The following is a 144,179-nucleotide window of genomic DNA, read 5'->3' as shown; positions in this document are numbered from 1 at the left end:
GTTATACACGTCGTCATGTGATGGTACAAATATCGAGGTATGGTACGGAAAACGAGGAATCGAGCACGTTTATTGAGGTGGATCGATGGGCACAAACTTCGAGGTATAGAGAGATGTTAGAGAGAGAGAGAGAAATACGGATTTTTGGATGTGAAATGAATGATCCCGACCTTGATATTTATAGGCAAAATCTGGTGTCCCATCGCGGTACGCGACGGCCTCCTGGGCACTCGTCGCGTACCGCGACGTAGCCCTGGCCAGTCACAACGTAGGTCTGCCATGTGGCGGGACACGTGGCGACCGGTGTGCCACGTGGCAGGCCACGCATCTCGCTGTCAGACACCCCATCGCGTATCGCGATGGGTCTCTCTTATGATCCATCGCGTAGCGCGATGGGGTAAGGAAATCAGAATTTCCATTTTCAACCCTGGAGTTTGGAATTTGACAGAATTGATCCCTAGACTTTGGAAAGTTGACATTTTTGGCTCGAAATTTCCGTGATGTTACATCCTCCCCACCTTGAAATAAATCTCGTCCTCGAGATTGCTTCACGAGAATAAATGGGGGTATTTCCTTCTCATTTTCTACTCGAGTTCCCAAGTATACTCGGGTCCTCTTCGCGAATCCCATTTTTACTTTCACGATTTTCAATATTCGTCTTTTGAGTTTCTTTAGTTTTGAATCTTCGATTTGAATTGGTTTTTCAATGAATTTTGAATTCTCGTTTATTTCCACATCTTTTAAAGGCATCGAAAGAGATTCATCGGCTAAACATTTACGCAAATTCGAGATATGGAATACGTCGTGTATCCCTTGCATTTCCTCTGGTAGTCGCAATCGGTATGCAACTATACCAATTCGTTCAAGTACCTCAAAGGGTCCAACGAATCGAGGACTTAACTTTCCTTTCTTGCCGAAGCGAACTACGCATTTCCATGGCGAGACTTTCAAAAGAACTTTATCACCAACATTGAACTCTAACGGCTTACGACGGACATCGCCGTAACTCTTTTGGCGATCACATGCCATCTTAAGTCGTTCACGGATTTGAAAAATTTTGTCGGTGGTTTCTTCGACAATCTCGGTTCCAGATAATTGATTCTCTCCAGTTTCAGACCAACACACGGGCGTTCTACATTTTCGACCATATAACGCCTCGAATGGTGCGGCTTGAATACTTGTATGATAACTATTGTTATACGAAAATTCCATTAGGGGTAAGTGGTCATCCCAACTTCCACCTAAGTCTATCACACAAGCGCGGAGCATATCTTCCAACGTTTGAATTTTCCTTTCGCTTTGCCCATCAGTTTGCGGATGATAGGCGGTGCTAAGGTTTAACTTTGTACCAAGTGCTTGTTGGAAGCTATTCCAAAAATGAGACGTGAAACGACTGTCTCGATCAGAGATTATTGACAGTGGTACTCCATGTAAAGCAACGATGTTGTTAACATAGATACGCGCTAGTTTGTCCAACGAGTACGACTCATTGATGGGTATGAAGTGTGCGGATTTTGTTAATCGATCTACAATCACCCAAATAGCATTGTTTTGTCGAGTCGTCTTAGGGAGTTTGGTAATGAAATCCATGGTAATTAACTCCCACTTCCATACGGGAAGTTCAGGTTGCTGGAGCAATCCCGAAGGCTTTTGGTGTTCAGCATTTACTTTCAAACATGTTAAACATTTCGCAACATGCGAAGCGACATCCTTTTTCATCCCGTTCCACCAATAGTTTGCTTTAAGATTATGGTACATTTTGTCACTCACAGGATGCATCATATACTTGGATTTGTGAGCCTCGTTCCAAATTTTCTTACGCAAGCCTCCAACGATTGGTTCCCAAATCCTATTACCGAGTCTAAGGATACAATCGTCACCCTTGACTAGCGAGTCAATGGTGCCGTTACGTTTTTCTTCGGAGATTTGGTTTTCATTGATCGCTTGAATTTGGGAAGATTTGATTTGGTCAATAAGATCGATTTGAAGTTCTAACCTTAGCGCTCAGACTCTTTTTGGCTTTTCGTTCTCTTTACGACTTAAGGCGTCAGCCACAACGTGGGCTTTTCCTTCATGATAAACAATCTCACAATCGTAGTCATTGAGAGTCTCCGTCCAACGTCGTTGGCGCATGTTGAGCTCTTTTTGATCGGAGATGTACTTCAAGCTCTTATGATTAGTGTACACGGTAAATCTTACTCCATAGAGATAGTGCCTCCATATCTTAAGTGCAAAGATTATGGCGTCTAACTCTAAATCGTGAGTCGTATAATTCTTTTCGTTAAGTTGACGAGAGGCGTAAGCAATTACTTTCTTGCGTTTGCATTAGCACACATCCCAAACCATAATGGGACGCGTCACTAAAGACAACGAAATCCTCAGTACCTTCTGGCAAGGCCAGTATAGGTGCTTGGGTAAGCTTTTGTTTGAGTATATCGAACGCCTCTTGTTGCTTTGGTACCCATTCATACTTGATATTCTTGCGAGCCAAAGAATTTAGGGCAACAACGATTCGGGAAAAGTTTTCAATGAATCTACAGTAATAGCCGGCCAAACCTAAGAAACTTCGTATCTCAGTTGGCGACTTTGGAATCTCCCACTTAGAGATAACTTCAATCTTAGCGGGGTCCACTTGAATACCGTTAACGTTGATGATATGACCAAGAAATTGTACTTCATGCAACCAAAACTCGCATTTTGAGAACTTGGCGTACAACTTCTTGGTTCTAAGAATTTCGAGCAGAGTTCGAAGATGAACTTCATGATCGGCCTTAGACTTAGAATAAATAAGTATGTCGTCGATGAATACGATAACAAATTTATCTAAGTAAGGCTTGCAAATACGCTTCATCATGTCCATGAACGCAATTGGAGTATTAGTAAGTCCAAACGGCATGACCGTGAACTCATAATGTCCATACCTTGTTCGAAAAGCGGTTTTCCGGGATATCTTCGGATTCGACTTTGAGTTGGTGATTGATGTGCTAGAAACAGTCAATTAAATATTAACTAAACTAAACAAGTAATAAAAACTAGACTTAAGACTCAACTACACAAAACACCGGCAAGTGAACCAGTCAATTGTATTAAAGCTAAGTAAGTCCGGAATATCGAACCCACGGGACTCTATAAATTACGTTAATTAACTAATTAGACTCGACTATTTATTATTAATGTTATAAGGGGGATTTTAAACTAATATTAAACTAAGAAAGTAAATAAACAAGTAAACAAGAAACAAGAAATCAAACACAAGATTGGAACCAATAAGAGAAGGAATCTACCTAGGTAAGAATTCATGCATCAACAATCATCAAGCAATGGACAAATAACATGATTATGGAAGCTGATTTCTAAACATACTCATCTAACAAAACCCTAAGGACCCTTGACTGAATCAAACGAAATTCCAAAGAACAATTATTAGATTATTAAGATATCAGTATTATTGATTTCCGCAAAGTCATCAATTAGGGTTTATTAATAGTATCTAAAGCAAGCAATCTTACAAAACACTAAACTCTAGATAACTTGATAAGCTAACATGACATCATGAACATGGATCAACACAATAAGCAAGAATATTGTCAGTAACTATCCTAGCATGCAATTGACCAAGACACATGAACAACTCCTCACCTTACAGCTATTGGAATTTGGCAAAGCATTCATAATCCTAATCAACAATCAACAAGATTCTATGATCTAACGGGCCCATTTAATCACAATAATCAAAACACCAAGTAATAATTTAAACATAAACCCTAAATCTAAATAACACAATCAAAAGATAAAAGTTCCATGTGAAGCAATAGTTTAATTAATCAAGATAATAAATACTTATACGCATCATGAAAACAAAACCAAGTTTTTACTATTAAATAACAAAATCCATAATCAAACAATTATCCAAAGCAAGAATCATGCATCAAACATGTTCATCAAACCTAGGTAGACATGAAGTCTAGACTAGCATAGTTATAATCAAAGAACTAAACCAAAGAACAGAAGGAAACATCATGAAAGATAATGAACAAGAACAAAGATAAAGAACGAAAGAACCCGTCTTAATCGATCCTTGAACACCCGTATGAAAGCTCAATGATCTCCCTTGATTCCTAGCTCCAAAAACACCTTCAACTTGGCTCTAACCTCTCCAAAATCGGCTGGAATAATTGTGTCTTCGGTTAGGGACAAATGATATTTATATAAGCGAATACCGGGCTTGGGCTTGCAAAAACGCGCAGACCAGTAGGCCTAGGCGCCGCGCGGCCCCTTCCTTCGAGTGCGGAGGCTTGCTTTTTTTTGCTGACCAGAAGGCCTAGGCGCCCCGCGACCGCCTTGGCCTTTCGCCTTCGCGGGGCGCGGCGCCCATATGAGTAGCCTACGAATTTTTGCTTGTTATTTGTTATTAAATCATCTTAGATCTCTTTCTTGAACATAAAGTAACGTTAAGAACCTTCTAGATCATCTTTTCCTTGACTTTCAAATCGAAACGCTAAGTGGAATAATCATGTAGTCATTAACGAACAAAACGAACTCAAACTTCGCATGAAAAGATAGAAAGAAATAAGGCTTAACATTCAACACACCAAACGATATAAAACATGTAAATATATGAAATACTTGACTCAAAACCTAAATTAATAAAAGATAAAACAAAACACGAACTAAAACGAACTCAAAATATTAAATAAACATAACTTTACAAGGGATCCAAGATGTATAAATAGACGTATATCAAATATCCCCACACTTACTCTTTTTTCGTCCCTGAAAAAGTCTAATGCAGTTGGATCATAATCAGAAAATTCAGTCTTACAAACATATTGGTTAATTTTTAAAGTTTAGAAAAACGCAAAAACCGCGATCACCGATATTGTTGTGCACTTAAACCCATGCCTTAATCTTTACCGGGAAAAATAAGATCCGACAATTTTTACTCAGTGGTTTACACAATTTAGACCCGCTTATTTTCAGCTTTTACCGACCAGAACACCCCAACTTGACTTAAACCTCAAAATTAGCAGATTTAAAACTTTTGTTGCTCTTTTTTCATGAATAGTTAAGACGATCAAGGGTATTGTTTATCCACATAAGCTTAAGCATCAAAGTCTACCAAGCAGCCATTAGATACGATTAAGGTTCAATTATTTTATGGCTAGTGTTCCCCACAACATGACATACCCCCGTTATCAAGCAACACCCCGAAACCATCACCATAGGTGAGTATGCAAAATTTCATATGTAGGGCTTACATGTAGTGTATCCCTTGTGGTCCGTTTCTTAATGGTAATGAGACGCGAGCAAGGGGACCCTACATGGCTAACAGCGTGGATGATCAAGTCTGTAGTGAATTTGTACTTTTGTACTTTTGTGATCATGTTTATAGACTTATAAGGGTTTGCTCTTTTTGGCTTAATTTTAAATATTCACAACCCCATTTTGGAATTGTGAATACCCAGATGAATAAATTGCATAAAGACCCATGGTCTCCGGACCCGAAGCATCCCATCAATACAGGATTTAAGGTTATAAAACCATACGCCAATGAGGTGTAAAACACTAAACTAACGGTTTAAGATTTATATCACAGGCTACACGGCATACTCTAACGTTAAACCTACCCAAGCATAATATGATAAGGTTTTCAAAATTTTTAAACTTTTCAAACTTTATAATATTTTCACTTTTCATACCAATAATTGAGGCTTGAGTATGGCTGACATTTCATTACTTATTTTCTACGGACAAAACGCTTTACCCACAAGAGATTTCCGTTTAAACCATTTTATCAAATTGCCCTTTCATTTTCAAGGCTGAGCCTACCGACACATCCCAAGTTAAGTGCGTTTTCTTTTATTTATCTCATATTATTAGTAGTTTGAAAAACCGATTTCCGATAAATATCATCATCTCCTACTTTAACGCAAAAAACTAAATTCAAGGGACATTTTTAAAGCATTTTTTCAATTTTTTTTACTTAGTCAAAATTAAACTATGACTCAAATATCCTATCCCCACACTTAAATTTTACATTGTCCTCAATGCAAGGATAAAGACGACTCAAAATAAAAAATAAAATTAAAAATAAAGTCGGAATACAAAAAAAAACTAAAAACTAAAAAATAAAAACAAAAGCAAAATAAAAAGTTAACAAGCTAGATAAATGGAAAAGACTTAGCTGGTAATATGCGAATGAAACATGATGCCAAAGTCTTCTTCCATGAATGCCCTCCAACTACGAACGTGCTCAGCAAATGGTAACTCCTTCTCTCTCACACGATCGTAAGCGGCCAAACAAAACAAACAAACATATCTAAAAATGTATCTTATCATAATGATAGATATTAAGCATTCAAAGTATTTCACATCAATCGACAAATAACACATGAATAATTAGCAGCAAATAAATAAATATAAAGTATACGGCTCAGCTGCTCCATCCCCACACTTGTCTTTTTCATTATACTCTTCCTTGGGGACCGTCTCTCTAGCTCATTCAATCTTCAAACTCGCAAAACTTAAAAACACAAAAACAAAGTCGAACTACAAAAAACTACGTTAGTGACTGAAAGAAAATAAAAATAAAATGAAAGAAATTGTACAAACTCTACACTTGAGTTTTTACTCAAGAGCCCATGCTATGCTAATCACGTGGCGGACCGAGTGGAGCTTCCTCCACCTCGGTAGAACTCCAATGCCCTTAATGATACCGAATCACGATCCGACCATTCATCAATCTTGGTCTTCTTCTTTCTAACACCACGAACATTCTCAATCTTACGCTTTCCACCACCTCTTTCTCTAACACACTTTACTATTTCTCGAGAACTCGAAACATCTCTCTCCTTTTTCACACTATTACTCACCGAACGGGAATTGTCAAGATGTGAATCCATGCCCAAGATAAATGACTCTATTGAGTAAACTGGATGACATGGATCAATGAGACCGTCTTGACCATTCAGATGTCTCATGGTCTTCGCCAAATAAGTGGCATTATCATCGCCAAATAACACGTCAATGACCGCCCTAGCGGTACGTAAGAATGGACGACCCAAAATAATAGGAACTCTCTCGTCGGCCTCCATATCTAAAACAACAAAATCTGCGGGAAAAACCAAATTATCTACCTTAACGAGTAAATTCTCCACGACACCCCTCGGATACTTAACGGAATGATCGGCTAAAGACAACGTTATACGAGTAAGGGTGAGCTCTCCTAGGTCTAGATTTTCATACAAAGAATATGGCATGAGGTTTATACTAGCTCCAAGATCGGCCAATGCTTGACACGTCGTATCACTTCCGAAAAGACATGGAATGGAAAAAACCCCGGGGTCGGGTAATTTTTCCGGTACTTTATTAAGGACTACCGCAGAACACTCTCCATTAAGTGGTACAGTTGAAAGCTTCTCCAACTTATCCTTTCTTTTAAGAAGGTCTTTCAAAAATTTGGCATATATAGGCATATGTTGGAGAACTTCGACGAACGGGAGGTTGACATTTAATTGGCTAAATATATTAAGAAAATGTCCGTAATCTTTCATGTACCTTTGATTCTTTAGATGGGTGGGATACGGAACATAAGCAGGGTTAATGATGTGTGGTGGTTGCCGGACTCCAACCAACTTCTTCTCGGTGTGTTTCTTAACTTGTGGCTCAATAATTGGTGTTGTACTTTGTGACTTACCCGGAGCCTCCATCTCTATCTCCTCATCCACCAACTCGTCATCCCCATCTTTCTCAACTTCTATACTAACTCTTTCCGGACCGAAAACCCTACCACTACGAGTGGAGATGGCCTTCAATTGAGCAGCCGGGTTAGTTTGAGGAATACTCGAAAACTGACCTGGGGGGCCTTTCTTCTAAACATCAATATCACCAACAGTCCTTTGAATATAGAGAATAGAAGATTATTGATTCTTGAAGAGCAAATCATGGTCGGCTAACTTTTTTCTGTGTAACTTGATCTCTCTCCAAGATAAGCTTCATCATCTCTTCCAAACGCCCAAGTCCACCATTCGAATCTTGAACATTATTTTGAACGTTAGTACCATTAGTATTATTATCATTAAAATAGTGACCTTGTCCTGAAGCATAAGAATTTTGAAATCCGGGTGGTGCGCCTGACAAACGCCAGTTAGAATTATTCTAATTCGGGTTCTTGTAAGTGTTCCAATTCTGACTGTTGTTGTTATAATTGTTGGGAAACATGTTCTGACCAGCAACAAAGTCGACCTGTTGATTCATCACCGAGCACTCCAACGTACCATGTCCACCTCTACAAAACTCACATCTGTCCACCTTAGCCTTCAGCTCCTTAACCTCTCGAGTTAATGATTCCAAAGCAGCAGCCACACTAGTATACAGATTAAGCTGGTGTACACCTCGAGCGGATGAGGATGTACTGCTAACGAGAGTGGAATTCCTGTGTTGTGGCCTTTTGGCGAGGTCCGATTGAGCGAAGCTCTCAAACATCTGGTTACATTCAGCGACATTCTTCTTAGCCATTAGACTTCCTCCCGCGGGCGTGTCAAACCAAACCTGGGTTTCGTAGTTTAACCCATTGTAAAATTTCTCCACGAGAGCCCATGGTGTGAGACCATTATGTGAGCATCGAGAAAGCAAGCTCTGAAAACGCTCTCAAGCATGACAATATTGTTCATCTGGCTCCATGTGAAACGAGTGAATATGATCACGAAGAATAGCCGCTTTAGCCGGTGGGAAGTATCTCTTGATAAATGCAGAACGTAGTGCTTCCCAAGTGGTGAAAGTGTCAGGCGGTTGAGTGTCGAGCCAAGTAGCTGCTTTACCTGCAAGTGAAAACGGAAACAGATGTAAGAAAATAGCATGTTCAGTAGCACCTTGCAAATTAAAAAGTTTTAAGAACGCGATAAAGTCGGTTGATGTGAGCCGATGCATCCTCGTCATCACGCCCCGTGAACTGATTAGTTTGAACGATGTTGTTCATGACGTATGACGGAATCTGCCACGAGTTGGGATTGTTGATTGCGGGAATGACGATGCATGACTGGTTTCCGGTTAAGCCATCGAAGGCTTGAGCAACAATTGTTCTATCGTCGGCCATTTGAACATCTGGCTGACTTCTCGGGCTTTCTGGTGGTGAACTGTGCGGTGACGATTTTTGTGACGAACTAGCCTTGGTCTTCAACGGAGACAAATCCAAATTATCCAACGGTGGTCCTTGCGAACGAAGATGTGGCAGAAATCTGAAAAACGCAAAAGACCAAGTGAGTAGACTCGAATACTTAAAAATAAACTAAAACTTAAATTAGACTCCTACGACTCAAACGGAAATAAAACAAACATCAAGAATATAGCAAGTAAGTCCAAGTAAAGCTATTAACGCAATCGCCAAGAGTCCCCGACAACGACGCCAAAAACTTGGTGTGCTAGAAACAGTCAATTACATATTAACTAAACTAAACAAGTAATAAAAACTAGACTTAAGACTCAACTGCACAAAACACCGGCAAGTGAACCGGTCAATTGTACTAAAGCTAAGTAAGTTTGGAATATCGAACCCACAGGACTCTATAAATTACGTTAATTAACTAATTAGACTCGACTTACGACACAACTATTTATTATTAATGTTTTAAGGGGGATTTTAAACTAATATTAAACTAAGAAAGTAAATAAACAAGTAAACGAGAAACAAGAAATCAAACACAAGATTGGAACCAATAAGAGAAGGAATCTACCTGGGTGAGAATCCCATGCATCAACAATCATCAAGCAATGGACAAATAACATGATTATGGAAACTGATTTCTAGGGAGTGGATAATGATTCTTTATAGATTTTAGAAAAGAAGCTAGCACCTTGAAGTTGGTTAAAAAGATCATCGATTCGAGGGAGTGGATAATGATTCTTTATTGTAACTTTGTTGAGAGCTCGGTAGTCGATGCACATTCGCATGGATCCGTCCTTCTTTTTGACAAAAAGTATCGGCGCTCCCTATGGAGATGAACTTGGTCGTATGAATCCTTTCTCGAGAAGCTCGTCAAGTTGTTTCTTTAGTTCTTTCATCTCGGTTGGTGCGAGGCGATACAGAGCTTTGGCAATCGGAGTAGTACCGGGAATAAGATCGATCCTAAATTCTACTTCACGATCGGTAGGAATTCCAGGAAGTTCGTCGGGAAAGACATCGGCATAGTCGGAAACATTAGGAACGTTTTTGATTTCTTTGGGTTTTGATTCTTCGGTGACTTAGGCCATGAATGCTAAGAATCCTTGATTTAAACACTTGTTAGCCCTTATCATAGTTTTTAGGCTAACTTAGCCAGCGTCTTTGTCCCCTTCAATTCGAATAGTTCGTTTATCCGGGGATTGATTGTTGGTGCATGTTTTTGTAACAGATGATCTTTCGTGTTTGTTAGAATTGAGAGCAACGGTCAAAGGGGAGTCTGTTGGTGCATTTTGTGACCGTCGCTATGCAATTCTGACCAGCGGAACGCCACATGCGAAGTTAGAACAACTTCGCCATAGGCGAAGTTATAACAACTTCGCCATAGGAGAAGTTAGCACAACTTCTGCCATAGGCGAAGTTATATCAACTTCGCCATAGGCGAAGTTGTAACAACTTCGCCTACAGGCTCAAGCCCGTGAAGTTTATATATATATATATATATATATGTGTGTCGTGTTTAGGGTTAGTAATCCAGAAATCAGAGTATTGTGTGATAAGTTTAATTAGCTAGAGAGAAACCGAGAGAGTGAGCCGTGTGGGACGGCCCGAGGTAGAGCTCACCTCGGGTCGGCCGTGTCATTTGTTTTCATGTTTGGTATGTAAGTGTTTTGATTATTATATAAGAATCTGCAGATTTGATTATCCCGTTCTTGTATTTGTTCGTGTATTTGTTCGTGTACGTGTTTGTGTTCTTCATCTTTACACCAATAAACGAGTCTAGGAGGATTCCGCACTCCTAGACCTCGTGCGGATCTCGTATCGATCAGCGACGCCCCGGGGGGACCTACATGTGGTATCAGAGCCTTAGGCTCTTATGCTATGGTTCGAGATCTGCGTTTTGGTGTTTCTGGCACGTTTCTGTGCGTTTCTGGTCCGAACAGCGCCGCATGCGAAGTTATTGTTCATCAGGCGAAGTTGCCGTCACTGTTCGTAGGGTTTCAGCGAAGATATAAGGTCTGGCGAAGTTATGGACAGGCGAAGATATAAGGTCTGGCGAAGTTATGAACAGGCGAAGTTGACTTTAGGCGAAGTTGACTTCTCGGCGAAGTTAAAAAAAAAAAAAAAAAAAAGTATTTGGAGTTTTCGTCTGTATGGCCAGGTGTACACGATTATTGTGAGACCGAAGACGTTGTTCCGTCAATGAGTGAAACTTGTTATCTCTTGGTCTTACGTGTGAACAAATACGTGTCAACTCTGGATATGGAGTTGAGTTTGAGAATGGGATATTGATTGAAACTGGATATTGACACATATTTGGGTGTTTGTGGGCAATGAAATTGTTGTTGTTCGAGGTTGACCAACTGAAGAAAGTCAAATTGAACTGAAGGTTTTCGTCATTACTGGATTGCGGTCAGAGCATATTATTTATGTTATTTTCAAGGCGTTCGAGAATTGGATCCTGAAACGTGATGCTCATTTATTAGAGTGAAAATTCTGGAACAAGTTGGATTTAATCGGGAATTAAAGTGTTTATGTTCTTGATCGTTATCCCTGGTGATTGAAGATGCTTCAGATTAATTAATGGTCATGTGTTAGATTCTGTCAAGGTGGTTTTGTGATGAAATTGATCACTTGATGTTGAGTAGTTGAAGATTAAACCTTATCGTATGCCGACGAGTTGGTGAAGTTGTGGAGGACGCCCAACTTCACGTGTTGGTGAAGTCAGATGGACTCACGTGATTGGTTGAGATGATCTATTGGCACGAGGATGCATGCATTTCAAAGACCTCAATCATTATAGTCGGAGAAGCTTACACTGAAGGGGAGATCTGATATGGAAGACGCTGGGTGATTGGTAGATTTGTGAAGCTACAGGACAGTTTCAGACACGGCTGGTTGATGAGCAAACAGAAGATCATCAGTTAAGAGGGAGTCTGTTGGTGCATGTTTTGTAACAGATGATCTTTTGTGTTTGTTAGAATTGAGAGCAACGGTCAAAGGGGAGACTGTTGGTGCATTTTGTGACCGTCGCTATGCAATTCAGACCAGCGGAGACGCCATAGGTGAAGTTAGAACAACTTCGCCAACGGCGAAGTTAGGACAACTTCACCTTAGGCGAAGTTATCACAACTTCGCCATAGGCGAAGTTATGAACAACTTCGCCTACTGACGCCTACTGAAGTTTATATATATATGCGTGTGTCTTGTTTAGTTTCATAGAATCCAGTAATTCAGAGAGTTGTGTGTTACAGTTTGAGTGTCGAGAGAGAACAAACAGAGAGAGAGTGTCGTTAGGGACGACCCGAGGTAGAGCTCACCTCGGGTCGGACGTGTTTCTGTTTATGTTACGGTATGTAACGTGTTTGTTTAATTATTATTATAAAGAATCTGCAGATTTGTTTATCCATTCATGTGTTTGTTCGTGTATGTGTTTGTGTGTAAAGTGTTCTTCGTCTTGTACACCATTAACGAGTCTAGGAGGATTCCGCACTCCTAGACCTCGTGCGGATCTCGTATCGATCGGCGACGCCCCAGGGGGTCCTACATTGATGTTCAATGGTCTTACTGTTGCAAAGGATACGAGCATGGTTGTCGGATAGCTAATCCATACCCAATACAACATCAAAACCCGCAAGAGTCATGGGTAACAATTGAATAGGCAAAACGTAACCGGCTAATAAGATTTATTCCGTTTTCTAGGGCTTCGGAGATTTAAACGATTTCGCCACTAGCGGTCTCGACGCTTAGAGTTTTATTAAGTTTGATTAAAGGTTCATTTAATAGACTACAAAATTTATAATCTATAAAACTTAAGTTGGCTCCCGAATCAAACAAGACTCTAGCATAAGCATTGTTAACAAGGAACGTACCAGTAATGATTTCTGGCATGTCGGCCGCTTTCTTTGTATCAAGGACGAAGACTCTTGCATTGCCCTTCTTGGGCTCATTCTTTTGGCCGCTACCTCCCGCACCACCAATCGCGGGATTATTCTTGGGGCATTCAAAGCTTAGATGCCCCATTTCTTTGCAGTTGTAGCAGGTCATCTTCTTTTTCCAACAATCGGCCGTTGCGTGGCCGAGTCTATGACATGATTCACAGACTCGTGGAACGAAATTACATCTACCTCTATGATACTTCTTGCAAACTTTGCATTGCGGAATGCTAGGATTGAAGCCAGACCTTCGTTGGTCAATTCCTTACCCTTGAAACGGGTGTCTCCTCCTTTCCCCGAGTCATGTGTTGTTACAACCGTCTTATCTTCTTCTTTGTTGCGGATCATTCCGCCCATCAAGTACCCAGCTAACTCCATCGCGGAGTCAACGGTTTGTGGCCAGTGTGACCTCACCATGTTACGAATTTCTCGTGTTAGTCCCCAAATGTAACGTGTAACTTTGCTGGATTCAGGGGTAACCAACTGGGGAACCAAACGACAGTATTCATGGAATTTTGTGTTGTACTCACGAAGATTCGTTCCAACAACTTTGTGAGTCAAAAACTTAGTTTGAATTTGGTCTGTCTCGTGCATCGGACAAAATTTTTCCATCAACAACTCCTTAAACTCGTTCCATGTCATGTTATACATCACTTCCCTCCCTCTACTCAAGATCAGTGTGTTCCACCACTCCAACGCTTCGCCTTTAAACATGAGGGCAGAATACTGAATCTTCTCCTCATCAGAACACTTGCTCGTGATCACAATCATCTCTATTTCTTCAAGCCACCTCACGGCCGTGATGGCTCCTTTGTCACCATGGAACTCTTTCGGTTTATAGTATTTAAAATCTTTGAACGAACACCCACCTATTTTGAGTTTCTTAAATGCTTGACGAACTCCACCATCAGCATTTTACTCATGCACACTTTCTTCCATATGTGAAGGTCTAGAACGAGGTTTAGAAACAGATTTTTGGGAAGGATTTGCAGAATGTGAATGTTTTGTTTGTCTAGATTGGGATCTAAATTCGGTTCAGCCGTTACGGCATCTTTTACGATTCTTTGAATTTGTTTCATGTATTTATCGGGAACTGATTCCTCTTGTTATTTCTCGGGGCCTTTCCCCTTTTCATTTCTTACTTCTTTCTCTTTCTCTTTTCTAACATTATCGTTGTTATTGCTTTGTTCAGACATATTTCTTTTTCTTTTAAATTATATCTGAAATTTTTAACAACATTTCCATTATTAAACATATAATTTTATTATACATTCATATATATATATATATATATATATCACAAAGGTATATATATTTTTATTTTTATTTCACATATTACATACATATATATATATATATATATATATCGATCAAACGATATATATATTGGTCATCCTATCTTTATTTCAAGAACGTTTCAACGTTCTTGTCACATACATATTTATCACATAACATATAAGTCTATATTACACATAACTTCTTCTTCATATCCCTCATCATTATTGCCTCAATCCTTCAAAAACTTTCTCACAACCTTCATCAACTTGTTGCACTTGTGAAGAAGCTTTTCTCCCATCTTCTTCTTTTTCTTTTCTTCATCAACTACCTTCTTCCTCCAATCATCAGTTTCGCGCAGAGCGCGGTCCAGGTGTTCTTCATATGACTGTGGGACCTTGTTGGGGTATCCATATTGTGGAGGTGGATCGCGGTAGCCCATTGTCACCATTTCGTAGTGATTCCTCGGTTCTGGATACGGAACGTCGGTCATGTCGGATGAAAGGTAGAAGAAAGCTTTAGCAGCTTGGTTTTGTTCTCTGATCTCATTTGCTTGCTCTTCTGTTGATGGAACCTCTCCTTGGAATGGTGGGAAGCTTGATGAAGCTTGGTTCTTAAGAGCTTCGAGATATTGAACATGTGGATCCACAGAACCGTAGCTCGGGTTTTGGGAAGTGAGTGATCCATCCATTGATGTTGATATCTCATTGGGATTATTGGGATGCTCTTCTTTCGGTTCATACTCTTCCTCAGGATCCTCCTCTTCTTCGGGGTCCTCCTCCTCTTCTGGTTCCTCTTCCTCCATAAGTTCTTCCTCTTCTTCAGGTTCTTCCTCTTCCATATGCTGGATGGTCTTGTTGATCATCGGAGGCATTTTGAAACTTTCGTAGGACATCATCACCCTCATTCTTGGTTTGCGGGTTGACCCTTCACCATTAGTGGGTTGAGAGTTGACTTCATTAACGATGGAGCTTCCGGTATGCCACATTCGTTGATCTGAGTGGCACTGCATCCAATCGGAAGATGGGGATCTTGGTTTTTCCTTTATTGGTCGATTTGAGAGGAAGGCATAGGACGGGTGTGGATTTGGTAGGTATCCAGTTGGGTAGTACTGCGGTATTTCTGATGGTTGGTATGTGGGGATATCTGATGGGTGGTACATGGGTACTTCATAGGGATGGTACATGGATATTGTTGGTGGATGGTAACTTGAGTGCCTTGGCGGTTCGACTCTTTGTTTGGGTGGACTTTCGGGTCAGTTAATTGGACAATGCTCAGTCCAGGGAAGTATATTGGTTTGGGTCGTTCAACGTATTGGTCTCGTTTGAATAAAGCCTCAAAATAATCTTCACTCATGACGTCTTTTGGGAATTTGTAGTATTTTCTTGCTCTTCTTGCTTCATGATCATAATACTCCATTAATTTTTCATAAGACATCTTTGATGGGTGGTTTAGAATGTAGAGAGGGAAAGAAAGGGTTACCAACCAATCTTATCCCTATTCAAATAAACAAATAAAATATTTTCCTATGCTTGGATCGAAGCTTGGGTATTGTTTTATGATACCCAATTCGCTAAGATCGATGGCTCTGATACCAACCTGTTACACCCCCATCTTAGGCCTAGGAGTGCGACCCAACAGTTGGTACCATACTTGTATATAAACCAGAGTTGCGTTCAATTAGCGGAAGTCTTATAAAATTTAAGGATCAAAGTTATAAAATATTTACAATACAAAAGATGGAACGAAAGTTCCATTTACGTCTTACTTGTTTTTAGTTTACAAAAAAAACCACCTTTTGATTATATTTAAGTTTAACAAAAATTATCCGAGCCATCGGATTCTTGAGCCCTTTGTCTTCACAATTTCCATTCTTGATTACCTGCAAACTGTTATAAAATACTTCAGCAATGATTGCTGGTGAATACGTTGACGCTAAAAATATTTTCTTTTACTTGATTACCCCTAGAGACATAAATTAGGTCCGGCCCATCGTGGCTTAGGAATAATCAAGCTAAAACAACATCATTATAAACTCGAGTCTCTACACTAGGTCACCTCAGCAAAACACCGCAACGTTTCGACATAACTTAGGTACCAAAAATATACACATGGTCAGTCTCACTCGGACATAACTTAGGCCCGGCCCATCGTGGCTGGAAGTCGTGACCAAGCGTGGTGCGATGTACCCATCGCATTTAACAACATATGTAAGGATCCAGACAAACGTATACCATAGCCTGAGGGCTAGGCTTATACTCTTATTTATAATGTTTTTAGAGATACTCAATCTCATGTAAAGTTTTACACATAACACTTTTATTTGTTTGAAAACAAGTTTGTAAAAGTGGGGCGTATTCACCTTTGATTGAGATCGGTTTCCAACACCGTCTGTGAGTTTTTCTCTTGCTATCTCGCACCTATAGTACGAGTATAACCATTTTTTAGTCGGATATACAATCCGGCTTAAGACCTTTAGTCTTAATTTATCTCGATGAACCTTTAGTTCAATTCTCGTTTATTTGAAAACCTTTAGTTTTAAAGTAATATTTATAAACCTTTAGTTTATTATAAAAACCCTACGTTTCTTCTTCTTTAAGAAACGTATTCCTTTCTATATGACTTAAGAATACTCATTATACTTAAATAATATTTATAACAAAGAATTTATATATAACACACATATATATATTCATATATTTCTTTTCTTTCTTTATTTTCTTTGTTATTTATTTTCTTTGAAGCATCGAGTATAATTACGACTTTGGGGTTAAGCCTTTTTAATATTTTATTATTATTTAATTCGGGCATTATGCCTACCTCTTACTTGGCTTTAAAATCCCTAGACACTCGAGCAACATTTCGACACCACTTGATCTTTTCAACTCTCTTTGATCAACACTTTGCTTGAGCACGTCAATCGAGACAGCAATGCACGTACTTCAAAAATGATTGTCGGAACGTCGAGATAGTATCACCTTCTTGTTATACACGTCGTCGTGTGATGGTATGAATATCGAGGTATGGTACGGAAAACGAGGAATCGAGCACGTTTATCGAGGTGGATCGAGGGCACAAACTTCGAGGTATAGAGAGATGTTAGAGAGAAAGAGAGAGGAATACAGATTTTTGGATGTGAAATGAATGATCCCGACCTTGCTATTTATAGGCAAAATCTGGTGTCCCATCGCGGTACGCGACGGCCTCCTGGGCACCCGCGCGTACCGCGACGTAGCCCTTGCCAGTCACAACGTAGGGCTGCCACGTGTCGCCATGTGGCAGACGGTGTGTCACGTGTTGACACGTGGCGGACGTCGTGCCACGTGTGGCCACGTGGCGGGACACGTGGCGACCGGTGTGCCACGTGTGGCCACGTGGCAGGCCACGCGTCTCGCTGTCAGACACCCTATCGCGTATCGCGATAGGTCTCTCTTATGATCCATCGCGTAGCGCGATGGGTCAGGAAATCATAATTTTCATTTTCAACTCTGGAGTTTGGAATTTGACAGAATTGATCCCTAGGCTTTGGAAAGTTGACATTTTTGGCCCGAAATTTCCGTGATGTTACATGTTATCGTTCAATGAGTAATAGTTAAGAATATTAAAAACCAATACCTCTTTAATTTAGTTGAAGTTCAACAGAAAATAATATTATATTCCATATCTCTTTACTCTTTTCTTTCAATTTCTTTTCCTTTTTCAAAACAAAATGAATTTAATTTTAATAGTTTTTAAAGCAACATGAGTTTCAATTTATAAAGGGATGTGGCTCAATGGCCGAGCATTCACTTTACCAGTGAGAGGTAGATGGTTCATACCTCACTATCACTAATTTATATGGGAGATATGAGGGATGACCATGGCTTGCCAGGGTTTGAGTCCTGATTTCACCCGGTTTTACCGGCTCCTCGCTGTCGTGCCATTTGGCGGGCGTGGGGGTCGGGTTTTATCCGGTGAATCCCTCAATAGGTGGACCGCTAGGGGATCCGTCCGTCCGGACTAGTGGCCGGCTCGGGCTACCTTTAGCCAATGCGGGCCGCGTACGGAGTACCCGGCCTTACTTAGTTGGCCGTTCAAAAAAATGGAATATAGTACAATCCCATATTTTTGATAACTTCCACACTCAGTCAGTTAACACGAACAAACTTTTAGGTGAAAATTTTATCCGGATCAAAATACAAGTATATCTCGATATGATAAATTTAATAGTCAGTAGCTTATTTGAAAGATTTATTGACCGTTAAAAAAACAAACTTTTTGTAACAACTCGGGTTTTTGAAATATTATTATTTTTATTTAAAACTCCGATTCATTTCGATGTTCGGATTATTTTATCAAAATATCGCGTTTATCGAGATGAATGATTATTATTTAATCAATTAGATATTATATAATTATAACTTTCTTATTTTGGCAAAACATACCCTATACTAAACTATAATCTCTTTATGTATCCAACTACAAACTTCAAGGGCCAATCTGTAATTATCATTATAACCCATATCTCTAACAGGATACCCGTATTCAAACCCGGAACCATACCCGTTTAGTTGCTTGTTGCTTAATTCTCGTAATAAACATAGAAACTGAATCACGGATCTTGTTAATCATTCCATTTGCGGCATACCGACACTTGTTAATTTGTAAAATCGATCATAACTTATATGTATTGCTTAAATTACGTAACCGTCTTTAACCTGTTATATAATATACCCTATAACGATCATAGTAACTCGATTGTTTTCGTCTGCACTATTACACCATCATCGCAATCATAAAACTTACGTTTAATTGTATTATATCGCTCTGTTGCTGCCCGTTATTGTTCGTTTTTGGCCGGCTCTGTTTAATTCATTTAGCACACGTCTGGACATCGATTGAGGTATTTAATTTATATGGTTAGGATCGCGAGTTTATGCTTATCAATAGCCCTATGGTTGATTAGATCAAACGTGTTGGATTTGATCAAATCAATTGTTAGGGTTCATAATCTAGCCTGGTTGAATCTGCTCCTGTTTTTAATTGATCAGTTCTAACATTCGTTCCATATACTGGTTAGCCCAGTTGGGTAACACCTTTGATTACGGAATGGCAGGTAGCGGGTTTGAACCCTTGCCATCCCGTTTTTGTTTATATTTTTTTTGGTACTTATTTTTCTAAAATCATTTATTAAGTATAATAATAACAATAATGATTAAATATAATTATTTTATTAAAAACCGATTATAATACTTATTTTCTCGCGTCTTTGTCCGTGTATGTACGTATATGTGTATTTAGATATACATATATGTATATATACGTATATATAATACCACGTAAACTAATATTTTTCGTTATATATATATATAAATGGACAAACTTATTGAATGTTTTAACAAATTAATAAATCTTTTTAAAGATGTATTTTACTTGAATAATATTTTTATATAATTAAGTATTATAATATAATTTGTTTATAATTTAACAAGCTAATAATTATTCATAAACGTCTTTATATATTTATATTAAAAGAATATAATATTAACTTCATAATAATTATAATTATCGAACTTGTTTATCCGATCTAGTTCATTAACTTAGCGTATCCGCATTCTATATTCCTTTATAGGCCTTGTCGTCAACGCGTGATTCCCGCGAATCGTCACTCTTAATATTTCTCTTATCACTTTTGTTCGTCTACTAGGGTGAGTACCACATTCCCCTATTTTACCGCTTTCAATGTTTTGGGGACATATGCATAAATATACTTTTCATATATACTTATACCCAAAACTGCAACTTTGTCTTATGTGTTAACAACTTATACCTTACTTGTTTATGTGCTTATTTGCTTTGTATGCTTTCGCATTCGGAGAGGTTCAACATAATCTCAGTCTAGTATGATCATACGCCAGTCGTTAGTCTTTGTGCTTCTCGACATCTCAGTTATACTTGCTCATTTTGTTATTTTGTTATTCTCATATGAGTGCAGCTACGTATTTTGTTATATTACTATATGTACAACTAAACTGGTGTGTTGCTCACTCAACATGTGTTGTTGACAAAATTCTATTTTATACGCATATGCAGGTTATCGCTTGAATTAGTTGCAAGGCTTTGTGAAGATTTAGTGAAGAATTATGTTAGAAAAGATAAAATCAAGAATTAAGTTTGTGTTTATTGTTTGTTTAATGAGTTGTATTTTGTATTTGATTTATGTGAAAATTGAATAAAATTAATAGATATTGTCATTTAAATACTGTGCATGATAGTAACCTTAAGATCTGTGACAATCAGTTCGCGCCCCGGCATTTCCGCTGTAGGTTGGGGTGTGACACTTTTGTAAAAGAGAGAACTTCGGTTTTGGTCCTTGTGGTTTTCTAAAATTATTAATTTTGGTTCAATAGTTTATTTTAGATTTTTATGCTATACTTTAATTTGACTATCAGTTTTAGACAACTCATTAACACCATCCACTAACCATTAGTTAATACACTTTTAAGGGGCTTTTTTTTGTATTTTTCACATATTTTCATATGAATTTTTGTTTTTTTCTACTAAATATAAATTTTATACTTTTTGTTTTTTTTAATATTATGGTTTCTTATACTTTTTGTTATTTTTTAAGTATAAGTTTAATATTTATTTTTTAAAAATTTATGTTTTTATTTTCGAAATTGGTGATTTTACACAACTGTATACATATATTTATTTATATTTGAATACTTTCATTTTTACTTTTTATAGCTGCAGTAGTATCCAGGTTTTAAAGAACAAAATATTTAGTTGTATTTTGAAGTCGATTTTAATTATACACTTACTAACTATTAACGATTAAGAGAAATCAACTTTTCTGCTTTTATTCTTCCGTAGTAAAAAGGACATATATTAATTTTATATTGTTTTTCTATTCAATTAACAGAGGGTTTTTGAAAACCAGTTTATAAATTTCAATTCTTGGTTTGTTTTCATTTTTCGAACGACTAAATTTTTATACCCTATAAAGTTTGAATCTATTATTTCACACATTAATCACGTTAATATCCCATCAAAGTGGGAATGACTTCTTGGTTTGTATTTAGTAATGGTACTTAATTAACTTAATTTTGTTTAGTTTTTATGAAGACGGTTTATTTTTCATCTACACTTGACTAAATGACACTGATAATTCTAAGGATTTTTCTAAATGTGCTCTACTCAATTTTCTAATCAAAGTTTACAAAAAATTATGTACCACAACTAAATACAACTTAAGAATTAAAATTAATTAAATTGGTTTTTAAAAGTCATCCGTCAGTTGAAAAGTGAAAAAAAAAAACAATATAAAGTAAATATATGTTCTTTTTTACCATCGAGAAATAAAAGAAAAAATGTTGATTTTACTAAATTATTTATAGTTAGTAGAAGTCAAAAATTAAAAATGTACTTTAAAATAAAGCTAAATTTGTTTTTTAAACCATATATACTATTACAACTAAAAAAAGTATAAAGTACAAGTATTTAAATATAAATAAATAAATGTACAATTACATAAACACGTCAGTTTTGAAAAAAATAAAAATAAAAAATGTATAAATATTTATAGATAAACAAATATAAGAAACCATAATATTAAAAAATAACTAAGAATATAAAACTTATATTCAGTAGAAAAATAAAAATTTATATGACTAAAAGTATGTGAAAAATACAAAAAAAACCCTCAAAGTTGTATTTACTAACAGTTTTTTGGATGTCGTTAACGTGTTGGACTAAAATTGATAGTTAATTAAGAGTGTTGTACCATAAAAGACTAAAATATATATTGGACTAAAATTGATAATTTTTAAAAAACCACATGGACTGAAACAGAAGTTCTCCATTTGAAAAAAAAGTTTAAAATTAAGTTATTTAAATAAGTAGTGTAGCCATGAAGAATAGATACGTAGAAATTGTTGATATCAAGTTAATCGTTGATTCAAAAGTATTATAAATAATATATTTGAAGATTATACAATTAACTCACGAAAAACTTCGACATTTGAATAACTATTTGCTAGTAATTTAGAAAAACAAAGCATCAAAAGTAAACGCTACATAAATTAAATTAAAGTATTAAAAAATATATAACTATAATTTCTTTAATAAATCTAAGCGATACATAAAACTAATGCTTGGATAAAAATTATCTAGCTAGTAATTTGTAATATATCATGTTTAAGAAGTTTAAAAACAAGCAAATGTACCTTACGTGTTACATTTTTTTAACCATCAACGAAACTCGGTCATCCATACAATTAACTCACGAAAAACTTCGACATTTGAATAACTATTTGCTAGTAATTTAGAAAAACAAAGCATAAAAAGTAATGATTTCAGACAACGTGATAGAAGAAATCAGGAAGTTTGCATCAGCTAGAGAAAGCTTTTTAATGTTATAACATGCCAAATCCGGTCTTTGTCGCATAGGCTCCTTAAAACGAGCCGAGAAGAACTTGAGGGCCTCTCGTTTAACCACATTTGGTTTGTTGCACCATTCTCCATTAACATCCAAACCGTGTAACTTGTTTTTCAAATTCTTAGCCTTTATAATCCCATGGAAAAAGGCTGTATTGTCATCTCCGAACGAGGCCCATTTGACCCTTGCCTTTTGTTTCATATCTTTCAATTTTTCTCTATACCCTAGATATAAAAGATTCTGCCATGTGACTCTGACCACTGTAGCAACAAAAATGGCCAATGTGTCATACTTCTATAGAAAACACATTCTTGTTTTTCCCTCTATAAATCATAAAAATAAAGTGGTTCGTATGGTAATTTATTCCTTTTAACTGCATGTGTATTAATTATTCGTTTTGGCTCAACTAGATGGCTTATATAGAAGAATTTTCTTATATAGTGAGTGTATAAATTAATATTAATTTTTAGTTTTATGTGAAGTTGATAACCTTTTGAAATTTATCAAACCTCCTGAATTAAAATTATAGAAAATAAAATGATTGCTAGCATAAGTTACAAGACCTTTTTATTTTATATATTATAAGTTATTAGACATCATAATATAACACTTGGCCTCTCGTACCATTGATATTTGGTTTGCCCATAAAGAACTGATCATAGATTTGTTTTTGGATGTCCCGGCGAATACTTTCCAGGAGGTCACCCATCCTGATACTAATCCTACATGAGTACACTTAACTGTGGAGTTCTCTCATCTACTAACATTAGCTCAAAACGCGTTGGTGACTTAATAGGCGGTGCATTCCTTATGAATCAAGAATCTCTCATGTCCACGACTAATGTGGGATTCACCTAGGGCGTTCCAAATAGTTGATTCAAGAGTTAGCTGACTTCTTTTTGTACGTAGTACCTATTAAGGAGAAAAACGGCACAAAAATGCTCAAGCATAGAGGAGCGTAACTTGGGTCAGTTGCAATTACAGGGGCATAAGAAGCCAATGAAATCGATGAGTTAGATCATGTGGCAAGAGGCTATAGGAGGTTTGGACTAACTATTGTACCCGAATTCCATCAAGTAAGGCTCAATTACATCACATACAAAGTTTTTCTCAAATTTTTGTGATTTTGCATATATATATATATATATATATATATATATATATATATATATATATTTTTAGTGTAAAACATGTAAAAAACCGATCTCCTTAGCTTACACGTTTATTTATGTCCATAATTTCAATATTAGTTTTACGATTCGTCATGTTTGTATTTCTTCTATTTATTTTCGTGTTTCCTTCCTACACAAAATTATAAGAATTACGACTTTCTTAAATATATATATCAATGTATATAGCATATGTTTAATGCATATATACCAATCGAACCATGTCACACATTTGACCTTCATTTTAAAAGATAATGCGTAAGTAAAAGTGCACGTTTATCAAAAAGTGATAAGTAAACAACCTAGCTAGCATGGCAACAGTTTTTTATAGGTAGTACGTGTTTTGATTTACAGCACAAAGAAGCACTTTTTCTTTTCTTTGTCTATACTTTTGTTTCTTTAAAGTGATTCAGGATAGCATACCTAGTGTATAACAACTGTACACACTTCAAATACTAGAAGCATTCATAGCTTTCATAAATCTCCAATCCAGAACCATCAAAATGGAAAATTGGGTTCATCACTAGAAACAAGTTTAAAAGCAAAAAGTAACAGAAAAAAAAAGGAACTAAAAGTACACCACGTACAAATGGTGTGTAAACTAGCTAACCTTGCCATGGAATTTGGTTCTGACTGTGGTTCGGATTCAGATGACTCATGTGATCAAGACCGGTCATGTTGAGAAACGGCTCATCGGTCGGATTATTGGGATATCCTTGAAGACCTAAAAAATCTCTAGTTAACTCATTGTTCCCAATTGCGGCAGTACTGTCTTTTCTCATATTAATATTCACTGTACTTTCTGGTTCTTGGAAAACATGTTTTTTTGTGGAACTGAACATACAATTGAAGATTTGATCATGGATGTTGGTTGACCCTACACTGGTTGATGTCAATGAATTGGGATGATGATGATGAAGAAGCTGGTCCATGCAACTAGTGGTGATGATGGGATTATCACTTGAAGACAAATTTGATAGTCCAGAAGGATGATGATGATGATGAGGTGATAGTAGAGGTGTACACATGTGATCATGGTGTAGGGTTTGGTGGGGCCCATTTAAAATAATATTAGTAGCAGTGGAAGGAGGTGGAGGTGGTGCAGCAGGATTGCTGCTCATGGTCACACCCATCTGAGCTGCTTTTTGGAGCAAAGCAGTGGCAGACATGTGAGAAGAAGGAGAAGGAAAATGAACATTATTATTATTATTATTATTAGGGTTAGGGTTTTCTTGCTCTTGTTGTTGTTGATGATGATGAGGATTTAACCATGATGGTAATTGATGATTATGAAGCGGAGTTGTACTCGATCCGACGTTAAACGTAAGTTGCGCTGGTTCGGTTTTGAGCGGGAAACCGACCGGTAGATGAAGAGGGAGATGGCTTAAGGTTGATGATGAAAGTGATCTTCCGGTTTCTTCTGCTAATGCATCACAAAAAGCTCTATGAGTAATGAAACTGTCCCTCCTGTGGTGTGAGTGAAGACAAAGATATAACAACAATTAGTCAATCATTATACTTTTTTAAATGTAAAAAGGTAGTTAAATAAAAAGCCAACAATATTATACTTGTTAATTTTTATGTAATTCTAGTCTTAGTATTTGTGAAGTACGGAGTATATGCTTTTGAAGCTGTCTTAAATATTAATTATTAATTAATGTGACATTTGTTTTAACGACCATTAATATTATTGACGGGCTACTGACCCACTCGATCATCTCCTTTCGACGTTATTAATTAAAACATGTTTAATGTTCATTTTTTGTTGTTGTTCAAGTATATATTTCATGTTGAGAATTATTGATTGTAATGAAAAGGATAGTAGAAAACGTTGAACAAAAATGAAGATGATTATTGATTACGATAAAAAGTTTAAAAACTTATTCTTTATGTCTTCTACTGTTCAGTTTGTGACCTTCTTGCAGCTTTATGTTTATTTGGTTCTCACATTAATTACCTATATCATAACAAAACTATATTAAGATCAATATGTGCAATTACCTTGAAAAAAGGGTACCACAATCACAACGATATTCTCTTGTGCCACAAATCTTGCAATGAGCTTTCCAATCCGACTGAACCGCGTAACGTTTCGAACACTTGTCACACTTCCATTTTTTCTCACCATGTTTTCTTGAATAGTGTTTCTTGATGCCGGTAAGATCTCCAAGTGCTCTTGATGGCTCATGATGCACACAACTAGGTTCTGGACACACATACACCTTCTTCCTAACTACCTCTAGTTTTGATTTTTGCTTAAGTTTCCATGGTAGATTATGTCCTCTTCTGTGTAACTGTAGATTCTGGTCTCTTTGAAATCCTTTGTTGCAAATCTCACACATGAATCTGTTTGTTGCCATAAGTGATTTTGGAGATAAAGCTATCACCTCAGCTTCTGGATCTTTTTCATACCCAAAATAGAAAGTTTGTTTCAATATTTTGTTAAGTTTCTCCAATTCAATACAAAAAGAATTGAAACAAAGATCAATACTAGAAAGATAATCAATATAAGAATTATACACAACTGCCTGACATCTAATCACACACCGTCTCAAATAGTTGTCTAGTCCAGATGGAAGTTAAACGGCCGTTTTAACAAAAAATATTTTAAAGTTTGACCGTCAATGGCTGGAACGACGGTCCATAAATTCGCCAATTGGAGGTGATGTAGCTATGTATGATTAATATAAACTGTATATGTATATACAAGAATATTTGATTAAAACAAGTAATTAAGTAACAAAAAGAAGATTGTTACAATAATAAAGTATGTAATTAGTTTACCTGGATTTCCTGGAAGATTCCGTTTTTTCTTGTTTGATTGAGTTTGGTTGTTGGTACTGATTGGCACAGAACCGAAGGACTGCTGCATCTGCGGTGGAGGGTACATAGTACCGAAATCATTCCTGTTGCTTGATGAAGATAGGCTTGCTTCATTTGATGTAGATGTTAAATTTGACATATTGTCATCCAAAAAGATGCCTTTCATGTTTCTCTCTCTTTATCTCTATCTCACTTATTAAATGAACTGGAATATTAATTTCTCTTTGTTCTTTGTTTTTTTCATATATTACAGATTAACTCATGTACAGACAGACAGATCATCTTTTTTGCTTCCTCAAACACCATGTTATATATATAGATCTGAGAAATTATTAAGAAAATGATTAGAAGTTTTTAGTTTGAATTAGGATATTGGTTAACGAATCAAAGAATAAGTTAAGATAGATGTAACAAGATATTAAAAGTGAAAAAGCTCAAACCTGACAGTTAGCAAACTTGTAATTCTTCAAACTCTCCAAGATGATTCAACACAAGAATCCACACACTTGGGTACAAATACACCAAAACAAAAGACAACCCATTTCGTACAAGTAGAAAAGAAGTTTAAGAAACGACTATGTATGTGTCTCCCTGTGTGTGTGTGAGAGAGAGAGAGAGAGATGTGGATGAGATGAGATGATAGCTTTAAAATTGGGCCTCTATGTAGGTAGCTTCAACCCATCAAATTATAACCAAAAGGGAAACATGAGGAGGAGGGCAGAGGGACTATGTCTCTGACGTTACAAAACTTTGTCCTATTCTTTGTTTTCTTGTCAATTCCTGAATATTACTGCTTGCATTATTGATTTTGCTTTTAAAAGAGACTACTTAATCTTTTTCAGGGAATTACTACTTTGCTTTCCCCATATACATGTATATATGTACACATGTGTATAACTTTTCTTCATTCTTCTCATCAGCTTTTTAATCTTCTTAAAATGTTGGGAATCGAAATACCTTAAATTAGCTTTCTTGATCATTATGTTTGAAGATACAAGGGACTCATAATAGAGGGACTTTTTGAATGTTATAAATAAGTTGTATAGCATATTTGTAGTATCAACTTGCATGGTGCATAAAGAAATAGAGGGGAATGAGTCCAACCCATGCACTAAAGTTCCCTTGACGTGTTAGAGCATAGATTGTTATAACGCAGCTCCTAATTAAACTAGAAGAATCAAAACTCCAAAATCATAATCAAGTTTTAAAAAGGTCAAGTGACTGCTAAGGCACCATTGAAAGTTAATTTGAAACAAGTCATCAAGAAGTTTACGAATTTGTTTTGAAAGAATATGAGAATTAGTTGAAGGGGTAATATAAAAAGGCTTAATTGTATAGGATTTAATTAATTGCTTGAAAGTTTAGAATTATCAGTTAGTTAATTTGAAAGTTATATGTTTGTCAAGTTAGTTTTAGTTTGAATGTGTAATAGATAGGAGTAGAGTTCTAGGATGATGAGTTTGTTTTGGTTAAATAGGGGTGTCTGATCAACGTTTATTTTAAGGTGTATGTTTCTTGATCTTCAATAGTCTAGTGTCGAACTTTTGGTTCAGCTGATATTAGAGCTTAGGCAAGTACCAATTTAGCAAGACCCAATAAAAACGTGATCGCACATTTGTAGTAAGAAGCAATGCTGATCACGACCCATGTCATCAGCAAGAAAGAAACAACAAGCAACGTCGGCAGACTCATCAAATAGAAAGCAAAGTAGCAATTAAGAGTTTTTCGATTTTGTTATGGGTTGTCACACCGCCCTTAGGGGACAAGGCGTAAGACTAACAGTTGGTACCGTTTTGTCAAATTATAAAAGTTTATTTACGCAACATAAATAGTTTGGATGAATTTATAATTTATGTTAAACCGGGATTTAAACACCCGTAGAGTTTACACAATTACTTTTTTTAAAAGAAGTTTTACGTACATTGATTAAAGTTTATAAAATTCATCTGGCCATCAACTATAGTCTATGCCTAGGAATCTCCCATTCACATTTGACATATCTTCGTCTATTCTGATTACTAAAAATAGTTTAAAAAATACGTCAATGTATTGATGGTGAATAACGCTAACTAATTCATAAAATTATATTCATAACTCATTATAACATAAACCACAATAAGCTTAACGAGTAGATAACAACCGATGGTTATAACTTCTTACGTACAAATAGAACCATTAAGCTATTCTATGATATCAAGAGGCTTTTTTATTATTGATTTCTTGAAATATATCAATAGGCTTGATATATTTATTGGTTTTAGAGGAAACTACTGAATATAAAAGTTTATTTTATTTATTTTTTATTTTCTTCTTTCATTTTCTCTCCAACATTATAACATGTGAGCTGGTTTGCTTCTCATCCAATTGCACTCGTTTACATAGCGGAAATAGCACCGAAACAGTTAAGAGGCTTGTTAACAGCAGCAAATCAGCTCTTGATCATTGGTGGAGTGTCAGTTTCTTTTATAATAGGAACACTGCTACATTGGAGAACCATGGCTTTGGCAGACTTTGGCAGGTTCTTGATTATTCTTGATTGAGGGCTTTTGCTATATTCTTGATTATTCCAATTAATTGGTGGTTAATACTTGTTGCACGCCAGATGTTCGACGAAATTACGACTTACGTTCGGACAAGTTAAAGGTTGTTTACTTGCATTTGGGTGCTTAAGGGGGTATTTTGAGTTGGAGTTCTACCCATTTTGCTTTATTTTGGAGTTATACCTTCCTCCTCTTATGCCTTAGCGGTTGTTGTGGGGTGCTAGATGGGGGGTGGGCAACCCGTAGTTGCTCCCCTCCTTTGAGTGTGAGGGGTTTGGTCTTTGATTCTTGCTCTAACTCATCTCGAGGGGGTCTTTAGAGGTCCGGTGTCTTTTGTGATTTATTTGTTTTCTGTTCTCGTGTGTACATGGCTACCATAAAAAGAATTCGAAACGTAAATACAGGAGGGCTTGGTCATAGCTCCACTTACGGTTTAAGGCCATGCCCCTTTAAGTATTTCCACGAGTGTAAGGATGGTAGACCTGGGTCCTCGGGGTTTTTCCGCCTACTTGATCACATGCAAAGCACCCATTTCAAAACGGATACTCGGAAGAACCTTTTAAAAGATGCTATCTCCAAGGATTTGGACCTTTTTATAGATGTTGGGGAAGCCCTTCGGGCGGGGGATAAATGGTTATGTGGGAGGTGCATGACGTTGCATGCCCTAAGCAGGGGGTGCAAGAATGCTGATGGTGTCTATTTTTTTTCTGTGGATTCTGGAGATGCTGGAGAATTCATCGTTGGGATCCAGAAACCTAATCGTGTGTCTGTGGATAGGGACCCAGGTCCATCTGTAGGAGTGGTTGGGGATGTATCCCTTTTGGAACGGGTTTTCTCCCTTCCTATTCAAACGGCTAAGAGCATCCCCCCAAGTTGTCGTTTGGCGTTTGCTCAGACTTTGGCATGCGCTTTACGCAAGGTAGTGGATTCACCAGGCTCTATTGAGAATTGGGTCAAATTACTATTGTTTCCGCGTTGTACTTTAAGGGTGGTGAAACCTTCCACTAGGCAGGAACGCAGGTCAGGGAATCAAAAATCTTTGCAATGTAGTAGCATTCAGCAAGCACTTGCGGTGTGGAAAGATGGATCTGGTTTTGCTGACTTGGTTCTTTCTCTCTTTGATAACGTGGGGGGAAGCACTTTTTCTAAAAGAGAGGTGGGAGGGGAGGAGGGTTATGAAAACAGCCTCAATATTAAAAAATGTCTCAGGAAAGTCAGGGATGGTCATTTCAAAGCTACAGTCAAGGTATTATGCTCAAGTGGGGTTGCCCCTCTCGGAGATTCAACCATGAAAGCCCTTATTGATAAACACCCAGTGGTGCCGCCTCCGTCCTTGCCTTCTAGCTCTGTCGCCATGCCTACTCTCTCTGTGGATGGGGACTGTGTTCTTAGATGTATCCGATCATTTCCTAAAGGGACCTCATGCGGGAGAGACGGGATGCGGGCGCAACACTTGTTGGACGCTCTTAGTGGTGAGGGATCAGTGACTTCCATGGGTCTGCTCTCAGCCATCACTGAAGTTGTCAACTTATGGCTAGGGGGTCTGTGCCCCAAGGTGCTCGTTGAGTTTATTGCTTCGGCCCCCCTTACCCCTTTATTAAAGCCGGATAATGGAATTCGACCCATTGCTGTGGGGGCTATCTGGCGTAGGTTGGTTTCTAAAGTGGCTATGAAGATGGTTGGGAAGGAAATGACTCAGTATTTAGGGGACTTTCAGTTTGGGGTGGGGACCCCTAATGGGGCAGAGGCGGTGCTTCACAGCGCGAACCGGTTTCTTAACTCCTTTCACGCGGACGGTTCTTTAGCTATGCTTACTGTGGACTTCTCCAACGCCTTCAATATGGTCGACCACACAGCCCTTCTCCGGGAGGTTCATCATCATTGCCCATCTATCTATCTATGGGTCCAGTTCCTTTATGCCCAGCCGGTTAGGTTGTACGTTGGTGATAACTGTATAGGGGCTACTACTGGGGTTCAGCAGGGAGACCCCCTTGGGCCCCTCCTCTTTGCCTTAGCATTACACCCTCTTGTTCTCCGGGTACAAAATGACTGTAACCTCCCATTTCATGCTTGGTACTTGGATGATGGGACTATTATTGGTGGTGCCAACGAAGTCGCTAAAGCTCTAGACATTATCAGCTCGGAAGGGCCATCATTGGGGCTGCAACTTAATATTAAGAAAACCGAGGTTTTTTGGCCAGCGTGTAATGGGGTGAAAGTCAAAGATGGGCTCTTCCCTAGTCGGATTGGTAGACCAGAGAGAGGGGTAAAACTCCTTGGAGGGGCTGTTAGTCGAGATCCCTACTTTATTAAGGAGTTGGCGAGGCGGAGAGCATCTCGTGCGGTTGATCTTATGAAACTCTTACCTTGCCTTAGGGATCCCCAGAGCGAACTCCTCCTGCTTAGGTCTTGCATGGGGGTTGCTAAGTTGCTTTTTGGGTTACGAACATGCCACCCCCATATGATGGATGATGCGGTATCCTGTTTTGATAAGGGGCTTCGAGAAGCCTTCGAAGACATAGTTGTATGTGGAGGCCCGTTTTTTTGGTGATCTTCAGTGGCGACTTGCATCTTTACCGATGCGCTTAGGGGGTTTAGGCCTTCTTTCGGCTCATGATGTTGGGGTTTACGCTTTTGTAGCGTCGAGGGCTCAGTCTTGGAAGCTACAGAATCACATCTTAAGGAATAGCGGAGTTGTCGACCTGGAATCAGACTACGTGCAGGCCCTGGAACGCCTAAATGGCACTCTCCCAGACTTTGACATTGGCGGTTTCTCTAATATGGACACCGCCCCACCAAAGCCTCAAAAAACTTTGGCGAATGCCCTTTTTGGCAAAATCGCTCAGAGCCTGGGAGAAGTTTTTGGATTGTCCCCCCGACAGAAGACGGTTATTGAATGCTTACAAGGTCCTCATGCCCAAGATTTTCTGACCGTTATCCCGATTGATGGCTTGGGCCAAAGCATGTCTGCGGTCGAGTATAGGGCCATTCTTAAGTACCGTTTGATGGTCCCAATGTACCCAGAAGAATAAACATGTCCGATCTGCCGTAAGGCTTGCCTGGATAAATTCGGAGAGCATGCGGTTCATTGCAAGGAGATGTCTGGGTTCAAATATCGACATGATTGGGTGCCAACGTTCTTTGGGACATCTTAAGGCGAGCTGGGATATCAAATAAAAAGGAAGCCCTCGTAAACTTCCTTACCAACCCCACGGAAGGGAGATCCACTCTACGACCGGCAGATTTGCTCTTCTTTGGTTGGGCCGGGGGAAAACACGCTTGTGTTGACCTCACAGGGGTATCTCCCTTAGCTAGTTTGAGGGATAATGGGTTTGTAGCTGGGCAAGCAATGAAAATGGCTGAAACGAAGAAGGTGGAGAAACATGCTAAAGCCTGCGAAGAGAACCAACATGTTTTTGTCCCTTTGGCTTTTGATACCTTTGGCTCCTTGGCACCGGAAGCTATCCGTTTCCTAACCAGGGTCCAACGAGTTGTGCATAGCAATGTGTCGACTCCAAAGGGGCAGGGGTATGTCTTTAGCAGTTTAGGGTTTGCAATTCAGAAAGGGGTGGCGGCGCAGCTTGTTGCCCGCCTACCTGCTATGTTGATGTAATATCTATGTTTCTATATAATGAAAGAAGTCATCCAAATTTCAAAAAAAAATGAGAATACAATCTGAATATATAGAGAATTGCAATTATCTAAACATAGAAAATAATAATTGGAGGCTGTCAATTAAGAAGGAAATGGAAACTGCATATTTGATCTTCTAATTTCACGGGATATGATGCAACCGTCCACCAATTTCGCTGATCCCGATATATTTTCAATATTTTTTTTAACACTCCCCCTCAAGTTGAATAGTGGGATTTCCAAAATTCAACTTGCTCAGACATTCGTATAGGGTTCCTTTATTAACAGCCTTTGTTAAGATATCAGCAAGTTGATCTTCGGACCGAACGAACGGAAGTGAAATGATCCCCACTTCCAACTTTTCTTTGATGAAATGTCGATCTACTTCTATATGCTTTGTTCGATCATGTTGTACTGGATTTTCTGAAATTTGAATGGCTGCTTCATTATCACTCCAAATTTTGCTAGTTTCTTGTGGAGGATATCCTATCTCAGTTAAGAGTCTTCGAATCCAAAGCACTTCAGTTATCCCCCTCGCAATTCCTCGGAATTCAGCTTATGCACTTGAAAGAGCAACCACCTTCTGTTTCTTGCTTCTCCACGTAACAAGATTTCCACCAACCAAAGTAAAGTAGCCTGATGTAGATCTTCGGTCACCTTTATCCCCTGCCCAATCTGCTTCGATATATAATTGAGTTTCAAGGTGTCCATTTGGTTTAAACAAAATTCCATGCCCTGCTGTTCCTTTGAGATACCTTATAATTCTTACGACTGCTTCCATGTGAGCCTTTTGGGGTTGATGCATAAATTGACTGACTACTCCCACATCGTATGCTATATCTGGTCGGGTATGTGATAAATAAATCAGTTTTCCTACTATTCGTTGGCATCTTTCTTTGTCGGCTAGATCTCCCTCTTTTTCCATGTATAACTTCTGATTTGCAATCATTGGAGTGTCTGTTGGTTTGCAATCAGTCATGCCGGTTTCTGCTAATAGATCAAGGACATACTTCCTCTGGCACATGAAAATCCCATGTTTTGATCTCAGTACTTCAATCCCAAGGAAATATTTGAGTCTCCCTAGGTCTTTCATCTCAAATTCTGTGAACAAACTTTTCTTTAGTTTGGATATTTATTCTTTGTCATCCCCTGTAATAATCATGTCATCAACATAAATTATTAAACATGTTGTAAAGTTGCCTCTTTTTTTGAGAAACAATGTATGATCTGAGTTACTCTGCATGAACCCATAGTTTTTCATGGCTAGGGTGAATTTTCCAAACCATGCTCTAGGGGATTGTTTTAAACCATAGAGTGATTTCTTTAGAAGACACACTTCCCTTTCCCCAAACTCGTTCGTGAATCCATGTGGAGCTTCCATATAGACTTCTTCTTTTAATTCTCCATGTAAGAAAGCATTCTTTACATCAAATTGGTGTAATGGCCATCCTTTATTTGCTGCAACAGAACAAAGAACTCTGATTGTGTTAATTTTTGCAACCGGGGAAAAAGTTTCAGAGTAATCAATTCCGTATGTTTGTGTATAGCCTTTAGCTACAAGCCTCGCTTTGTATCTTTCAATTGTACCATCGGGCTTGTACTTGATTGTAAAAACCCACCGACACCCAACAGCTTTCTTTCCATGTGGCAAGACACGTTTTTCCCATGTGTTATTTTTTGTGAGAGCTTCCATTTCTTCCTCCATTGCCTTTTTCCATTGAATAGACTTTAAGGCTTGTTCAGTATTAGCAAGGATCTCATCAGAGTACATAGATGCAGCAAACGCCTTGGCTTCCTCGAACAGGTTTCCTTTGGCTATATTAGCCATTGGATATCTACTTCCTCTGGACTCCTTTTCCGGGGAATACCTCTTCGGTGGAACTCCCCGATTTGCTCTTGTTGGCAATACATATCTCTCTGATGTCTCTTCTTGTTCTTGCAAATGTTCATTATCTTCTCCTCGAGTATCTTCTTGAGTGTCAAAAACTCTTGTTCCTGTATATTCTCACCTTGACTTGATGTGTTAGTTTCAATGGGATTGGTTGTAGGAGAAGAATGAGTATTACTTACCTCGGGTATCAGGTTGGGAGCAGTTTGGGCGACACTGATGTTTGGATCTTGAGGTTGTGTGGAGGGGTGAGACTCGTATGGGGTACTGTGGCTCCTTCCTTCTTCATATGTAACATATGTCAACCAACTTAGTGTGTCAAGACATTCCCTCTCCCCCTGACTACTCTGTTGGGAGGCAAAATAGTACTCTGTTTCAAGAAAGTCACAATTCATAGTTGTGAACATGTGACGGGTTTTTGGGTTGTAACATCGGTATCCTTTTTGATTCATTCCGTATCCAACAAAGACACATTTTTCAGCACATGGATCAATTTTACTTCTGTGTGATTTTGGTATGTGAACAAAGGCGGTGCATCCAAAGACTCATGGCTTAAGGGTAAGAACGGAATGAGGGTTGGTGTATTCAGTAAGAACTTGCAATGGAGTTTTTTATTTCAGAGTTAGAGTGGGAAGTCGGTTAATGAGATACGCAGTTGTGGCGAGTGCTTCTGGCCAAAAAAACTTTGGAACGTGTGATTCTATTAAAAGGGCCCGAGTTATTTCTAATAAGATACGATTTTTCCGTTCTGCGACACCATTTTGTTCTGGAGTGTGGGGACAAGTGGTTTGATGAATTATCCCTTTGTTTTGAAAAAAACGTTTCATTTCAGAATTAACAAATTCTCCTCCATTGTCGGATCTAAAAACCTGAATGTTTTTCTGAAATTGGGTTTGGATCATGGTGTAGAAAATGATAAATTTATCAAGAACTTCAGATTTATTTTTTAATAAATACACCCATGTCATTCGTGTGCAATCATCCACAAATATAACAAAAAAACAAAAATTCTGACCTCCAATAATTGGAGCAGGACCCCACACATCTGAGTGGATTAATGAAAAAGGCGAATCAACCCTTGTATTATTTGGTTTGAATGTCTTACGATGACTTTTGGCTAACACAAAAGTTTCGCAATATGACTTACAATTGGAAGGAAATAATTTAGGAAATAGAACATGTAAATAACCGGTAGATGGATGCCCTAGTCTTCTATGCCATAGCCATGCTTCTCGTTCTGTGGTTCCATGAGAAAGCATTACAGTACTATTTTGAGTCACCTCATTCACATAATACAACCCTTGTCTTTCAGTGTCACGCCCAATTATTTCTCCCGTCCTAATATCCTGTAAGATACAAAAAGTGGGTTGCATATGAACTGTGCAATTTAACTATTTTGTTATATGGCTTATTGACATGAGTTTGTGTGATAGGGCGGGTACATAAAGACAATTTGAAAGCTTAAGTGTCGGTGAAATTTCTATAGTCCCCCCCATTTTTTACAAGCATCTTCTCTCCATTTGCCGTGTATATATAAGACTTTGTTGGTTTAGTTGGCATAGCAAAATCTGATAGATCATAAGTCATGGTATTTGTTTCTCCGCAATCAAATATCCATGACACTTCCCGTCTCCTACTGTAATTTTGAGCCATATTTGTCACAATACCACTAATAGACTTATATTTACAATTTTTAAAACTCTCTTTTATAAAGGAAATAAAAGTTGTTGCTTTTAATATTTTAGAATCTATAGGGTCCATTTTGGAAATATTGCACAAATAAGATGGGAGTTTCGAGACATGTGGTCTCTCACCCCCTGTACCTGTACTCATTTGAAAGGAGTCATCTCCTTCTTCATCGTAAGAGGCCGCCGCCACCGCCCCAAATCCGGTGGGATTTTTCCGGTCAGTGCTAGTATCAACGTTCTCTTTTCTCGCAGTAACAGACGCTTTGCCTTTTTCCGGTCCAGATTTCTTGGTACCCTTTTTGTGGCCATCGTCCCATCAATCGGGGAAGCCGAAAAGCCAGAAACATTGCTCTTTGGCATCTCTTGATTTACCTCAGTGATCACATGTCAGGTGTGATTTATCTTCTTTGATTGACGGTCCATTCCTTTTTCCTTCAAACCGACGGTGAGCTTTTGTTGCGAGTCCTAATCCTTCTGCTTCAGTTACAACTAAACCCGTTGCTATGCCCTGAGAATCGTTAGTAGTTGCTCCCAGTATGTTCTGGTGAGCGGCTTCTTTACGAACAGCGGCGTAGGCCGCCTCCGCAGACGGAAGAGGATCTAGCCGGAGAATTTCCCTTTTAATGGGTTCGTATTTCCGGTCAAGGGTATTTAAAAACTGAAAAGGTTTTTGTTCTGACCTGATTCGTGAGTATGTCTTGATGTCTTCTGGACACTTCATGGGATTCAGATCAATTCGGTCAATCTCTCCCCATACCCCCTGTAATACGGTCCAAAAATCTTCAAGAGGGGTATCATTCTGTTTGATGTCGTTAGCCTTGACATGAAGATTGAAGGTCTGTAATTTGTCTCTTCCACTACTGTAGGTGACCACCAAAGCGTCCCACAACATTTTTGCAGTGGGATACTCGGTTAGGTTTCCTGCAAGTGCGGGTTCGATATTTTGAATAAGCCATGAAAACACAATTAAATCTTCTTGTTCCCACTGCTCATAATCTTCACTTGTTTGATTTGGAGGATCTGAGGTAATGTGGGATAACAGGGTTTTGGATTTTCCGCCTATGGCTACTCGGATCATCCGGGTCCATAATGCGTAGTTTTGGCTGTTGAGTTTGGGGTTAATTTGTAGATTATCAGATAGTTTTGGGTTATGAGGCTGATATAGGTTGTTTTTTAACAGATTTGCGAGTTGTAATGACAAATCGGAACCCGAGTTGCCGTCTCTGGACATGGTAGCTCGGATTGGGTTTATTGATTTGAGGAGGCTTGAAAATCAAACGGTATATGATGAGCAATTTTGCTCTGATACCATGATATGAAGAGGCTTTTTTATTATTGATTTCTTGAAATTAAATTACAATGAGAATACAATCTGAATATATAGAGAATTGCAGTTATCTAAACATAGAAAATAATAATTGGAGGCTGTCAATTAAGAAGGAAATGGAAACTGCATATTTGGTCTTCTAATTTCACGGGATATGATGCAACTGTCCACCAATTTCGCTGATCCCGATATATTTTCAATATTTTCTTTTAACATTCTAGGCACGAGAGTCGGGCTACTTGAAAACAAAGCAACACTAGAGAATAGACTGATGACCGTCGTCAAGTCATGCAAAAACATTTATAAAACTCTACCAATGTTCCCTTAACTAGCAAGGGTAAATAGGATGTCGAACCTACATGGAATCAGTTGGAAAATACTAATTTGGCTAATTGTTTATAAAATAATTATATTTAGGTGGAAAGACGGTATCAAACAGTTTGAAAGTGATTTGTAAAACAATAATGAGAAAATATTAACCACCCCAGGCTTCAAATTCAATAATTAACTAATAACTTAGCTTTGTTCGTTGGGACATCCTTAACGGGGACTCTATGCATGCATTAATTTTAAGTGATGATTAAGAAACTGAACTTAATGGGTTATATTACCAGCCTAATCAAGATGTGTCAAGTAAATACATGATCATAAAGTACTAATCATGAACGCTATGATATTAAAAACGCAAGACAAATAATAACCAAGCTTTTATTGGCTACCAAACGACACAACATAAAGATTTTATTCAACTCACACTTCTATCTAAACACCATGTTATATTAACTAGCAACCTTATAAAATTTTTAATCGTGTTTTGTTACCTTTTTAATCTAACGCCACATACGTAACTTTGTTGGATACTTGGATTTTCGAATTATATTATCCGTTTTGACCAGGTTATATCATTATTGTGGGTACGTAATAGTTTGTCTAGTGTTCATTTTCACAATTGTGACATAGATTCCGGTCATGGTGGGCCCTTAATCAGAAGTCTTTTGCAATTGTAGGTTATGTTCTTGACAATTTTAGAGCTTAGAAGCAACAACTCAGGGGCAGCTCAATCTTTATCATCCTTAAGTTTTTTTTATGTTGCGGTTTTAGGTGATGTTTAGGATTATTTTTGGAGCCATAAGCCTATAAAAAAAACTCTTGACCAAATTAAAGTGCTCTCTTTAATAATAGGACTAAAAAGTTATGTTGATTACTACCATAGGTTGATGTTACAATATTGAGTTGTGACACCGGGATGGGACCGCTCTTTTCACCCTTTATTAGCTTTTTGTTTACTCATGGCTAATTTATATATTTTAATTTCTTCCATGCACCTAAATATAATATTATGATCAGTTTGTTTTCACTGTTGGCAGGATGTATTTGCAGTTTCTCTATGTAATCGATAATACACCCTACAATATTTTGACTTTTAATAATATAGCCAATGAATTTGTACTTATAATGCTATATTAAATGTATTGCTTTTCAAAGTTAATTAAATGGTTGCGGTTTTTCACCCCAACGTTAAATTGCCGATCTTTGTTTGTCTTATCTAACAACATTTTGTGTTTTGTCAATTTTGTTATTTACAAAACAATTTCAACGAACTTTTAACTTTCTATCTTACAATAAATTGTTTTTCAAAGTTTTATTTTTATTATCTTTCAAATGTACTTTACACAACTCTTTTAACTTTGAGAAAAGTAAGCTAGCATAAGTCCAAAGTATATGGCAATCCGTCCTCAACAAGCATTATTTGTTTCTTATAAATCCGTTATATTTCTTTCTTTTTATTTCCATATTATCGTTGTAGAGCCCTTTTGTATTATTTAGCTATAGTGTCAGTTATATGTTAAAGGCTATCGTTTATTCTTATATGTATGTTTGGGCCCGAGACCTTATAAACAAAGCCCATTGGGCCAATATTATATGAAAGGATGCATGACATAACTTCCGGTTCCACAATAAATAGTGGAGTTATGTAGTATTCAACGAATCGAATTTCGAATATTCGAATTTTTTCGAATCGAATTATTCGAATTTTGAAATTTTGAAGTTGGATTTGAATTCTATTCGAATTCGAAATAGATACGACGAATTCGATTCGATTCTAATTCGGAATAGCTCATTCGAAATTCGATTCGATTCGAAAATGAAGTGCGAATCGAATTCGAATCGATTCGAATTCAGTTAAAAAAATATATTTTAATTTCAAAACCGCTATAAGTTTGAGTTTTTTAACAACAAAAAGTACAAGTCTATAAAATAAATAAATCATTTAAAGTTATAACATCCTAAATATTCAAAATGGTAATGTTCAATTACATTAATTACTAACCAAAATGATGAACTTTCTATTTTTAATCTTTATAATTCAAAAGATTTACGTAGTTTATCTTTTCATAAGTATGTATATATATAATAAAAATAAAATGTATAATTTGAATTCGAATTTCGAATCGAATACGAATTTATGATTATAAATTCGTATTCAATTCGAAATTCGATTACTAAAATCGAGTTCGAACCGAATCGAATTCGAATGATAAAAATCGAATTTGAACCGTCAAATTCGAATCCGAGTCGAATCGAATTTCGAATTATTCAAGTCTGATTCGAATACTGAACACCCCTAGAGTTATGTCCATGCATACACAACTTTTGGAAAAACCTTTCTCTCTCCTTATAACTTATCCATCTAGCAATTCTTAACTTACCGTATTTGGTAAATAACTCAAACACTTAACAAGATCCGAGATCTAACTCAGTTAATTGTGGTAACCTACAACTTAAATTGATCCAAGAATAAATTATGAGATCCGTTCTAGAAAATTACAATCGTCATCTTTTTAAATTATATTTCATCCTGTAAAGTTATTTAATAATAAACTTTTTTTTTTCAATTTGTATAATTTAATGCAATAAACTACGAGTAAGTGTCTCACTCTCAGATTTTAAAAATATCATAATTTATCTTCAGTGAAAAAAATTTGCAGGATAATTATGAAATTTTAAAAATCCAACAATAAAAATAGTATATAAATTAAAATTAACTAAAATACTTAAAAATGTTACAAAATCATCGAAATCGCATTTATACCATATTTTCCCTAATCATTGCTCTTTGTGAAATGTAAGTGTTTCATGGTCCTTTCTTGATTTCATTTCAAGCCTTTCCCCCCTACAACAACAACAACAACAACAACAACAACAACAAGCACTTAAAACTGATTTATTCAGCATATCCACTTTATTGTGACACACAAATTATCAAGTTTAATGGTGATTAACGTCTCTACGTCTAATTTAACCTTCAATAATATTTTGCTCCTAATTAGCCTTCTTCATGTTCGTTAGACAAGGCAATTCATCAACTTGCTAATCATCCACTCACTTACGAACATCATATATATATACATCCTTGTTAAGTAATTTAGGAGTCTTTTTATGTCCTAAGTTTCTGTTCTCTTCTACTACTAATATATACTTATTTATATACTTGTATTTTCATATTGTATAATGGGAGGATGAATGTAAAGTTTGATTTTATCTTACTCTTTCCAGAACCCCACTTTATGAATGAAAATTTGGAATGCATGTTTGTTATAAGCAGGAATCAGGGCCGGCTCCGAGAAAGCAAAAAAAGTTTTGGGCCGAAGGCGAAATTTTTTTGGGCCATAAGTAAAAGGAGTATTTTGTTGGGTTTAAACAATTTAATTTTTATATGAGTTTACTTAGTTATAATTTGGGTTGTGTAAAAAAATTTGTATAAAAATAGGATTATGTAAAAAAACTCTGTATAAAAACAGAATTAAACATGTCTCAAGTTAAACTAGAACCCATAACCTTTTGGTTGAGAGTAAAACTCCTTTAACGCTAGACCAAGCCAATGGTTATGTAATTTAGTTTAACGTTTAAATATACATATTGTATTTCATAAAAATACATATAATTTGTTTTTTTTTTAATTCGGGCCTAGTGGGGTGGCCGTCGACGCCGTCGACCACCCTGCCACCCCCTGGTAGGAATCATATGGATTTTACTTCTACTCTATGGATTGAGCGATTATATGAAATTTTAAACTGAAACCTTATATGAGGTATTTTTATGAGGTATTGAAGATCTAATCAGACCGATTCAAAGACATACCCTAAATCCAATCAGCTTTTTAGACTTGCTTTGGCCGGTTGTCAATTTATTTCTTTCAAATTGATGATGACACCTAGGCTAAGTTATTAGAGTACACACACCTTTTATTTTGTTAAAAAGATAATTCAACGTCATGAACTAACTTTATAAGATTTATAGGGAACACTAAACGGTGTATATTTATATTTTTTTGATTTAGGAATTTGGGGTATATATTTTCATCCATTTGCCAATTTGATATAAACAACATTAAACACGTAGCTATATTATTGATAAGCTGTTTCACTTTTTACAATTGGCTAACATTTTCAAGACTTTATATATATGGAATGGCTGTCTTTATATTAATAATCGCATAGTTAAACTTCACATGATTAATAAAATTGCATACACTGTTTAATATCTTGAAAGAAGCAAATTTGGGTTGTTATGAATGCATGCAACCAGAAAGAGTCACGTGATCTAAATTCCAAGAGACAGACATGCTCATGGAAACCTGCTACGTTTGATTCCCTTTTCATCCCCAAAAAGCAAAAATATAATTTATCTTTTTTGTAATTAAATAATATCCATGCATATCATTCTATATTCTTTCATCAATTCCTATCAACCCTAAAAGCATGCTATTCCTTACTATTCAGTCTTCTTTTTAAATATTTTATCTTAGATCATCATCATCATCATCATCGTACTCAGTATATCCCACCAATAGCAAAGCTATGGTAGGGTCTGAGGAGGGTAAGATGTAGGCAGCCTTACCTCTACCCCATAGGGATAAAGAGGCTGCTTCCGGTGAGACCCCCGGCTCGATAGTAGTTTTGCATCAAGCCTTGGACATAAGGCACATAGCACTCAATCATCGGGACACCGGCTGATCGGTGCATGTACCCTTATCTTTCAGCTATCAACGCCACTACATGATGCCTGATTAACCGTCCGTCACTTTTAACGTTATTTTCACGAGATTAGTAAAATAACGTCAAAATTAGTGCAATTTCACTTTTGCCCACCCGAGGGTTCACACATATATACATCATATGTGCGCACCGCAAGCAGGGCTGATATTTTATCTTAGATGTACTTAATAATTGAACAACTAGTTAAAATTACACGTATTAAGATGCATATGATAATGGTTTTATCTACTCTTTCAGTTCACACAGAATAAAAAATAGATGAATAGAAACAATGTTAGGTGAGACTTAAATGTTTTAGAAAGCATGAAAAGTAGTTACTGATTGTATATTTGATTAGTATACTATGATATATAGTATGGTTGAAAAAAGAATAAAAAGAATATATTATTCATGTAAGCACATTTAAAATACAAGATCGTAGGTTTGCACTTTTGCAGGTGCATGTCTAATGTTAGCCATAACCTAGTCATGACATAATAAAGTATAAATATTGATCTTAACATATATAAGCATGAGACACAATTGATGCTAACAAGTCAAATAGTCAAAGTTTGGATCTATCCAGCCATGTACACTTAACACATGGTTAAAGTGTCATTCGTGCCAAGGGTGTATACTCAACTAGACACACACTCTTGATTCTTGACTCAAGGCTACTCTCCTATTGAGTTCAAGGAATTAAGGAAGAAACCAATGAATATAGATCATAGTATACGCAGAACAAAAGCTGGTTTGGTCTTTTTTGGGACAAGGATGTCATATCAACAAGATGAGATTGTGAAATGTGGTATTAAAGTAGCTAGGTTCAGCCCCTTCGATTATTTGGTGTGCTAATTTCACTTTCCAAGTCATTGATGATGGATGTGTGCTGGTGATAGGAGCATTGAAATGATTACTATTGTTAAATTATGATGGTAGGAAAATCATCATTATATATGGGATGTTACATGATGGGTGACATGATGTAATGATTAACTAGTGAAGAATCGTGGACACTACACATTGAAGCTAGAATGGGTTTCAACCAAAAATAGTAAATGACCAAGACTTTCGTGGAAATTTAGTTTACTTCTATTCTTATGAATTGAAGTCCTAGACTATAGACTTCATATTGGGGGTTGTGACTTCTATCTAATTAGCTAATCCGGGTACCCACTTTTGTAAGAATAAATATATGGATATGTATATTTATGTATGGCCTACATGATCATTTATATTATAATAGATCAAAGTTAATTAAATTATACCTTATAATTATGTTAGCTAGGTAATTGTTGATGAACCAAATTACCCTTTCTTGCTAACCAAGGGTTTCCCCTTGGATGTATATAAATATGGAGAGACTAATTAACATCACATAACTTAACCCTAAACCCTCACATCAGATTTCGTGAGCCTCTCTCCCTCTATATTTTTCGGTTTTCTCAAGAACTCTAATCCCCATCACTAATATACATCCTAAAGGGGAACCCGACCAAGCTGACTGTCATGTCGTCTGGATCGTACTCATCAGCCGTGGCCACTCTCTCTGCTGTGACATGTATGTTTTAGTTGTAGGTTTATCATAACATCCATGTTTTCTATTACATACATGAAGAACTGATCAACATGTGGTATCAAAGCGATGTTGATTAATCAGTTCTTCATGTCTTCCATTAACTCAGGATCTAAAACGGAAGACATGGACTAAAACCTGATAAACCCTAACAGTTTTCGGTTGTCATTATTTCGTATTATTTATTTATCGTTTTGATTAAAATCCGAAAGCTGATAAACCCTAACAGATTTTCGGTTTTTTCTTATTAATTCGTTTTATTATATTATTGTTATTAAAATCGCGAATGACAGAAACCCTAATTTTTTTTTTCGGTTTTAAAGATCGCATCTGATATAAACTAACAGTTTTTTCGAAATCTGATAAGTTAATGATTATTCATGTTCATAACAGTTTTCGAAAATCTAGTATAATCTGGCTCAATATCTGGATTGTTATAACCAAATCTTGGATAAACAAACAATCCCTAAGTATTCAGATTAAACGTTATTAGCTGTTCATAAACTTATGGGTGTATGTGTTTACGGCTAAAACAGTTTTCGGAAAACACTGAGTTTCCGAAAACACTAGAACCCATAAACGCATCAAACCAGTAAACTAATATCCTGAGACTAAATTTTTTTGTGAACAGTAGCCTTAATAATTTTTGTTTGCTATTAACTAAATTAATGTTTTGTAAATACTTAAAATAAATATTTATCACTTTTACAAAACATATAAAAGCTTAACTTGAATGAATGATGATGTACACTTTTGCCCAATGGTGATGTGATACATCTAACATACCATTCAAGTCTAAATCCAAGCTATGTTAGTTTAGCTTAAAACATGATTTAAATGTATCACTTCTGCCCAAAGGTGATGCGATACATCTATATCAAAGCAAAACTAACTCGTGCATAATTAAAAATGGTTGTTTCTCTTCTGCCCAAAGGTGATGTGTTACAACTATTTTGCACATATACTTAAGTAAAATTTAATTCTGCCCAAAGGTGATTTATCTTTTATTTAAGTAGAATTTTATTAATTACATTAATCTATTATTTTGATATTAATAATAGATATTAATTATCACAGCTTCATAATATAAAATGGTTCTTATTTATGCCTGCATTAGTTAAAATTGCCCCTAGTTCACTCTAAGTTCCTTCTAGTTTTAGTATCTTAACATTCTCATATAAATTCCAATAACAGCTCCAAATGGTGGAATCACATCATTAACTGGAGATAACTTTGCTGCCTGGAAAGACTCTCTTATGCTTAATCTCGCCTTCCTAGATTTCGACTTTGCCCTAAACGAGGATGAACCTCCAGCACTAACCACTGAAAGCACCCCTGCTCAGCACTTATTATTCGAAAAATGGAAGAGATGTAACCGCATGTCTCTAATGCTTATGAAAAACTCCATTAGCATGCCCATAAGAGGATCCATTCCGGACTCTGACAATGCTAAAACCTATTTGGCTTCTGTGGAGGAACAATTCAAGGGAACGTCTAAGGCGCATGCTAGTACTCTTATTCTCAAACCGGTGACTACTAAGTACGATAGAAGGAGTGGCATTCGTGGGCACATTATGATGATGAACGACATGGCCCATAAACTGAAGGGATTAGACATGGAGATCAGCGATGGTTTTCTGGTACACTTCATCATGACCTCTCTTCCACCTGCCTATGAAGCTTTCAAAATCAATTACAACACCCAGAAGGACAAATGGTCCAAGAGTGAGCTGATTGCTATGTGCGTGCAAGAGGAGGAGCGTATAAAGATGGACAAACCTGAAGTTGCTTACCTTGCCACCAGTTCCAAGAATAGGAAGAGCACTAATCCAAGAAAGGAGTTTGCTAAAGTTCATAAAAATAATACAGGTGCCTCAACCAGCTCTCAGAACTCCACTGGAAAGCCTTTCTGCAAGTTCTGTAAGAAGTACATTCATAAGCAGAAGGACTGTTCAGACTTTAAGGAGTGGCTGGCTAAGAAAGGTAATGATCTATTTATGATACTTGAGTCCTGTAATTTAACTGTTCCTGCTAATACATGGTGGTTTGATTCTGGTTCTATGGTTCATGTAACCAATTCTACTCAGGGATTCCTGTCAATCCGGAAGCTGGAAAGAAACCAAAGAACACTAAGACTGGGGAATGATAAAGAACTTGAAATCAAGGCTGTGGGAACTTTACAATTAATAATGAAAACTGGTTTATGTATTAAACTTTATGATACCTTATATATTCCTGAGATTACTTGGAATCTTGTATCAGGACCAAAGTTAGACATGGACGGTTTTGATGTTTCTCATGGTCGTGGCAAACTTACTATTTCAATAAATTCTCAAGTGTTTGGTTATGGCTTTTTGGATGGTGGTCTTTATAGATTAGAACTGGATGATAATTTTTCTAAATCTTTGTTGTCATATAATATTAATGAATCACTCACAAAGATTAAAGAGAAACGAGACTTAGAGACTTCTTCTATGTTGTGGCATCAACGTTTAGGCCACATCTCACGAGACCGGTTAGCCCACCTCGTGAATAATGAAGTCTTGCCACATCTCGATTTCACCGATTTTGGAACATGTGTCAAATGTCTTAAAGGCAAAATGACATCAACAAATAAGAAAGGCGCCACTAGGAGCTCTAATTTATTAGAACTCATTCATACTGATATTAGTGGTCCTTACCCCATTGCTGGCATAACTGGACATACTTCATTTATCACTTTCATTGATGATTATTCCCGATATATGTACTTGTATCTCATTAAAGAAAAATCTGAATCTGTAACAACTTTTAAAGATTATAAAACTGAAGTTGAAAAACAATTAGATCGTCAAATAAAAGTTGTCAGATCAGATAGAGGTGGTGAATATTATGGAAGACATACTGATGTGGGTCAAGCCCCTGATCCATTTTATGAGTTTTGTAAGGGCCATGGGATCGTGAACCAATATACCATGCTAGGTACTCCTCAGCAAAATGGTGTCGCTGAACGGAGAAATCGAACCCTTATGGATATGGTACGCAGTATGTTAGCCAACACTAATTTGCCTCTATTTCTCTGGACTGAAGCCTTAAAAGCAACCGTTCATATACTCAATAGAGTTCCTTCTAAGTCTGTCCCTAAATTCCTTATGAACTTTGGACAGGAAGGAAACCGAGTCTTAATTATATGAAAGTATGGGGCTGGATTGCTGAAGCAAAACTTTATAACCCTTTCCTAAAGAAACTTGACCCTAAAACTGTTACCTGCTTCTTTATCGGGTATCCTAAAAATTCAAAGGGTTATCGTTTCTATTGTCTTTCCCATGTCACTCGTATTGTAGAAACCAAGCGTGTCGTGTTCTTGGAGGATTACAAGATCAGTGGGAGAAGTACTAACCCTTATGAAGAATTGCAAGAAATACAAGATGCGGGGGGGAGACTCGTCGATTATTGTAACTCCGGCTATTCCTCTTGCACCCCATGCAATGAACCTTCTGCACCACCTTCTCCACACTCAGAACCCGTTATCACAGAAAATGAAGGAACATCAAACACTCAAAACCAAGACAATGTTGAACCCGCTAATCAACTCAGGAGGTCATCTAGGTCTAGAAGACCTACTAACTTTGATGATTATGTCACCTACCTGACTGAAGCTGACGCCGAAAAGCTTAATAATCCTATCTCTTATAATGAAGCCATGAGCAGTGATCAGTCTTCTGAATGGAATAAAGCAATGATTGATGAGCTTGATTCCATGAGGAAAAATGACGTTTGGGATTTGGTTGAATTTCCCAACGGTGTCAAACCCGTAGGATGTAAATGGGTGTTCAAAACAAAACTTGATCCAAATGGGAACGCTGAACGCTATAAAGCGAGATTGGTTGCAAAGGGCTACACTCAGAAAGAGGGAATTGACTATCAAGAGACTTTTTCACCTGTCTCTCGAAAAGATTCATTAAGGATCGTTATGGCCCTAGTAGCTCACTTTGATTTAGAGTTGCATCAGATGGACGTGAAAACCGCTTTCCTTAACGGCACTTTAGACGAAGAGGTGTACATGAAGCAACCTGAAGGTTTTAAACCTGAAGGTCAAGAACATCTAGTCTGTAAGATCAAGAAGTCAATATATGGGTTGAAACAAGCATCACGTCAATGGTACCTAAAGTTTGATGAAGTCATGAAGAAACAAGGTTTTGCAAAGAATCAAGTGGATCAATGCACCTACCTCAAAATGAGTGGGAGTAAGTTTACTATAGTTGTCCTTTACGTAGATGATATTCTATTGGCAAGTAATAGTTTAGACATGTTGCATGAGTCGAAGCGATTACTCTCGCATAACTTCGACATGAAGGATCTCGGAGATGCTTCTTATGTTATTGGCATCGAAATTCACCGAAACAGACACAGAGGAATCTTAGGATTATATCAAAGGGCCTACATTGACCGTGTCCTTACTCGTTACAACATGCAACATTGTAACCCAATGTCCGAAAACAGAGGTTGAAAATGAGCAAATGAGATTGATACCTTATGCATCAGTAGTCGGGAGCCTTATGTATGCACAAGTTTGTACTCGCCCAGATATTGCTTATATTTCTGGAATGTTAGGCCGTTATCAGACTAATCATGGCCTTGAACACTGGAAAACAGCTAAGAAGGTACTTCAATATCTTCAAAGGACGAAAGACTACAAACTGACTTATAGAAGAAGTGACAATTTAGAAGTGGCGGGTTATTCTGATTCTGACTTTGCTAAATGCAAAGATGACAAGAAGTCCACTTTGGGGTATATCTTTATGTTAGCAGGCGGGCCCATCTCATGGAGGAGTCATAAGCAACAGTTGACGACTACTTCCACCATGATGGCAGAATATATAGCTGTTTATAATGCTACCTGCTGTGGAATGTTGCTTAAAAATCTGATTTCTGGGCTCAAATTAGTCAATTATATTTCTAGACCATTGAAGCTTTATTGTGATAATTCAGCTGTCGTTAATTTCTCGAACAGTAACAGTTCGACTGGAGCTAGTTTATATCTTGATACAAAGTATTTGTTCGTGCGTGAACGAGTTGATGAAAATAAACTTTGTATTGAGTATATTAGTACACATAATATGCTAGCGGATCCGATGACTAAAGGTCTCCCACCTAAAGTTTTTGAAGAACATGTTGCTAATATGGGATTTACTGAAGACCTTATTTAATTGCATATTATACTTATTTACATTTTATTTAATAACATTTCCTCAGTTTTGATTTTGTATGTCTCTTAATATGTTCTGCATGCGTAATGACATATAGACAAATTATTATACAAATCAAATATTTGAAGGGCTTACTTATATAATTTTGATCATAACTACTTAGGTTTTAAACAAGGACTGTAGTATGATTAATGGGGGTCTTGAGCTGATGTTCAATTCAATGACTGTATTTCTCTGCTTCAGTTTAAGTTTAAAGCTAAAATGAGTGTTAAAATCTGCAGACTAATCTAATGCTCATAATAAATGATTATTTGGCCAAGTGGGAGAATGTAAGAATAAATATATGGATATGTATATTTATGTATGGCCTACATGATCATTTATATTATAATAGATCAAAGTTAATTAAATTATACCTTATAATTATGTTAACTAGGTAATTGTTGATGGACCAAATTACCCTTTCTTGCTAACCAAGGGTTTCCCCTTGGATGTATATAAATATGGAGAGACTAATTAACATCACATAACTTAACCCTAAACCCTCACATCAGATTTCGTGAGCATCTCTCCCTTTATATTTTTCGGTTTTCTCAAGAACCCTAATCTCCATCACTAATATACATCCTAAAGGGGAACCCGACCAAGCTGACTGTCATGTCGTCTGGATCGTACTCATCAGCCGTGGCCACTCTCTCTGCTGTGACAGGTATGTTTTAGTTGTATGTTTATCATAACATCCATGTTTTCTATTAAATACATGAAGAACTGATCAACAACTTTGCCTTCTCATCGGGCTTCTAGTGCATTTATTGCACCTCACACTAATCGATTTCGAATTCTCTATGCTCTTGATCTTTATGTGTTCATGTGTTTCCTTTATTGTTTCCATTAAGGAATTTATCTTACACTCTACGGTTGGGTGTGCCCATGACTTACTTGCTTTGCACCTTTCCCCAAGGCTTCTTACCTTGTGCCATCATTGGGTTTGTAAATTGTAACGACCTTAGCTATGCTTCATCTTGCTCCTCTAACTTGAACAAAATTGAGTTATGTGTCTTATCACTATAAAGAAATAGGTGTGATCTTGGTTAGACGCTTTATGTGTCCCTCTTTTGAACATTGTCCTTGGCTCCCTCACTTTTCTTGTTGCTATTTTGTTCATTCATGGGTTTATATGATCATCTCTCACGTAGGCCAACCATGCTTTTGGCTATTGCGATGCTTGAGCCAATGTCTTAAACATTGTATCGCTTTAGTTACGTCATTTCCCATGATTGTAACCCATCATAAAAATAGAACAAGAAATCTCGTCCAAAGGGACAATGATCTCACTAGTTGGGGTCATTATTTCTTAACATACCCTTGAATTATTCCATCTTGCTTGAGGTTACGTAACCCGCTCTTTGCTTAATACTTAACACTGTCTAGATATAATTGTCTCTAAAGTTTACCCAAACAAACTAACCCCAAGTTTTGACAGTGTGTGTATCTCGTTTAACTTCTCCATGTGTACGTGACCACAATAACGCGTGTAATTGTCCTTTATTTGTATTGTAAAGGTCTTGTTTTTTTACCAATTGTCTATAATGTTGACCCCTCATTTAGCCTCAAAGGCTATTTCATTCACCATTGGATATGCCTTCTTATAAGCAATTCCATTTATTGTTTTAAAAATCGTTGTCACATGGAATTGAGTTTAGCATAGGGATTTATTTATTTTGTTTATTTTAGGTCTGACATAACAATTCAAACGCGACACTATAAGACACTACACGATAAGACATGATTACCTACGATGCTAGATATGAACATAACATGATAACTAATCGTGTCAAAAATTCCAAACACGAAATCGATCAAAATTACACATGTAGTGAAACAAAAGTTCATAAAGTTTCAAACATGTCATTAACAAGTGTTTTAACATGTTAGCTTGTTTAAAACACAACACTTGTTAACCGAGTGAAAACGAGCTGAGCTCGAGCTCGGCTCGTTTCGAGCTCTATTTCCAAAGCTCGAGCTCAGCTCGTGAGTAGATTTTCAAGCTCGAGCTCGGCTCGGGCTCGGCTCGTTTATCATTTATTAGTTGTTTTTTAAATAATATAATTATTTTTATATATTATTTTCTATTATAATTTTATGTATAAAATAATATATATATATATATTATTTAGTTATTTTTATTTATTTTTATAACAATATAAATATATATATATATATATATATATTAATAATTATTAAATATATATTTTAAAAAATTATATAAATGGCAGACTCGTTAGGCTCGCGAGCCGGCTCGAGCTCGATAGGTGAAGCTCGGGCTCGGGCTCGGGCTCGGGCTTGTTTATTAAACGAGCTTACTTTTAGGCTTGAGCTCGGGCTCGGGCTCGATTAAGCTCGGCTCGTTCGAGCTTTTTAACGATCTGATCCCGAGTAGCTCGCGAGCAGCTCGGCTCGTTTGCACCTTAACCTCAACCCCAAACATGTTTATTTTAGCCCTCTAGTTTTATCACACGATCACAATCACCCCCTTATTTACACAACTCGCTCAATTGCTTTTGCTTACAGAAACTGGGTTTTAGTCCCAAATTGATAGTTTTGCTTCTTCGGCAATTCAGTATTATTATCATCAGGGAAAATGAAATTCATGTAAAAATCTTAGCTTTTTGATGATGGGTAGGTTAAACTGCAATGCAATTGGGTGTTTGTGAAATGCACACCACCTGTTCGATCATATTCCCCTATCTGTTTATTAACTGTTCTAAGTGTTTAAATTCTGCAGGTGTTGAAACTCAAGAGCAGAGTGTTATGATCGAGAACAGTTACAATGAAAAGCTTGTTGGCATATTGCAAGAAACAGGCTCCAAGGAGGTTGTTGTTGTCTGTCATGGATACAGATCCTGCAAGGTTGGTCACTCCGTGTAAAGTTATTAATATTGTGAAAAGTTATTAGTAATGTCAATGGTAGTATTTATTTATTAATGTTTTGTACTACAGGACAGGAAATCTTGCTGCTGCTTTTGCAGTTGAAGGAATTAGCGCCTTTCGCTTTGACTTTGCTGGCAATGGGTAATTGCATTTTTTATTTTCTTGCAGTAAAGATGTTAACTTCTTGATGATAATTTATTGTCTGTTTCTTTTAGAGAGAGTGAAGGTTCATTTCAGTATGGGAATTATTACAGAGAAGTTGATGATCTGCGGGCTGTGATCAAATACTTTGAACATGAAAAACGCTCTGTAGCTGCAATTGTTGGTCATAGTAAAGGTCAGAAACTATAATTTTATACTTCTTAGTTGCTGATTAACATCTTCAATAACACATTTAAAGTACTGCTATATTGATCAGACTCAGAGACACTTTTGCAGGCGGGAATGTAGTACTTTTATATGCTTCAAGGTTTAATGACGTTCATAACGTGGTCAACATTTCTGGCCGGTTTGATCTGAAAAGAGGCATCGAGGGCCGATTGGGTAAGATTACCTGCAGAGAATTAAAAAACAAGGATTCATTGATGTTGCTAATAGAAAGGGTGAGATTTTATGGTCCATTTTTTAAAATGTTCTACAGAAAATTAACGCGTTAATCACGATTTACAAAAGCAATAGTATCACTATATCGCGGATCTCACTTGAACTTGTAAACAATTTTAGGGAACATAGAGTATCGTGTGACTGAAGAAAGTTTGATGGACCGTTTAACTACCAATAAAAGTGCAGCATGCCAACTGATTCCCCAAAACTGCAGGTTTGTGTTGTTTCCATAATCTATCCAAATTCATTCGTTCTTGTGTGACATAGTATCATTTTGTTTTTAAATTAAACGATTTATTTGTAATAAGATGTCGAGTGTGATGGTTTTAAAGGTTGTTTACTTGTAAAGAATTTGTGTTACTTCAAGCCAAAGTTCGCCCTAAAAACCCAATTTTACATCAATGTTTGATGTGCTTGCAGGGTGTTAAGCATCCATGGTTCTGCCGATAAGATTGTACCAATGGAAGATGCCGTGGAGTTTGCAAAGCATATATTAAACCACAAATTGCATATCGTGAATGGAGCTGATCATGAATACACTTGTCATCAAAATGAGCTAGCTTCAATTGTTCTCGATTTTGTCAAAAACAATTCTAGTCATGACAGTGTACAAGCAACAAGCAAGCCTCTACATTCACGCTTATGAGCTTTTTTATCCTATAACTTTATGTATAAATGAGGTATCTAACTCCAAACCTTAAAAGAAATTACAGTTTAATTCTTAACTAACATTTCCCTCTCCTCTTTTGTGCTTTCTCTTCCGCTTGAGCCTTAAACTTCTGTGTCTACTATGTTCGCATCTTCATCACTAGCACATACAGATATTAATCAATGGTGTTTTTATATTTTGCTAATGTGTATGATTGTCATAATCCAAATGTGCACAAAAGCACGGATATATATAATTATTTGATCATGATGCTTTTCTGTTTAGCGAACATCTTGTAAACACATTTGACGTAGTTCTAGTTCTCATTACTATTTTTTGGATATTCTGTGAAACTTCTTATTGTTGCTACTAATTCCTTATTGTTAGATTCTTCTAGTTTGAAAGTAGTCTATGTGGTGGTGTATGTTGTTCTTCGTCTTCTTTGGCTTGAGAGGGGTATACATTTTAGCATTGATATCTTTCACCTTAGCTCCATTTAAACACATCTTGGCTCATTGCGAAGCTCTCATTATGAATAGCATAAACTCATAAATATTAATTATATGTCTCATAAATAAAAAAGTTTTTTTGTGTGTCTAAATTTAGTGAAAAATAAATATCAACTGAATTTTCAAAGAGTGTTTGCTTTCTATAAACCACCACTGTAACTTTGTTTTTATCATAAATATACTTGGGGCCTCCCTTTTGATGAATATTGAGCGAGATAGAAAGTGATGTGGGGAAGATTAGCTTATTATTGGTTATTTTGACCGAATTTATGGTGTAAGCTACTAGAGTGTCCTATACTCCTATATATAGTTGGTCATTGGTAATGTTTAGGACAACTCTTGATATTATAATAAATTTCCCCCCAAATGAGTTTATATCTAATCGTTTGCTAGAACATATCTAGCTATTTTCACTTCCGCTCCGCGTCAGGTGGTATCAGAGCTCGTTGGTATCTTGATCGCACATTGTGTTCGAGTAAATCAACCTCACCATTGTTGTGGTGGAGATCGTGGGGTTGATAGTTTGTGGTGTATGTTGGAGGATCTCTCTACTAAGGCCTACAAACTCGACTTGATTTGTAGAAATACATTCCATGAGGGCAGTACCTTTTGGTGAATATGGAATGCCATGAACTTTGTTTTTGTATCATAATATATTTGGGACTTACAAGTACAATTAAGGGTTCTTAATCTGGGTGACAGTGTAAAACCTCAACACGATAATTCTTGAGATACATTTCTCATTGTCGGTCGACACTTCGGATCTGTGAGAATGCATGTGAGTGCTACATTACAAACAAGCATGATTTTTTTTTCAATTGATCTATTAGTTGGGTAAGGGAGTCGCTTGTCCAATATATTTTCCAACATTGCACCATCACTAGTCGAATAGCTGTTCAGTGATGGCAATAGGTCTCCAGGATGCTTCCCTCCAATTGTCTCAAGTGCCACCACCCCAAAGCTATACACATCACATTTCTCCATCACAATCATGTTATAGGCAAGTTCTTCATGGCAAATATAGATCAAAGAATCGTTATGAAAATTTAAACAGATGATAGACATAAAAGGAGGGTAAGATTAAGTCCAAATACCTGGAGCAATGTATCCCAAAGTTCCTGCTATTACCGTTTGATTGGAGGAATCCGGGTCAAGTAGTCCACTTTAAGAGAATGTTGTTGCTTGATATGTCTCTATGAACAATAGGCGGGCTGCAGTCATGATGCATGTATGCCAAAGCATGTGCTACATCTTTGATAATGTTCACCCTCTGCCTCCAGTCCACTTTAACAGCTAACGCACTGTCACTCAAGGCACAGAATAGGCTCCCTCTTTCCATGTATTCGTATACAAGGAAGTTGCATTTGTTATGCAAACAAAATCCATGCAGTTTGACAATATTTTTGTGCCTTAGGTTGGTTAACACTTGGACTTCGTTCTTGAAACTCTGGTTGAATATCGGTTGCTCGGCTTCAAAGCGATGAAGTTTTTTTAAAGCAAATGTTTTACCGTTAGGCAGTTTGGCCTCGTAAACGCTACCATAGCCACCTGTTCCAATGCAGTATTTGAGGTCAAAGTCCTCTGTTGCGGTGATGAAGTCTTCGTATGCAATTGTTCCATCATAATTCAATACCGAACACACATTTCCGTGTTTTTTTGTTTCTGACTCCAATCGTTTTCCTGTAGCATTGTGGTTTCTGTAACACGTGTAAACAAGAAGCAAGAAGCAAAGTCCCACGATGAGTGGAAGAAAGATGGTTAAATTGTGGACCAGCTTGTTTTTGGGCTTATGTTCTCTATCCTGGATTGAAGATGGGCTGGGGACGATTGCAGTAGTTAGATTATTCAAAGACTGATTCAGGATCTTTAGTTGTGGGAACTCTGAATAATCAAGTTCATTACCAACAAAACTATTATTACTAATGTCAAGGTACATTAAGTAATTACTGCAATCAAGAATACTTGTGATAGATCCAGTCATACGATTCATAGAGAGGTTTAGATACTGCAGATAACAAACATTGAATTGAAATAATACATTTCCTGACAAATTGTTTGATGAAAGATCAAGGTAAGAAAGCTTTCCAAGTTCAGGATGAACAGGACCCACAAGTCTATTATGATTAAGGTCGACATGTTCTAAGCTCATCGAACTTGCTATACCTAGAGGTATGTCGCCACTTATGGAATTCATGCCAAGGTTTAAAGTTTTCAACTTTCTTAGATTACCAAAATTTGAGGGAAGTTGACCGTCAAAATAGTTGACCCCCAGATTCAACTCTTGTAGCTTTTGTAAATTAGTAATTTCCTTTGGGATGGATCCGTTCAGCTGATTTTTGCTCAAGTCGAGGATGGTTAGATTGACCAAGGAACCAAAAGAGTGTGGGATTGGACCAGTAAGTTTGTTCATACTAAGTTCATTGAACAACCAATGGGTTTAACAAAACTAAAATTGAAGGTGTTTAAAAAAATCTGCTTGTATAGTTTTAAAACTGCATTCCAACCAAAACTAAAATTGAAGTAATTTTGATTTGTAAAATATGTAAAATGTGTGCAGTTACAAGTATATGTTCATCATCGTTTTACTATTAGTTTCACACCCATGTTTTAAAAATTATAGCTTATATAAGCTGGGTTCCACTATGGGTTAAAATTCTGAATTTAAAATATATGCATACAAAAGCTCCAGTTCATCCAGAAATTTTCAAAATATCTATTAAGCCTCTTATAGAAGTTGACCTACTTAGTTCTCATCCTGGATAGTAATACTACAGATTTTGTTTCATATAGTAAACCCTCAATATTGAAGTGCAACAGGTACTAGCATAATTTAAAGTAAATATCAGGCCCACTTAACACAAATTGACATTTTAACTCAAATAGTAAACCCTCAATAATAAGTTATATAAGCTTTCGGTGAGCCCCTGTTCAATGTTTTTTTATTCTATAAACTGCTACCGTAACTTTGTTTCTATATCATACATATACTTGGGCCCTATAATCTGCTAAATTTGGAACATGATAAATAGCGTAGGCATGTGTAAGTACATTCAAGATAAAAGTATAGTTAATGATCAATGCCCTTAACATGATAATTCCTGAGACACGTTTCTCATTGTCGGTCGACACTTGGGATCTGTGAGAATGCATGCAAATGCTACATTGCAAACACGCATGATTTCCTTTTCGATTGACCTGTTGGTTGGATAAGGGAGTCGCTTGTCCAATATATTTTCCAGCATTATACCATGACCAGTTGAATGGTTCAGCAATGACAGGAGGTCTCCAGGATGCTTCCCTCCAATTGTCTCAAGTGCCACCACCCCAAAGCTATACACGTCACATTTCTCCGTCACAATCATGTTAAAGGCAAGTTCTACATGACAAATGTATACATCAAAGGATTATTGGAAAATTTCCAACCGCTAATAGGCATAAAAGAAGTGCAAGATTAGGTAGATATACCTGGAGCAATGTATCCCAAAGTTCCTACGATTACCGTTCGGTTGGAGGAATCAGGATCGAGCCATCTGGCTGCGCCAAAGTCACCAACAAATCCTTCCATTTTTGAGTTCAATAGAATGTTGTTGGTTGATATGTCTCTATGAACGATAGGAGGGTTGCAGTCATGATGCATGTATGCCAAAGCATGGGCTACATCTTTAATAATGTTCACCCTCTTCATCCAATCAATATCAACAGCTGATTCACTATCACTCAAGGCACAAAATAGGCTCCCTCTTTCCATATATTCGTATACAAGGAAGTTGCATTTGTTATGCAAACAAAATCCATACAGTTTGACAATATTTTTGTGCCTTAGGTTGGTTAACACTTGGACTTCGTTCTTGAAACTCTGGTTGAATATCGGTTGCTCGGCTTCAAAGCGATGAAGTTTTTTTAAAGCAAATGTTTTACCGTTAGGCAGTTTGGCCTCGTAAACGCTACCATAGCCACCTGTTCCAATGCAGTATTTGAGGTCAAAGTCCTCTGTTGCGGTGATGAAGTCTTCGTATGCAATTGTTCCATCATAATTCAATACCGAACACACATTTCCGTGTTTTTTTGTTTCTGACTCCAATCGTTTTCCTGTAGCATTGTGGTTTCTGTAACACGTGTAACCAAGAAGCAAGAAGCAAAGTCCCACGATGAGTGGAAGAAAGATGGTTAAATTGTGGACCAGCTTGTTTTTGGGCTTTCCAAGTTCAGGATGAACAGGACCCACAAGTCTATTATGATTAAGGTTCAAATACAACAACCGGCTTAGGTTACTAAAACTTGAGGGAATTGAACCTTCGAAATTGTTGTCACCCAGATCCAACAATTGCAGGTTTTGCAAATTACCAATTTCTTTTGGGATGGATCCATTGAGATGGTTTGTGCTCAAGTATAGGTGTGTGAGATTGAGCATGGAACCATAAGATGGTGGGATTGGACCCCTAAGTTGGTTATTACTAAGATCAAGGGAATCTAAATGGGTCAGATTAGCAAGGGAAGCAGGTAACTCGCCACTGAAACAGTTCATAGAAAGATAAAGGTCTTGCAAATTGATGAGATTGGCGAGGGCAACAGGTAACTCACCACTGAAATTGTTATAAGAAAGATCAAGGTCTTGCAAATTGATGAGATTGGCAAGGGAAGCAGGTAACTCACCACTGAAATTGTTATGTGAAAGATGAAGGTCTTGCAAATTGATGAGACTGGCGAGGGAAACAGGTAACTCACCACTGAAATTGTTATAAGAAAGATAAAGGTATTTCAAACTGGTGAGATTGGCAAGGGAAGCAGGTAGGTTACCTGAGAGTCGATTCCCCCAAAGTGAAAGTTGGGTGAGATTTGAGAGCAAACCAATCTGCTCTGGGATGCTTCCTTCAAGACCACAGTTATCAATTTCAAGGGTAACAAGGTTTGGAAATGAAGAGAAGCCAAGGCTTCCAAGATTACCTTCAAGCTTATCATGATCATAAAACCTTATCTCGATGACACTTCCTGCTTCATTGCATCTGATTCCATACCAAGTACAATGATTGGAAGCATTTACAAATTGTGGCCACCAATTAGTTGCAACCAAAGCTTTTGCTTCTGATGATGAATTGTTGAAATGGGTGGCAGTGGTGTCTTCTGAATATAATATGACAATGAACAACATAAGAAAAAGAAGAAGATGATGAGTGAGAATGTGCATTGGAGAAGAGAAGTAGAGGAAGCAGACCGCATTGTAATGCTTATTAATTATTAACTATATAATAAGAATCTGGCCTGCAAATTCAGGTATTAATTAATTTGTATATCTCCACGACCCAAAAGAGTACTATTTTTCTAAGTCAATGGCAAAGTTGGTCAAAAGTGACGGAGTCGTTTTCTCCTTCATATCTTAATTTATAAAATCTCCAAACGGTGGGTGCATTAAATTGTAATCCACCATATCTGACTAACTATTATTCCAAGTCAATTAAAACGATTTTTGGGGAAATTTTATATAAATTTATTTTTAATTTATATAAACTAGTATTAAGACCCGTATTAAAAATAGAACCAAAGTGGTTGGCTCAAACGAAAAGTAGACGTAAAAAATGATTAAGAACGACACGTGTTACGACACGTTAAAATGTAAAATAATAGAATTTAGACCGGAACAACAAAAAGAACTCTACCAAACTTGATCGAAAGATCTTTGAAATCAACAAAATTAATGTTTTATAGAGTTTTTAGAGAATTATTGATACCCTGAATAATACCATGTTGTTATATATAATTTCAAAATTTCTAACATCTACCTATTCTAATAAATTAATTAATTGTGGACACGTGTTAGTTTGTAGTTAATCATCATACTTTTTTTCCCTCCAAAACTAATATATGTTATAGATAAATAATTATTCACTTTTCTTTTACACTCCATTTATATTATATCTATAACATGATTAAATTATTCACTTTTCTTTAAACTCTATTTATATTATATCTAAACACTTTTATAAAAATAAATATTTAGATATTATACAACTAAACACTGTTAGTATATATTTCACAACATACGTGGTGAAATCCAAAAATCAACAATAAACCGTGTTTGTTAAATATTGAAAAAAATATAATTTTAAATGTTATCACTAACATATTATACTATGTATATTGTTGAATATTGTAAATAGAAAAACAAAAAAAACTCTAATATGCTTTCAATTTAGGAAGTAATTTTTTTAATAATTTAATTATAATAATATTATATATATATATAACAAAATGTAGTGTCCTTGTAGTATGATAATTATTTTTAAGCTAGCTTCTTCTTGATCTCTCTCCCTATTGAAGATGTCACAATCCATCTTCAGCCTATATCAAGACAATTACATCAGATGTGGAGTTATTCTGATCAAATCACCCTTGTCAAACACGTAGTTGCCTCACCGTCACAACCGTCCTGCCTAAAGACATGACCACTGTCGCCTCAAAACCCACCCACCACCACCGCCGGTCTTTCTTGTTCGTCTGTTGTGATCACTATTGTGCCTAAGCCATTTAATAACAACCTCACCACAATGAACCTCATAAAGTAACCCAACAAAGAGTATTATAAGCCCAACAAAAGGGTTTGTGAGGAGGCCATCGTAGGTTATAAGCAGTGATGATACTAGAAGAGCTAGGGATTATGTAACAGCCTAGCTACCACGACACCATAATATTGTCCGTTTTGGCCGGGACGTACCACCATCGTCTCACGGATTTGTTTTTTGGGTTGCCCAAGTGGTCACCCATCCTCATACTACTCCCACCTGAGCACGCTTAACTATGAAATTCTCCTCTTATCCACTACCATTAAACGCCCAAAACGCGTTATGATGGGGAAGGTATCCACCTCCTTATAAATAAGACTTAGTTCTCCTTCCCAACCGATGTGGGATGTCACAGATTATGAAAAATCAATCGAATCACAGTGGTTATTCATAATATGTTCTCTCTTTTGTTGTGTCAATTTGAATACACAACATCTTCATCTTCAGATCTAGAGAGAGAAGCATCACATCCGGCCATCGCCACCTTCCTTCATCACATATCTTTTGTGTAAGTGAAGTGATTTTTTGCACCCAGCATTACGTCAACACCAAATTAAACACATAAATGATGAAATCAACAAATTATTAGGAACTTACATGGTTCTTAGGCTTGATTTCACCGACAGATTCAGTTACGCCGCTGAGGAGGATGTTGCCGGAAATTGCGTTGCAATGAGAGAGGAGTGTGTAGTTCTTAATTCTTATCCTCGTACACAAGATGATAAAAGTAATATGAAGCTGGCACGTGAAAAAAGAGAAACGTGCTACTCTCTGTGGCATTACTATCCATCTTCTAAAATTATGTGAAGGGAGTTTGCAAACTATATGGTGAGATTTTAAGTGGTTATGAGTGTAAATTATAGGGCGGAGAGAGAAAATGTGATGTTTTTTTGTAAATTTGGGAAACTTTGTGTGCCCCTATTTTATGTTTTAATATTTATTGAGTTGATTGTGAGTAAAGGATAGATAAAACTATAATAATAAAAGCATAAAAAAATATTTTTTTTATTGAATAGAAGAGAGAAATGTAGTGTTTTGTAGTGTAATTATAGAGTTGAGGATGGAGAAAGGACCGAGAATGCTCTCAACATTTTAACTATGAGCATCCACAATGGTGGACGAGTAAAGGAAAACTAAATGCACCACATCAGATTTCCACGCATTCACATTCAAACATCAAAAATTCTCATTTTTCTCCAACACTACATCCACATTTAAACAACTCTATATTTTCATATAATCAGCTACTTTTATATTTTATTTCTATAAACTCACATCTAACTATACTATTAAAACAATTGAGTTTGTGTCCACTTTGCCTCTTCGAGTTGGTTCTATCCTATTGTTTTCACATATATCAATTACTTCTATGAATTTTTTTATAATTAAATAATACAAAAAGAAAGTTAAATTAATCAAAATCTACTTATTATATTCAGGAAAGATGTATTTTGGACACTTGACTCTTTACTATTGATCTATTACTATTATTTTAATAAATACCAAGCCATCTTATAATTTCTTGTTAATAAAATAATTCAAAATAATATTATAATTCCCATTTAATAAGAACCTGCTTATTAGTTGTGTTTTAATCCATTATTAAGTGATAATTTAAACTACTGACCTGTCCATATGTTTTGAAACTCTAATTAAATACAAATATTATCTTTTAATGTTAGTAATGATTACATGATTAATAAATAGTTTTTAATTGATTTCACTTATGATAATCTTATTATTTCTTAATCTTACCCTAAACTCGTATCTATACTTTGCAAATCTATTTGTCATTGTTTTTTTAAATATAATCTTTTGTACAGAATTTAAACTATGCCCATTTACTTAACAAAAAAATATTAGGTATTTAAAAGGTTATTGATACCTACCTCTAACTTTATATTATAAACTGATATTATTTTAACAAGGATAAGTTAAAATATATATGCTTTTAGCCTTTTAGGTTTTAACCAAGGATCATATATTTTTTATGGTGACCAAACTATAAAACGTATAACAATTAAAGAACAATAGCCAATAATTTTGGAAACAAGTAATCTGAAGTTAATGAAATGATTTCAATTAACTTTCAATTATCATAAATTCAAGAATTTATAATCTATCGACAATCAAAACACACCACAGCCTTCCTCTTACAATCAGCTTCAACACGACCCGTCTTTTTGCAGAAATTACATATGATGATGTTAGATGGTCTAAGACATTTGCCAAAGTGTCTCCTGCCGGAAAATTTGCAAATCAGACGGTGATATACGAATGCTCCTTCCCTCTTTCTTTCAACCTTTCTCACCTTTCCTCCTGCATTCGATTTACCATCATTTTGCTTCCTTTCATCCCTATTCATGATCATCCCGTCCATTAAATATCCAGCCAACTCCATGGCAGATTCCGTTGTGGATGGCATATGAGAACAAACCAAATCACGTATCTCGATTGGTAGTCCGTAAATATACAGCGTCACTTTATTAAATTCAGGAGTGACTAAACGTGGAACAATCCTACAGTACCCAAGAAACTTGGTATTATATTCCTTGAGATTCGTTCCGACAACTTTGTGGTTCCATAACTTGGTTTGAATCTGGTCCATTTCACGAATCGGACAGAATTTATTTAATATCATTTCTTTGAAAGTTTTCCATTCCAAGTTATACATATTTTCTCTACCCTTGATCTCAATAAGGGTATTCTACCATTCCAACGCCTCTCCCTTGAACATTTGGGAGGTATACTGAACTTTTTCCCTCTCGGTACACTTACTGATCAATACAATGGACTCCATATCTTCCAACCATCGAAGGGTAACGATTGCTCCCTTATCACCGTGAAATTCTTTTGGATTGTAAACTTTGAAAATTTTAAAGTCACAACCTTCTTGTATTTTTAGTTTCTTGGTTTTATCAAAAAGCTCGTTTTCAGCAGTCGAGCTTTGTGCGAATTCCTCTTTCTTTTTCTCCGATTCCTTTTTATTACTTTCTCTTTTCTCTGTTTCCTTTTTAGATTCTTTCTTTGAGTTTACGGTTTCGCTCATGCTTCGACTATTTCTCTTGCTAGACTGAGAAGCTGTTCTACCAGGATCATTTCTCATGAGTTCAAAAAGTGGGTTTACAGCCTATTTTATTAAGTCACGAACACCGAGCACATATTCATTTGGTATTACTTGAATATTTTTTCCTATGGTCTTTTCTTTGTTGACTTGGATTTCTAGATTACCGTTGACTTTTTCTTGTCCAGACATGTTGTACATGAATAAGACAAGATTTTAATTTAGAAGAGAAACACCTTCTTATATTACATTATTTTTGTTACACAACAGCCAACAACGATTCTTAACGGCTATATTATCTTTAATCTCTAATCCACTTCCTGACAAGATTTTTCATCTTGTCATATTTTTTGATGATTTTCTTTCCTACTTTCTTTTTATCCACTTTCTCATTTTGCAGCTCGTCCATTACCGCATTAGGCGGGTTAGGATATCCTATTGGTGCAGATGCAGCTGGGAAGAGATAAGCGTTTTCTCTTGGGTAAAGATGTGGGTTTGCAATATATGCATGCATTTTCTTATCGGGAATATTAGTAGTATAGAATTCTTCGATAAGGTTATCTTCCTCACAAATCTCATTGGCTTGCTGGAGATTGAGGGTCTCGGTCCTACGTATGGGGGAAAATGAGGATTCTCTTCTTCATTTTCTTCAGGTTCTTCCTCGGCATAGTAACCCTCATCTTAGGTTTTCGACTTGGTTGGCATTTGAAATGGTATCTTTTCATAGGGCATAGTAACCCTCATCTTAGGTTTTCGACTTGGTCCTGCAGCAATCTGTGGGACTTAATAGTTTGGTGGTGGCGACCTGAAATGCCACGTACTCTGATCAGAATGACAATTCATCTAACTTGATGAGCTAGAACTAATCCCCTGCTAAATCTTACTTTGAACTTCTTGTTCCTCGGAAGGATGATAGGGTGGAATTTCATATGGATAATACTGGGAAATGTTATCAGCGGTATCATTAGAAATTTCAATCGGTAATTGTTGGCTTCCCGGGAGATATACGGGTTAACTCCCATAGGGTTGCACCAGAACTATTGGTTGGTTTTGACTAAAGAAGTTGGTGTAATAACTATTACTGCTCGCCATATCTGATGGTTCGCGAATGAGTGTCGGTTTAGTTCGAATGGCTACTCGGCGTCTATGACCAAGATAGTTAATATAAGACACCTGCACTAATTAGATTTAGGGATGGGAAGTTTACCAATCCTATCTTATCCCTATGAAATAATAATAATAACTTTAAGGTTAAAGCTTATTTACTAATGTTTAAATACTTAATTCGCTGAAACTGATGGCTCTGATACCAACCGTTCACATCCCGACTTTGGGCCTAGAAGTGTGACCACGAGTTGGTACCTATTTTGTAAATATATCAGAGTTTATGGGTTAATTTTAGCGGAAGACTTAAAGTTGATTAAAATATTAATTTACATTGAAAGTTTACTTGGGATTTAAATACCCAAGTATTCGTTTAAAAAAATACATGTTTATATTACAAGGATATTAATGTCAAAAGTTGAGCCATCTTGTTACGCGCTTCTAACTCCACGACGACTCCAATCCTTGCTACTTCTTATAAGTACTTAATTACCTGGATTAGGTGGGAAAATACGTCAACTATGTGCTGGTGAACAGGTATGAATCCAAAAATAATTAATTAACAGGTATAATACACATATAGTTTTCTGTACAAGCTCAGCAAAAGTATTTCTACTTCCGGGATTTGTACACTACCCCACACACACAAAAGTGTTCCCCGAGCCACGTAGCCTCTAATGGAGAACTAATTATGACTGTTAGCCCGCAGCCACGTAGCCTTTGACTGTTTAGGCTAGACAGTTAATAGTTATGTAAGGATCCAGCCACATGTGTAATCGGTCTGAGTTGCTTTTATTTTCTATTTTATATTATAACGTTTTTAGAAATCACGTAATCTCATGTAAACGTTGACTGAGAGGTTAGCTATTAGGCACTCGTTTATCTTATAGAGTATAAATATATTTTGACTGTTTGTAAAGGTTTAACGTATTCACTTGTACCTTCAGTGTGTGTTTGAAAACCTTGACTGTGAATGAGAATGATATTAACCTATGCATAAATGGGTTTGTATAAATATTTCGAATGGTGTTTCTTTATTAAGCTATTGCCTTTAAGCTTAACCTTGATAAAGTTTTTAACTGTACTTTTGAATGAAAGCACTTGGTTTTATGTGACGTTTGATATAACATGCTTTGGCTTAATAGGTTCTAACACGTTGGTGAGTTTCTCCATGTAAGTAAACGGGTCCCGCGGTTGATTGGGATTTATACGGATTACTTTTCCTTAGGCAAAAAACTCACTACTAGTGATATCCCTTACAGTTTACTACATGTCCGTCAAAGTATAACTTTGTTAACTTTACTTCATTAAGAGGTAACGTCTTTGAAAATTCGTTATGAATGTTTATAAAATACTTTCAAGGTTAAAGACCATAGCCTCGATTAAAGTTTAAGTTATAACTTAAACATAACTCCTACCTTAGTATGAAGACACGGGATGATAATAATAAGAAAAGAGTGACGACTTGACGGGTAGAATCTTGGTCCAAACTCGCTTATACGATTGATAACTTGTTTATAGCTTCAAAACTTGCACAAACTTTGAGAAAACGGAACGTCGGCTCATCACAACAATCGGGTACGATTCCCTAGGTTAAGTGTGTGAGAATGGAATTAATTTTGGGATGATTTGGGTTCAATCCCGTAACTCCCTATTTATAGGCAACATTTACACTCCATTGCGATACGCGATGGAGTATTTAGTCGTCCGTCGTGTATCGCGGTGCCGCAATTCTGTGAGAATGCCACGTGTTGACACGTGGCCTATCAAAACGTGCCACGTGTTGACACGTGGTTGGACACGTGTACCAGGTTGCATAACAGGGTCTTCACATATCGCGATGGTCCTATGGTTTAAGCCATCGCGTATCGCTATGCCGCCCTAATATTGATTTGTGTGCAAGTCCATCGCGTTACGCGATGGGTTTATGTGTATCCCGTCGCGTATAGCGATGAGATAAAATTCTCATAATTTTCATTCTAAATCCTTAGACTTTATAAGCTGGCAATTTTAGCTAAATTCTATAACGGTTATCTAAGTGGTGTTACAGAACTATCCGAAATTTCGGATATCCGAAAATTCGGATTCGGATATCAATTTTGGGATTTTTCGGATATTTCGGATATCCGAACTATCCGAAATACTAAATTTAATATTTTTTTAATCTATTTATATACCAATTAAGGGTGTGTTTGGGATTGCTTATTTAAGTGTAAAAGGACTTTTTGTTAAAAGAACTTATAAACTTATGAATTTTTTAAAACAAGTTTGTACAAAAATGTTTGGATTAGTTTATGTGTTGGGATAAACAAAAATGACTAAAAGGGTCACTCTTTTTTAAAAGAGTGTAATGAGTTTTGAGGGTTAGAAGAGTGTAATAGGTAAATCAAACACATTAAGTTAATAAGTTAAAGATTTCTAACTTTTCAAAACCCTTTTATTTTGCCTTCTCCATAAGTTAAAATCCATAAGGCCTTATGTTTTGCCAAACACCTTATACACCTTATTAACTTTTCAAAAAGTTTATAAGTTATAAGTTGATGAAAATAAGGAATCCCAAACACCCACTAAGTATATGAGATTTGGAATTATAAACCCTAGATCTTAAAAAGCATTAGCCGTTTCTGCTTCTCTCCATCTCTGCGTGTCTTTGGTTCAAGCAAGACCAGTGTCGCCGTCAACCACCAAGTCAACTACCATTGATCGACCTCTGGCGTCCCAATCTCATGAAGATCGACCTTCATCTCCGTGCTCTCACTCCGTAGTCTCTCATGTCTTTCCAATAAGGCATTTCAGATTTATAGTTGTGTTGTACACATGTTAGATTATTAATTACCTTTTGTACAGATTTATTTCAAGGATTTGTTTGGTCACTTTGTTGTATTACAAATTTCAGATTACATACTTTGCTTGTTCATATGTCAGATTACTATACATCATATTTGTTATAGTTTGTTAATTTTTGTTTTTCTCCACATTTTCGGATATCCGTTTCATTATCCGAACGGATATCTGAAATTTCGGATATCCGAAGTTAGGATATTCGAAATTTCGGATACGGATTCGGGTAATGAAATCCACTATCCGAAATGTTCGGATATCCGAAACTCTGGATATCCGACATCGAACACCCTTACCCACAACCACCATTGTCGCTGACCACCAATTTTTTATATTTCTTCGTCTTTCATGCTTACCTAAGAACATAAATAAACATAAAGTAACAATCCATTTTATTCCTAGTAATTATACGGTAACCAAACAAGACAATGAAATAGTAGTGATCAATTCCATTTATTTGTACATTCCATCCTCTGTACATTCCAAATTTTACAAGTGTGGAATTGGTCTTTTTAAATTTTACAAGTTTGAGCTGACATTAGTTTCCGTTAAATTTTATTTTAATTACGAATAAAATAACCAAAATATTCCTTTTTATAGTTAAAGGGACCATTATGTAACTCTATTTAAATTACAAGGACCATTTATATATTTATAATATATATAAACGAAAAAATAAAAATCCTACGTGTCGCGATGTGGTCGCTCCCCTTTTTTTTAGAGTCATCAGATTTGCTTGATTTTTAAATGGAGGGTTCTCATGCATTTGACCCGAATTCACGGGTATGGGTCTTACCAAACCCATATATTCCTTAAATGGGTTATAACATCTCATTAAATTTAAAATTATTCTCACCAAATTATTGATGTGAAAATCCTATAAAATAGGATATTATAAAAATTATTATATGATTTTTTTAATAAAAATATTATTTATAATTAAGAAACAATTTTATAGTAAAAAAAAATAAGCGGGTCTTGGGTCTTACCAAACCCAGATAACTTTTAAACCGGGTTATAATATCTTAGTTATTTGTGAAACCTTTTTATCATCAAACTCTAAGTATATTATAAATTTCATTACAATAAATAAAACTAAACCCAAAAAAGTTTATAAATATTAAAAACGAGTAATGTAAAACAGGCCCCATTATACGGGGGATAAAACTAGTTTTACTCAAATTAAAATAACTTAAAAGGAAAGAAAGACGCTTAACCCAATTTAGGGTCTCCAATCTTAGAGCATTCCCATCCCATCCCCCATAATTATGTGAGGGGATTGGTAAATTATAGGGATGAGTTTTGAATGATTGTGAGTGTAAATTATAAGGTGGAGAGAGAAATGTGGTGATTTTTTGTAAATTTGGGGAAACATTTAGGGAACATTGTTTGCCCCTATTTATTTTTTAATATTTGTTGGATTGGTTGTGAGTAGGGGAGAGAGAAAACTGTAATGATAAAAATATTATTTAATTAAACAGGAAAGAGAAATGTAGTGTTTTGTAGTGTAATTATAGAGATGGAGATGGAGAACGGAATGTGAATGCTCTTAGAGCACTCCCCGTCTATTCACTACCATATATCCATATATATATATATATATCATATAATTACACTAAAATTATTGTATTTTCTCTTTTCTTTTCAATTAAATAATATTTGTTTATACCTTCATCATTATCTTTTCTCTCCCATTCACTCACAACCACTTTAAAAAAATATTAAAAAAATTATACGGTGTGAATAGTATAACCCCAAATTTAACTTTCCCATAATAACATTTTCTCTCTTCTATGCTTACAACCATTCATAACTATATCATATAATTTATAAAAACTCCCTTCCAAAAATATAGGAAATAGGCTGAAAATGCCTCTAGAATTAGTTTATTGGGCACCCATTTAAATCCAACAGTTAGTTGCACTGATGTTTCTTGATTTCCCAATCCCATTTACTTTTTAATTTAAAAATGAAATCTTGGAACAGCTGAATTGGGTCTATTTACATGAATGGAATTGGGGCTATTGATCTATATGGGAATTAGCCATGTTTTGCAGCTGAATGGGGTATATTTTTGTTTTCAACTCACACCAATGATTTAGATTGCATAGTGGTTCAACTTAAAAGAAAGTTATAGTGTCATAAAGTTTTAACTAGCTTAAAGTATTCACATCCAATTCTCTATTTTTAAATTCAAAATTACATTAAAAATTATTATATTTTCTCTTCTTTTAATTAAATAATATTTTTCTTATACCGTTATCATTACTTTTTCTCTCTTTCACTCACAAACACTTTCAACAATTATTAAACAATTATAGGGGTGAACAATAGTTATTCAAATATACAAATAATCACTACATTTTCTTTTTCATTTACTCACAGCTCCCAAAACCACTTCATAAATTATATAAACTCTACTCAACAAATTTGGTGGTTTGAATGTGAATGCTCTTACTATTCAACAATGATGGTTTTAACTAAACATTAAATTATAAAGGAAAAATATTTTATTGGTTGGTTTGCAAGTGCCTCCATGTCATTGACCCTCCTTCTCCGTTAATGTCTTGGCGAAACACCCCTTAGCGCCCCTTAATGGCGTTGTGTAGTCGTTTTAGCGCCACCCTTAATGAGCCGGACACCGCTTGGCACACCTCAACAAACACTACCTAAGTCTGGAGGCCAATTCATGATGGCCCTATGCAAAATTTCTAACCAATCTCAGAGGCTTGCGCTACCAAAACTTATGTAACCCGTTTCATTTCGTAACGTGTTAACATGTGATGTGTGCAGTGTTTTAAAAACCTGTTCAATCGGATTTCGCACAACAGACCGGTATTTTGAGCGCAATATTTTTGGCTGGTTTGCTAAAACATCGTACCGACGGTTTTTTTCTAAAATACCGGTTTTTATTGGCAAACCGGTTTTAAGTACAAAAAACTTTTGATATTTGCATCCCATATTTTTCCAAAATTACTTTTAACCCAACAATTAATATTCAAACTTGTAAATTTTAGAACTATTTTTTTTAAATTGAGTGCTTTTGTATTATTTTTTCAATATAGATTAAATTTTGGATTATTTTTTGTTATGGAATCATTTACTTTTTGAAGTTGAAGTTGGCGGAAATTATAAGGTAAACTATTCAACAGGTTGAACCTCCGGGTATACCCCGTGCGGTTGTACAATTTTTTAACCCAGCCCGATAAAAATAAAATACCGGTTTTTAAAACATTCGACGTGCGTACATGTTTAAAATTATAGGCTCTAACTTATTTTAGCCCTCTAGTTTTATCATATGATCACAATCGCCCACTTATTCACACCACTCGCTCAATTGCTTTTTTCTTACAGAAACTGGGTTTTTGTTCTAAATCGTCCAAATTGATAGTTTTGCTTCTTCGGCAATTCAGTATTATTATCATCTGGGAAAATGAGGGGGTGTTTGGGATTCCTTATTTTACTTCTTTATAACTTTTCATCAAGTTAATAAGTTACAAAAGTGTAACCTATGGAACTTTTTTCTTTCGTAATATAATAATATAAGCAATCCTAAACCATTTATTCCTTCTTAAAAAGTTTATAAGTTGATGAAAATAAGCAATCCCAAACACCCCCTGAAATTCTTGTAAAAATCTTAGATTTTAGATGATGGGTAGCTCAAATTCGACCACTGAAGACTGCAATCTCTTCTTCTCAGCAGGTCAGACTGCAATGCAATTGGGTGTTTGTGAAATGCACACCACCTGTTCGATCATATTCCCCTATCTGTTTATTAACTGTTCTAAGTGTTTAAATTCTGCAGGTGTTGAAACTCAAGAGCAGAGTGTTATGATCGAGAACAGTTACAATGAAAAGCTTGTTGGCATATTGCAAGAAACAGGCTCCAAGGAGGTTGTTGTTGTCTGTCATGGATACAGATCCTGCAAGGTTACTTGGTCATTTCAGAAAGTTATTAGAGTTGGTGTGTTATTATTAATATTGTCAAGGGTAGTTTTCATTAGTTAATTTTTTATGCTACAGGACAGGATTCCCATGGTGAATCTTGCTGCTGCTTTTGCAATTGAAGGAATTACTGCTTTTCGCTTTGACTTTGCTGGCAATGGGTATTTGTTATTTTCTAGTAATAAAGTCGGTCAAATATGGTGTTAGTTACTTAGATTCTTGATGGTAGTTCATCTGTTATTTCTTTTAGAGAAAGCGAAGGTTCATTTCAGTACGGGAATTATTACAGAGAAGTTAATGATCTGCGGGCCGTCGTCCAATACTTTGAACATGAAAAACGCTCTGTGGCTGCAATTATTGGGCACAGTAAAGGTCAGAAACTATAATTTTATACTTCCTAATTGCCGATTAACATACATAAACAAATTTAAATAACCTATCAGAGACACTTTTGCAGGCAGGAATGTAGTGGTTTCATATGCTTCAAAGTTTAACGATGTTCACAATGTGGTCAACATTTCTGGCTGGTTTAGTCTGAAAAGAGGTATCGAGGGCCGATTGGGTAAAGATTTAAAAACATGGATTTGTTGATGTTGCCAATAGAAAGGGTCAGATTCATATGGTCCATTTTTAATAGAAAATTAACGTGTTAATCACGATTTACAGAATCAATAGTATCACTATATCGTGGATCACACTTGAAGTTGTAAACAATTTTAGGGAACATAGAGTATCATGTGACTGAAGAAAGCTTGATGGACCGTTTAACTACCAATAAAAGTGCAGCATGCCAACTAATTCCCCAAAACTGCAGATTTGTCTTGTTTCCATAATCTGTCCAAATTCATTCATTCTTGTGTGACATAGTATCATTTTGTTTGTAAATTTAATAATTATTTTGCAATCTAATGTCGGGTGTGATGGTTTAAAAAGGTTATTCACTTGAAAAGAAGTTGTGTTGCTTCAAGCCAAAGTTTCGCCTGGTGCTAAAACTCAAATATTTGTGTTGAAAAGAATTAGTTATCAAATGTGCTAGTCGCACTCAAGGCGCATAGGTCTCGCCTGGTGGGGGCTGAGCGCTAGGCGCAATAAAAGCGAGGGCTCGAGGAAAAAATGGCTCACTTAAATAAAAAATAAAATTATTTTATGTATGTGAAAAATAATAATATTCTTCATATAAAACAAACAAAAACTATATATAACACTTAATATCGTCTAATTAGTACCAAAAGTTCTAAAATAGTCAAGATTCAAATGTAACTCCAAAATTTGAATAACGAAATGTATTAATATAATGCCTATGACCTCTCCTAGATCTAAGCTTCAATAGCACTCCTTGCATTTCTTTTGCTCGACCGTTATCTTCTCATGTTCTTGGCATAGACAATGCCGAAGCGCTTGCCTAGGAACTAGAAGCACATTTATTGAGCCTCGCCTGAAAAATAGGTCTAGGCGCAAGAAGTGAGGGCTTTTAATAACTATGCTTAAAACCCAATTTGACATCAATGTTTGATGTGCTTGCAAGGTGTTAAGCATCCATGGTTTCACCGATAAGATTAAACCACAAATTGCATATCGTGAATGGAGTTGATAATGAGTACACTTGTCATCAAAATGAGCTAGCTTCAATTGTGATTGATTTTATCGAAAACAATTCTAGTCATGACAGCGTACAGGTAGCAAACAAGCCTCTGCACTTGAGCTTTTTTATCCCGTAACTTTATGTATAAATGAGGTATTCAACTCCACTCCATAAAAGAAATTTTTGAGTAGGGTTCAGCGTGTTGTAAATGGAACCTCTTCAGCTTCTAGGTCCCAAAGCTCCGTTTTTAGCAGGATTGGTTTTGCTATTCAAAAGGGGGTTGCGGCGCAGCTTGTTGCTCGTTTGCCTGCCACTTTATTGTAATCGTTTTATAGTAAATTATCTATATGTTGGTATATATATTTTTAAAAAATAACATTATAGTTTAATTCTTAACTAACATTTCCCTCTCCTCCTTTTACTTTCTCTTCCACTTGAGCCTTAAACTTTTGCCTCTAGTATGTTTGCATCTTCATCACTCACACATACAAATATTTAATGGTGTTTTTCCATGTTACTAATGTGCATGCTTATCATAATCCAAATGCGCACAAAAACACGGAATGCCATGTACTTTGTTTTTGTATCATAATATATTTGGAGGATCTCTCTACTAAGGATGTAAAACTTGACATAATCCTTTTGTAGAACTACATTCCATGAGCGTAGGTGGAACAAATGTCCACAAAACTCATGAGGGACTTACCTTTTGGTGAATATGGGATGCTATGTACTTTGTTTTTGTATCATAATATATTTGGGACTTACAGTTTGGTGAATATGGAATGCAATAGATAGAGCAAGCATGTACTTTATAAATACATTTATGAAACAAGTACAACTAAGGGTTGTTGATCTTAAGAGCATTCTCAACCCGTTCCCCAACCTATCTCTATAATTACACTAAAAAACACTATAATTCTCTCACCAGTTCAATTAAATAATATTTTTTATACATTTATCATTACAGTTTTATCTCTCCTCTACTCACAACCAATCCAACAAATATTAAAAAATAAATATGGACAACCAATGTTTCCCCAAATTTACAAAAAATCACTACATTTCTCTCTCCACCATATAATTTACACTCACAATCACTCACAACCTCACCCTACAATTTGCAAACTCCCCTCACATAATTATAGGGAATGTGATGAGAATGCTCTAACATGGTATGGCCGGGAGACAGTGTAAATGATTACCTCAACATGATAATTCCTGAGACACATTTCTCATTGTTGGTCGACATTTTGGATCAGTGAGAATGCATGCATGTGCTATATTACAAACGAGCATGATTTCCTTTTCAATGGATCTATCAATTGGATACGGGAGTCGCTTGTCCAATATATTTTCCAACGGTGTACCATGACTAGTCATATGGTTTAGGGAGTACAAGAGGTCTGTAGGATGCTTCCCTCCAATTATCTCAAGTGCCACCACCCCAAAGCTATACACATCACATTTCTCCGTCACAATCATGCTATATGCAAGCTCTACATGGCAAATAAATATGAAAGGTTCGTTAAAAAAATTGCTATAGTTAATAAACATCATAGAAGCGTATGCAAATACCTGGAGCAATGTATCCCAAAGTTCCTGCTATTACCGTTTGATTGGAGGAACCCGGGTCGAGTAATCTGGCTGCTCCAAAGTCACCAACAAATCCTTCCATTTCTGAGTTCAAGAGAATGTTGTTGCTTGATATGTCTCTATGAACAATAGGCGGGCTGCAATCATGATGCATGTATGCCAAAGCATGTGCTACATCTTTGATAATGTTCACCCTGTGCCTCCAGTCCACTTTAATAGCTAATTCACTATCACTCAAGGCACAAAATAGGCTCCCCTTTTCCATGTATTCGTATACAAGGAAGTTGCATTTGTTATGTAAACAAAAACCATAGAGTTTGACAATATTTTTGTGCCTTAGGTTAGTTAACACGTGGACTTCATTCTTGAAACTCTGGTTGAATATCGGTTGCTCGGCTTCAAACCGATGAAGTTTTTTTAAAGCAAATGTTTTACCGTTAGGCAGTTTGGCTTCATAAACACTACCATAGCCACCTGTTCCGATGCAGTATTTGAGGTCAAAGTCGTCTGTTGCAGTGATGAAGTCTTCGTATGCGATTGCTCCATCATAATTCAATATTGAGCACACATTACCATGTGATTTTGTCCCTGGTTGGATTTTGTTTGGGGTACAGCTTTTATGACGGTAACACTTATAACAAAGCACTAAGAAGAAAAATCCAAAGATGATGGGAAGTAATATGTACAAATAGAGAAAATGTTTGTTTCTTTCTGTGCAGGTAGATTGTCCCACCAAGTTATTGCATGACAAATCAATATTTGTGTTACACCAGTAAGGCAACTCACTATTACAGGGAAAAGTTCCAGTAAAGTGATTATGACTAATGTTAAAGTAGTCGATGCAAACATATGGATAACGAGAATTAAAAAGAGACGACATAGTCCCTGACAATTGGTTTGATGAAACATCAATGTAAGAAAGCCTTAACATGTTTAAATGAACTGGACCGACAAGACTATTATGACTAAGGTCGACACGTTGTAAGTTCTTCAAACTTGCTATATCTAGAGGTATGTGGCCACTTATGGAATTCATGCCAAGGTTTAAAATTTTTAATTGGCTTAACTTCCCCAGATTTGAGGGAATTCGACCATATAAATTGTTGCGGCCTAGACTCAATGTTTCTAGGTTTTGCAAATTAGTAATTTCCTTTGGGATGGATCCGTTTAGTTGATTTGTGCTCAAGTCTAGGTGTTTGAGATTGACCATGGAACCATAAGATTGAGGGATTGTACCCGTAAGCTGGTTGTTACTAAGATCAAGGTATACTAAATGGGTGAAAGAGCCAGGTAAGTTACCACTGAAATTGTTACTAGAAAGATCAAGGTGCTCCAAGAGATTGGTGAAAGAGACAAGTAAGTCACCAGTAAAACTGTTTTTAGAAAGATCAAGGTATTCCAAACGGATGAGATTGATATCCGAGACAGGTAAGTCGCCAGTAAAACTATTGTTAGCAAGATTAAGGTATTTCAAATGAAACAGATCTCTTAAAATGACAGATACATTACCAGTGAACTTGTTATTAGAAAGATCAAGGTGCTCCAAATGGGTGAGATTGGCGAGTGAAACAGGTATGTTACCTGTGAATTGATTGTGTGAAAGGGAAAGATTGGCGAGATTTGGCAGCAAACCAATCTGATCTGGGATGCTTCCTTCAAGATCACAGTTATTGATACTCAAACTCTCAAGGTTCGGAAATGAAGCAAAGTCAAGACTTCCCAGACCTCCACCTCCTGGACTCCAGTAGGAACCGGGATTCCAACAGAAAAAACTTGCCCCAGTGATGCTTCCTTCTTCATTGCAACTGATTTCATACCAATTACAATGATCTGATGGAACTTTATCTCCCAACCATGTACCCAAAGCTTTTGCTTCTAATGATTTGTTGAAATTAGTTGCAGTGGTTTTGGATAACACGAAAAGGAGAATCATAAGAAGATGAGTGAGAATGCTCATAGTTGGAGAAGTAATATTGGTGGAGGAAGTACGCAACATTCTTTATCAAATGAAGTAATTGATTTAATAATGAGGATCGGCCGAGTGTGCGTGCATATATATTTTTGTGTACATTCCAAAAAAAATCTACTTTTATAAGAATGACAAAAATGGAAAGTTACGTGAAAAATAAATCGCTTTCTCCTAATTTTCTAACCCCTCTTAGGGGTTGCTATGACACCTTCACATATTTAACTTTCAAACTAAATAGATTGAGCATTCCTAAAGACGAGTTAAGTCTGGAAGTTGATTGACTTTTAAGATACATATCCACCATATGGCCCTACACAATAACTCTAACCCCTCTGAGGGGTTGGAGAATATTTAATAAGTTGATTTACGGTGGTCCTACTCAAAACATCTGTCATGCGCGCACCCAAGTCAATAATAAAAACAAGCCTTTCATTTTTAACTTTCCATTAGTTATTAGTTTAAATTTAACTCTAAAAACAATATACTTTTCAGAATGCTTTAACCAATTTTTTTTGGAAGTTTTACTGATATGAAAAAATGTAGTCAATAATAAACAGTACATGGTTTTCCACGACATCAGAACTCTGTATATACTGATATGATTCTGAATTGAATTACTAGAAATGATAATCAACTCGTGAATTCAAGAAATAAAGACAGGGTTATAACAGGATCTGTTCATGGGCTCGTTGACCCTAGTGAACACCGTCTCATGTCTACTTGACCAATTATCTGCTTAATTTGTTGGCCCTGTCTCATACTTATTGTTCTATTTCAATTGCATAAACAATAATGCTATTGGTGAACGGTGAAGACATTTTTGCAACTGAAAGTCGTAGTATAAGCTAGTCGATCAACTCGGAAAAGGGAAACTGATTCCTAATTCAAATGGTTGTTCCCTGAAACCCTCTTATAGGCACTTTTAGATGCTGCTTGGAGCATATATAACCGGCAATTATTTAACTACCTGTATGCATATTTGACCCACTTGAAGTTGAATAGTTAATAGGTCAGCATTCATTATGAAGTATTAAGAGGTTGATTGCTTCATATATTTCATCAAGCAGCCCTGGTATCTTGAAAAATTGGGAAATTTATACGTTTACTTTGAAAACAGTATGAGAGTTTAATGTTCACAACTTTATTTGCTGGTGAGGGCAGATAAAGTGTCAAATCATATAAAAAACATTTTGAGGTTAAAGTTAACTAAATTATGGTGCTTAGTAAAAAAAGTAAACATATAGAACAATGAAATGGAGATGAGTATATGCCAAACGCCCGCTCCAAAAGTACTAAATTTGATTCACAACTACAATGAAACAACAAAAGGAGACCATTTTATAATTTAAAAGTTATTAACAAACTCATGCTACTGACAATATAAGAAATGTTTCCCTAACACGATAATTGCCTAGACACGTTTATCATTGTTGGTCGACACTTTGGATCTGGGACAATGCATGCTAGTGATACATCATAAATGCGCATAATTTCCTTTTCAATCAACTTGTTGGTTGGATATGGGAGTCGCTTGTCCACTATATTTTCCAATGATGTACCACGGCTAGTTGAATAGTTTTGAGATGAAAGGAGGTCCTTAGGATGCTTCCCTCCAATTATCTCAAGTGCAACCACCCCAAAGCTATACACGTCACATTTCTCTGACACAATCATGTTATAGCCAAGTTCTACATGCCAATTGTATACAAAAGGTTTATTAGAAAATTTCTAGCTGCTAATAGACATAAAAGATGCATTATATTATGTAGAAATACCTGGAGCAATGTATCCCAAAGTTCCAACAATTACCGTATGGTTGGAAGAATCTGGATCAATCAATCTTGCTGCTCCAAAGTCGGCAACAAATCCTTCCATTTTTGAATTTAAAAGAATGTTTTTGCTTGATATGTCTCTATGAACGATAGGCGGGGTGCAATCATGATGCATATATGCTAAAGCATGGGCCACACCTTTTATAATGTTCACCCTCTTGATCCAATCCACTTTAACAGCTAACTCGATGTCAGTCAGTGCACAAAATAGGCTTCCTTTTTCCATGTATTCGTATACAAGGAAGTTGCATTTGTTATGCAAACAAAAACCATAGAGTTTGACAATAATTTTGTGCCTGATATTGGTTAACACTTGGATCTCATTCTTGAAATTCTCGTCACCGGTTGGTTGCTTGACTTTAAAATTATGGAGTTTTTTCAGAGCAAAGGTTTTACCATCAGGCAGTTTAGCTTTATAAACACTGCCATAGCCACCAGTTCCAATGCAGTATTTGAGGTCAAAATCCTTTGTGGCAGTGATGAAGTCCTCATATGCAATTGTTCCATCATAATTCAATACGGAGCACACGTCTCCATGTTTGTTTGTCTTGTGCTCAACTTTGGTTGGCAAAGACGTCTTACGATGGTAATATATATAACAAAGCACTATGAAGAAAAATCCAAACATGATGGGAAGAAAGATCTCTAAATAGAGAACATATTTTTTTCTTCCGGTGCACTTAGATTGTCCCTTCAAGTCATTGTATGACAAATCAACACTATCTGACTTGGGACAAAGATCACTGGGAACACTTCTAGTAAGGTGATTATGAGAGAGATTTAGATGCTTGAAATTTGAAATATTCAAAACAGGTATATGTCCATCTAAATTATTATTACTAAGGTCTAAGTACTCTAAGTAACTGCAAGCACTTAGATTTTGAGAAGACAAATCACCTGACAAATGGTTTGATGAATAATTAACGTAATAAAGTCTTGGCAGCTTACAAAATTCAGGGCAAACAGGACCCACAAGGCTATTATGATTAAGGTCAAGACGTTGCAAGCTCGTCATATTTGCTATATCTAGAGGTATTTGGCCACTTATGGAATTCATGCCAAGGTATAGAACTTTCAATCGGCTTAGATTGACCAAATATGAGGGAAGTGGACCGTCAAATTTGTTGACACCCAGATTCAACGTTTCTAGCTTTTGTAGGTTAGCAATTTCCTTTGGGATGGATCCATTCAGTTGATTTGTGCCCAAGGCTAGAAAGATGAGATCAACCATGTAACCACAAGATGGTGGGATTGGGCCGGTAAGTTGGTTTTTATTAAGATCAAGATAATATAAATGAGTAAGACTGCCAACGGAAACAGGTAAGTTACCCGTGAGGCGATTCCCTGAAAGTGAAAGATAGGTGAGATTTGACAACAAACCAATCTCCTCTGGGATGCTTCCTTCAAGTCTATCATTATTGATGATTATCTCGATGACACTTCCGTTATCGCATAAGATTCCATTCCAATAACAATGATCATGTGACGAATTTTCTTGTGGCCACCAATTAGTTGCAAGAAAAGCTTTTGTCTCTAAGGATGTACTGAAATCAACGGCAGTGGTTTCTGATAACATGAAAGTGAGAATCATAATGGTTTGCCACATTATGAAATTGGTTCAGGAGAAGATAAGGAACCATTTAGTACAAGGATAGTAAGGCTAACAGGTAATAACAGTGGCCAATTGTGATTAGCTGATCACGTTACTTTCCGTGTCCTATACACCTCCCCTTATGAGTCTATTTGTGCTGGTTCTATTCTAAATAGTTAATCAATCAAATAATCCTATCCCTAACATTCACATATCCTTTTTTTAGCAATCAAGCTAACATTAACATACATATTTATCCATACACTTTACCGTTACTGGGCTTGCTTGAGTGACACATGGCTATCTTGAACTGACATCTTCTTTCTTTTCTTACTTAAATCACATTCTCTGTTCGAGTCTAAGCATGTAGGATGCTTAAATCTCTCGAACTTTTCTCTGATACCAACTTGTAAGGCCCCGTTACCGGTAGCCCTACTTTCGTGTTGGATTTACTCATAAACGCAGTTCTAAATATCAAAGTTAATTAAAACATTCGCGGAACATTAAAAACATTCAAACCATTACATTCCGTAACCATAATTTTTGTCTTATCGAGCATTCATAGTCATTTAAAAACAAAACATAGTCTTTTAAAATAAAACGTCATAGCAAAAACTTCAGATGCCAGCTTCGTCCAACTCTGCCATGTGTCCTCCTCAAGCTACCTGCCTCATTCTACTCACCTGCGTGCATACTAAAAGTCAGCTACGCTGAGTGAGTTATAGTTAATCACATAATCATACAATACCTTCTTACATTTCATACTTAACCTCTTAACTTTCTTTCATACACACATAAGTCCATATACTTTCATTCTTACCTTCCTACTTTCTTTACATACATAATCATACGTTTTAAAGAGCCTTTCGCACTATAACCTCACAGATATTATAAGGGTCTGGTCCCTAACATCACAGATATTATAAGGGTCTGGTCCCTAACATCACAGATAATGCCTCCATATCTTAAGAGCATGCACTACAGCTGCTAACTCTAAATCATGCGTCGGATAAGTACTCTTGTGGACTTTCAACTGTCTAGACGCGTAAGCTATCACCTTTCCTCTCTGCATCAACACGCAACCTAGCCCTTGATGCAGGCATCGGCACAAACAACTAAATCCTCGTCACCATTGGGTAGAGCAAGGATTGGAGCTTGCGTGAGTCTCTTCTTTAATTCCTCAAAGGCTTCTTCTTGAAACTTTCCCCAACTGAATACTACCGACTTTCGAGTCATACCGGTCAACGGTGCGGCTATCTTGGAGAAACCCTAGATGAATCTCCTATAGTAGCCAGCTAACCCTAAGAAGCTTCGTATATCAGTCGGATTATGCGGATGTCACACCCTCAAAATCCACTAACGGAGTTTTACCATCAGAGGGTGTGAACTAACAGGATCGGAATCATTAGTTATAATCAAACATCATATTCAAAGTTTTTAAACCACAAATATTAAAGTTTAATGAATGCGGAAGCGTAAATCATAAGCCAAGTGTTGCGTCACGCAAGACGACTTAAAACCAAATTAATAAAAGTTTAAAAGCAAGTTTTCAAAACGATAGTGTTCAATGAAAGGCATGTCCTTATACCGCGCGCCCGCCTCGGCTACCTGAGAATAACATACTAAAAGTGTCAACACAGGGTTGGTGAGTTCACATATATAAAAAAGGAAAACATTTACGTTTAAGTGTTTGCGTTTGCATTACCAGATAATGTTAAGTCAATTATATATCAATAGGTAGCTAGCCTATAAAACAAGTATTACTAAGTGTTCGACACCGAAGCTGACTGTTTATCAATTGCCTTGCCACCATGTCTACCACGACCATGAAAAATGTGTTAGCCAAGATTACACCCATTCGACTTGCCGTCGAGTTTAGAGTTTGGTGGGGTTTGTCAAACCCAGTAGTACTACTCAATAGTGACTTGCTATTATACAAATACTAAACGGTTCGATATTATGAAGGACTTTAGTTGGTTTGTTTGCCACTTAGCCTTACAAGTGATATATAACTAATAACAAAATCTAAAGCGTTTGAAGTATGTTATCTCCCCCTAATAAAAAGCGTTTAAAAGAGTAAAAGAGGAACGTGAAACTCACTGTTTGCGAAGAATTCAAAAACAAATCCGAGAGATGCGCGTCAAAGAAAATCCTCACTAGTGCTCTAAAACAAAAATGAGATTCTCTAAGTATTTAAACTACTATTGAGTCTCTAGACTCGGCACATAATACCTATGCATGAGATACGTTTTGTGTTTCGTTTATGAATTATGTGTGACTCGACAAACACGTTGGTGACACGTTACATGTGTATACAACTACTTAAGCATCAAATACTAACATTGTACATTACTAGTAAATTATCTCCCCACAAGGGCAATTTAGTCAAAATATGGCAATTATCTATTAACAAACACGTTTCATGTATTTTCACATAGTTCAGCAGCTAGTTTTATCAAGACAGATTTCTACTTGAAAGATTTCTCTATTCAACAGATCATAACATATCAATTAATTCACCAAAAGTCGTCACAAAAGCACACATGAGTTAGGTTTCCAGAACTATTTTTTTTGTATTTTTATTTCACATAATTTTCACACAAAGACCAAAACATTACAGTAAACTCACAGCAGTCAAAATCGTGCGCAACAGAATGATATTTGTTATTCCCGTTAAATGGTAAATTAAATTAATTCAAGACCAATTGCGTTAGATTCTTAACTCAATATATTAACTTCCAGAAGTGGAACTAACCCATTTGGTCTTGTAGTTTATGAGATATGATAATTTCAAAACAGCCTAACAGCAGACCCCACAATTCAGACTTGCACTAAGTTTTTGTAAAAATAATAAAAGTTAACTTTTACACGTCCAAAAATTACAAACTTGGACTTTTTAGAAACTAGACTCAACCTAGTACACTGTAGTGTTAATAATTTCGACCAATTACCACATTAACCTTTAGTTACAGTCGTCTAAACATAAATTTAACAATCTGTCCAGTACCAGTTTACATCAAAACTCAACATAACAACAATCTATGAATCATAATCCATGCATATAACACTCTAGACACAAGATAAACCAACCATGCATATCAATTTCACATTACACACATAGTTAGGGTTTTTCTTGAAAGTTTAAAATCAAAGAACAAGTGATTAACAAGCAACAATAACACAACTAGTTATCAATTTCATTAGCAATTCATCATCAAGCATATAATCAAACCCTAACTCATCTTAATCATCAATTTTTGAGAATTAGGGTTTTGATTAACCCATTCAATACCCAAATTAAACACATAGAATGCATAGAGTAGTTGTTAATTACCTTCCTAGCACCTGAATTCTTCAACAAAACTTGAAACAAGGTTGTATGTATGTGTGTGCGTGCTCACGGCTGCCAAAGGAGAGGGAGAGGGGGGGGGGATCGGTTATGGGGAGGGGGTAGGGGTTTAGGGTTTTGTTATTATTTAATATTAATAATGTTACACAATGGTCCCTCTACTTCTAGTTATTAAATTTTTAGTGTAAATAATAACTCTTGACTCTTGAATTTTGTGTTCCATGTATAAATATCAAGTAGCATATAACTTAACACATTATTATCAAATATTTATTGTTTTGATGTTTGTCGTTTGTTCACCAATGGTTTGAGTCAACTCGTTTGCGTTTCGGTGCAATCCCGAAAGACTACATGTGTAGTGATTGTCGAGCGTCATTTAAAACCCTAGTTTAAATGTAATGAGATGTGCGTTATAGTTCTAGTGATCTTAAGTTTGAATTGACGGAGTTTGGATTAACGGAGTTAACCTGAAATTGACGAGTGTCACATCATTCCCATGTTGAAAGAATTTTCGTCCCGAAAATTTGAATCAAGTCGCGATGGGTGTCTGAAAAAGCAAGAAAAATTTTCAGTTTGTCATATCATCCCCTAGTAGAAAGAAATTTCGTCCCGAAATTTAATTCATACCTTTGGTGATTTCTGACGGTTTGACGGCTTTCGCGGTTTTCGGTGTTTGGTCAACCCTTCAAAAAGGTGAGGATACTTTTTCATCATTTGGTCCTCGCGTTCCCACGCGAACTCTGGTCCACGTATCGAGTTCCAACGAACTTTAACGATTGGAATTTTGCTGTGCTTGAGTGTTTTGGTTTCCCAATCCAAAACTTCGACTGGTTCTTCGATGAAGCGTAGCTGTTCATCAACTTACAACTCGTCCAAAGGAACTGCTTGGGTTTCATCGGAAAGGCATTTCTTCAAATTGGATACATGGAATACATTGTGTACGCTACTGAGTTTTGTTGGTAAATCCAGTCGGTACGCTACTGGACCAATGCGCTCAGTTATCCGGTATGGGCCAACGTATCGTGGATTGAGTTTGTTTCGCTTTCCGAAGCGAACCACACCTTTCCAAGGTGAGACTTTGAGTAATACTTGGTCGTTCACTTGAAATTCAAGAGGCTTTTGGCGCTTGTCGGCGTAACTCTTTTGGCGATCTCGTGCTGCTGCCATGCGATATCGGATTTGAACAATCTTTTCAGAGGTTTCAAGTACTAATTTTGGACCAGTGATTTGGCTATCACCCACCTCTGCCCAGCAGAGAGGTGATCGACACTTTCGTCCGTACAACGCTTCAAACGGCGCTGCTTTAATGCTTGAGTGGTAGCTGTTATTAAACGAAAACTCTACCAAAGGCAAGTGAGGTTCCCAAATTTTTCCGAAATCCAACACGCATGCACGCAACATGTCCTCCAAGGTCTGAATGGTGCGCTCACTTTTCCCATCCGTCTGAGGATGGTATGCCGTGTTCATATCAAGACGGGTGCCTAGTGCACGCTGTAGTAACTTCCAGAAGTGCGAAGTGAAACGGGAATCTCGATCAGATATGATTGAGACAGGCACTCCGTGTCTAGACACTACTTCTTTCATATAGATGCGAGTCAGTCTATCCATTTTGTCCGATTCCTTGATTGCTAAGAAGTGTGCAGACTTAGTCAACCGGTCAACGATCACCCCGATGGTATCGCATCCCGTCGGTGTTTTGGGAAATCTCGTGATGAAATCCATGGAAATGTGTTCCCATTTCCATGTTGGAAGTTCCGGTTGCTGTAGCAGACCAGATGGTTTCTGATATTATATTTTGACTCTTGCACAAGTCAAGCATTTGCTCACGTAGATGGCAATGTCGGCTTTCATGTTTGGCCACCAGTAAAGTGCCTTTAGGTCGTGGTACATTTTATCTGAGCCAGGGTGGATGGAATATCGGGACTTGTGTGCTTCGTCCATCACTAGGGTTCTCAACTCTCTGTATCGAGGGACCCAAATCCGGGTTTTTTCGAAATATCGGACTCCGTCCGATTTGGTTTCAAGTTGTTTGTTCATGCCTCGCATGAGTTCTGATGGGAGATTATCGTCTTTCAAGGCTTCGAGTTGAGCATCACGAATCTGATCAGGTAAGTTGGCGTGAATCGTGAGTTGTAATGCTCGCACTCGTCTAGGTTTATCGGTTTCTTTTCTGCTGAGAGCATCGGCCACTACATTGGCCTTGCCAGGGTGGTACTTGATGGCACAGTCATAATCCTTTAGTAGCTCAACCCAACGACGTTGTCGCATGTTTAGCTCCTTCTGATCGTAGATATGCTGGAGACTCTTGCGGTCAGTGTAAATGGTAAACTTGGTACCGTACAAGTAATGCCTCCATATCTTAAGAGCAAACACCACAGCTCCGAGTTCCAAGTCATGGGTCGTGTAGTTCTTCTCGTGAATCCGTAGTTGTCGAGAGGCATACGCTATAACCTTCTCGAGTTGCATCAACACGCGACTGAGACCCTGTATCGATGCGTCACAATGCACCTCAAAATTTTCTGTTCCCTCGGGAAGGGCTAGGATAGGGGCGCTACAGAGTTTGGTTTTCAACAGTTGGAAGGCGGACTCCTGCGCATCACCCCAATTGTACTTAGTACCCTTGTGCGTCAAGGCGGTGAGGGGTTGAGCAATCTTTGAAAATCCCTCGATGAAACGTCGGTAGTAGCCAGCCAGTCCTAGGAATTGTCGCACCTCAGTCGGAGTCTTAGGTGCTTCCCAGTTTTTGATGGCCTCTACCTTGCCGGGATCGACATGGATACCATTCTCATTGATCACATGTCCTAAGAAGTGAACCTCGCGAAGCCAAAATTCGCATTTCGAGAGTTTAGCGTACAGTTGTTCCTTCTTTAGCAATTCTAGGATCAACCTCAGGTGTTCTTCGTGGTCGGTCTTGTTCTTGGAGTAGACGAGGATATCATCAATAAAAACAATCACAAACTTGTCGAGGTACGCCTTGCATACTCTGTTCATGAGATCCATGAATACGGCTGGTGCGTTGGTTAAGCCAAAAGGCATAACTGAAAACTCGTAGTGACCGTACCGAGTTCTGAATGCCGTCTTTGAAATATCTTCTTCGCGCACTCTCAGTTGATGGTAACCAGATCTTAGGTCGATTTTCGAGTAGTAACTCGATCCTTAAAGTTGGTCGAACAGATCATCAATTCGGGGTAAGGGATAATGGTTCTTGATCGTCACCTTGTTCAGCTCTCGGTAGTCGATGCACATGCGGAAAGTACCGTCCTTCTTTCGGACAAATAAGACAGGGGCTCCCCATGGTGATGAGCTAGGTCGGATAAAACCTTTATCCAACAAATCTTGTAATTGAGTGGACAACTCTTGAAGCTCCGCCGGTGCGAGCCGATACGGGGATCGTGCTATGGGTGCTGCACCGGGGGCCAATTCGATTTGGAACTCGACTTGTCGAATAGGTGGGAGTCCAGGCAAATCCTCCAGGAAGACTTCCGGAAAATCTCGCACAATCGGTATGTCTTCGATTCGCTTCTCCTCCGCGGGTTTCTCGACAATATGGGCTAAAATTGCTGGATGACCCTTTCGTAAATATTTCTGCGCCTTCATGAGGGTGATGACGCTGGTGGTCATGCCACTCTTCTCGCTCTGGATCGAAATGATTTCGCCGGAAGGGGTAGTGATGTGGACTATCTTGTCGTGACATATAATCTCCGCTCGGTTCTCGGATAACCAGTCCATGCCGACAACGACATCGAAACTACCCAGTGTAAAAGGTATGAGGTCGATATTAAAGTATGACCCGACAGTTTCAACTTACATCCCGCAAGTACATGAGTTGTTTCTATAGACTTACCGTCAACTAATTCAACAGGAAACTTAGCATCTAACGGGGTTGGAGTTAAGTCTAAGAGTTTACTAAAGGCTTTCGATATAAAACTCTTATCAGCTCCAGTGTCAAACAAAACAAAAGCAAAACAGTCGTTCACAGGAAACTTACCAGTAACCACATTTGGATCGTTGCGGCCCTGGCCCGACCCAATGCCGAAAGCTCTACCCTTACCACTGCTTCCGCCACTGTTGCTGCCTCCATTGTTCTCATTCTGCTTTAGTTTGGGGCAATCCTTCCTGAAGTGACCCTCTTGACCACACTCGAAGCACCCTTTAGTCGTCGTAGGCTGTTTAGGAGCACCCTTTGCCGCTAGGTCTCCCCTACAGTCTTTGGCCTGATGACCCATTTTTCCGCATCTCAGACACTTGATACGGTCGCATGAGCCAGCATGGTGATAGTTGCACTTGTTGCATTTCGGGTACTTCCCAGCATAGCCACTCGAACCCTACCCGCCACCGTTGTTGTTATTGTTGGAACCCTGATTATTGAAGCTCCGAGCGAATTCGGGCTTACGGTAGTGTTGTTGCTGTGGGAGGTTCGATGATGAGGACCTGGTGTTGTCAAATTTCCTCTTTCCATTACTCGGGTTGTTGTTGTTATTGTTGTTGTCAGTGATTGAGTTGTCTCGGGTTTTAGAGGTGGAACCTCTAGGTGGTAACTCACCTTGTGCCACTGCCTGGTCCGTCAGTTTGTGAGCTAATCGGATCGCTTGTTGAATTGTAGCCGGTTTGGAAGACGTCACCATACCCTGAATTTGTGGTACCAACCCAACGATATACATCTCGGTTCTCTTACTCGGCGGGTCTACCATCCGTGGACACATTACTGCTTGCACATGGGAACGGGTGGTGTAGGCTTCAATCTCGGAACCCACCATTTTCAACGACCAAAATTCAGATTCCAGCTTCGCGATTTCCTCTCTAGGACAATACTCTTCCCGCATCATATTCTTGAACTCTTCCCAGTTCATTGCGTTCGCCAAATCCAATCCAAGAATTTGCACATTGGAGTTCCACCAAGTGAGAGCAGAATCTTCCAGTGTTCCAGCATCACATTTAGTTACACATCTCGAAAGCTGACTCTGCCTTCTCAGCCCAACGCAGGAAACCTATGGCTCCCTCAGTGCCCTTAAACGAGTTGGGCTTGCAATCCAGGTAGTTCTTGAAAGTACAGGCTCCGGCTGGGCCTCCGGCTTGATTCTGAACATGTGCAGCTAAAGCTGCCGCCGCATGGTCATTCAATAGGGTTTGGAGTTCTGCTGCGGTTAGGTTGATGTTACCGCGACCATGTCTAGCATTTCTTCCAGCCATCTCCTAGAATCACATCATAAAATGTTAGACATGAATTCTCGGTTTCATATGCAACACACCATACATGTAATAAAAGGTAGGTAAGAAAGAAAAATAAAAGAAGCAAACATCACATCACAACCATATAATAATCCAAATAATAATTCATGATTAAAACCATTGTATTCGCTACAAAGTATTTAAAACCAATCCTTAAAATCATAGAAAATAATAGTTTGGATGGAGACAACCCCTCCATCTAGGTGTTGTCATTCTGGGATGTCATCGTCCGAGGACACCTCTGAGTGTGCCTCCGGCTCAGCTGGCTCTTCCTCCGGTTCCTCTTCGGGTTCCTCCTCGGGGTCTTCCTCGGGTTCTTCCTCAGGTTCTTCCTCGGGTTCTGCTGCATTCTGGGCAATTTGCGTCTGTAAGATATCACAACGCTCTAGAGCTCTCTGTCCGGGATCTCGCCACAAGGAGTTGCTCTTGCAAATCTATCATCTCTGCTTGCATTTTTCTCATTATCTTCATTTGTTGACCGTTAGCCTCCTGCGCTTCCCTCACAGCTTCCTTCAGGCGGAAAATTTCTTTCCTAGTCTCGGTTCCATCTCTTATCAATCCGGAAACGTTCGCCCTCGCCGAGCGCATAAAACCCGCGTCACGCTCTAAACAGGAAACAACAGCTGCGAGAACACGCTCTATTGGTTCGGTTATGGGTGGTAGGGTGTTGGGGTATGCAGGATGGCTCGGGTGAGGTAGTGGGGGAACTTGCTCGCGGTAAACCATACGCCTGATTAGACTCGGGTACCAATCCCAGCTAACGTCATCGTCGTACATGCCTCCAGATAGGCGCCGCCTCTTCGGTGCAGGGGCTTCTAGTTCCGGGGCTACTCGGGGTGGCGATGAAGTAGGTAGTTGCGGTTCCTTTCCATGGGCATGAGTCACCTGGTCGGATGATGATGATGATGGTGGCGTCGACATCCCTACAGGATAAGTCGTGTATGCGCGCGTATGAGTGAATAAGGTAAAGAGATAAAGATAACGAAAGTCTAAATATAATATATATATATATATATATATATATATATATATATATATATATATGCAGTGTGTAAAAATTATAACTAATGAGTCGTTGCGGTTATAGTCCAGTATGCATGCAATTTCTAGTTCGCTATAACCAATGGCTCTGATACCAATCTGTCACACCCTCAAAATCCACTAACGGAGTTTTACCGTCAGAGGGTGTGAACTAACAGGATCGGAATCATTAGTTATAATCAAACATCATATTCAAAGTTTTTAAACCACAAATATTAAAGTTTAACGAATGCGGAAGCTTAATCATAAGCCAAGTGTTGCGTCACGCAGGACGACTTAAACCAAATTAATAAAAGTTTAAAAGCAAGTTTTCAAAACGATAGTGTTCAATGAAATGCATGTCCCTATACCGCGCGTCCGCCTCGGCTACCTGAGAATAACATACTAAAAGTGTCAACCCAGGGTTGGTGAGTTCACATATATAAATAAAGGAAAACGTTTACGTTTAAGTGTTTGCGTTTGCATTACCAGATAATGTTAAGTCAATTATATATCAATAGGTAGCTAGCCTATAAAACAAGTATTACTAAGTGTTCAACACCGAAGCTGACTGTTTATCAATTGCTTTGCCACCATGTCTACCACGACCATGGAAAATGTGTTAGCCAAGATTACACCCACTCGACCTGCCGTCGAGTTTAGAGTTTGGTGGGGTTTGTCAAACCCAGTAGTACTACTCAACAGTGACTCGCTATTATACAAATACTAAACGGTTCGATGTTGTGAAGGACTTTAGTTGGTTTGTTTGCCACTTAGCCTTACAAGTGATATATAACTAATAACAAAATCTAAAGCGTTTGAAGTATGTTATCTCCCCCTAATAAAAAACGTTTAAAAGAGTAAAAGGGGAACGTGAAACTCACTGTTTGCGAAGAATTCAAAAACAAATCCGAGAGATGCGCGTCAAAGAAAATCCTCACTAGTGCTCTAAAACAAAAATTAGATTTTCTAAGTATTTAAACTACTATTGAGTCTCTAGACTCGGCACATAATACCTATGCATGAGATACGTTTTGTGTTTCGTTTGTGAATTATGTGTGACTCGACAAACACGTTGGTGACACGTTACATGTGTATACAACTACTTAAGCATCAAATACTAACATTGTACATTACTAGTAAATTATCTCCCCACAAGGGCAATTTAGTCAAAACATGGCAATTATCTATTAACAAACACGTTTCATGTATTTTCATATAGTTCAGCAGCTAGTTTTATCTAGACAGATTTCTACTTGAAAGATTTCTCTATTCAACATATTATAACATATCAATTAATTCACCAAAAATCATCACAAAAGCACACATGAGTTAGGTTTCCAGAACTATTTTTATTGTATTTTTATTCCACATAATTTTCACACAAAGACCAAAACATTACGGTAAACTCACAGCAGTCAAAATCGTGCGCAACAGAATGATATTTGTTATTCCTGTTAAATGGTAACTTCCAGAAGTGGAACTAACCCATTTGGTCTTGTAGTTTATGAGATATGATAATTTCAAAACAGCCTAACAGCAGACCCCACAATTCAGACTTGCACTACGTTTTTGTAAAAATAATAAAAGTTAACTTTTACACGTCCAAAAATTACAAACTTGGACTTTTTAGAAACTAGACTCAACCTAGTACACTGTAGTGTTAATAATTTCGACCAATTACCACATTAACCTTTAGTTACAGTCGTCTAAACATAAATTTAACAATCTGTCCAGTACCAGTTTACATCAAAACTCAACATAACAACAATCTATGAATCATAATCCATGCATATAACACTCTAGACACAAGATTAACCAACCATGAATATCAATTTCACATTACACACATAGTTAGGGTTTTTCTTGAAATTTTAAAATCAAAGAACAAGTGATTAACAAGCAACAATAACACAACTAGTTATCAATTTCATTAGCAATTCATCATCAAGCATATAATCAAACCCTATCTCATCTTAATCATCAATTTTTGAGAATTAGGGTTTTGATTAACCCATTCAATACCAAAATTAAACACATAGAATGCATAGAGTAGTTGTTAATTACCTTCCTAGCACCTGAATTCTTCAACAAAACTTGAAACAAGGTTGTATGTATGTGTGTGTGCTCACGGCTGCCAAAGGAGATGGAGAGGGGGGGGGGGGGGATCGGTTATGGGGAGGGGGTAGGGGTTTAGGGTTTTGTTATTATTTAATATTAATAATGTTACACAATGGTCCCTCTACTTCTAGTTATTAAATTTCTAGTGTAAATAATAACTCTTGACTCTTGAATTTTGTGTTCCATGTATAAATATCAAGTAGCATATAACTTAACACATTATTATCAAATATTTATTGTTTTTATGTTTGTCGTTTGTTCACCAATGGTTTGAGTCAACTCGTTTGCGTTTCGGTGCAATCCCGAAAGACTACATGTGTAGTGATTGTCGAGCGTCATTTAAAACCCTAGTTTAAATGTAATGAGATGTGCGTTATAGTTCTAGTGATCTTAAGTTTGAATTGACGGAGTTTGGATTAACGGAGTTAACCTGAAATTGACGAGTGTCACAGCGGAGTCTTCCAATTCGTTATCGCTTCAATTTTAGCTGGGTCAACGGTAATCCCTTCAGGATTAATCACGTGACCTAGAAATTGCACTTCTCTTAACCAGAACGCGTATTTCAAAAACTTAGCATACAACTTCTCTCTCTTCAGGGTCTCCAATACTTCTCTCAGATGCTCAGCATGATCGGACTCGCTCTTGGAATAGATCAATATATCATCGATAAAGACGATTACTGACTTATCCAGCATTGGCCGACACACCCTATTCATCATGTCCATAAATGCTGCAGGAGCATTTGTTAGACCGAATGACATTACGAGGAACTCATAGTGTCCGTATCGCGTTCGGAACGCTGTTTTAGGGATGTCTGCCTCTTTCACTTTTCAGCTGATGATAGCCTGATCTGATATCTATCCGTGAGAACCAACTTGAACCTTGCAGTTGGTCAAACAGATCATCAATCCTTGGAAAAGGATATCTATTCTTTACCGTAAGCTTATTCAACTCACGATAGTCTATGCACATTCTCATACTTCCATCCTTCTTCTTCACGAACAACACTGGTGCGCCCCACGGGGAAACACTTGGTCTTATGAAACCTTTGTCGAGGAGTTCTTGCAGTTGGGACATCAATTCTTTCATTTCGGACGGTGCTAGACGGTAAGGTGCTTTCGCGACGAGTTGGGCGCCCGGTACTAAGTCTATCTGGAATTCTATCTCTCGCTCCGGTGGCAACCCCGGAAGATCCTCTGGGAATACTTCTGGGTAGTCGCGCACGATAGGAACATCTTTCATTTTTTTCGTCTCGGCCGTAGCGTTGACAACATACGCCAGGTAGGCACAACACCCTCGCCTTAGCAAACCCTTGGCTTTTATCATCGAAATGACATTAAGCCCAGAACTTTCCTTGTCACCATAAACCGTCACCGCACTACCATCCAAGGACTTTAACCTTATTATCCTACTCTTACACACTATCTGAGCTTCATACTCAGACAACCAATCCATCCCCAAAACCACATCGAACCCTCCTAAGGTCATAACATACAAAGTAATAGGGAACTCATGTCCCTCCAATTCTATCTTACAGTCCTTAACCATTTTCATTATTTTAACCGAAGTGTCACTAGCGGTTTCTACCATAAGAGATCCAGACACTCGGCAACATTTCATTTTAGCTAGTTTACTAAATGGTGTGGCTACGAAACTTTTGTTTGCACCTGAATCAAACAATACTGAAGCGGAAATACCGTTTACTAGAAACGTACCTGTGACGACATCGGGAAGCTGCTTGGCTTGCTCTTGGGTCAACATGTAGGCCCTAGTCCTCAGCCTTGCTTGGTCAGCATCTTTCTTCCCACTACCTCCAGCCTCACCATCGGTGCACTCTCTCGCCATATGGCCTGTCTTGCCACATTTGTAACATGCTGGCTTCGCACTGCACTCATTGGCATAATGCCCTACCTTCCCACACTTATAACACACATTAGACCCCATCCGACATTCTCCACCGTGAGTCTTTCCACATTTGCTACAACCTCAGAACTCCTACTCCACTTACACTCACCACCATGTATCTTTCCGCAGGTCTTACACGATCTCTTCTCCCACACTTTCTGCTTCTTATCTTTGGAGTTCCATAACTGAGTACCGGGTCGCTTAACAGGAGCAACCCACTTCTTATCTTTCTTTTCTTCTTCCACCACTGCGTCATCCGCAGCCAGGTCTGCATAAACCACCTATGCGAGCTTGACAGGAGAGTCAAAGGTATCAGGCACGCGGACTTTCTGTGGCAATCCCCTCACATAACACTTGATTCTCTTGGCCTCAGTGTTAACCATATCGGGTACCAACCTAGACATTCGATTGAACTCGGTGGTGTACTCACGATGTGTCATTGTCCCAGCTTTCAAGTTCAGGAACTTCATCTCCGCCCTCTCAACCTCGGCGTCATCACAAAACTTCTTCATCACTAACTCCTTCAGATCCTCCCACTTCATCGCTTTGATCTATTCACGGGTCTTCATCTGCTCCACACTCTCCCACCAATACATAGCTTCATGTCACACCCCGACTAGGTAGTTGCGGAAGCGTAATACGGGAATGTAACAGATAACACTGGTATCAACCACATTGTTTATAAAGAAATTCAACAACTAATTTACATCATATTACATTGGTAGGTACTATGTTTACAAACTAGATGAAAAACACATAACCAGTTCTCAGTTCCTTATTCATTAGTACGTATTTTCATCTATTCACAGCTATTCAACTTTCCTTCTAACACCAAGCACGTAAGCAAATCATTCCAACTTCGGCTTACCTGAAAAGCATGTTAAAACGGGTCAACTACGTCTAGTTGGTGAGTTTCAAGTTTCACGAGTACGAACAAAATCAGTATACGAGTTAGTAAAGTTCACAATACATATGTATATAAGTATGTGTATGATGTATTATACTAAGCCACAAGTGAAACCAAAACGAGCTAAAACACATGGCCTCCCCTGCCCATGCACTCCCGTTGGCATTTAACAGCCACTTTGCCCCAAGTATGTACTATGTCTAACACCACATAGCAGAATGTAATAAGTATAAATGACAATGTGCAACTGGGTTAACATGTTCCGGCATACCCCACCGGCTCTGTCAGTTGGGTTTGTCAAACCGATAGTACTATCCACACGTCACCGGCACGAAGTTAATCACTTGTGTTTGTGGGGACTTTCAAGTGTTAGTACTTAGATAAATCACATCATCACACGATTTCAAGTAAGTAAGTATACGTAAACATGCTTTCCACCCCAAAAGTTCGTAAAACAGTCTAGAAAGTGGGGTCATGAAACTCACCTTATTGTAGTTCGAGCAGGTAATATATGTCAATAAGTGTTATGCCTCGATTATAACTCGTATCCTATAATCGGTATCGTACTGTTAATACTAGTACAGTGTTTAAACCAAATCGGGCTGTATAACTAGTCTGGTTATAGCTGTTAGGCCCAAAACATGACCATAGTCCTAGATTGTGACGCTGTATACTATGAAATGTTTAAAACTAGATTTGGCTCAGTTTCACCGTTTCCCGAGCCTAGCCAAGTTGATCGTTTACGGGTTTAGGGAATAGGTAAGATCACACAAACTTAAGTAAACATGTTGATTGCTAAAATGATTTGATTTATGAAATCATCTTGAGGTTTCGGTATCTGGATTGATCGCAGGGTTCGTTTCCGTTTTCACACGGGTTTGATTATACAAAACGCGTACAATCCACCCGAATTGCCCGGAATTCTCGTAAAAAGTTCGTTTTTATCAATTTCATCCAAAAATACAATATTTGACCACTTTTGATATTTTGACGTACCAGTCAGTCCGTTAAACATCAAACTGCCGGTTTCGTCAAAACAATAATAATTTAAATCTTTGATTAATCATAACTAAATATGTACTTACATATAAATTATGTAAATATTTGTAAAAATACATTAAAATATGGAGAATTTTATAAAATTATTTTCAGAAATTTTATGATTAGTTATTTATTTATAAAAATTCATTTAATAGGTTATAATCGTGTAATAAATGGCCCGTTTATATCAAACGACCTCCGAAAAATCTGATAATTTTTACAAATGGCCTCAATGTTATTACATAGCCCCTGCAAAATCTCCAGAACCTAACTCTTTTGAAAAAAATGCCTTTTTGTGTGTTTTTCGGCTGTTAAAATTCGGTTAAATCATAATTGCACAAACCATACTTAAAAATTTCCAATGATCCCCAAACTTTACCAGTGATCTTACCATCACATATTAATCTCCAAAACCAAATTTCATAATTTTTAAATATGTTTAGCTATTTTTCCCAAATAAACGCTCATAAACGGAAATAAATTCACCAAACATTCTCCGTTTATCGAAAAATTACCAAATTTGAACAGGGACTCATTTTGGACTCATTTATATGATCCCTAATGTCCCTGAAAATTTTCACAAGCTAAAAACAAGCACGTCACAACCTAATACTAAACAGCCCTTAAACGAGTGTTACGGGTTTACCTTGTCGGTTTTCGATGAGTTTTGCTAGCTTAAACGACTTTCCGGGTCTCGGGTTGAAATCTCAGTGTATCTACATATCATATAACATCAAACCAAGCATAAATCATCCATGTGACAGCCTTGATAATTAGGGTTTCGGTTTTGGGTTCAAACCGAACTTTCAAACCGTAAAAACGTTGTATTCATGTTCTAATCCGCGTTTTTGACCAAAAAAGTATATGTTCCTGGTTTGTAAACATTTTTAACATCAAAACATGATTTTACTTGATTTTTATGCTTTTTGGATTGTTAAACATGTTTAAAACTAATCATGGATTAATTTTTCATGGTTAAACTATGTTAATCATGGTTAAAATCAATGTAAAAATCAATATTTACCTTAGGGTTTGGGCTAGAGAATGAAGAAGAACAGCAAGGGTAAGTATTTTCTGGAAAAGTTAGTCCAAAATATCTCTAAATATTTTTATTATATAGAAATACTAGAAGGGGGGTGGGCTGCCCCCTTTGCTGCCGCCAATGTATAAGGCCCATTGGGCCTCTATTTTGGCCCAATGGTGCCTCGGTATTCGTGTCATACGTAAAATTCGGTCCAAAATTTAATTCGGGTTTGGTTTTTCGCAAGAAAACTAGTTCGAGTGCGAAACCAGCGCGAAAACGAGTGTTTTTCAGCTTCTTTTTGTAAAATAAGAAACACGTACTGACTTGTTGTAAAATTCCAAAATATTTTCACGGATTGCTTAGAACATGTCATATAAGTGTTTTATAAATCTTTTTCGGCTTAACGGATGCTACAATGCTCTTTTTGATATTAACGATTGCGTTTAAGCTTATAGCGTATCGATAAACGAAACCTTTTTCGTTTAAAGAGTTTTAAACGTACTGGGGCCTAAATATCAATATGTTAGACTCTATAATATATCTATAACTCGTATATGACCCCTCAGTATGTATACGGGTCATAATTAGTATCGGTCGGTTACTCGTTTAAGCACTACGAATTAACCGATTTATCGTTTACTTGCTACATAGTGAATATAATATACCTCGTTTTGTCACGAATGTCACACCTCATCCTCGAATGATTGAGTAGCATAACCTACCGCTTGGTCGGGACGGCACTCGCTAATGCGGATAATTTTATCCATGGCGTTTATCCATTTAAGAGTAGCGATTGCGTCTCCTAAACCAGTCATCTTAGACGGGTCACAACTTTTGAAGGACTTATAGTTGCAACCGCCTCGGCCCCTCTTCCTATCATCAACTTTCATAGACCTTACCTCACTTGAATCACCCTTTTCCCTCTTATCATCTTTCCTACCATCACCACCTGCTCCTTCAGCATTTCTTTCACGGCTTCCAGCAGACCCTCCAGGAGTTATATTCTTCATAGCAGTAGCTACGGCTTGAACAATAGCTGCTTGAATCACGGGATCCAGTTGGACTCCTTCGTTGTTCTCCGGGTTTCTTCCAGCTGCGCTTCCTTCAGCTTCGGTGTCGGAAGCTGTTTCCACCAAAGGTCGTTGGGCACGACGAGGCCTGCCGCGTCTTCGACCTCCCGCTTCCACATTTCCTCCTGTTCCAGCCATCGTATTCTAAAAGGGAAAACACAAACGTCATCACTTAAGGAACTATTTAGTACAAGGATAGTAATGCTAACAGGTAATAACAATGGCCAATTGTGATTAGCTGATCACGTTACTTTCCGTGTCCTATACACCTCCCCTTATGAGTCTATTTGTGATGGTTCTATTCTAAATAGTTAATCAATCAAATAATCCTATCCCTAACATTCACATATCCTTTCTTTAGCAATCAAGCTAACATTAACATACATATTTATCCATACACCTTACCGTTACTGGGCTTGCTTGAGTGACGCATGTTATCTTGAACTGGCATCTTCTTTCTTTTCTTACTTAAATCACATTCTCTGTTCGAGTCTAAGCATGTAGGATGCTTAAATCTCTCGAACTTTGCTCTGATACCAACTTGTAAGGCCCCGTTACCGGTAGCCCTACTTTCGTGTTGGATTTACTCATAAACGCAGTTCTAAATATCAAAGTTAATTAAAACATTCGCGGAACATTAAAAACATTCAAACCATTACATTCCGTAACCATAATTTTTGTCTTATCGAGCATTCATAGTCATTTAAAAACAAAACATAGTCTTTTAAAATAAAACATCATAGCAAAAACTTCAGATGCCAGCTTCGTCCAACTCTGCCATGTGTCCTCCTCAAGCTACCTGCCTCATTCTACTCACCTGCGTGCATACTAAAAGTCAGCTACACTGAGTGAGTTCTAGTTAATCACATAATCATACAATACCTTCTTACATTTCTTACTTAACCTCTTAACTTTCTTTCATACACACATAAGTCCATATACTTTCATTCTTACCTTCCTACTTTCTTTACATACATAATCATACGTTTTAAAGAACCTTTCGCCCTATAACCTCACAGATATTATAAGGGTCTGGTCCCTGATATCACAGATATTATAAGGGTCTGGTCCCTAACATCACAGATATTATAAGGGTCTGGTCCCTAACATCACAGATATTATAAGGGCCTGGTCCCTAACATCACAGATATTATAAGGGTCTGGTCCCTAACATCACATATATTATTAGGGCCTGGTTCCTCTTCGTTACCATACAACCATGCATTTCCTTCGTTTATTAACTTTATCGCATTCATACATATAAGCAAATACATTATACTTACCTTATACGTAACACTACAACCTGACAGTACGTGCAATATCCGAAGATCGTTCACGTACTAACAAGCAATCACTCATACATTTCACATCATTCATATAAGGCATACACTTATCACTTAGGATAAGTGTATTAACAAACATATCGAGTATGCACACAGCCCAAAAAACATAACACAGAAGTGGGGCTAGAAACTCACCTCAATGCGGCTGCGTTCACCGTTTACGGTTATTCCCTTCTTGAGCTGTGCACGACTAACTGTATAATAATTACAGTATTAAGTACCGCTCTAGTCATCTCATTGCTACTTAATTAGTCTTACACGTCTAAGCTGTTTTACTTCATTAAATCATTACCTGGTTAGTTAATCGTTACTCATTTACCTTTAAAGGTATCTTTCATAAATTGCCAAATTCCAAGGGCTGTTATGTAATTATATAATTCTTTTCTAAGTCCAGGGACCATTCTGTCTTTATATTAAACTCCTAGTTCGTTACTTTGCCCTTAACGAATTGGGTAACGAATCACCCTCTGATTCGCTAAGCTTCCATAACGAACTAGCTAACGAATCACCCTCTGATTCGCTAAGCTCCCATAACGAACTAGCTAACGAATCACCCTCTGATTCGCTAAGCTCCCATAACGAACTAGCTAACGAATCACCCTCTGATTCGCTAAGCTCCCATAACGAACTAGCTAACGAATCACCCTCTGATTCGCTAAGCTCCCATAACGAATCACCAATAGTTCTTATCCAGACTTTGACTCAAGGGTCAAAGTCAAAATCGTCAAGAACAGCAAATAGTCAACAGATCTTAGATCTGAAATTAAACCTTCGTTTCTTAACCAAATATCACGATTTGGGTATCAACGGAATCGTCTGACCAGCGCCTACAAACCCCAACCATCAAATCGGCCTAACATCGATGTTTAAGGGGTGGGATTTAGGCATATAGGTTACAGTTTTACTTAGGTTTACTATTAACCCATCAAATGTTAACCAATTTCCATAAGATTTGTTGTTTTGGATTCGTTTATAACAAACTAACACAGATCTATGATTTCCTTAATCAAACCGAACCTATATGAACGATTTCTAAATATAAATGTACCTTAGACGAGTCGGTATTCGAACACGAGCTGGTCTTTGATGTTGTTTTGGTTCGTCACAACGATCTAGCACCAACAATCTTGGGTTTCGACTTCGGATCTTGGTTCGGGTTATAGGATTGTGTGTGTGTTTTCCAAGGTGTAGGCTATGGTGTAGAGAATGGATAAAAATGGAAAGGTTTAGGGTTTAAGGGGTATTTATACTCCCTTAAACCCATGGACCTAAGGCCCATTCCATTCCTTATTTTCCATCTTCTAAAGTCCAAGCCCACCTTCTATTAGTTTATTTATTTAAAATGACACACGACACTTTATAAAATGAACGAAATTTATTTTATTAATTCTTATCAAAAGCAGGATGTTACATAAGATGCATGGGTGGTCTGAATGGATTAGTTTAATTTGTATACTCAAAAGTCAACCGTCTAATTTTCTTAGTCTATGTGTATGTTTACGTTTGTAATATATTTCACCTTCATCTTTTATATTTGGACTTATTCCATGGACCTAGAGACTGCAGTGGGACAAATGGCATGAAATTGTTCTTCAAACTATAAGCAATTAGGGTAATAGGGGTGGATGGAGGATTCTGGTGAATGATCATTGAAGAAACACTAACCGGACCCCGGGCAGATTACTGGTAACCTGGGGGTTAGATAGATGTTTCCCACGAGGGGTTAGACCCTGAGAAGATGGTTCTTCTGATAACCTGCAAAACAGACACCGTGAGCTTGTCACTGAGAAGGGGGGGGGGGGGTTCCTCCTTGTGACCACCCTCCGGCGTGAGAATCAGACTAGATTGCTCTTTAAATATAAGTGTATATTAAGAGATTGCTAGAGCAGATATCAGGTATAATATGATGATATAAGATAAGATGAGATGATCATACCATTTGTGGTATTTATAGCCGAAGGTAGGTTTCCAAGGAGGTGTGGCCGGCTGCAACAGTATTCCTGTTCCACCAACAGTGGCCTACGCACGTGCCCTGCTGGTAGTTGGTGGGTAGGCAGCGGCTGATAGTGACCAGGCCTGCTGTGTACTATTCCTTTTCCACCAACTGCCGGCTACGCACGTGGTATGGCAGTAGTTGGTGAGTAGGCAGCGGCTAATAGTGACACAGTACAGGAGCATGCTGCTCGCCATACTGTTGTCAATAAGCTGTCGTATCTTTAGTCAGATCTTTTTCCCATACCTCGTCAGGTACAGTACAGAAGATCTTCCCGTATCGTACGGACTGGCTTATTTGGGCGGGAGTATTCCCCCTCCCGCCCTTGTGCGGGATTGTTCCCGGCTTTGCTCATTCCTTCAGGTGACACTGAGTGATTGAGAGCTAAGTGCCTTGTGCGTGTAGCCTTGCTGCGCGGGTGGCCTTCCCTGATGGCTTGTATCCGAGGCTGCGGGGACAGGCGGAGTCCTTCACCATTGGGAGGCATTTCCTGCGGGACCAGCTTGCGTACTGCGCGTAAGGACGTCACGTCTCTGAGCATGGTTGGTCCTTCGGATCCAGTTGGTTTCTGCGCAGACGTTCCTCTTCAAGGTGAGTCTTGCGGGTCCAACTGGGCTCTGCTGGGACCTACCTCTTCAAGTCCCCCCAGTCCAATGTTCTTCTCATGAGTGTTTAATAAAGTGAGGTGAACTTTTGGACTTAAGCAAAGGGTTTTTGAAAAGGGGTTTTTTAAGGTTTTCCATGGGAATTCCTCCCGCGGAAGTCCTTGTCACTTGCAGAAATTCCCGAGTTTCCTGCTTGGTCTTTGGGTATGATGCGGGTAGGTCTGTAACCTCCTCGCAAGTCAGGAGCGTTGAGTCCCACTTGTGTGGATTCTCCATGAGGTTTTGGTAGTTTTGAACATAGTGATCAATTATGTTAAAACCACCAATTCCATCCTGGAGCTTCAAACAACGTAGTTCTCGACAATTTCCGTTTCCGCAAGCATTGCCCAGAAGATCCTTCTTGGTTTCAATTCCCAGCGGAGCGCTAGGTATGTGAAGGGTTTTGCCTTAACACTGTACCCGCGCTCGTCTTACGGTTACTTTACTTCCAAGGTATTCCTGGCGTCAATTCCCTGCGGGTGCTAGGTATGTGAAGGGTTTTGCCTTTACACTGTACCCGCACCCGTCTTGTAGTTACTTGGTTGCCGAGGTATACTTGGCTTCAATTCCCTGCGGGTGCTAGGTATGTGAAGGGTTTTGCCTTAACACTGTACCCACATCCGTCTTACGGTTACTTGTTTGCCAAGGTTTTCTTGGCTTCAATTCCCTGCGGGTGTTAGGTATGTGAAGGGTTTTGCCTTAACACTGTACCCGCATCCGTCTTACGGTTACTTGTTTGCCAAGGTTTTCTTGGCTTCAATTCCCTGCGGGTGTTAGGTATGTGAAGGGTTTTGCCTTAACACTGTACCCGCATCCGTTTTACGGTTACTTGTTTGCCAAGTTATTCTTGGCTTCAATTCCCTGCGGGTGCTAGGTATGTGAAGGGTTTTGCCTTAACACTGTACCCGCATCCGTCTTACGGTTACTTGTTTGCCAAGTTATTCTTGTAATGAATATTTATGAAATATAAATCTTTGTGCGGGTAAGACCGCTTCTTTTATTGGATTCCTTGCTTTATAAACGTTATATGACTTGCATACTTTAGTTTAAATTAGCAATTTTCCAAGTGTAGAATAAGTTAACCTTTGAACGTGGTAGATAATAGGTGTGAAGTTTTGCTTCCTCTTTCGTGATTGTGCGGGTAGGACCGTCACTTGCACTTAGTAGGATGGCTAAACTTTACCTGCGTCTAACCTGCGTGTAGGTTTTTCCTCATCTTTTCTGAGGATAAGTTAACCTTTGAACGTGGTAGATAATAGGTGTGAAGTTTTGCTTCCTCTTTCGTGATTGTGCGGGTAGGACCGTCACTTGCACTTAGTAGGATGGCTAAACTTTACCCATATCTGACCTGCGTGTAGGTTTTCCTCATCCTTTTTGAGGATAAGTTAACCTTTGAACGTGGTAGATAATAGGTGTGAAGTTTTGCTTCCTCTTTCGTGATTGTGCGGGTAGGACCGTCACTTGCACTTAGTAGGATGGCTAAACTTTACCTTTATCTGACCTGCGTGTAGGTTTTCCTCATCCTTTTGTTAGAAATTCTGTTTTGAATCGTTCGACGCGTGGTTGTCAATAGGTTAGTGTTCAGTTCCCTTTTTTATGATTCATGCGGATAGACCGGCACTTTCATTTAATGGGATAACTGAACTTTTCCCCTTCAACTGACCTGCGTGAAGGTTTGTCGTTTTTTGGGTTTATGCGGGTTTTGCCGCCTTCCCCACGCAACGACTTTCCACGTATTTATGCGGTGAAAACCGGCATATCCGTGCTGAATAAATTAACCGTTCGACGCGCGGTTGTTAATAGGTTAGTGTTCAGTTTCCTCTTATCATGATTCATGCGGATAGACCGGCACTTTCATTTATTGGGATGACTGAACTTTTCCCCTTCAACTGACCTGCGTGAAGGTTTGTCGTTTTTTGGGTTTATGCGGGTTTTGCCGCCTTCCCCACGCAACGACTTTCCACGTATTTATGCGGTGAAAACCGGCATATCCGTGTTGAATAAATTAACCGTTCGACGCGCGGTTGTTAATAGGTTAGTGTTCAGTTTCCTCTTATCATGATTCATGCGGATAGACCGGCACTTTCATTTATTGGGATGACTGAACTTTTCCCCTTCAATTGACCTGCGTGAAGGTTTGCCGTTTTTTGGGTTTATGCGGGTTTTACCGCCTTCCCCATGCAACGACTTTCCACGTATTTATGCGGTGAAAACCGGCATATCCGTGTTGAATAAATTAACCGTTCGACGCGCGGTTGTTAATAGGTTAGTGTTCAGTTTCCTCTTATCATGATTCATGCGGATAGACCGGCACTTTCATTTATTGGGATGACTGAACTTTTCCCCTTCAACTGACCTGCGTGAAGGTTTGCCGTTTTTTGGGTTTATGCGGGTTTTACCGCCTTCCCCATGCAACGACTTTCCACGTAATTATGCGGTGAAAACCGGCATATTCGTGTTGATAGTTCATAAAAGTATAAATGTAAAATCATCAGCGTCGATGTTTTAAGGAGAATCATTTCCATTAGAAGTGGCTCTTGGCCTTTTCTTTACAAATTTGGAATTGATTTACATGCAAACTGTGTAAATGAGCTCCCTTCCATGTTGTTGGGATGGGAGTGCCATCGAGCCGATACGCACCTGGTTCGGGATCTCGTTCTTTACGCAGCATGTAGTCTCCACATTGAAGCTGGAATTTTATTCATGTTTTCCCCAGCTGGGGTTCTACACGCATCAGCCTGCTCAGCGTTCATTGCGCCACGAGGTGCGCGAGCGTCCCATCTCTGACAAATGCTTCGACCATGTCCTTTACGTCTATGCATTCTTCGGTGTTGTGGCCTTTTGTCCTGTGAAAGTCACAGTATTTGCTCCGATCAGCATTGTGACGATGTCGGATTATTTGAGGCTTTGGCCATGGGAGCTCCTCGGTGGCGAATATCTCGGTGACGCTTTTGGTGAGCGGCGTCCATCTGGAGTTCTTATTTGGCTGTACGTTATCCCTTCCGCCTAACCGATTTTGCAAGCCGGATGAGGTGTCAAAGTTTACCCTTGACTGCCAAATGCCTAGCTTTCGCTTTTTGTTTAATCGGGCGGTAAGGACGTTGTCTTCCCTTGTTTTCTGGGTGTAGAGGTTTGTGCTCTGTGGGAGATCTCTACCCAGTTGCTTCTCCGTTTCCGCAAAGCGTTTAGCTGCTGTCATGATGGCATCCCATGTGGATGGCATGCCATCTTTACCCGTTAAGGTGCGGATGAGCTCTGGGTCGTTCGCGCCCTGGATGAAAGCAGCGCGGACAAGATCTTCGCTAATGTTACCCAGACTTAGCTTCTTCGAGTTGAAGCGAGTGATGAAGTCTAGCAAAGATTCGTCTTTCTCTCGAATGCATTTGAGGATTGTCCATTGCTCCTCGGTATACTTTCTTTGCTGGCTAAAGTGTTGGCTAAACTTCTGTTGGAAGTCTGCCCAATCGTAGATGTGGTTGACCGGTAGACGATCGAACCATGCTCTAGCAGCCCCGACAAGCGTCATTTGGAACATGTAACACCACGTGGGTTCCGTCCAACTACTGACGGTTGCCCCCGCTATGAATCTGTTCAAATGATCATCTGGGTCAGATATACCATCTTATGTGCCTATGCTGGACATTTGTTTGGCACTTTTTGGGGCGATTGCTTCCGCAATGTCCCTTGCAAATTTGGACGTTCCCGCATTTGCAACGTTTGGTCTGAATGTTTTGGAGAAGTCTCGTGGACTTCCACCTGTGCTTTTTGGTTTGAAGGCTTGTCCAAAATGCCTTCTCGGTTGGGAGTCCGTTTCCTTACGCTTCCCTTTTGCCCTATGGCGAGGGTTTGCGTCGGAGTCGGACTCCTCTGAGTCATCGTCCCAGTATTCTTCGAATTCGTCAGCCTGTTGGACGGAACGCAAGCGTTCGTCCAACTCAGCTTGGAATTCCTTTTGACGTGCCTCCGCCCATGCCTTAACTTCATCGAGTGTTTGGCGGGGGAGTCTTGTTCGTTTCTCTAACTGGGTATCGGTGATTCCCAGTGAGCGATTATTTACTGCACTTGCCCCAGCTTGGGTAACTGGGGTAGTGTTCGTAAAATTTACTTCACTTGCCCCGGCTTGGGTAGCCGGGGTAGTGTTTGTAAAAACTGTGTTGCCGGTATTCCCCCCAGTAGCTGGGGTTGTGGTTACCGGAGTTTCTTTAACCATCTTAGAAGTTTGAAAAAACTGGAGAAAAATGTTCTAGCTTTATGCACGGATGGCGCCAATGAAGAAACACTAACCGGACCCCGGGCAGATTACTGGTAACCTGGGGGTTAGATAGATGTTTCCCACGAGGGGTTAGACCCTGAGAAGATGGTTCTTCTGATAACCTGCAAAACAGACACCGTGAGCTTGTCACTGAGAAGGGGGGGGGGGGTTCCTCCTTGTGACCACCCTCCGGCGTGAGAATCAGACTAGATTGCTCTTTAAATATAAGTGTATATTAAGAGATTGCTAGAGCAGATATCAGGTATAATATGATGATATAAGATAAGATGAGATGATCATACCATTTGTGGTATTTATAGCCGAAGGTAGGTTTCCAAGGAGGTGTGGCCGGCTGCAACAGTATTCCTGTTCCACCAACAGTGGCCTACGCACGTGCCCTGCTGGTAGTTGGTGGGTAGGCAGCGGCTGATAGTGACCAGGCCTGCTGTGTACTATTCCTTTTCCACCAACTGCCGGCTACGCACGTGGTATGGCAGTAGTTGGTGAGTAGGCAGCGGCTAATAGTGACACAGTACAGGAGCATGCTGCTCGCCATACTGTTGTCAATAAGCTGTCGTATCTTTAGTCAGATCTTTTTCCCATACCTCGTCAGGTACAGTACAGAAGATCTTCCCGTATCGTACGGACTGGCTTATTTGGGCGGGAGTATTCCCCCTCCCGCCCTTGTGCGGGATTGTTCCCGGCTTTGCTCATTCCTTCAGGTGACACTGAGTGATTGAGAGCTAAGTGCCTTGTGCGTGTAACCTTGCTGCGCGGGTGGCCTTCCCTGATGGCTTGTATCCGAGGCTGCGGGGACAGGCGGAGTCCTTCACCATTGGGAGGCATTTCCTGCGGGACCAGCTTGCGTACTGCGCGTAAGGATGTCACGTCTCTGAGCATGGTTGGTCATGCGGATCCAGTTGGTTTCTGCGCAGACGTTCCTCTTCAAGGTGAGTCTTGCGGGTCCAACTGGGCTCTGCTGGGACCTACCTCTTCAATCATCTAACTAGAGAATGTCATGTCAAAAGTAGAGAGTGTGGAGATAATGAAAATTTGTTAGGGTTAGATGGAGGATTATAGTGAAGCATGATGAAATTTTTATTTTTTAATATATATATATATATATATATATATATATATATATATATCTAAATTAATATATTTAAAACATAAATATAAATAAAAGTGCATTAATTTCATTAAAATATACATAAATAATTAAACACTTAATTAAAAATATATATATACTATTCCCTATTCCATTGGCTTTTAGCTTCCGTTTCACTTCTAATGTGTCTTATCGCGAACGTAAATTTATCTCATAATATTTTATAATTTGGAATACACTTGGTGCGAGCTACGATCTCTTGATCCTCTTTGTTGGCTTGTTGCACAAAATAGTTGCCAACTCATTGTCAAAAATCCAACATTAAAACTTGGTCACGGGGTCAAAGTCTTCGGAAACATGTTTCCCCAAGCCTTTGTTAATGCCTACTTCTTCATAGCTCTATTTTATTGGCCTTCTCCTAATTCTCTATTTGAGAATAGAAATTGGTTTCACCATAGAGTGCTACACTTTTGTAGGCAGGAGTGTAGTGTTTTCATATGCTTCAAGCGTTCAAGGTTTAACGATGTTCACAATGTGGTCAACATTTCTGGCCGGTTTAATCTGAAAAGAGGCATCGAGGGCCGATTGGGTAAAGATTACATGTTGAGAATTAAAAAGCATGGATTCATTGATGTTGCCAATAGAAAGGGTGAGATTCATATGGTCCATTTTTTTAAAATGTTCTATAAAAAATTAACGTGTTAATCACGATTTACAAAAACAATAGCATCACTATATCGCGGATCAGTTGAAGTTAAACAAATTTAGGGAACATAGAGTCGTGTGATTGAAGAAAGTTTGATGGACCATTTAACTACTACCAATACAAGTGCAGCATGCCAACTGATTCCCCAAAATTGGAGGTCAGTTGTCTTATTTCCATAATCTATCAAAATTCATTCTTTCTTGTGTGACAGAGTATCATTTTGTTTGTAAACCAAATGATTTATTTGCAATCAAATGTCGAGTGGGATGATTCTAAAGGTTATTCACTAGAAACAAATTTGTTTTCCTTCAAGCCAAAGTATAATTTGACAACAATGTTTAATGTGCTTGCAGGGTGTTAAGCATCCACGGTTCTGTTGATAAGATTGTGCCGATGGAAGATGCCATGGAGTTTGCAAAGCATATATTAAACCTCGAATTGCATATTTGTTACACCCTAACCTACGACGGAAATGCCGGGCGTGAGCTGATTGTCACAGCTCTCAATGTACTATTATGCATTATTATAAGTTTCAATATCTATTATATAAATTTCAAATGAAACAATCATCCATACAAAACTCAAATAAGCAAAGTACATGTATCAATCAATAGCAATATATCTCATTAAGTTTTCTTCTAGTATAAATCCTTAAGTGATCTTGTACTTAATATCAAACGAATACCTGAATATGCGTTGAAAATAGAAAGGTTTTGTCAACACAAGGTTGAATGAGCAACACACCAGTTCAAAAAGTATAAACAAAAATAAGTAGTTGCAACAAGTCAAATGAGCATAACAAATTAACCAATGAGCAAGTATAACTGAGATGTCGAGAAGCACAAAGCTATAACGACTGGCGTATGATCATACTAGACTGAGATTATGTTGGACCTCTCCGAATGCGAAAACATACAAAGCAAATAAGCACATAAACAAGTAAGGTATAAGTTGTTAACACATAAGACAAAGTTGCAGTTTTAAGTATAAGTATATATGAGAAATATATTTACGCATATGTCCCCAAAACAACGAAAACAAGTAAAATAGGGGAATGTGATACTCACCTCAATAGACGAACAAAGATGAATGAGAATATTAAGAATGCGAGAAATCACGCGTTGACGATAAAGCCTAATAAGGAAAAGAGAATACGAATACGCTAAGTAATGAACAAGATTGATTATGAAAACTCGATAATCATTATTAAATTAATGTTATAATAATTTAATATTATATATAAAGATTTATTGTTTAAAACAATTAGTTTGATTATAAAAACATATTTTGAAAATATTATATTTTTCTTTAGTTTTATAAACGTATGTACTTATATAGTTTACTTGATATATATATATATATATATACTAGAAGGGTGCCTACGCGATGCGACGGGGAACAAAAATCATAGTAATTATGTAACAATTGTGGATCTTCAAGGTTCGTTCGAAACCTTGAAAACGTATGAACCAATCATCACTTTTGGTCAGCTGTTTTCGAATGCTTAAACCATAGCAAAAGGTTTGTTTTATGGTTTTTACAGAAAATTGGCCATTTAAAACCGGGCTGGACGGTAAACTTATTATTGAAGCTCAATTTGCGTGAAACCAAAACCATTAGTAACGATTCAGTTTAAAGTTTCTGTGGTTCAATTTCGGTTCTCAATAATAAAAAATCGAACCAACGGTTTGGCTCACGGTATAACTTAGAAAACGTTAAAATCGAATTGTGAACGTCCATACGTAATATGTCAATTTTTTTTATTTGAAAGTTATAGCAATACCATACTTAAATTAAAGGCAATAAAATGCTCATTTTTTTGGTGTAATTTTTTATAAAAATTATTAACGTATGAAAAAGTTATGGCCGTTGAAAAATCGTTGGTGGGAAGTTATTTAAAATTAAAATTAGAATGCATATATAGGTAAAGATAAAGGTCCAAAGTAGTAACTATTTCTTGAATTTATAAAAGTTGCTTAAAGTTGAGGGAGCAATATTGTAACTATTTCAAGACATATTTTCTATTGTACATGTTTGTCCCTCTCTTACATGCTATATAAGGTGTACATTAGGCATTAAAAGTTGTAAATTACATAAAATTAGGGTGGCTTAATTTGCCCATGTCTCATGTATTATATATAGTATATATATATATATATATACACGAATGAAAACGTGATTAAACAAGTATCATAAGGTCGGTTTTCAATAAAATAGCTTTATTTGATTATTAATATTAATTATATACTTAATAGAGAATTAAAAAAATAAATAACAAAATAAACTAAAAAATCGGGGTGGCAGGGTCTTGAACCCGCGGCCCGCTCCCCATAAGTTATCTAAACTAACCAACTGGGCTTAACTAGTAGATGCAATATGACCCAGACCTGATATATTATAAACAGAATCAAACACCAGCAAATTTGATTAAGAACCCTAGTGAATTCAATTAGCTAAATCTGTTGATGTTAAAGTAAATTAGACTTGGGGCTTTTGAGCCCCACACAAATGCGATCATAACCATGTATAACAATTACCTTAACACGTTTTGATTGATAGTGAACGAGATCTAACAGTTGTCGGCCAAAAATGCTTACGGATGAGCTAGTAAACAGCAACGATAATATAATTGAAGATAGGGGTATAGTTGGTGATGACTGAGGGAAGGAGGGTGTGAGTTGAATTGCGATATTATGCTCGTTTATATAGAAAATTTTTTTAGGGTTTCGGTTTGGATAATACGGGATAACGATGACTGGTTTAAACTTAATTAACACGTTTTTATTGTTTAATAAGCCACAAATACGGTATTTAAGATAATTACGAGATCAAATATAACCAACAGATGAAGATTCAAATTCAAATCACTAGATTAACAAATCGGATATGAGATTTATATATGGATTCGGGTTTGGATCAATGGGTATCCAGATTGGTGAAATGGGTTATAATAATATTTACAAAAAGAACCCTGAAGTTTGAGGATGGATACAAAAGAAGTTCAAGCTTGTAGTTTGGGTTAAAAATGTCAAAAAGTAAAGGTTATAATTATTAATAAATAAATAAATAATATCAACATAACCCGAACATCGAACCGAGTCGGGTAAAGATAAAAAAAAACCCGAGTTGTTACAATATCGTTAATGGAAATGATCATAAATACACTTTTCATCAGAATGAGCTAGCTTCAATTGTGCTTGATTTTGTCAAAAACATTTCTATACATTTATGAGCTTTCAATTGTATAATTTATGTAAAAATGAGGTATTTAATTCCAAACCTTCAAAGAATTCTTAATTATCTTTCTTTAAACTTTTAATCTTCATTGCTCGCACATACAAGTATGCAATGGTGTATTTCCATGTAGCTACGTGAATCGGTGTATGCTTATCATAACCCAATGAGCACAAAAGCACCGATTTGGTTATTTGATCATGATGCCTTTATGCCAAGCAAACACGTTGTGAACACATTCGAAGTAGTAATATTCACATAAATATATTTTGGATATTCTATGAAAACTCATTGCTGCTACAAGTTTCTTATTGTGAGACTCTTCTAGTTCAAAGTGATCTCTGTGGTGGTGTATGTTCTTTTCTTCTTAGGCTTGGGAAGGAGTATAGATCTCCTTAGCTCCATCTTGAACACATCTTGGCTCACAATGCTCTCCACATGGAAATGACAAACTCATACAATATTAATTAGGATAAAAACATTAAAGATTTTTGGTATCTAAATTTAGTGAAAAATCAAACGTTTTACGGTCAGGCGGTTTGGCTTCATGATAAACACTACGATAGCCACTGGTTCCAATGCAGTATTTAAGGTCAAAATCCTTTGTAGCATTGACGAAGTCTTCATATGCAATTGTTCCATCATAATTAAATACAAAGCAAGCATCTCCATGTTTTTTTGTGACGTTAACACATATAAGAAGAAAAAATGGTTATTGCTGCCGGATTTGTTTGACGTAGAGTTTTTGTGACGTTTTTTGCAACATCTTTACTTTGTGACGTTAACACATATAGCCACTGTTTTTGCAACATCTTTGCAACATCTTTAGCAGTTATTGCTGCCGGATTTGTTTGACGTAGAGTTTTTGTGACGTTAACACATATAAGAAGAAAAAATGGTTGACGTAGACTTTTTATGGAAAGTAGATTTTGTTTCTTAATTTCTGTGCATGTATCTTGTTCAGTCAAGCCGTTTTGTTCCCAAGAAATATAATCCCCGCAAGGCATGTCATCAAAATCACAGGGAACAGTTCCAGTAAGGTGATTATATGCAAGGTTAGGGTATATGTCATAGCATTCAATTAGACTTGGGATAAATCCAATAATTAATCTGTACATGATACGGATATTGAAATAACATGTAGGGCTAATATTCTATATTAGTATTATGATTGTGTATGCCTTTATATTAGCTTATAGTCGGTGTATTACGTACCTCAATACGTTTATTTTGTATCCATGTTATGTAAACTTAGAGAAATGGGGGATCATATAAAAGGTCACTTTGCCCCATTTCTCCGTAACACTTCACAAACACCTTTGGAAATAAAACAACTACTTTACAAAACCTCTCTTTCTTACTTTTGTGCTTGAAGACTAAGATCCGAGATCTGAGTGTTGTTAGTGATTTCCGCTAACTAACAACACGAATTGATCCGAGTAAAGTTGTTAGATCCATAAAGAAGATCTGCAAATGGTATCAGAGCTTTCGGCTCAATTTTCTGTGGTTTTCGATCAAACTTTTTGTGTTTTGATCTTAGTTTTTGGTAGATTTGAGGTTGTTCTTCGTGTTACCTATTATTTTTGAAGTGCTTTACATCCTAAAGATACCTGAAAATCATCAAATCTAAGTTTTTGGTGTTTTTGGTTTTCGTGTCCGGGTTCAGACCTAGCTTAAAAACCCCGATCTAGGTTGATCTATTGGTTTTTAGTCTAAAGTTCTTTAGACTTTATTGTTAGTTTGGGTGTTATCTTCTAAAAAACAATTCTAATCGAGTTTGAGTTTGACTCAAACTAATCGAGTTTGAGTTTAAGTCAAAGTAATCGAGTTTGAGTTTGACTCAAAGTAATCGAGTTACACTTTGACTCAAAGTAATCAAGTTTGAGTTTGACTCAAAGTAATCGAGTTTGAGTTAATCAAACCGAGTTTGGTTTGACCCAAACTAATCGAATCGAGTTTGATTGTAACTCAAACTGGTCGAGTTTGACTTTGACTCAAACTAAATCGAGTTTGAGTTTATATAACTCAAACTAATCGAATCGAGTTTGAGTTTGACTCAAACTAATCAAATCGAGTTTGAGTTTGACTCAAACTAATTGAGTTAAGTTTAAGTTTAACTCAAACTAATCGAATCGAGTTTGGTTTGACTCAAACTAATCGAATTGAGTTTGGTTTGACTTAGACTAATCGAATCGAGTTTGAGTTTAACTCAAACTGATCGAGTCTGACTTTGACTCAAACTAAATCGAGTTTGAGTTTAACTCAAACTAATCAAATCGAGTTTGAGTTTGACTCAAACTAATCGAGAGTTTGAATTTGACTCAAACTAATCGAGTTTGAATTTGACTCAAACTAATCGAGTTTGAGTTTAACCCGTTGACTTTGACCGTTAACTTTTTGACTTTTGATAAAAAATTTCTAATCTAGTCGAATGGGGTAATCGAGTCTGGCAGTTGACCTGACAAAAAAAAAATAATAAAATAAAATATTACTTAGTCTTTTCTTAAAAAAAAATAATTAAAAACATATAATACTTAGTTTTCTTTAAAAAAAACACTAAAAAAACTTAGTTTTCTTTTTTAAAAAATGTCTTTCATTTATAAGCTTGAAGGAAGTCTAAATATGAGGGAATGCCAAATGGACACTTTAAAAGAAGAATTTAACATGTTAAACACATTAAAGGAGAATCAATTGTCTCTCTCATCAACAGATTTGAGTCACTCGTTACTAAATTAAGAAGTGTCGGTATCACAAATAAGTTGTCTCAGATCAACATAAAGTTGTTGAATTCACTGTCTTACATATGGAACAGCAGTGTGATTTCCATCAAGAGAATGACAAACCTGGATACCTTAACACTCTCAGAGTAAACTTCTACCATCAAGTTTTGGTGCAAAGAAAATAAAGCTGAGACAAGTGTTGCGGGTGTAAGCAGTCAAGCAAGTCCTATCATCTCTGAGTGTGCTGCAGGTGGAAGTATTCAAGCAAGTCTTATCCTTCCCGAGGTACACACATACTTATGCTCTCAAGCTTGTATAAATACAATTGAGAACTATCGAACTCATAATGTTGCCTTAATAGGTGAAAATCTTAGTCTTAAATGTCAGAACGATGATTACAAGAAGGCTGAAAATATTTTCACCACTAGGATTAAAACTCATAATAACGATATGGCTAAACTAAATGAAAAAATATTTCAATCTGATAAACTAGCTGAATTTCATAAAAGACGCGTTGTAGAACTAAACGCTAATATTGAGAAACTAGAATTAGATTTAGCTCAAAGAAAAATAGCCGTTGAAAGATTTGAGTTAGCCTCTGATAAATTGAATGAGATTATTGGGGCACAGATTGGGGTGAAACAAAAGATAGGTATAGGCTACGATCACACAGTTGTTCCACCTCCTTTCAATGAGAATTATACTAGCCTACCTCATTTTGGTTTCAATACTCCACCAGAGGACATAATGGTCTATGGTATTGGTCATGTTCCAAAACCAAAAAATATTTGTTCCTCTTGTCTCCAAAAATGTTGATCCCATTCCTTCATCAGTTAGTTTTAGTAGCGATTTATCTTGTTCAACAGTTTGTATAAAAGAAAGTGGGCCGGTGGAGTTGAGGTGAACATATCAAGCTGTTCACCAACAAGTTGTAAGACTGAGGATGATTCAAGTAAAAGAAAAGTGTTTGAAAATAATAATCAAGCGAGAACTTCATGTAAATATGTGCCACCAAATAAAAGATCATTTTTCCAAACAACTAATCTTTCACAAAGTCCTCAGTCATACAACTATTTTGATAACAGCTACTATGATCACTATCAACAAAATTATGTTGATTCACTTTACACTAATGTTTTTGATGATCGGGGTCACTCATCAAATGTGTTTTACAATCATGTTCCTTTCCATGGATCACCTTTCCCACCGCACCAACCATGTTATAGTTCTGATGAGTTCTATGGCTCTCCTAGGAGAAAATGTTGTTTTGTGTGTGGTCATTCTTCACACCTTGCAAGACATTGCAAGAACTGGTTCAAGCAACAAATTGATATTCAAAGGCGGCCTAGTCAGTCCCCAAAAGGAGCTTTTAGTAGCCCTGATTCAAGGGCTGAGCTGGTAATGAAGCTAGTGAAGTGGATGTGAGATCCAAAGTCAACAAGCTAAAACGCAAAAAGAAACCTTTTTGGAAAACTAAAAAAAGATAAAATCAAAAACAATTCTAAGACTAAAAAGTCTGCTGATTCACCAAAAGTAGTTTTTAAATCAAGAAAAGAAAAGTCCAAAATTGTCAAAACAAAGAAACAAGTTTCTGCTTGGATTCCTAAGGACGGTTCTTCATCAAGTGAGGCTTCACCAAGAAATAAATGGTTTTCACGAAATAAAATCAAGTTTGGTCGACTTATAGTTGACCTCCCCGAGAAAACAACGTCTCGGGAACCCATGTCTAATTAAACGCTTAGTGCATGTAGGGTCAATCAAGGAGGACTATCAAGAGTATTCGGTACTTAGATAGTGGTTGCACCCGACATATGATGGGAGACGAACCATTGCTATTTGGTGCTAAACCGTTCAATGGCGGATTCAAGTCTTTAATAAGCGACATGGGAGAACAAACTTCAGGGAATGAGAAATGTTTCATATGTTACTTTGTGCTTCAACAATGCCAAGCTTGTTCAAATGGCTCAACCACAACTTGTCGAGCGTTTTTTAAAGAAACCTCGTCCAACTACTTCTCTCAAGTGATGGATCCAGCATCAACTATTGGTCTTCGGTTGGAATCTCTTAAACTTCGTTATATGATGTGATAATGCATGCTTAGGATAGCCCATCTGACAACAGCTTTGATGACCTTTTCACAAAGCCATGATCAATTTTGATTAAAATAACCTATCTATCTTTTGGTATAAAAAATTGTAAATATTTTTCAAATATGTGATAATTTTAGAGGGAGAAAATGAGTTAGTATTAGCTCATAAAAAAGATTTTTTATTTTATTAAGAAAATCAGAAACAACTTGAAAAAGATATTCTCTCGTTTAGAGGGAGCTCATGCTTAGAGGGAATCGGATAATTAATAAAAATTCTAAAATTTTGAGAAGCTGATCTGATCTTTGGAAAATGATAAGAAATTATCTCTAACGATTCTAGCACATGAAAAGAGTAGATCAAAAGCCAACAAGATCATTGTTTGATGTGTAGATAGGCTTAACAAATGAGTAAGTGTCATAGCGATATAAACTTAAATTCCTGCTATGCTAGTGGTTACACTATTATGAAGTGGTTACCGACTCCAATACAAGTCATATCCATGAAGACAAAAATGTTATTAGTCATTCATACACGAGCCCGTTAGTGATTGATCACCAATAGAATTTTTCTTGCTTTAAATACAAATATTGAAATCAAGATGATAAAGCAGAAAAACTGCAAAGTGCTTATAAGATTCAAATTCAACACAAAAATGTTGATAAATAACAAACAAAAATGGGTATATTAGAACCACGTAACGTGGGGCAAACAAGCAAGTCCTAAACACTTTATATGAAGGCTTGTAAGTCCATATGGCAAGTAAGTCCATGGTTCAACCTTTATTGTTTGTTAGAAAATTTGTAAAAAGTTTGAATAAGAGGTAAAAATGTTTTGATCAATCATTAGGGGTTTGGAGTCAATTCGGGGTGATACTAATGAACACAAACTATGCTTGAGGTATGATGGAGTTTGTAATTTTTCGGATTAAATGGGGACCGCATAAGTGTCGTGCTTAATATATACCTTAACATATCACGTTGACATCAAAATACTTGTTAAGTTTAAAGTGGACAAAATATATCTGCAATCGACTTTGGGTTCTTGGCATAATAATATTCAAATAGAAGTGTGATCTAGGACATTATCGATCAATGTGATTCCATGTTATGATCATTCTCGCAAAAATATTAAAGTCATTAGAAAATTTGTAAATATTATGGTTATATAATATTAATTTCATCTTTACTTTTACTTTTTTTTTCTTGTTTTATTTTATGTTTCAACTTCAAATTATTATGTATATATATTCGAAATATTATAATATATGAAAATGCCAAAAAAAATTATGTTTTTATTGTGTTTGTACATATTTATTAAACCTTGTTTTATTCAAAATCATGTGTTTTGTTGTTAAGGTCACTCATGCAAAGTTCGTTGGAAACCTGGGACTTAACAAATCATTTACAAGTTGAGGGTCTGAAATTGATATTTCATGAGAAATCTATATAAACAGACACTTCAAACCAAGAGCATGTTTTGAAAAAGAAAAATCTTCTTTGATCCTCGAGAGGGTCAGTGAACGAATTATATTCGCTCTAAGTTTTGTGCAGCGGTACATGGACAGGTAAATCAACATCAAGATCAAGTGTCTTGGCCTAAAGAGACTGAAGTTGCAGATGCTGAAGCGCTTAAAAGAAAATGAGCACGTGACAGTTGGCGGTTGAACCTAAAGAGGAGCTGATCGTGTCTAAAGATCAGCCAAAACTCAAAAGACAAAGGGATGAAACCGATCGGCCCAAGAAAGTCAACAAAAGAAAATTAGATGTTGAGTCTCCCGCATCTGATGTTTCTAAAATTTTTTGTTGCCGATCCTTCCCACAAAATAAGATTGAAGTTCAAGGCTAAAAATGGAAAATAAAGAATTGTCCAAGATCCAATCTCGTTCAAGCTCTTGAATCAAGAAAAGTACTAGATTTCAAGAAATAAAGACGAAGCAAGGAACTTGATGAAGGTTCCTGGACATACACAATCCTAGAGGGATATTGTAGGGCTAATATTCTATATTAGTATTAGGATTGTGTATGCCTTTATATTAGCTTATAGTCGGTGTATTACGTACCTCAGTACGTTTATTTTGTATCCATGTTATGTAAACTTGGAGAAATGGGGACCATATAAAAGGTCATTTTACCCCATTTCTCCATAACACTTCATAAACACCTTTGGAAATAAAACAATTATTTCACAAAACCTCTCTTTCTTACTTTTGTGTTGAAGACTAAGATCCGAGATCCGAGTATTGTTAGTGATTTCCGCTAACTAACAACACGGATTGATCCGAGTAAAGTTGTTAGATCCATAAAGAGCACCTACATGACACGTTACCTGACAACTGGTTTGATGAAAAATCAATCCATGAAAGTGATGAAAGGTTTTGATGAATTAGACCCTTGAGACTATTATTACTAACATCGACATCTTGTAAGTTCTTCAAATATGCCATATCTAGAGTTATGCGTCCACTTAAGAAGTTCATGGAAAGGTTTAACATTTTAATCTGGCTTTAGGTTACCAAAATTTGAGGGAAGCGGATCCAATATTTCTGGGTTTTGAAGTTTACTAATCTAATCTTAGATAGATGCATTGAGTTGATTTGTGATCAAGTCTAGGGGTGTGAGGTTGAGCATGGAAGCATAAGATGGAAGGATTGGACCAGTAAGTTGATTTTCACTAAGATCAAGGTATTCTAAATAGGTGGAAAAGATAGGTAACTTACCACTGAACTTGCTACTAGAAAGATCAAGCCTCAAGGTACTTCAGATGGGTGAGATTGGTGAAAAAGACAGGTAAGTTACCAATGAATTTGTTATTAGAAAGATCTAGGTGCTCCAAAAGGGTGAGATTGGTGAAAGAGTGTAATGCCCTGTTAGCGGTAGCCCTACTTTAGCGTCGGATTTACTCATAAACACAGTTCTACAAATCAGAGTTTATTAAAAACTTTTCGCGGAATATAAAACATCAATCATTCGTTACAAAACATTTAATCTTTTCTTTAAACCATAACACAAAGCATTATATTTAAAACATCATTTCCTCCGTCTTCATATGGAAGCCGTTCAATCCATGCCATGTGCCATCCTCATGCTAGCTCTTTGGTCAGATCACCTGCGTGCATACTAAAAGTCAGCTACGCTGAGTGAGTTCTAATTAATCAGGCGACACACAATACATACGTATATCATACATACATACATATCCGAAGATACATATCCATACTTAATCAGTTACCCTACTACCATACATATATACATATCTACGATCACTAACCTCAGACTACCGAGAGTACGTTCATAGTCCGCCGTCTATACCTGTACTCAAGGTCGTGAACACGTAAAAGGTCCACAGTCCTTACCTATGTTCACCAGTTATGGTACGTGCAAGGTCCGCAGTCCTTCCCTGTACCATCCTATATTGACAACACGAACAAGGTCCTCAGTCCTTCCATATGTTGCAGCCTAAACCACAGCACGTACGAAGTCCACAGTCCTCCCCTATGCTACCACAACACAAATATAGCACGTATAAGGTCCACAATACTTTCCTATGCTGACGCCTATGTACAATACGTATAAGGTCCACAGTCCTTATCTACGTTGACGTCTATACCTATAACACGTATAAGGCCCACTGTCCCTATCTACGTTTACGTCTACCATTTATATCACGTATAAGGCTCACAGTCCTTAACTACGCCATCACCTGCCAAGTGTATGTCCAACAGAAGTTAGAGGGATTCGCCTTCCTAACTTGCTACGTCGGACGTAGAACTCCCATACCATTCCTGTACTTGCATACACATACTCCACACATACAACTTATAACATAAGAACACTCTAGGAGTTCTTTACATCATTCATTTAACAACCATACCCCTTGTCGATACGTGCAATATCTGAAGATCGTTCACGCCCCGACAAGTGTTTATTTGAAATGTTCATACGTCTTCCACATATATTATTCATACCTTTATTTATAACCTGACAGTACGCGCAATACCCGAAGATCATTCGCGTACCGACAAGCAATAATTCATATCCATCACATATATCACATATGGAATACACTTATCACTTAGGATAAATGTATTAACAAACACATCGAGTATGCACACAGCCCCGAAAAACATAACAAGGAATGGGTCTAGAAACTCACCTGGATTATGTTCCTTTCTCCGTTTATCGTAACACCTTTCTTTAAATATGCTCTGCTGACTGTATAAGAGTTACAAGTATCAATACTCGTTTGACCTAGTCTAGTTTCCTAGAATTAGCTCACTTTTACTTAGCACTTTTACGGTTTTTCCTTTATTTTAACATTCAAGCATTTTATCTCATAGGTCCTTACATTACATACTTTCACGCGTATGCACATATAAGTATACATATACAGGTCACCATGTATCTGGGTCACAATATTTAAAGACCTGGCGAACTTATATATATATATATATATATTAGCAAACTTAAAGACCAGGCGAACTTATATATATACGAACTTATCAGTGGCACACTTGTAGCAGCGAAGTTATCTACGGGCGAACTTACATATAGCGAAGTTGTCTACAGTAGCGAACTTGCTTATGGCGAAGTTGTCTACAGTAGCGACGGGTTTTGCTTTTAACCCCATATACATCTCTGTTCAACCCGTAACCCTTCGATATGATGTTAATCAATCTCGTGAACATTCCCATGGTCATTTTTTGGATAAGATTCGGCCCGAAAACGCATATAGTTTGGACCTTTAAGCTCAAAAACGTTCAATACTATATCTAAGGTTTGTTTGAACGAACCGTACATGTTTATGGGCTTATTAGGTTCGCTCTAACATCAAGTTCGTTACTTTACGTTGCATTTAGACCCGATCTACTCTCGTTCTAAGTTTCAAGACTAAATGTTTATAAAAACGTAAACATTAAGATTAAAACATACCTTTTTCGTGTATGTTTGGCTTAGTTATGAACCTTAGATCTTGTATTTATCTTGTGTATTAAAGAATCTATCAAGAATCACGTTCACTCAATCTCTCTCCTCCTTCTTCTCTATCGGTCGCAAATGATAAGGAGGTGTGTGTGTGTTCTAGAGTGTGTGGAGATTATGGAAGATGGAAATGAGAGTTAGGGTTTTAGAATGGTTTAAGGGGGGTATTTATATCCCTTAAAGCCCATTGACCTAAGGCCCATTACCCTTTAATCCACCTTAATTAATCCAAGTCCATAATCTTTTCTTTATTAATATTAATTAAATATTAACACTCGTTTTTAAATCATAGACTTCTTTTATTTATTGTTATAAAATTCGGGATGCTACAAGTCTTCCCTCCTTAAAGAGGTTTCGTCCCCGAGACCTAACTTATTCCTTTTAAAAGGAAAACTTCCTATATTCGCACACTTTATTGAATCACCTTGCTTCTTGGGTTATCCTTCTTACTCCTGACTTGCAGTCATCGAGCGGTGATCATGTGTTTTAGCTATTAAGGTAGCTTGTCCATGAGGCCCTCAATGTATCAAGTCTCGTCTCGTCCTTCCAAGGAACCTTGTTTTATATAATGCCAACGCCTAAGATGACGCTCTAACACAACACAACTATTTATCATAACCAACGTGCATCCAAGACAATTTGTAACATAATCAATAAACAACGGTCTAAACTTTGAAATAAGTACATAAAAGGAAACACACGTCAAGTCATTCATAGATCAAACATAAATTAAACTTAACAAAGCTATTGCATAATCAGTTATTCCTTCGTCGAGTGCTCCTCCCTGCAGTTGTCCTAAGTCCTTACCCCCTTCGCACCTCCCGCCTCTGATTCCTTGCAATCCCTAGCCATGTGGTCAGATCTTCCGCATTTGAAGCACTTCGGACGATCATGGCATTCTCGAGAGTAATGAACACTCTTTCCACACTGATAGCACCTGTCTGTCCCAGTCTTGCATTCTCCCTGGTGCTCTTGCCCACACGTCTTACATGCATCCTTGTTTCCAACCTTAGCCTTCCTCTCATCAGTTGTTGTCACCATATCGCTAGACCGCTTAGCAGAGGTAGCTCATTTCTTCTCCTTCTTTTCCTCCACCACCACATTGTCCTCAGCCAGGTCAGCATAAATCACTTCTGCAAGCTCGACAGCCGAGTCAAAAGTAGCAGGTTTATTTGCCCTGACTAACATGCGGACTTTTTATGGCAATCCCCTCACATAACATTTGATTCTCTTAGCCTCAGTGTTAACCATATCGGGTACCAACTTAGACATTCGAGTGAACTCGGTGGTATACTTACGATGTGTCATCGTTCGAGCTTTCAAGTTTAGGAACTTCATCTCCGCCCTCTCAACCTCGATGTCAGCACAAAATTTCTTCATAACCAACTCTTTCAGATCCTCCCACTTCATAGCCTTAATCTCCTCTTGACTCTTCCTCTGCTCAACCGACTCCCACCAATACATAGCTTCTTCACCGAACGACTGAGTGGCGTAACCCACATCTTGGTCGGGACGACACTCGCTAATGCAGATAATTTTATCCATGGCGGTTATCCACTGAAGAGTAGCGATTGCGTCTCCCAAACCAGTCAGCTTCGGCGGGTTACATCATTTGAAGGACTTATAGTTGCACCCACCTCGGCCTCTTTTTCCGTCATCGGCTTTCACATAATTAACCCTACTCGGGGCCTCCCTCTTTTCTTCTTCGTCTCTCCTACCATCACCACCTGCCCCTCCGGCAGTTCTTACACGGTTTCCAGCAGACCCTCCAGGAGTAATATTCTTTACAGCAGTGGCTACAGCTTGAACAATAGTTGCTTGAATCGCGGGATCTAGTTGAACCCCTTCATTGTTGTTCGGGTTTCCTCTAGCTGCGATTCCTTCATCCCCGGTGTTAGAAGCTGTTTCGACCGAAGGTCTTTGGACACGACGAGGCCTGCCACGACGTCCAGTGCGACCTCCAGCTCTCACAATGTCTCCAGTTCCCACGTTTCCTCCCGTTCCAGCCATCGTATTCTAAAGGGGAAAACACAAACGCCATCACTCAAGGAACTATTTAGTACAAGGATAGTAAGGCTAACAGGTAATAACAGTGGCCAGCTGTGATTAGCTGATCACGTTACTTTCCGTGTCCTATACACTTCCTCTTATGAGTCTATTTGTGCTAATTCTAATCTTAAACAATTAATCAATCAAACAATCAAGAAATCATATTCATATCAATCAAGATAACATTAACATTTATTATCTATCCGTACACTTTACCTTTACTGAGCTTGCTTGAGTGACACATGGCATTCTTGAACTGGCATATTCTTTCTTTTCTTACTTAAATCTCATTCTCTGTTCGAGTCTAAGCATGTAGGATGTTTAAATCTCTCGAACTTTGCTCTGATACCAACTTTTAAGGCCCCGTTACCGGTAGCCCTACTTTAGCGTCGGATTTACTCATAAACACAGTTCTACAAATCAGAGTTTATTATAAACTTTTCGCGGAATATAAAACATCAATCATTCGTTACAAAACATTTAATCTTTTCTTAAAACCATAACACAAAGCATTATATTTAAAACATCATTTCCTCTGTCTTCAGATGGCAGCCGTTCAATCCATGCCATGTGCCATCCTCATGCTAGCTCTTTGGTCAGATCACCTGCGTGCATACTAAAAGTCAACTACGCTTAGTGAGTTCTAGTTAATCAGGCGACACAAAACATACGTATATCATACATACATACATATCCGAAGATACATATCCATACTTAATCAGTTACCCTACTACCATACATACATACATATCTACGATCACTAACCTCAGACTACCGAGAGTACGTTCATAGTCCGCCGTCTATACATGTACTCAAGGTCGTGAACACGTAAAAGGTCCACAGTCCTTACCTATGTTCACCAGTTATGGTACGTGCAAGTTCCGCAGTCCTTCCCTTTACCATCCTATTTTGACAACACGTACAAGGTCCTCAGTCCTTCCCTATGTTGCAACCTAAACCATAGCCCGTACGAAGTTCGCAGTCCTCCCCTATGCTACCACAACACAAATATAGAACGTATAAGGTCCACATTCCTTTCCTATGCTGACGCCTATCTACAATACGTATAAGGTCCGCAGTCCTTATCTACGTTGATGTCTATACCTATAACACGTATAAGGGCCGCTGTCCCTATCTACGTTTACATCTACCATTTATATCACGTATAAGGCCCACGGTCTTTAACTACGCCATCACCTGCCAAGTGTATGTCCAACAGAAGTTAGAGGGATTCGCTATCCTAACTTGCTACGTCGAACGTAGAACTCCCATACCATTCCTGTACTTGCATACACATACTCCACATATACAACTTATAGCATAAGAACACTCTAGGCGTTCTTTACATCATTCATTTAAAAACCATACCCCTTGTCGATACGTGCAATATCCGAATATCGTTCACGCCCCGACAAGTGTTCATTTGAAATGTTCATACGTCTTCCATATATAATATTCATACTTTTATTTATAACCTGACAGTATGCGCAATATACGAAGATCATTCGCGTACCGACAAACGATCATTCATATCTATCACATATATCACATATGGCATACACTTATCACTTAGGATAAATGTATTAACAAACACATCGAGTATGCACACAGCCCCGAAAAACATAACAAGGAATGAGGCTAGAACTCACGTGGATTCTGTTCCTTTCTCCGTTTATCGTAACACCTTTCTTTTACAGTGCTCTGCTGACTGTATAAGAGTAACAAGTATCAATACTCGTTTGATTTAGTCTAGTTGCCTAGCATTAGCTCACTTTTACTTAGCACTTTTACGATTTTTCCTTTATTTTAACATTCTAGCGTTTTATCTCATAGGTCCTTACATTACATACTTTCACGCGTATACACATATAAGTATACATATACAGGTCGCCATGTATCTGGGTCACAATATTTAAAGACCTGGCGAACTTATATATATATATATATATATATATATATATATATATATATATATATATATATATATATATATATATTAGCGAACTTAAGGACCAAGCGAACTTATATATATATATATATATATATATATATATATATATATATATATATATATATATATATACGAACTTATCAGTGGCAAACTTGTAGCAGCAAAGTTATCTATGGGCGAACTTACTTATAGCGAAGTTGTCTACAGTAGCGAACTTGCTTATGGCGAAGTTGTCTACAGTAGCGACGGGTTTTGCTTTTAACCCCATAAACATCTCTGTTCAACCCGTAACCCTTCGATATGATGTTAATCAATCCCGTGAACATTCCCATGGTCATTTTTTGGATAAGATTCGGCTCGAAAACGCATAAAGTTTGGACCTTTAAGCTCAAAAACGTTCAATACTATATCTACTGTTTGTTTGAACGAACCGTACATGTTTATGGGCTTATTAGGTTTGCTCTAACATCAAGTTCGTTACTTTACGTTGCATTTAGACTCGATCTACTCTCGTTCTAAGTTTCAAGACTAAATGTTTATAAAAACGTAAACTTTAAGATCAAAACATACCTTTCTCGTGTATGTTTGGCTTAGTTATGAACCTTAGATCTTGTATTTATCTTGTGTATTGAAGAATCTATCAAGAATCACGTTCACTCAATCTCGCTCCTCCTTCTTCTCTCTCGGCCGCAAATGATAAGGAGGTGTGTGTGTGTTCTAGAGTGTGTGGAGATTATGGAATATGGAAATGAGAGTTAGGGTTTTAGAATGGTTTAAGGGGGTATTTATATCCCTTAAAGCCCATGGACCTAAGGCCCATTACCCTTTAATCCATCTTAATTAATCCAAGTCCATGATCTTTTCTTTATTAATATTAATTAAATATTAACACTTGTTTTTAAATCATAGACTTCTTTTATTTATTATTATAAAATTCGGGATGTTACAAAGAGACAAGGAAGTTGGCACTGAATTTGTTATTGGAAAGATCAAGGTGCTCCAAAAGGGTGAGATTGGTGAAAGAGACAAGTAACTCACCAGCTGAGATTGGTGAAAAAGACAGGTAAGTTACCACTGAATTTGTTATTAGAAAGATCTAGGTGCTTCAAAAGGGTGAGATTGGTGAAAGAGACACGTAAGTTGCCACTGAATTTGTTATTGAAAAGATCAAGGTGCTCCAAAGGGGTGAGATTGGTGAAAGAGTCAAGTAACTCACCAGTAAAAGGTATTTCAAACGGGTGAGATTTCTAAAAACGATAGATAAATTATTGAACTTATTACTAGAAAGATCAAGTTGCTCCAAATGGGTGAGATTGGCGAGTGAAACAGGTACGTTACCTGTGAGTCAATTCCCCAAAGAGAAATCTAGGTGAGGTTTAACAACAAACCAATCTGATCTCAGATACTTCCTTCAAGATAACAATATTCAATGATAAACTGCTTAAGGTTCGGTAATGAAGCAATGTCAAAACTTCCCAAATCACCATGAAGGTAATAATCGTAAATAGTGGCGGATCCAGAAATGTTATTCAGTGGGGGTAAATAAAACAATATAAGGAAAATTTGTTTCTTTGTTCAGTTGTGCAAATTTGTCTTTATGATCTTTACTATCGAAAAACATTTCTTAACCGTTACGGTTGCAATACAAACTAATATTAACTCTAATAATCGTTACATGGGAGGAAATGAAACATGTTTCCATGTTTGCATCATAAGTCCATAACTCAAGCAAGATCCACAATAACGTTCAAGTTAACAAATTCATCTTTTTTTCTTTTCTTTATTTATAAGTAAAGCTTTATTTGTGAAGTTTTAATAATTTTCATTAGGATTATATAATATCAACTATTAGTTAGTATGAAGTTCTTTATTTATCTAAATTTTAAAACGTTAGTGGCATTACAAAAGTACATTAAAAATAGTAAATCAAACTTGTCAGATAAAATAATGATTTTCAAAAAATAAAAAATATATATAATATTATAATAATAATAATAATTATTATTATTATTGTATTTATAAAAAAATATATGAAGATGTATCACTTACTATTCGTAAGTCATAAATTCTAAATATAATAATAAAAAAATAAGGTTAGGTTGTTAATATGCTGACTCTAATATTACTAATATATTAAAGGAAAATTGGATTTAAATAATCCCATCTTTAATGGGTTGGTCAATAATAATCTCACCTCCGGTATTTTTCGCTGGCAGTCCCACCTTTTCAATGTCTTTTGTTTTATAGACCAGCGTTAAAAAAACTTAACGGGGTTAAGTTTTTGCTGATGTGGCTGGTGAGTTGGCATGTCATAATCCTACATGGCTTTTCCCTTTTAATCCTAAAATGCAATTACAATATTAATCCTACAAAAACGGGTTACAGGGGATTCGAACCTGCACCTCCAGCCCCGCAGTCAACACCCAAATGCATAAGGCAACTGATCTGAGTGATCCTTTGATAAAAATTCAGAAACATAACCTATATAACCAGACATTCGCAACCCATAGAGTATTATGAACCCTAGATCATCAATCGGCCAGGTTGTTATTTGATTGGCCGATTGAAATTAGGGCTATTAAAGAGTGAACGACGACGAACACAAAGGCATAATTAGTTACCTATAAAGATGATTGGAAGAGGGTTAATTTGATCCCGGCAGTGACGGCGGAAGGGGCTCAAGAACACGCATCAAAACATCAATGATAATATAATTCATTATAGGGTAATTGTAGGCGATGTATGTGAGGTTCTTTCTGAAAGTTTAATTGAATTATTATGAACAATATAAAGTATATTGATTAACAGGTTACGTCGATTCGTTCAAACGAGTAATACGAATCAATAATTGATCTCATTCCATGTTTATGGTGTCGGTGGACTCGTTATGGTATGCATAAGGATATGCAAGATTCAATTTCTAAGTTTAGGATGAGAATTATAGTGCAAGCTAGTGATTTGGGTATCCGGGTTCGCTAATCGGGTCGCGGGTTTGGGTCAGATCGAAGTTAATAAATCTGGATAATAGGATTTAATATAATAAAATATAGTAATTGCATTTTAATCCAAAGGGAAAAGCCATGTAGGATTATGACACTGCCAACTCACCAGTCACATCAGCAAAAACTTAACCCCGTTAAGTTTTTTTAACGATGGTTTATAAAACAAAAAACATTGAAAATGTGGGACTGCCAGCGGGAAATACCGGATGTGGGATTATATTGGCCAATCCATTAAAGGTGGGATTATTTAAATCCAATTTTCCTATATTAAATCAATACAATTCCTTCACATGTCTTTCTACTAGGTTGTCCACCTAAGCCTCCAACTCACCATGTTTCCGATCTCATAGTGTCTATTATGCTGCCACATGTCATGTTCACCAAACACATAAAAAAAACTTATATTTGAAAGATTTTTCATAACCCACCATCAATTCCACCACTCATTTTCTCTCTAACCTCTTCAAGAACATACGAACCCTAATTCGCCGCTCAGATCCAACATCGAACGTCTACCGTATTTACCAAAAATTGTTTAATCTACCATGTTTTTCTTCACTTCCAAGGTTATTGATGTCTTCAATCGGTTCGATTCCGTTCAATTGATCGTTTCTCAGAGGAGATGTTATTAGTTTTTTTTTATCAAATAATGATGATTATAACAGATCGATTCTCCGATGAATATATTAAAGGTAATTAACGTTATTTATTATAATATCCGATGAATATATTCCGGCCACTTTATTATAAGCATATTTTATGTTTTCTAAGATTTTCCGGCAAATTTGCTATTGTTTTGTTTAGTGAGTATTAAGAAGTGAATTTCCGTCCATATTTCTTAATTTTTTTTTGTCCAATTTTTTGTTGTTTTCTTTGTTCAATTCTCAAATTTTCCGTCCAATTTCTTATTGTTTTTTTACTAAATATTAAGAAGTGAATTTCCGTCTAAATTCTGATTTTTTTTCCGTCCAGTTTGTTATTGTTTTCTTTACTAAATATTAACAAACATAATATTCGTCCAATTTTTGATTTTTTTTCCGGCCAATTTCGATTCAGTTGTATCAAAAGTCATAAACTTCGATTTAATAATACAGTTGTTTTGAATGTTTAATAAATTTGTTTGTAAATTATTTGTTTCATATATAATAATAATCTTTAATATTCCAGAAATTTAATTATAAATTTACTATTTTTTTTAATTAATATTTACTAAATTATAAATTTACTATATTATAATATTGATCTTTAAAATACATATTAAAGTATAACATTGATCTTCCAAATATAAATTACTCTAGAATTTTCTAAAAATATAAATGTACATTAACTTAATCCGTTATTAGTTGACCTGTTTACTATAATTTGAAATTCAAATTATATTTAAATCTATGACTATAAAAACGATAATTAAGGAAATAATTTATGTTTTTATTATTTTTATTATTTGATTCCTAAATTACTCAATGTATTATTATTAGATATTAACTAATTTTCGAAAAACTTTAAACATGGAAATATTAAATATTAGAATATAATACATTCTAATAATATTTTTTTATAATCAATCGGTTATTTTTGGACATGATTATTTGAATACAATTTATTTTTTTAATTATAATATTCAATGTATAATTGTTCTAATAATAGTATTTTTTTATAATCAATATGTTAGTTTTGGAGATAATTATTTACAATAAACCGGTTTATTATATTCAAACTTATGTTTAGAAAGTTTCTATAAATAATACGTTTAACAAAATTAATATTATCTAATCCTATTATGTTTTAATTTGTGGTCAAAATTTTGAATTTCAAATAAGAACAAATTAAATTCTTGATTGTTTTTACAAACTATTTTTGTTAAGCAGTCAATAAATTAGTTTAAAGCGTATTTGACATTTCCGTAATAACAAATTATATTTCAAAACTTTTTAGAGTTAAATACATATTTTTTAATGGGTTTGATTTTCCTTTTAACACACACACACACATATACACTTATTTAGCAATCGATTTATAATAAAATTAATCTTTCCAAAGTCAACATAAATTTAAACAATCTTTCCAAAGTTATTTGAAAATTCATTTATTGACCAAATGGATAACTACTGGCATGAGAAATACACATATAAGAAGCCTGCTTTTATTAACCCAAAACGTGTAACTACTGGCATAGGAACAACTCCTCACTCTTTTATCTTCTTGTTAATAAAGGTCATAGTAACTGCTCCCCACTCTTCCAACTTACCACTAACTCCTTGACCAAATGGATCCAAGTTTAAACCCAAAAACAGAATTCAGCTGGCCCGTATTGGCAGTTGGGGCCCGTTTCCTTCTTCTCGAGTATACTTTCATCGGGCCTTTATCATTACTTCCCTCCCGGTAAAACGCCTTGTCCTCAAGGCGGAATATGGGAAACTATTCAGCCAAGAGATCATAGGATTCCCAGATAGCTTCTTCCACCGCGCGATTACACCAAGATGGCTATAATAGAACTTGGTTGTAAGTCAATTTCCCGGTCTTTAGTGATGGGTAATGGTGGTTGTTGGCCAGAAGAGAAAGATCCATGGGCGGGTTTTAGCATGGACACATGGAACACCGGGTGAATTCTGGTAGTAGGTGGGAGCTCCAATTCATAAGCAACTGGACCCCTACACGTTTAATACGATACGGACCAAAAAAGCGTGGATAAAGCTTTTCATAGCGACGTGTGGCTAAACTTTTTTGACGGTAGGGTTGAGTTTTTAGGAAAACAAAATCCCCAACCTGAAATATTAGATCTCGTCGTGTATGGTTATTTGGTTCTTCATTCGGTCTTGGGCCCTTTTGAGATTGTTTCTAAGAAGCGTTAACATATCATCCCAGTCTATTAATTGTTGCTCTAATTCTGCATTTTTTGTCTCTCCCATGGCATAAGGCAATAAGGAAGGAGGCTCCCTGCCATAGACGACAACAAAGGGAGTGGTGCATGTTGCCGTGTGATACTCCGTGTTATACAAATATTCAGCCCATGGTAAACAAGTACTCCACTTTGTAGGTTGTTCACTAGCAAAACATCGGAGATACGCTTCAAGACAACGGTTCAGGACTTCAGTCTGCCCATCCGTCTGGGATGGTAACTTGTACTCAATTGGAGCTTAGTTTGGCTTAAGCGAAATAGTTCCTGCCAAAAGTGTCTAAGAAAAACCACGTCTCTTTCAGATACGAAGGATCTCGGGAATCCATGCAAGCGAATTACTTCCCTACAAAATATTGCAGCCACCCTTTTTGCAGTGAATGGATGCGAGAGGCAGAGAAAATGAGCATATTTGCTCAAACGATTGACCACCACTAAAATAGTACCATAACGACCCGAAGGAGGTAAGCCGACTATAAAGTCCATTTGACAGATCCTCCCAAATCTGATTGGGAATAGGTAAGGGCTGAAGTAAACCAGCAGGAGATAGTGTTTGGTAATTCTGTTGTTGACAGATTACACACTGCTGCACAAAAACTCGAACATCTTGTTTCAACTTAGGCCAAAAATACCTTGTTGAAAAACGCTTAAAAGTCTTTAACAGTCCCCCATGACCACCGGTTGGGGTGTCATGTGCCTCTTGTAACAACTTCTTCTTGAGACCAGGCACTTCAGGTATCACTAAGTGTCCTTTTTTAAAATAGAAGCTGATCAACGATGGTGAAGCCAGCAACTGATGATGGATCAGCTTGTAATTTGTTGATAGTACCACTCGTAACTGGATCATTTTGGCGTCCGAGTTTGATGTCAGCCACCTCTACACAATAGGGCACCATTAGTGTTAATAACTCACTCAAATGGGGTCGGCTTGATAAGGCATCTGCTCCTCTATTTTCTTTCCCTGCTTTGTGAATAATAGATAAGTCATAAGGCATAAGTTTCGATAGTAGATGTTGTTGCTCGGTAATTGTAATACGCTGCTCAAGTAAGAACTTCAAGGTGTAATGATTGGTATGGATGAGAAAATGTCGGCCAAGCAGGTAATGACTACTAAAGCCTGCAACTCTCGGTCATAAGTTGATTTAAATCAACTAAAAGGGGAAAAACCCTTGCTAAAATAGGCCGTGGGGTGTTCTGCTTGAGACAAGATCGGCCCCACACTATCAGACGAAGCGTCACATTCAATGACAAATGGTTCTGAGAAGTTGGGTAACCTCAAAACAGGTGTGGACAACAGTGCTTGTTTCAGTTTATTAAAGGCATTTAGGGCTTCTCCCGACCACACAAACCCATCTTTCTTAGTCAACATTGTGAGAGGTCGTGCTATCAAACCATAGTTATGAACGAAACGTCTATAGTATCCCGTTAGACCAAGGAAACCACTCACTTCCTTGATTATTGAAGGTATCGGCCAAGATTGCACTACTGAAATTTTTTCTTCCTTAACTTTAACACCTTCCGAATTAACCACATGCCCAAGAAACACCACTTGTGGCTGCCCGAAACAACACTTCGACATCTTAGCAAAACATTGATTGTCGTATAGCAACTTTAGGGCCATTTCCAAATGATATCGGTGTTGCTCCATGGTATGGCTATAAATCAGGATATCATCAAAAAAATACGAGTATAAAACGACGTAAAAAGGGGCGAAATAAATCGTTCATAATGGCTTGAAAAGTGGAAGGCGCATTTGTCAATCCAAATGGCATAAAACTTGAACTCGTAGTGCCTTGAGTGAGTACGAAAAGCTGTTTTTGCAACATCTTTAGCATTTATTGATCCGGTAATACCCCGATCGTAAATCAAGCTTTGAAAATACCCGTGCACCATACAACTCATCCAGTAACATGTCAATATTCGGAATGGGGTACTTGTTGGCTACGATTATCTTTTTAAGGGATCGATAATCGACACACATTCTCCAAGTTTTTTCTTTCTTTTTTACTAGTAATACCGGACTCGAAAACGGGCTAGTAGTTGCGTGAATAAATCCAGCTGTCAAAAGTTGGTCGACTTGTTTTTCTATTTCAGTTTTTTGCGAATGCGGATATTGGTAGGGTCGGATGTTGGGTGGTGGTGCGTTAGGAATTAAGTGGATTGAGTAGGTCTGAGTTCTAACAGGTGGTAGGGTTTTGGGTTCATAAAACAGTAGAGGTGGCGTTGCGGTGCACGCATATAATGTATATATGTGTGAACCCTCGGGTGGGCAAAAGTGAAATTGAACTAATTTTGACGTTATTTTACTAATCTCGTGAAAATAACGTTAAAAGTGGCTGAAGGTTAATCATGCATCACGTGGTAGCGTTGATAGCTGAAAGACACGGGTACATGCACCGGTTAGCTAGTGTCTCGATGATTGAGTGCTATGTGTCTTATGTCCAAGGCTTGATGCAAAACTACTATCGAGCCGGGGTATCACCAGTAGCAGCCGCTCTATCCCTATGGGGTAGAGGTAAGGCTGTCTATATTTTATCCTCCTCAGACCCTACCATAACTTTGCTATTAGTGGGATATACTGAGTACGATGATGTTGATGAAAAACTATAGAGTATTGGTTGATAATAGGTTGTAGTGGAGTTGGAATTTGTGGGCTGCTTACTGGTTCGATAGCCAAGTGTTGGAAGCTAGACGATTTCTGGTTCCGTTTCAATACCTTTTCAGCTTATGTCGCTTCCCACCGATTGTGAAATTCATGAATAGTTCTTTCCAATTTGCTTGAACTGTATTCAAGTTGGATAGCCATTGAACACCCAAAACTAAATCATCCCCTCCAATTGAAAAAGGGTGGAAGTCTTTAATAATCTTCAAATCATTAATCTGTACAGAAAGACTTTTGCAAATATGGTGACATCGGACCACATCTCCATTGCCAATTTGAACCCCGAAAGGTGGTATCGCTTGGGTCTCCGGATTAATCTCTTTCACCAAACAGCCTGAGATAAAATTATGGGTGGAACCGCATCAATTAAAATAAGAACCTCGAAAATAAGAACCTCGGTAGAATTTAACATACCATGGACTTTCATCGTTGTGGGATGCGATTTCCCAAGAATAGCATGTAAACTAATCTCTGTTGTCTCTTCTTTTGTCTCATCATTATCAGGAGTTTCAGTTTCATGCTGCTCCGCCGCGTCCTCATCCGCTTCTAACATTTTCATTGTACCCACTTTACATCTATGTCCGGGACTATTTCTCCCCACATCTTTAGCACTCACCCCTTAATTGACGGTTTTGTCTTTCAGTGTCTGAAATAATTCTGAAGGGAGTTTTTTTTGTTGGTTAAAGGGTTAGGAATTTGAGGGGTAATGGTTTTAGAATCAAGTGACTTGGAATTTGATGCCCCGGTAGAACTTTTTTTGAGTCGAAGCTGGTTGGATTTGGCCTCAAATTCCAAAGCAAGACTCATGGCGTTGTAAACGGTTCGTGGTATGTGTATCCTCACATCAGCCTTTAGTTCTTCATTCAATCCGTTGAGGAAAACCCCTAATAAACAATGTTCCGGCCAATTCGAAACCCGCGCAGATCGCTTAGCAAATTCTTGACGGTATTCCTGGACCGATTCAGTTTGTTTGATACTGTATAGGTGCTCATTTGGTTTTTGAAACTCGGTTCAACCGAAGTTTTTTGTGAAGGCTTCACTAATTCTTCCCAAAAAGTTAAAGGCTGATCGTCTGAAAGCCAGGAATAGAGGTCTAAGGTATCTCCTTCTAGGTACATGGAGGCTATTTCTACCTTCTCTTCGTCTGGTATGTGATAATACCGAAAATACTTTTCCGCCTTTAGTATCCACCCACGTGGATCCCCTCCACTAAAAGCAGGAAAATCAATTATGTTGTAGGGTTTGTATCCAGCTCGTCCCCTCCACGAGCTCTCCCCTTCATCGAACCTACTGTTATTAGATCGATCTCTTTTCAAGGCTGCAATGTCTTCCTTCATTGAATCCAAAGACTCCAACTTCTCAGCAATAGGAGCCAATTGACAGCTATTTGTTCTGTGTTGGATCCGCCACCCTCAGAACTGTTCCGGGTTTGAACCATCTTCGTTTCCTGGCAATGGAACCAAATGATAAGATCTAATATTCAAGCATGCAACTTTTATTCAAAATGGGATAAAACGGCCTGATTCGAGAGGGGCAATGTCTCCAATTACAAAACACTTTTTGATAATGAAAAATTAGAATGAGAAATACACAAATAAGAAGCCTGCTTTTATTAACCCAAAACGTGTAAATGCTGGCATAGGAATAGCTCCTCACTCTTTTATCTTCCTGTTAATAAAGGCCATAGTAACTGCTCCCCACTCTTCCAATTTACCACTAACTCCTTGACCAAATGGATCCAGTTTTAAACCAAAAACAGAATTTTGCTGGCCCGTATTGGCAGTTGTGGCCGTTTCCTTCTCGAGTATACTTTAATCGGGCCTTTATCATGATTTCCCTTTCAATGGATCTATCAGTTGGTATACGGGAGACGCTTGTCCAATATATTTTCCAGCGGTATACCATGACTAGTCATATGGTTTAGGGAGTACAAGATGTCTGTAGGATGCTTCCCTCCAATTATCTCAAGTGCCACCACCCCAAAGCTATACACGTCACATTTCTCCGTCACAATCATGTTATAGGCAAGCTCTACATTGAAAATAAATACGAAAGGTTCGTTAAAAAAAATTCAACAATTAACAGACATAAAAGAAGCGTATGCAAATACCTGGAGCATTGTATCCCAAAGTTCCTGTTATTACCGTTTGATCGGAGGAACCCTGGTCGAGTAATCTGGCTGCTCCAAAGTCAGCAACAAATCCCTCCATTTCAGAGTTCAAGAGAATGTTGTTGCTTGATATGTCTCTATGAACAATAGGCAGGTTGCAATCATGATGCATGTATGCCAAAGCACGTGCTACATCTTTGATAATGTTCACCATGTGCCTCCAGTCCACTTTAACAGCTAATTCATTGTCACTCAAGGCACAAAATAGGCTCCCCTTTTCCATGTATTCGTATACAAGGAAGTTGCATTTGTTATGCAAACAAAAACCACACACTTTTGACAATGTTTTTGTGCCTTAGGTTGGTTAACACTTGGACTTCATTCTTGAAACTCTGGTCAAATGTTGGTTGCTCAGCTTCAAACTGGTGGAGTTTCTTTAAAGCAAATGTTTTACCGTCAGGCAGTTTTGCCTCATAAACACTACCATAGCCACCGGTTCCGATGCAGTATTTGAGGTCGAAATCCTCTGTAGCAGTGATGAAATCTTCATATGCAATAGTTCCATCTTAATTAAATACTGAGCAAACATTTCCATGTTTTTTGGTTTCCATATGATGGATTTTCTTTGTGGTAGCCTTTTGGATACAGTAACACACATAAGCAAGAACATAACCAAACACGAAGCAGAAAAATGGAACGACTATAAGAAAATACCCGAAATCAACATTTTGCTTTTTCCTACATGTGTTGGTTGAATTTCCAGTGAACTCATTGCTTGACAAATCAATTACTCCATACTGGCGACTAAGGTTAGTAGGGACGATGCCCGTCGGATGATTATGAGACAGATTTAGGTGCGTGAAAAGTGAGAAGTTTGAGCTAGGTATTTCTCCAACTAAATTATTACTACTAAGGTCCAAGTAATTTAAGTAATTGCAAACAGTAAGACTTCTGATATCTCCAGTCATTAAATTCATAGAGAGGTCTAGATGGTGCAGATTACAGGGATTTTGAAAAGACAAGTTACCCAACAACTGGTTTGATGAAACATCAAGGTAAGAAAGTCCTGCCAACTTTCCATGAATCGGACCCACAAGACTATTATGACTAAGGTCGACATGTTTTAAGTTTACCAGGTTGGCAATATCTATAGGTATAGGGCCACTTATGGAGTTCATGCTAAGGTTTAAAAACTTTAGTCGGCTTAAATTACCAAAATTTGAGGGAAATGAACCGTCAAAATTGTTGTCACCCAGACTCAATGTTTCTAGCTTTTCTAAATTACTAATTTCTTGTGGGATGGATGAATTCAGTTGATTTGTGCTCAAGTTCAGGACTTTAAGATTGGCCATGGAACTAAACGATGGTGGGATTGGCCCCGTAAGTTGGTTTTTACTAAGATCAAGATATTCTAAGTGGGTGAGATTGGCGAGAGAGTCAGGTAACCTATCTGTGAGACTATTACCATAAAGTGAAAGATAGGTCAAATTTGACAGGAAACCAATCTATTGTGGGATGCTTCCTTCAAGCTTACAGTTTTCAATAGAAAACCATTCAAGGTTTGGAAATGAACCAAAGTTAAGACTTCCCAGATCACCTAGATATTCAAGGTTATCATTGTAAAAGCTTATTGAAATCACGCTTCCTGCTTCATTGCAAGCAATTTGGTGCCATGTACAATGATCAGAAGCATTAGCATGCGGCCACCAATTAGTTGCTAGCAAAGCTTTTGCTTCTGATGATTTGTTGAAGTCAGTAGCAGTGGCTTCTGATAACATGAAACAAAGCATCATAAGAAGAAGACTGAGAATCTTCATAGAAGAAGTAATATTAGAGGAAGCATGCAACATTATATTGTTTATTTATCAACAAAGTCTTAAATTTAGAAGTTAATGGCAGAGGAAACGCTTGTGAAGAAGATATTTATTTCCAGTGGACCTACTCAAAATATATGCATTCTCAAAGCAGTGTTAATGTTTTTTTATTGGAGGGGTATGGATATTTCTCATAATTGATCACAATGGTCCTACTCAAAATATCAGTCATTCTCCAAGCCAATATCAGTAATAAGCCATTCATTATGTTACAAACAAATCACTGTTATTATGAAAACAATATACATTTTTCCAATACATATTCTGAGTGAGATACCTTTCGTGACACGTTGCAGTGGTTCACAAAAAGGTTAACTGACCGTTACAAATACACCCTTTAAAGAAAGTTAACACAATTTCGTCTTTGGAGGAATAAGTAGTTCGAGACATGCATAAAGGTTACAACGACATGTTCCTACATACAAGGTCACGAATAACCATTTAGTTGAGGTTTTATGATCTTTCAATCATCGGAGTTAATCTTCATGGTAGAATTAAAAATCAGATTAATTGGTGGTGATCTAGAGTATATGCAACGCGGCCATAGTAGTCTAGTTTTCTAAGTCAATGGAATGACCAAATGAGTCACTCCGTCCTAATTTTCCAATCCCTCATAAGAAGTTGCTCTCCGACTGTCCTATTCCATAGGCCCAAGTACTCTTAAGTAAATGCCAAAAATAAGACTTGTGATAGATCCGGTCATATAAGATCCATAGAGGCTTAGATGCCGTAGATAACAAGGATACTAAAATGGCACGTTTCCTGACAAGTTATTTGCTGAATGAGTCTTCACAACTTTCTAAAACCGGACCCACAAGACCCTTATGATTACGGTCAAAATGTTCTAAGTTCATCAAATTTGTTATATCTAGAGGTACGTATGGGCCTACTTGTGGAGATCATGGCAAGGCTTAAAATTCTAAGTTGTCTTAGATTACCAAAATTTGAGGGAACTGGACCATGAAGATTGTTCAACCAGATTGTGTTTTTAGTTTTTCCAAGAAAGTTGCCTCCTTTGGAATGAATGCATCAGTTAACTTGTGCTCACTGATTCTAACTGAATTGAATTTCACTGATATGGTTTTTTCTGGAATTCTGAATTGAATTAGATAAGAAGATAATCAACTCACGAATTCATGAAACAGAAGATGAATTCAAAAGAGGATTAAGATTTAAGACTAAATGGCACTCCTTCATGAGCGCAATGTTAACCTTATTTTAGGTTATGTATTTCTATTCCAAAGCTTCCTACATCCCCCCCCCCCTCAGGGTCGAAATCATCCATGTCGTAGCTGTATTAACTAAGTTCCTTAAAGAATTTGAGCTACCTTAACTTTTATTGTTAAAGGCAATTTCATATATACCCTTACAAATATTGAAAATATCATATATATACCCACGCAAAACTACAACTATCATATATGCTCTTACAAAGTTATTAATATATCATATTTACCTAATTCATTAAAACTAATTTAAAAGATCACCATATTGTTCGATTAGACGTGATAAAAATCTCACATGACCATTCGACGCAACCTTCAAAGGGTTTGCAATTTTGAAGAAGTGACGAGAGATGATTTGGTTGTTGTCAAACAGTGGCGAAGCTTGGACCCAATATCGGGGGGGGGGGGGGCTCAACTTTTTGGCCGAAAACGGGTAAAATTACACTCCGTATAAAAAATTTCGGATGAAAAACGGCTAAATTTACACTGTTGCGCGAAAAAATAGCGGGGGGGGGGGGGGGGACCCTTGGCCCTCAATATCCTTCGCCATTGCTGTCCAAGACAAGAAATAGCGATCAAATTAAAATAATAATATAGGTTATAAACATATTATGTGATTGAAAGAGGTAGAATGGTCTATACATTATAAAAAATGACATATATAAACATTAAAATTTTATATAAATAACAGTAAATGGTCATTTATTAAACTTTTATTAATGAATATGGATATACATAGTACTTTAACTATTTTGTAAGGGCATATTTGATTTTTTAATTATTTTATAAGAACATATATGATATATTAAGTTTTGTTTTGGTATATATGATATTTGTAATATTTGTTAGGGTATATATGAAATTAATCCTTATTTTTATATTATAACATATATAGGATATACATTAAGCATGTATATTATATAACTACATAGTACATTCATAATTCATTACAAAAGTATCATATGGGTTGTTCTCACTATGGTAAAGCTGGCACATAGCTGAAATAAGGGGAAATGACTAAATTGACCAATATGATTCTAAATTTGTCCATAAAAATCTAATTGGTTCTATCATGTCTACTTCAAAACCCACTGGTCTTCGCATTTATTCTAAGCCATTAACCAAACGCCACGTGTAGAAAAGCTTACAAGAATGTTTCCTAGTGGTCGCTCGGTTTTCCAACATCCTGACAGAATATTTCCGATGGTTGCCTTGATTTTTCATATCTCGGTGGCCGCCTAGTTTAATTACAAAATCATGGCGCCACCTTGATTTTTTTTTTTTGAAATGCTCCCGACGCCTTGTTTTGTAATTTTTTTTTGCGTAACCCATTAGCGTTCCAACCTGAATTTACCCCACTCGTTCAACCCGAAACCTAAACAACCCAATCTTATATTGGGTGGGTTCTAGGGTCAAATTTCTACAAGCTCCAAGTCAAATAACTCGAAACCCGAGAAAACTACCCGAGGAACACCCCTTACTTAGATAAGAAAAACCACCTACACTACGTAGTTTTGATTAAAATCCAGTTAAATCCCTTTTATTCAATCCGTCCATCATTTTCTCAGCAGCCTATCTCCTACAGAGAAATCTTGTAAATTATTGCCAATAGCGCTCAACATGGCAATAACTTCAACTCGATTTGATGGTAGTTTGTTTCCACTTGAATTTGGGGATTAAGTGTAACCCACTAAATTTATAAGTCAACACTGCAAATAGTATGATTTAAACATTTCTGGGATATTTATGTTGAATTTTATTGATTTTGATCCCGTGTATATGATGTCTATTTCTGAATGTTTGCATTAGAATTGAGTATTTTCTCTTGAAGATTTTTTTCTCAATTTTGAGATAGTAAAATTAATGCTATGTTTTATCTAGCATAGAATCGATAATTTCACAGATGGTTGGTTCCATATTTTGTGACCAGATACAAGAAAATATGATTTGCTTAACCTGGGATTACTTGGACCATTCCCATTCTGTTTTGTTTTCTTGACCCTTGCTATATATGTATGTATCAGAGAATATTATATAGGTAGATTAGTAGAGTTGTGAAAAGATTCAATACACTAATCCTTAACGTACATTAACGTACGCGAATCCTGTTTTTCACGAATCGATCCATGAAATCACATCCCAACATCTCGGAATCGTCAATAAATATCCAATTAATCATTGGTTAACCGAAAAAAACAGTTTTGGATCGTTAATCGATCAATTTTTTACTTTTTTCACGAAGACCGTTTTTTGAGCGTTTTAGGTTTTTGGCTGAGCGTTTAAGTTTTTGTGAGCGTTTTAGGTTTTTGCCTTTGAGCGTCTCGCGTACCTACCGTACGTTAAGCATTAGCGTACAGTAACTGCACCATAGTAGATTTTTAGTATTATAGTGTTAGTTTGTTACTATAATTAGGATATTGTATTTGATTATGTTTCATTAGAATTTATCTCTTGTAACTCTATATATAGTTGATTAATAATACATTACACCTTACGGGGGGTTTTCAATATTCTACATGGTATCAGAGCCTTAGGGTTCTGGCTTATTTCTGTCTCTTCTTCTCATTCTCGTCCTACCCAGGGTACGTTTATACATATATATATATATATATATATATATATATATATATATATATATATATATATATATATATATATATAATTGGCTTCGGCTGCCGGTGTAGATTACGATCTACCGCCACCATAGACTAAGGATCTACGGTCTATCTTCGGTCACCACTTTTTATCTGATATTGACACACCTGCGGACATAAGTAAAAGCCATCGCTTTCTCATGCGCAGCCAACTATCCGGTTCTATGTTTCGGTTCTGAGCGTAACACATGTGTTACCACGTTTTAAATCTGGAGAACCACTTTTAATTTTGAATTATTGGATCTTTATTATCTTTTTTATTTTTCTTTTTACCCGTTTTGATATATTGGTTTTCACCTTCTCGACAATTCTTTACTTTTTATCTTTTCTTTCCTTTTTATTTAGTTTTAGTTTTTGCTTTTTTCTAATTTTTTCTTTTTAAAAATAAAAACAAATAGTTTTTATTATCTATTTATTTATTTATTTATTATTATTATCATTGTTATCATTATTATTATTATTATGGCGCCATGTGCCACCAAGTCGTTGCTTCGGCCGACTCAGTCATAGCTCCTGCCGTCACACTCGAAGCTCTTGTCATCATGCCTAGTTGCCTAACTAGTCAAGCCGCCGTCGATCTTCTTAGCTCCTATAACCGATCGAGTTCCTGCTCTACGTGACAACTGGTCGTATATCTTCACAAGTTTTGCGCTCCAGTCCGAGCGTCCGATTTCCTACCGCTTTGATTGCAGGGGAATATTAGAGAATATATTAGTAGAGTTTTAGTATTATAGTGTTACTATAATTAGGAGATTGTATTTGATTATGTTTCATTGTATTTATCTCTTGTAACTCTATATATATGTTAGGGCACGAAAATTTGACACTGTGGATACGTTATCTTGGCATATTTCTGGATCAGTTATCCTTAGAACGTGTTCCAGATTCTGTCAGGATCAAGGATCCTCAGCAATTGGTATTACTAACGATTGTTTCTCATGTGTAGGTTAATATTTGATAGGTATAACGGCTATAGGACGTGGTCTACCTAATATTTCCCTACAAGGCACCTCCAGCACGTGGTCAAATGGCTGTAACACGTTTAGTGGGGATAATGGCGGATTTATAGGACTTCTTGTTGACACACAAATAACTGAGTACTGAGGATATGTTATTCTTGAAGACATGTCTGGATCAAGTATCCTTCCGAAGAGTTGCAGAGCTGTGTCAGGATCATGGATCCTCGGTATTTGGTGCTGTTAACGGTTGTTTCTCATATGAATGTTGATATTTATCAACATTAACGGCTCCTAGACTTAGTCATCCACTTATTTCGCTACTGGACTTCTATGGCACGTGGTCAAAGTGATGGGAGTGACTAGTGGAGTAATGCCTTAAAGATAGGACTTATAGTTGTATTTATTTTCTTTATAAACAATTGAGATATGATCGATTAGAAAACTCACTGTATTTCACACACACTCAGAGCTGAACTCACTATGCTCTCTGTACACATTAGCAATTCTTGTAACATCGATCTATATCTCCACAACATTTGTAACCCGATTTTTATCATCAATATAATCGACGGTGATAGTTTTCACCGTCCGGGGTTTTTTGTGCCGGAGATCACGATAATCATATACTCCTCGACCAAAGATTACCTTGTTGATCATTGACTAAAGTAATTCGACCAAAGATTATCTTATTAATCCTTGACCGAAGTTATTTTACCAAAGATTGCCTTGATAAGTTTTGACAGAAGTAAGACTATCTTAATTAAGGGCTTTTTCCCTCGTGATCAAACCTTTGTGTTCACCAAATTACCATAACGTACTTATCATTAACGAGTTAGCACCTTACCTCACATAACAGATTTGGATACTTGATCCTTAGCAGATTTTTGTCCAAAACAATTTGGCGCCCACCGTGGGGCAATTGGTGCTAAAATCCATATTATCCTTTTCATTCTCAACATTTTGATACCCATATCACTATCAATGGCCTCTCAATCATCCTCTGCTTCATCAACCATGCCGGCCACGGCTCCTCTCTCATCTAGGACTTTGCCACCGATTCCTCCGCCAATCACAGGAACGCAACGGCCTGCTGTTGCTGGGAGCAAGACGCAACTACCAGTCTTCCAGAGCTCAAGGACCGCTGCTGCTGCCCCGGTGGTTAATACTAACAGTAATGTTTCATCTATGTTTTCGCAGGTTAAAGCATACATGGAGCAGAGGCCAGCAGAGGATCTCAAGAAGAACAAGAGGCCAGCAGAGGATCTCACCCCCTGATGCCAAGGATGCTGGATTTCACCGGCCCAGAATCCATGGCTCAGTTCTCTCAAGGATCATCTATCCTTCAACAGGGGTCCATGGGTCAACAAACTCAAGGATCCTCTCTATTTCATCCAGGATCATCTATCCTTCAACAGGGGTCGATGGGTCAACAGACTCAAGGATCCTCGCTATTTCAGCCAGGATCATTTATCCTTCAACAAGGATCCATGGGTCAGCAGAATCAAGGATCCTTATATTATCAGCAAGGATCAATCATCCTTCCACAAGGATCCTATGGTACCCAACCTCAAGGATCCTTCATCTCGAATCAAGTATCCTTCTTTCCGAATCAAGGATCCTCAGGCGTCCAACA

General features: G+C 37.3%; 4 protein-coding genes and 4 pseudogenes across 4 annotated transcripts; 2 read left to right on the top strand and 6 right to left on the bottom strand.

The window, feature by feature from the left end:
• Positions 1 to 24,421: 24,421 nt before the first annotated feature.
• Positions 24,422 to 27,068, bottom strand: LOC143626138 (protein indeterminate-domain 7-like). Its single transcript, XM_077096300.1, has 3 exons — positions 26,740 to 27,068; positions 25,957 to 26,356; positions 24,422 to 25,422 (listed from the first exon to the last, which is right to left on the bottom strand). The coding sequence occupies exons 1-3, from the start codon at positions 26,942 to 26,944 to the stop codon at positions 24,561 to 24,563; spliced, it is 1,467 nt and encodes a 488-aa protein (XP_076952415.1). The 5' UTR covers positions 26,945 to 27,068; the 3' UTR covers positions 24,422 to 24,560.
• Positions 27,069 to 48,968: 21,900 nt separating this feature from the next.
• LOC143626177 (uncharacterized) lies at positions 48,969 to 53,934 on the top strand (annotated as a pseudogene).
• Positions 53,935 to 54,612: 678 nt separating this feature from the next.
• Positions 54,613 to 59,582, bottom strand: LOC143626200 (uncharacterized; annotated as a pseudogene).
• LOC143626127 (MDIS1-interacting receptor like kinase 2 pseudogene) lies at positions 57,593 to 58,500 on the bottom strand (annotated as a pseudogene).
• Positions 59,583 to 71,564: 11,982 nt separating the features above from the next.
• Positions 71,565 to 111,375, top strand: LOC143626176 (putative uncharacterized protein YDL057W). Its single transcript, XM_077096328.1, has 9 exons — positions 71,565 to 71,619; positions 71,722 to 71,846; positions 71,940 to 72,022; positions 72,112 to 72,233; positions 72,319 to 72,349; positions 107,953 to 108,100; positions 108,215 to 108,300; positions 108,497 to 108,585; positions 111,278 to 111,375. The coding sequence occupies exons 1-9, from the start codon at positions 71,565 to 71,567 to the stop codon at positions 111,373 to 111,375; spliced, it is 837 nt and encodes a 278-aa protein (XP_076952443.1).
• Positions 74,650 to 76,996, bottom strand: LOC143626198 (leucine-rich repeat receptor-like protein kinase PEPR1). Its single transcript, XM_077096346.1, has 2 exons — positions 75,022 to 76,996; positions 74,650 to 74,942 (listed from the first exon to the last, which is right to left on the bottom strand). Exons 1-2 carry the CDS (start codon positions 76,994 to 76,996, stop codon positions 74,650 to 74,652), a joined length of 2,268 nt encoding a protein of 755 aa, XP_076952461.1.
• Positions 77,370 to 80,467, bottom strand: LOC143626199 (MDIS1-interacting receptor like kinase 2-like). Its single transcript, XM_077096348.1, has 2 exons — positions 78,784 to 80,467; positions 77,370 to 78,696 (listed from the first exon to the last, which is right to left on the bottom strand). The coding sequence occupies exons 1-2, from the start codon at positions 80,444 to 80,446 to the stop codon at positions 78,404 to 78,406; spliced, it is 1,956 nt and encodes a 651-aa protein (XP_076952463.1). The 5' UTR covers positions 80,447 to 80,467; the 3' UTR covers positions 77,370 to 78,403.
• Positions 111,376 to 135,575: 24,200 nt separating the features above from the next.
• LOC143626175 (MDIS1-interacting receptor like kinase 2 pseudogene) lies at positions 135,576 to 136,116 on the bottom strand (annotated as a pseudogene).
• Positions 136,117 to 144,179: the final 8,063 nt, after the last annotated feature.

This window comes from Bidens hawaiensis, unplaced genomic scaffold (genome assembly GCF_021521415.1).
Source record: "Bidens hawaiensis isolate Kalapana, Puna unplaced genomic scaffold, B.hawaiensis_p1.1 tig00004283_1, whole genome shotgun sequence".
Classification (NCBI taxonomy): Eukaryota; Viridiplantae; Streptophyta; class Magnoliopsida; order Asterales; family Asteraceae; genus Bidens; species Bidens hawaiensis.
The sequence above is the reverse complement of the archived record's forward strand: the minus strand, read 5'-3'. Positions and strand labels throughout refer to the sequence as shown.

Excerpts from the sequence above, each read along its gene's own strand:
- LOC143626138 (XM_077096300.1), bottom strand. The coding sequence starts at position 26,944 with ATGAAAGGCATCTTTTTGGATGACAATATGTCAAATTTAACATCTACA. Across the intron at positions 26,357-26,739 it reads GAATCTTCCAGGAAATCCAG|ATCCAGAAGCTGAGGTGATA; the intron begins GTAAACTAATTA and ends GGTATGAAAAAG. Across the intron at positions 25,423-25,956 it reads TGTGGTACCCTTTTTTCAAG|GAGGGACAGTTTCATTACTC; the intron begins GTAATTGCACAT and ends CTCACACCACAG.
- LOC143626199 (XM_077096348.1), bottom strand. The coding sequence starts at position 80,446 with ATGTGGCAAACCATTATGATTCTCACTTTCATGTTATCAGAAACCACT. Across the intron at positions 78,697-78,783 it reads TTTGGGATACATTGCTCCAG|AACTTGGCTATAACATGATT; the intron begins GTATTTCTACAT and ends ATTGGCATGTAG.
- LOC143626198 (XM_077096346.1), bottom strand. The coding sequence starts at position 76,996 with ATGAGCATTCTCACTCATCTTCTTATGATTCTCCTTTTCGTGTTATCC. Across the intron at positions 74,943-75,021 it reads TTTGGGATACATTGCTCCAG|AGCTTGCATATAGCATGATT; the intron begins GTATTTGCATAC and ends TTTGCCATGTAG.
- LOC143626176 (XM_077096328.1), top strand. The coding sequence starts at position 71,565 with ATGATGGGTAGCTCAAATTCGACCACTGAAGACTGCAATCTCTTCTTC. Across the intron at positions 72,023-72,111 it reads TTTGACTTTGCTGGCAATGG|AGAAAGCGAAGGTTCATTTC; the intron begins GTATTTGTTATT and ends TATTTCTTTTAG. Across the intron at positions 72,350-107,952 it reads GTGGTTTCATATGCTTCAAA|GTTTAACGATGTTCACAATG; the intron begins GTTTAACGATGT and ends CAAGCGTTCAAG.